The 144,179-nt window shown below is 33.9% G+C and overlaps 7 protein-coding genes and 2 long non-coding RNA genes across 43 annotated transcripts in view; 4 read left to right on the forward strand and 5 right to left on the reverse strand.

The window, feature by feature from the left end:
* The first annotated feature begins 8,018 nt into the window (after positions 1 to 8,018).
* On the forward strand, positions 8,019 to 19,708 carry LOC105226577 (dihydropyrimidinase). 4 transcript variants are annotated; one of them, XM_049448473.1, is made up of 8 exons: positions 8,019 to 8,177; positions 8,245 to 8,339; positions 8,409 to 8,599; positions 8,687 to 8,961; positions 9,021 to 9,167; positions 11,220 to 11,458; positions 14,972 to 15,717; positions 15,784 to 19,708. In XM_049448473.1, the coding sequence occupies exons 1-8, from the start codon at positions 8,130 to 8,132 to the stop codon at positions 15,861 to 15,863; spliced, it is 1,821 nt and encodes a 606-aa protein (XP_049304430.1). In that variant the 5' UTR covers positions 8,019 to 8,129; the 3' UTR covers positions 15,864 to 19,708. The 4 variants fall into 4 exon arrangements, with proteins under 4 accessions (XP_049304430.1, XP_049304432.1, XP_049304431.1 ...); XM_049448475.1 differs by having other exon boundaries at positions 14,972 to 15,687; XM_049448474.1 differs by lacking the exon at positions 11,220 to 11,458 and adding an exon at positions 11,998 to 12,221.
* A 4,684-nt stretch (positions 19,709 to 24,392) lies between these two features.
* Positions 24,393 to 28,140, forward strand: LOC105226575 (tetratricopeptide repeat protein 30 homolog). 2 transcript variants are annotated; one of them, XM_011205505.4, is made up of 10 exons: positions 24,393 to 24,453; positions 24,529 to 24,615; positions 24,682 to 24,860; positions 24,924 to 25,282; positions 25,378 to 25,545; positions 25,614 to 25,885; positions 26,523 to 26,719; positions 26,794 to 27,004; positions 27,070 to 27,451; positions 27,787 to 28,140. In XM_011205505.4, the coding sequence occupies exons 2-10, from the start codon at positions 24,556 to 24,558 to the stop codon at positions 27,915 to 27,917; spliced, it is 1,959 nt and encodes a 652-aa protein (XP_011203807.2). In that variant the 5' UTR covers positions 24,393 to 24,453; positions 24,529 to 24,555; the 3' UTR covers positions 27,918 to 28,140. The 2 variants fall into 2 exon arrangements, with proteins under 2 accessions (XP_011203807.2, XP_049304429.1); XM_049448472.1 differs by lacking the exon at positions 24,393 to 24,453 and having other exon boundaries at positions 24,460 to 24,615.
* LOC105226576 (putative cysteine proteinase CG12163) lies at positions 27,935 to 64,838 on the reverse strand. 2 transcript variants are annotated; one of them, XM_011205506.4, is made up of 7 exons: positions 64,516 to 64,838; positions 40,153 to 41,091; positions 32,461 to 32,588; positions 32,006 to 32,394; positions 31,466 to 31,814; positions 31,216 to 31,394; positions 27,935 to 28,655 (listed from the first exon to the last, which is right to left on the reverse strand). In XM_011205506.4, the coding sequence occupies exons 1-7, from the start codon at positions 64,606 to 64,608 to the stop codon at positions 28,390 to 28,392; spliced, it is 2,343 nt and encodes a 780-aa protein (XP_011203808.2). In that variant the 5' UTR covers positions 64,609 to 64,838; the 3' UTR covers positions 27,935 to 28,389. The 2 variants fall into 2 exon arrangements, with proteins under 2 accessions (XP_011203808.2, XP_019845959.2); XM_019990400.3 differs by lacking the exon at positions 40,153 to 41,091 and having other exon boundaries at positions 28,120 to 28,655; positions 64,516 to 64,820.
* Positions 64,839 to 64,984: 146 nt separating this feature from the next.
* On the forward strand, positions 64,985 to 68,188 carry LOC105226606 (uncharacterized). Its single transcript, XM_029550291.2, has 7 exons — positions 64,985 to 66,021; positions 66,096 to 66,432; positions 66,510 to 66,680; positions 66,743 to 67,012; positions 67,064 to 67,250; positions 67,318 to 67,496; positions 67,574 to 68,188. The coding sequence occupies exons 1-7, from the start codon at positions 65,784 to 65,786 to the stop codon at positions 68,055 to 68,057; spliced, it is 1,866 nt and encodes a 621-aa protein (XP_029406151.2). The 5' UTR covers positions 64,985 to 65,783; the 3' UTR covers positions 68,058 to 68,188.
* Positions 68,129 to 73,011, reverse strand: LOC105226573 (enolase-phosphatase E1). 2 transcript variants are annotated; one of them, XM_029550292.2, is made up of 5 exons: positions 71,470 to 71,706; positions 69,035 to 69,150; positions 68,696 to 68,970; positions 68,365 to 68,621; positions 68,129 to 68,307 (listed from the first exon to the last, which is right to left on the reverse strand). In XM_029550292.2, exons 2-5 carry the CDS (start codon positions 69,104 to 69,106, stop codon positions 68,168 to 68,170), a joined length of 744 nt encoding a protein of 247 aa, XP_029406152.2. In that variant the 5' UTR covers positions 69,107 to 69,150; positions 71,470 to 71,706; the 3' UTR covers positions 68,129 to 68,167. The 2 variants fall into 2 exon arrangements, with proteins under 2 accessions (XP_029406152.2, XP_049304435.1); XM_049448478.1 differs by lacking the exons at positions 69,035 to 69,150; positions 71,470 to 71,706 and adding an exon at positions 72,970 to 73,011.
* On the forward strand, positions 69,663 to 112,395 carry LOC105226574 (hypoxia-inducible factor prolyl hydroxylase). Its single transcript, XM_011205503.4, has 7 exons — positions 69,663 to 69,804; positions 69,868 to 71,360; positions 107,351 to 107,498; positions 107,576 to 107,695; positions 107,795 to 107,875; positions 108,042 to 108,181; positions 109,006 to 112,395. Exons 2-7 carry the CDS (start codon positions 70,615 to 70,617, stop codon positions 109,535 to 109,537), a joined length of 1,767 nt encoding a protein of 588 aa, XP_011203805.2. The 5' UTR covers positions 69,663 to 69,804; positions 69,868 to 70,614; the 3' UTR covers positions 109,538 to 112,395.
* On the reverse strand, positions 73,847 to 74,855 carry LOC125776470 (uncharacterized). The gene is made up of 3 exons (XR_007421734.1): positions 74,719 to 74,855; positions 74,158 to 74,229; positions 73,847 to 74,095 (listed from the first exon to the last, which is right to left on the reverse strand). It is a non-coding gene; the product is annotated as an uncharacterized LOC125776470 (long non-coding RNA).
* LOC125776471 (uncharacterized) lies at positions 90,353 to 90,885 on the reverse strand. The gene is made up of 2 exons (XR_007421735.1): positions 90,689 to 90,885; positions 90,353 to 90,577 (listed from the first exon to the last, which is right to left on the reverse strand). It is a non-coding gene; the product is annotated as an uncharacterized LOC125776471 (long non-coding RNA).
* Positions 112,396 to 127,390: 14,995 nt separating the features above from the next.
* LOC105226572 (TLD domain-containing protein 2) overlaps positions 127,391 to 144,179 on the reverse strand; it is a 240,692-nt gene continuing 223,903 nt past the window's right edge. For 28 of the 29 annotated variants that reach the window (XM_049450521.1, XM_049450517.1, XM_049450510.1 and 25 more), the window contains 4 exons: positions 132,022 to 132,143; positions 131,085 to 131,244; positions 130,851 to 131,020; positions 127,391 to 129,668 (listed from right to left, as the gene is read on the reverse strand). In XM_049450521.1, the coding sequence (XP_049306478.1) occupies positions 129,533 to 129,668; positions 130,851 to 131,020; positions 131,085 to 131,244; positions 132,022 to 132,143 (588 nt within the window). In that variant the 3' untranslated portion in view covers positions 127,391 to 129,532. Of the gene's footprint in view, positions 129,669 to 130,850; positions 131,021 to 131,084; positions 131,245 to 132,021; positions 132,144 to 137,205; positions 137,356 to 144,179 lie in introns of those variants that run through there. The other variant, XM_019990391.3, reaches the window with a different exon arrangement.

The raw sequence follows: 144,179 nt of genomic DNA on the forward strand, positions 1-144,179 counted from the left end.
ATACTTCGCGTGTTTTTCGACTCGGTAAATTTTTCTGTAAGTTAGTTGTACTGTTAGTGACATCTATGCTAAATTTCACGTCAAAATGTATTTATTAGTATTTGAGATACGCGTCGTTTTTTGAGGCTCTGATGGCGATCCCGACGGAGTATTTTTCCAAGTGCTATGATGACTGGAAAATTCGTTGGCATAAGTGTATTGCAGCGGGAGGGGAATACTTTTAAGGAGATGAAATGGACAAAATTCAGCTTTCAATTTGATCACATATATTACATCTCGGATCAGAGTTCAGCTTGAAAGAGAGGGTACTTTCGTAGCTCGAGCAAAAGGCATTCGCGATAATATATGTATATGATGTTACAACATGTCTTTCTAGCGCGTCAAAGCAATCAACTATCATTATCATTCAACAAAACCATCGATATTGTACGGGTGATAAGGAATTTGTGTAGCCTTTCTGATATGTTTGTTCGTATGCTTATCAAACCTCTTTTTGCCTAAGTAACCCTCTGGCGATCTTTTCTACTCTGGAGATATCCACGTTGGCTCCTCAAACTATCCATAATTCAAGTTCATTGCCTCTTTCTACGTTTGCCAAATATGTATGTAAGCAAATTTTGTATGTACATACTGTGTATGTATGTACAATGTACATATGTACATTGGTTAGTATGCATTAGGCGCTTGACTATATAGTATAAATACTTTTTGAAATTAATCTTACCACACAGAAACAAACCATTAAAACCTACACAGGAAACAAGTTTGTTTCGATGTTTACATACAAATAAGTTATCACTTGAAAGGCTTCGATCAATTAATATGACACCTCACAAATATGAAAGCAATTAACATATGATCTTATTAGGTTAAACGCAATAAAAGGCAAAATGTTTAATCGAAAAAGTAATAGACATATTTGCTGGTCGACGCGCTTCCGCTAAGCTTTGAGATTTGCGGTTAAACACGCTCCAAACATACTAGGGTTGGAGATAAGTTTGTGAGGTATGAAGCTACTCCTTTATATACATACATACATATAAGCTTCAATAGAAGGTTGTACAGTTTAAGCTTTGAAAATAGGCAAAAAAAACGAATTTTGTATGAGAACAATTAACAGTGTGAGATAAAGAATATTAAATTTCCATTTCCAATTCAATGCTTAACGCCTTAACGGTTACGGTCGGAAAACATAAGAGATCTCATTGAATTGATTAGGCAGCTAAGCAGAATCGCTATGTGGAGGATATTAATTTTGTTCACTGACTCTAATTGTGTTACCGTTCGTTCGATAAAACAAATTCGGTAAAGCTTCTTTAAAGCCTTAATACATCTAGGCTATAACACATAGTCTATAATACATTAGATACCAAAGGTCTGTTAAAGCATTGCATTGTGAAAGCATTTTTTCATATAAATACGAGGTGTGTTCAAAAAGTATCGCGAATCGTAACTGACACTTTACTTCGATTGCAAGGGCGTGGTGCATCGTGAGTTCTTGCCACAGGGAAGAACGGTCAATAAGGAATATTACCTGCAAGTTATGCACAATTTGCGCGAAGCAATCCGCCAGAAACGCCCGGATTTGTGGAAGAACAAAAATTGGCTTTTGCACTATGATAACGCCCCTGCTCACACATCGTTGCTTGTGCGCGACTTTTTGATAGAAGATAAAAAAAAAATGATTTTTTGAAGTGCTTCGAAGATTGGAAAAACCGTTGGCACAAGCGTATAATATCTCATGGGGATTACTTTGAAGGGGACAAAATAGATATTCATGAATAAATAAATAATTTTTGAAAAAACACAAAATTCGCGATACCTTTTGAACGCACCTCGTATGTAGGTAAGCGGTTTTCATGATCCAACAAAGTCCAAGTGATATTTTTATGCTACTGATTGGGATTCGAAAATTATTTAAAAAATAAAGAAGTTGGTGAATTCCAAGTGCTAATAAAAACCTGGTTTGAATGAACAAACTACATCTTATTTGTTCAGAAAGTAATTTCCTGCCGATAAGAAATAGTACTTTCAGGTTAAAATAGTAAATGTGAACAGAGCATTCTCCTCCGATGGTTCATAATATCTCGAAGCAATGTATTCTTTCATTCAAAATTACCATGTCGAAATCTGGAATCTACCTTAGTCTCTTGTCTGATACTTGAAGTAAAATAGTATGACACCCTTCTTCACTATATGCAAACAGTTCCAGTCGGTTAACTCTGTTCTTACGAAATATGGGGTTAGATAATTTATCATTTCTTGTCATAAAATATTTTATTTTTGCTTAATGAATACTTAAGCTACTCGTACCATTTCTCAGCCAACCCTATTTAATCAAAATTTGTTGTGGTCTTTTGAACCACAAAATCGATTTTGAGGGTTGATTGCATATATGGACTCGCCGCAAATTGCCAAAACTGCAGTTCAACGCTGTCTTTTTACCCATCCTTCAAGAAAACTGCGTCATTACTCCTTCAAAGGAGATAATGGTTTATATCAGTGACTGCACGTGTCGGCATCTGGGCAAAGTGTCTCTCGGCCGGCTGCTAACTTCAGTGTAACGTGTAGATAGTCACGCCGTATTGCAAGGGTGTTTTCACTTCGAAAGCGTGGTCATAATGGACGGCGCATGTAACAGCTCGCCAAGCGAGTGCGGAAACACATTAAGCTTGTTGAGATTTTTACGTCCTTGCAATGAGTCATACACACCCCAAAAACTGGCACATTGCTCCTTGCAATGCAGACGCTTCAGCATATATACTATACATATACATATGTATGTACATACATACATATATACATACATGTATATGATAGTAGATCCCCAACTCTTTGGCAGTGACGCCATCAGCTGATGATTATGCTCTGTCTAGGCTGGCGCTAGACATCTCCGGTGGTTGATTTGTTATTAGTAAAAACGTTTATATACTCGCATGAATAAATGGGCGTAGACCTGCTTGGCACTTTATATTTACAATATGGTATAAGTGAGTGTTGTGACTCACCTGCGCCGCTGACCTGACCTCAGTGTGGCGACGCGTCTTGCAACGTTGCGAACCGCAGGCTTACTACACATTAGAGCTCCCACTCCCGGAATGTTTTCGAATTCCCGGGATTTCGGGATATCGAAATTTCATTTCCCGGGATTCCCGGGAAAAACGGGAGAAAATAAAAATTGTTAATTATTGCTTATAAATTTAAAAAAATTAAATTAATTTTTTATTTCCAATCAGTTACATAGATTCAATTAAGTATGCCCATGTTCTTGGGTTCTTTATAATAAAAAAATTATAATTTAATAATAATTATTATTTCTTATAAATTGATAAAAATATATAATTCACTTTTTATTTCGAATCAGTTACATGAATTAAATTAAAAATATACCTATGTATTTGGTATTATATATATATTATTTTGTCAAAAAACAAATAATAAAAATAAAACACAGATCGATTTCTGTAGGAACTAATTGTAAATAGTATTTTAAAATCACAAGCGCATCCATCGTTTAAACTAGATCTGATTTTAGTGCAAATGCGGCCAGACACTGAAAAACAACGCTCGCATTCGACACTAGTTGGTGGTATTGTCTTTAAAAAATTAGAAGCAACCTCCAGATTTCTGCCAAGCCCGCCACCCCCAAGAAGTAAATTTATTTCCTTTGGTACCGCTTCCTCTACTGATAATGAGACATCTCTTTTTAAAACGCGAGATTCTTTGACAGTTTCTTGCATTCAAATTCTCAACATCATTAGTATTGTACTTTTTGACAATTTCTACAATAGTGTTTGTCATTTCTTCGAAATTCGGTTCATTTGTGGTACTTACAAAATTTCCCGTTCAAACAGTGTTGTAAAGTACTAAATTCTTACTAATTGTTTTTTGGCAATGTTCATCTATTGTAAATACAACTTTGTTTATGAAAAAATAATAATTAACAGTGTTTAAAAAAAGGACAAAAATCCCGAATATCCCGGGAAATTAATTTTAAATCCCGGGAGGAGTTTTAAGTCCGGGATCCCGGGATTTCGGGAGCCCGGGAGCCCGGGAGTGGGAGCTCTACTACACATACATAGTACTTACATACATATATACATACATGTATACGAGGTGCCCTTAGGTGTACTTAACTTATTTAACAGTAAAAGTTTTGCGGTTAAATTGCATATATGTATGTACATATGTACATATGCATACCTACTTCTGTATGTATGTATATATAAATACGTAAACTCACATATACTTATGTACAAGCATATTGGGTAATTTTGTACCCAAGAGACCTGTGAGTTGTTGCAATGTTTGCCTTGTTATAATGTAAGCGATTCTCAGTGTTTTATTAACACTTTTCCTATCGTACAATTTACTATATTTAATCAATGCAAATATTTATTTTTTAAATGCATATCTACAGTGTGGATGGAAAATGATAATAGAAACACACATATTTGTTTACTTATACTGTTTTTGTTTATAAACACTTTTATTTAACGCTTATCAGCACACATAGTGATAACGGTTATCTTTATGCTCTTTCCACATATGTATGTATGTACATTTAAGTGTTTTGCTAATTATAACTGTACAAACATAAAAAGTATTTATGTGTCATATCAAGCTAGACCACAAGTGTCAAGCCCAAACCAAACGATCCAAATCAATATTTTGTGAAAACTTTTGCAGAGCAAAGGTTTTCTGCGTATTTCTATAAAAGTGGGCGTGATCTTGTCCTCCAATAAGTTTAATGAGCATATCTCACAAACCACTATAGCTATTTCAACTTGAGAGGAACTGGTTCCAACAATTTTTTACTGTGATGGGTGAAATTAGATAACCACGCCCACTATAAAATAGTTCGACAATAGGCATGGCATCACCCATCTTTGGGTGAAAACCTATAGCTGAGGAACTAACTGACCAATTTTAACCCAATTGTGTGCTTAAGAATAATAGGCCTTTTTATTTTATATTGTGGAAATGCGTGAAATCTAAACACAACCACGCCTACTTCCCATATATACATTTTTTTACATCCGTGTGATTATTTCACTTTACAGTATATAAAATGAGAACCAATGGCGTTATCGAAATAAAACTTGTCAGACAAAGTGTATTCAAGGCATGCAATCTCACGTTCTTAAATATTCGAAATTTGACTTTAACTTTTAAAGTAACCAGATACGAATGTGTGAGCAACAGTCCCTGACGTTTTACCGAAAATATCGGTCAATCGGTATCGTAATAAAGCCATGTTTTCCTGAAAATAATATCGTGGTGTCAAAAATGGATAATATTGGTTCAATACTTTCCTTAGTCATATACCTAATAGAAATATCAACTTCTTTTATACCGTATATGTATAACTAACTCAAGAGCTAAATTTGCCATTTGATTGTATAGAATTATATGTACATACTATGTACATATGTACGTATGTATGTATCTAGAATAGGCAGAAAAAATCTGTATGTTAATCGGATCATTTGTCTTCGAGTTATCACTGTAGCCAATTGGAAAAATATTGTTTGGAGAAAAACGTGTTTAAAAATAAAATGGTGGAGAGTAGTGGCAACCCTTTAAATAGTTGTAATTCAAAAACTTTCGAAATATTGATTTTATTTTTTTTCAAAATTTCACACTAGGTGTGCACTTTAGATATCCAGTTTTGCACAAACAACTTGCCGAAGATGCGGTGTGAATCGTTATCACCCAATGAAACATCGGCAGATCAGGGGCGATATGATAAACTCATCCACAATTCTGGTAATATTGCTAACAAATTAAAAAGACCTGAAAAGTTGTACATCAGTGTCACTCCTTTATCAGTTGGAATTTAATTCCTCAGAAGTGATGATGAAAGCGTTTTCGGAACTGAAAATATAGCTATCTCAATTATAGTAGTACTGTATGTCTATTATTACACGAGGCAACAAAAGTTGCTAATTCTCGGGCGATTCTCTTTTGCTGTCGCCCATTACCTTCACACGAGCAACTTGTGTTGCGCAACTCTGTTCGAGTTTTTTTTTCATTCTCTTTTACTTTACTTTAACCCATTGTCTACTCTTTACTTTAACCCATTGTCGTTTCTTTTTCCTTATAGGTATTTGGGCCACTCTATCACATATATTAATCAGTTCTGTCAATTAAGAAATATATTTTATTTATAATTCAAAATTAAAACAAAGATTATATGACAGACTTTCACATATATCACCCTTTTCACTATCGTCTGAATCAATTTGTATGGCTTTCTCCATACATTTCACAATATCTTTAATTAATTCGATTTTTTCGTCATACTCCATTTTCTAAAATATTTATATTATATTACGTACATATATCTGTATACATATTTGCAAATTACTTGCCAAAAGATGAAATTAAATTTTTTAAATATATTCCAAATATTATTTTCAAAAAAATATACTCAAATGCAACTATGTACTACGAAAGAAAGAACACGAATGCCGAAAAACGTTGCAGCGAACTGTTACGAATAAGAACACAAAGCGAGTTGCTGAACACGGGAAACTCGGCGCGATTCTCCTCTCCTCGTCGCCCCCTCGCCTATAAAACAAGAGTTGCCGCAACAAAAGTTGCCGGGTGTAATAATACACTATGATGATTCAAAATATGAGAGGAAATGTCGTTTACTTCTTTGTTTATTCAGATTTAAAATTTTTTATTTTTATCGGTTAAACAATTAAAGATTATCACAATATAACTTTTCAAAACAAAAGAAAAATAAAAACAGCTTTACGTAAATTACTTATGTTCGTATATAATTTACAACATACTTATGTACTATCTTTAAAAACTCGCATAGATGCGATAAGTAATCTGCTTTTAATTAGTAAATTTCTTTTGGGTGACATTTCACATTTGAATGATGTATACAATTCTAATACCGATAAGATAAGGCTATTAAATTTTCATGCATTCGCATGTGCATATTTTTATTCATTTATACTCTTGCAACATGTTGTACAGAGTATAATAGTTTTGTCCACTTAACTATGTATCTCCTAAAACTAATCGAGATAGATATAGCGTTATACATACATATATAATTGATCAAACCTGGTACACAGATTCCTTTCGAAAAAAAGTACGATTTCGAAGATTGGCGTAATCGGACCACTGCCACGCCCACGAAACTCCATCAACCGAAAACCTATAAAGCGCCATAACTAAGTATTTAATGAAGGTACAAAACTCTAATTTGCACAGGTGATCGCAATAACAAGGGGCACTTGTGGATAAAAGAAATTTGAAACGATGGGCGTGGCCGGCCCTCTAATAAGTTTAATGCATACATCTCTTAAACCACTTAAGCTGGAACAACCAAATTTGCTTAGCACAAATATTATAAGAACTCCTACCGAGAGGGTGAAAATGGATGAAATCGGGCTACAGCCACGTCTGCATACAAGTATATAACACAATTTTAAATTCCATCTGATTCTTTCCCTTCGAGTGTATAAATCAAAAAGCATTTAATATTAGGGAATAAACGAGTTCTGCCTTACGAGTATGCCAGTATAGAGGATATTAGTCAATGTGTCAGATTAATAATTAAAATTTAGAGAGCGTACTTTCCTGATAGTAGTATGACTGTGTGCTACAAATGGTTTGTAAAGGATCAATACTTCCTTTAGTCCCCGAACTTCCGGGAGACTCAATACCGTATATATCGGCCAATATATGAGTTATCTTAATACAATAAGATTGAGGGAGCGTGTTTTTTTTTATATTTTTGTTTAGAATGAATAAAATAGGGTGAAAACTCGCCTTAGGCCTAACCTTTTCAAGTTGCAGGAGTATGAAATGTTCCGTTATACCTGAACTTAGCTCTTCCTTACTTATCATATATACCTTATATTAACAACTTCATATGTATATCAAAAGTTCTATAGGGGTGTTTTAGTAGTAAAAGTTAATTTGGTCATCTATTTTCGATATAATTTTCTGAAAACACTACATATGAACATATATGTACCATCAGATCGCGTCTATATAGCGTTTAAAACTCTTTATCCCAACTTATAAATACCGATATAATTTATATGCGCTTAGAACTAAATTGAATTTTTCTCTTGAATTTCAGATAAATTTCCAAAAACATGGCGACAAGTCCAAAACCCGTCAAGAAGGTGCCCATCCACCTTCAGGTAAGTCTTTCAATATACTAAAAGCCTTTCTACGCTTAATCACATTTTCAATATTTCGACAAACCAGAGCTCCCAGAACCGCGTCTATATCAAGAATGGACACATCGTCAACCACGATAAGTCATTTAAGGCCGATATTTACATTGAGGATGGCATAATTAAGTAATTATGCATTTGAAATCAAGAAAGTTGTTAGAAAATATCTTAATTATTAATTCTTTCAAATACCAGATTTGTGGGACCCGCATCTGATATCGTTGTGCCCGGTGGCGTACGTATTGTGGATGCCGCAAACAAATTGGTGCTGCCCGGTGGCATTGATCCACACACTCACATGCAGCTGAAATTCGGTGGTTGCGTCACTGTAGACGATTTCTATCATGGTACCAAAGCGGCCGTAGCTGGCGGCACCACCACTATCAGTGAGTAGTAGTGTTTTGAACTCTGGCACCACTAAAAATTGTGAGTTCCGAATACTTTTCATACAACTAACGATTTTCACTCCACAGTCGATTTCGTGCTGCCTGACAAGGGTGAATCGCTCGTTGAAGCCTACGACAAATGGCGTGCTTGGGCTGATCCCAAGGTCTGCTGTGATTATGCGCTCCATATGGGCATCACTTGGTGGTCGAAATCTGTGTCCGAGGAAATGAAAATCATGTGCGAAGAGCTGGGCGTCAATTCTTTCAAAATGTACATGGCCTACAAGGGTCTGTATCAGTTAAATGATTCGGAGCTTTTGGAGGCTTTCGAGCGCATACGAGCGTTAAATGGTGTTGCACAGGTATTTTTAATGGGTTAACCTTTGGGAGTTGCACTAAATTTGTATGCTTTTATTCACAGGTGCATGCTGAGAACGGCGATATTATTGCTAAGAATGAGAAGATATTACTGGCCGCTGGCGTTACTGGTCCAGAGGGTCACGAGCTCTCGCGGCAGGAAGAAGTAGAGGCTGAGGCAGTCAACCGAGCCTGTATACTGGCACATCAGGTATTTTAAAATTTTGAGTTGTGTGCCGAAATATCACATATACACGTGTACAGACATAAATTAAGTAAAACATTTCTAAAATTGGTTTGCGTACTATATTATTTTTTGTTAAACATATTTTGGTTTAATTTATCCAAATTGTGTCGGAACGGTAACGTAACCTAACCTTACATATACAAACAAATATTTTGCATTTTATTAAAATAATGTTAGCGAAAGAAGGGACTCAATCAAAATTCTCTCAAAGTTTATTTGCACAAAATATTTTCATAAACAATACACTTTAATTTTATAAGTAAGGTGGAGCTAAGTTTGGTTGGAACCGTGAATACTACTATGAACAAAATATAGTAAGACTTTCTTCTTAATTTTAAAATTATTACTTTATTCTTCAAAATCTATGTCGTCCTTCTCAGAGTAATCCCCTTAGGCCCCAATACACTTGTGCCAACGCTCGAAACAGTTGTTAAAGTCAATTTCCGGAATAGATTTCAATGCGTATAGTGATTCGCTTTTAATATCTTCAATCGGGTCAAAACGGTTTCCTCGGAGCGGTCGTTAGAGTTTGTCGAATAGCCAGAAGTCACACGAAATGGCGGCGGTACTCACAAATACGGGTACTCACGAAGAATCAATGCACTATGCGACGGGGCATTATCGTGGTGCAAAAACAGAGAGTTGTCGGCACGTAATTCAGTCCCCTTTTTACGAAAGCAAACGACGCATAACACTCAAAAAGTATTCCTCTGTCAACAAAGCCGGTCGGAAGGAATTCGGAGTGCACCACACCTCGGCAATCGCCTTTGAATAATTTATAACAATCAAAAACACTTGCTCGCGACAAACTATTAACACTGAAGGCTTTTGGCCACTTGGCACAGATGTCACTCACAGTCATACCAACCCAGCAAAAATATTTTAAACAATCGGTTTTCGCACGAAATTTAAATTAAAAAGCCTTACTGCGCCACAGCAGAATTTCACCTAGCTACAGAGTGAGGTTATTTAATACAAAGAATTTTAAAACTTTTGTGATCTGTAGTTTCTTTTACTGGATAATAGCCAGCTAGGTGGGAATTTCACTTTAATTAGTTTGCTTTGCCGAATATTTTGCTTAAAAAAATAAAATATTTAACTTAACCTCAATCAACATCAAGGGATTTACACCACGATTAATCTTAGCAAGGGGTAATATAGTACCATTATAGCCCATAATGTATTATTTGGCTTTAGGTCAATATCTCGGTCGATTTGTTTAAACATTAACCTTCTCATTAGATATTACTTGTAACTGGTCACTTAAAATGATTCGAAACGATGAGTTCATGACATCATGAATACAAATAATGAATTCTTATCAAAGTTTCACAGTTTGTTTAGATTACAGCGAAGTAAAATTTTTTGCAGTGTTGGTTTTAATAATTTATTTTCTGATTTGCCGCCTTAATACTCGGATTATTTAGAACGAAGAATTGTTAAAATTTTAAAGCAATTTGTATTTGCTAACGTGAAGAGTTGCCACAGTTTGAAAAATTTTATTGAAATGAAATTGACAAAAAAATCAATATTATAATATTAGCATAAAAAGCTAATTTATTTAAGAAATTTTTATTGTTTTATGAAATGTTATCGGTAAAGTCAGCAGCATTGGTTTTTTGTAGCGGCAGATAACATTCCCAAATACGCGATTGATTGATATTCTCAAGTATACATATTTAAAATATTATTATTAGAGATCTTTATGGAATCGATAAGGAAAAAAGTCAGTTCCACTCACACTTAGCGCTTCCCTTACTCTGCGTTGATAGTTTTTAGGCACAATATGCATTTTCGCATTTACATGTAAAAAGTTTATTTATTTATTTTTTTTTTTTAATTTTTAAATTTTAAAATTTTTCTTTTTTATTTCATTTTGTATATATGTATACATTAATTAATGTACATAAAAATATACCACTCAATGCCCTTTCAACACACCTCACAAACTCACCACGCTACTCCCTCCACTCCAACCCCCACACCCACAAAACACACGAATTACCACCGAAAAAGGTCGATTGTCCGTTATACGTAGTGCATGTAATGAGTAAATCGGCGGGCATTGAGGTGGCGCGTGCGCGCAGACGCTACAAAAATACCGTTATCTATGGCGAAACCTTGGCTGCGGCGCTTGGCACCGATGGCACAAACTACTGGCACGAGTGTTTCCAACATGCAGCGGGTCACGTGCTAAGTCCACCACTACGTCCCGATCCAACGACGCCCGCCTTTATGATGAACCTATTGGCGAAGTAAGTTTCATGAAGGGTGAACCTGAAGCAGGTTAATTGCTTCACACATAACATTCGGCTAATATGTATATGTATACATATATGCATATGTACTAATGTACGAAGAAATAATTTGGCATTGGATTGTTTAATTGGAATTTTAGTGTTGCTCGCAAATGCACCAACTAATTTCTACATTGCATGTAGCACATTACGTCCATACACACACACATAATCTAACCCATTTGTCATGCCGATGGATAAAGTCACATACATACATAATATACATAAACACTTTTGTAAAACAGTTTAATGTTCTCATTGCCTAATTAACTTTAATTAACTTTAATACACAAATACCGTTATTTTCGTATGTGTATTTACTATTTGTTGTAATTTTGCTAATTATTTTGTTTGTTTGTCTTCTTTTTACTGTTTTTGTCTATTTCGTGTACTATTTCTCACACTCATACCAACTCACACACACACATGCTTACAATCCGCTAATATTAACACATTAATGTTAATAAATTGCATTTGAATGTTGGATATCGGATCAGATGAAGACACCGCTCTATGTGACTCGCATCACTTCGAAATCGTCGGCTGAAATTATTGGTCGCGCCCGTCGCAGCGGCTACGTTGTGTTCGGTGAGACTTTGGCCGGTTCAATTGGGCGCTCAATGAATGGCGTTCGTCAGCAGGAGCGTTTGTATTACATAACAAGTCCACCAATACGCGAATCGGCCGAAACGCCAAGGCAATTGATGAAGTCGCTGGCGTAGTAAGTATCTTAGCACAAAACATGCATACATACACACAGGGATGCGGATACCAGAGTAAATGACTCAGAGTAGATAATTTTCTTATTCATGGGTTTCGGGTATTCTCATAATCATAAGTGCTTGATAGATGCGTCACATGCACAAATCGAATTGTCTGTTGTCAAAACATCCATTTCGGTATTAGTTATGAAAATGATTTTAAAGAATTATTTAGTGCAAAAAAATTGTAGACCCAAAAAAAAGAAATAAATATGTATGTACATATATCTACATAATTAAATTTTGTTTTCACTCCTATTCTGTTTTATTGCGTGTTTCATTCATGCCACTTTAAATTTCTGAAAATGTTGTTACGTTATTTTGCATTTCAGGTGACGATATGCAATATTCTAAAATCGGTTTCGAGCTAGCAATTTTTAAGCCGAAGTTTTTTAAAGATTATTTATTTAAAATTATTTCGTCAGTTTTTGAGATATCCAAATGAAATTTAATACATAGGTGCATTTTGAGATTCTATTGATCATTTATGGGAATCAGACTGATCGGATAACAATATCATACATCTCCGATACAACCGGTTAATCATATTTTTTAAATTTCGCCTTAAAAATTCTTTAAAACCTGTTTTAGGCCCATAGTCTTTTAGGCAAAGACATTCTAAAAAATCCATAGAAAATTTCTCGCATACGCGATTTTATAGAAACAAATCGACCTCTAATGTACATCCATGCAGGCTAATTGAGCACTGAAGATGATGAACGTAATGGACGTCAGAAAGAGAGTAAAACAAAAATTATTACGCGCAATTATTTCACAGTTTATACTGATAGCTGTTACTCTATATATTTTTTATTAGAAAAGACATACATATTGCTTAAAAAAATGGGCAAGCTCTGTAAATGCGGCGCGGGCTCAGAACATGTCTCAAATGGTTAAATTCCTTTGAAATGCATACGCATCGACCTATTCCCAGGCCAGCCCCACGTATAATTTCCTGTTTTAAGATTTCAAGATAATGATCTCTGGAAAACCATCTTTGAGACTGCAGCATATTTTAAAGCGAAAAACCCAGTAGTACTGCAAAACTGTATCGAAGTACTTAATGCCCGCGGTTGGAAATACGTAAGTTACCTTTTATTTTTTTGGGATTCGAGAACAGAAATAAATTTTAAGCATCGGAAATCTGTTTGTTGTTTTTCAAAATATTTTCTATTTAGATCGATACACTTTTGCATGCGTTTGAACCAATTGTCGAAGCACTTTTGCCGCTCTGATTGAGGTTGTTCCAAAACATACGTTCTACACGCAGGTGTCGAAAAACGGTAACGTATTCCTATATCTTTTTCTCACGGTAAAAAAATTACTCGATGCCATGTCAAGTCTATACGTTGGATGACTCATCAAATCGATGTTTTGAGTGCGCAAAAATTCAATTGTTTCAGTCGATGTTTGACAGCTCGCATTATCATGGTGAAGAGTGATCCGTTTTTGGCGGAATTTCTTGAAAGACAACTGGCAAGCAAATGATTGTAAAACACTCAGAATTAGTTGTTCTGCGTTCTTCTAGCTGTATGGTTGCGATATGTCTAGTTGTTCCAAAAAAAGCTACTATTTTCTAGGAAGTGCTTCGTGCGCGAACAACTTTTGATGGATGCGGGTCATCTTGAATCACACTTACAGTCGACTGCTCTTTACTTTCGAGCTCATTGTGCAAATCCACGATTATTCACCTTTCACGATGGCACAGATGTGTTTTGATACACCGCTATCGCATTTTGTAAATATTTTCCTCGACCAATCGACAAGAGTCTTGTTTTGATTGATCTACAAATTGTATCGGGTCCAACGTGAACAAAATATTTTACATCCTCACTAATGTCCATAGTTAACTCAATCTCACTATAGGTTACATAACGATCTTGCAATAACAGTTTAGGCACAGCATTAATAGTTCCGAAACTACAAAGAAATTTTGGACGACTTTCCCTAAAAACGTCTTAGTGTGATATACGACTCGATTAAATTAACTACATGGTCGATAAACCCCTGTCCTTGATGGAGCTTCATCGTCAAAAATTTAATTAATTTCATCCATACTTATCAAGAGTTAATCCACACCGATTCAATTGAATTTTTTGGTTGAGAAGAATATTTAAAGTTACTGTAAAAACAAAAATAGCGCTCGTATGTCAAAATATGTCAAACTCTACGATTGTTAGTTTCCAGATTGCAACACTCGTATTGCCAAATCGCGAAATATAAAAGGCAGTCTACGTATGTGGAGTAGTAAAATCGAACCATACTATCGGATGTTTTGTTTTAGTGCTGAACTTTATAATTTACTATTCAAAACTTCTAACCACCTTTTGTGATTCTAATGCATTTAGGTCTGCTGTAAGAAATACTGGTGTTCAGGATTTTTTGAATATAAGCTATTGATAATTCTTTTCGATCCCAGTAGAATAGTGTAGTAGTGTTTATTTTATAATCTCTCGAGGAATTATGCCCCATCTCATACATAGCACTAATAATAAAACTTAAGACACTAAGTCATGCTTAGTTCATTAGCTGAACGCAGACAACATTAATCAACCATGTCTCTATGTTTTCTCAGCGTGCGCGTGGGCAAGGCTAAGCCTCTATTCTCTCTCTTTTAACGGCTTTGTGTGTTTATAAACTAAATAACAATGAGTGACAAAGAGTCAATTATCTGTAAAATTAAATTGCATTTTCCAATCTTGCTCAACAGCGATGATCTGCAGATAACCGGGAGCGACAATTGCACCTTCAACAAGGAGCACAAGGAGTTAGGCAAAGGCAACTTTACCAAGATACCGAACGGTGTCAACGGCGTCGAGGACCGCATGTCTGTTGTTTGGGAGAAAGGTGTGCATGCTGGTCTATTGGATCCCTGCCGCTTCGTTGCCGTCACCAGCACCAATGCCGCCAAAATATTCAATCTTTATCCACAAAAGGGACGCATCGCCGTGGGTTCGGATGCTGACATTGTTATTTGGAATCCAAATGCTACGCGCACCATTTCCAAGGAGACGCATCATCATGCATGCGATTTCAACATTTTCGAGGGCATGGTATGCCACGGTGTGCCCGAAATGGTGTTGGTGCGCGGACGAATTTGCGTCGAAGACGGTAGCGTACGCGTTGCCGAAGGTTATGGGCGTTTCGTTAATACACCAACACGTCCGCCATATGTCTACGATGTGTTGGAGGGTAAGATTGCAGCCAACGAAGAGCACAATGGTGAAGAACATGAAGAGCAACTGAATAACGGTTTGAAGAAATTGGATTTGGGTGCTTTGGAAATCGAAATACCGTATCAGGAACCCATCTCACGCATGTTGCTCTCCATGCCGGGTGCTGGCGGTTCGGTAGCCAGTACACCATCGGGCCGTGGACGCGTCGAAGGTACACGTAACATGCAAGAATCAACGTTTTCCGTTAGCGGTAAGCAATCAGGCTTAGTTAATTCAAATGGTGAATGATTTGTGTTGAGAGCTGTATTTATTTTCCGTTTACATCTATTTTTCTATCTTCTTACAGAGGAGCTGGATAAATCTGGCAATCGCTCGTGCATTCGTGTCAGAAATCCACCAGGTGGCAAGTCTTCGGGTTTCTGGTAAATCAATGCAACCATGCGCAGTAATCACACACCGGCACTAAATCGCACAATTCGATACATACATACATACAGACATACTTACATACATAGTTAAGTAACCGTAAGAGATTTGCGAAATGGCTAAATACCTACATACATACTTATATACAGATAAGTATATATTGTGTTTGTATGTAAGCAGAATGTGGTTTATTGCGACAACATGACACACACACATACTTACACATATAAAAACCGCAAAAGACGTGTTCCCAAAATTACATGAATCAAAAGTGTGAATCGAGAAGCTACCAAACCAAATCTACCAAATCTTTGTACTACGCATAAAACATGAACGAATAGCAAATGAAGTCTATAAATATCTAAATTTAATTATACAACAGTTAAATTCATATAATCATGCATACATAGTACATATGCAAATGTAAATGTATGCGCTATGTATGTGGACTTGTACAAGTAAATATGTAACCACATCAGCGTAAACTAAATAGTGAATATTATTAAATATAATTGTAATATCTGCTTATTGTGCAATCATATTTTATGTGTTAGCTTAAAGGGGCCATCCATAAATTACGTCACACCTTGAAGGGGGGGGAGGGTATCATTCAGAAGTGACATTGTGTGACAAGGGGCAGGGGGGGTCAAAAGCTTTGTGACATCACATTTCAAAATTTGTGATGTACAAACGTGAAATTTATAGGTAAACAAAAAATATTAAACATTTATAAACACACTCTTTGTTTTTAATACTTAAGTTGTAACGAAGCTTTTTACTGCCCCTGCTTCTTACAAGTATAACTTGCTGAGGTATACTCGTCGTGTCCAGGGTTCGTTACAATAAATTTGTAAACATTGGGGCTCTTCTGCGAATCGTACTTTATTTTATTTTATATTATAATCTTAATCAAAGTTACAAAATTGTCTCCCGCGTTATAGTTTCAGCTTTACAACATTTTAAATATTTTCATTTAGATGCAATTTATATAGCTACAAATGCCCCACGCATGGTACCTCTCAGTCGCGAACTTACTGGTGTACTATTGATGATTTTGGGTTACATCTTGATTCAAGTAATCGAACTACTGACTTAGATCTAGAAAAACGAAGCTTCGAAAGTGCGGGCAATGTGTCTGCTGACCTTTGGGGCAAGTTAGTCATTGATAATTTTCCAGTCGTTGTTGAATGTGTTGCACAAACTGTTACTGGACGAGATATTGAACGGGCTATGATGTTGAAAAATAATGCTACTTGGTAAGCTAATGTGGGTGTATGAATTAGCCCCCACTGAATTAACCCCCACCGGGCAAAATGACTTAAGCCCCACCAATTTTACAACAAAATTAAAAATGGCGGAAAGTGGGGCTAAAGTCATTTTCGTGGGGATTAATTCTTTTTTTTTTAGTGGGGATTCTGTCATGTAAGAACCCCCACGTTTGGTGGGGCTTAATTCATTTCGATTGGTGGGGATAAAAACATTTTCGTGGGGTTTAATTCATTTTTTTTTCGTGGGGATTCTGTCATGTAAGAACACCCACGTTTGGTGGGGCTTAATTTATTTTGATTGGTGGGGATAAAAGCATTTTCGTGGGGCTTAATTCATTTTAATTCCGTGATCTTTTATAAAAATAAATCAAACAGTTAGCAACGTAATACTTTTCACAGAAGAATTATGAACACCGGGGTTTTGGACCGACCAGGGATATTTTTTTTCGAGCGCTCGATTGATGTTGTTTAGTTAATCAATAACAGAAATTGGTTTTTATGTTATTTTTATAAAAATATGAAAAACTTCACAATCACTTCACTTTAACAAAAATGGCAAGGTTATGTTCGAAATTATGGCACAGCTGTTGTAAATTCGAATGGCCACTATTGATTCATGCACTGATCGTTTTCGAATTATCGATATTCACAATATACGAGTCTGAACGAGAATTGGTAAAAATGAGAAATACATAATAGGAAAATTTATAATTAATTATTATAGCAGAAAGAAGAAGAATTTGGACACAGAAGAATTATGAACACCGGGGTTTTGGACCGACCAGGGATATTTTTTTTCGAGCTCTCGAAAAAAAAAACCCCGGTGTTCATAATTCTTCTGTGAAAAGTATTAAAATCACTAATAGTGCACATTTCGTAAAAGGAGAAACCATAATTTTGTAAATTATAAAATAATAGAAGGGAATTTTTCCTTTTACGAAAGGTTAAAATCACAGTGTACATTTCGTAAAAGGAGAAACCATAAGAGAGTGTGGCAAACAATTTTAATAAATTTAAATGCCCTTTTTGTCGTCAAGATGTTGACGAATATTTACATATTTTTATTTAATTATTTTCTTTTTCTCACATTTTCATATTTTCATTTAATTCTTTACCTTTTTTTTAAATATTACATACGTATGTATAATTGAATTTTTGTTAAAATTTTGATTTAAAAACTTGACGTTTAAAGCAAGCAAAATAAATTAAAAATGAAGTAAAGTGGGGCTAAAGTCATTTTCGTGGGGATTAATTCCTTTTTTTTTCGTGGGGATTCCGTCATTTTTGGTGGGGAAAGATTCACTAAGAAATTGGTGGGGCTTAAGTAATTTTGCCCGGTGGGGGTTAATTCAGTGGGGGCTAATTCATACACCCAGCTAATGTACGTGAGTCACAATATTTTTTAGAAAGAGTTAAATGTGAAACTATTGCATGCTGCGGTATAAGACGTTGTAGTCGTTGGAAATTATTAAAAGAAGGATTTTTACCACCACCTGTGTTAATTAAACAGACATCAGAAGGTTATGGAGTCACAGGGAGTGATGACAACGCTAAGTTTGCTCCATTATTACTACAGATATTATTAAATCTCCAAGCATCATCCCATCTGAAACAAGTTCCATATGATAGTTATTGCCCTAGTGTCGAGTCATACTTATTTAAAAGATCGTGTAGGATATGTGGCCTATATTTTTCTTCATATTAAGCCACCAATCAACACAAACAATCACATGTCCTCCGAATTCAGAACGAAAATGAAGTGCCTGATTTGCCAGCAATAAATGATATAAAGGAGTGGGTCAAAATTCCATGGACACAACATGATTAAGTTTTGTATTTTTAATTAGCATAATTAAGTATCTATTATTTCTTGACTAGTCATTCGTTGTGTCTGTACTTTAATATTTAACGAAATGTTGATTTTATTAAAGATTATTCAATAAATATAAGAATAAATAGAATAACTTTTTTTTTGATAAATCCATAAAATTGGAAAATGTGTGACGTCACGAAAGGGGGGGGCTAGATCAAAATGTGACAACTTGTGACAAGGAGGGGGGAGGGGTTAAAAAGTCCTTAAATTCGTGTGACGTAATTTATGGATGGGCCCAAATTTATAATTATTGTTTTTGTTTTTTTTTTCAACTATACTATATTTATATATTTGATTTTGTACCTCTAACATACAAACATATATAAATTGTGATTAAACACAAAAGTGAATTTAAAATTAATTTTGCCTTTACACGCCTTTCTTCATTAAACGCACGAACCAACACCACCCGTATCCTCCCCCTCGTGAGTAGCAGAGACGGGTCTTGGTGGCGCGTATCCCCCACATGTTTTCCAAAGTGACTTATAAACATAAATATGTAGATGCACTTTTCTCCTTCCGTTGGACACATTTACATGCAAATATACTTACAAAATGAGGAAGCGATTATTTGTAGATCGTTCACTTGAATGATTAGCGTAAATTTGTAAGACGATTTCTACCTAATTTTTATTCATATTGAAATAATTATAATATAAAATACAAATTAACATTTAATAAAACATCAACGTTGTATGCTAAAATTCATTGTTGTTTTTGTACGAGTTTTTCTTGGTGTGAAACGTGTCGTTCTCTAAACAGGAAACGCCATGCAAGGTGAGTAAATAGAAAGAGTATAGATACTGATTGTTGCATGAAACAGTGCAAAAATCCATGGTCCTCAATAATTGTTTGATTCGCAACATAATAAGGAGGTTTGGACCCGTAAAAGACCTCGTAACTGTACAGAGTTTGTTCGAAAAGTAATAGGACTGATTTTCCTCCGCCGCGACTGTACTTAGGAGCGTGCGCGCACCAACGGGATTCGGGGTCGAGGTCGTTCCTATCTAACGAACGAGCGGCTGGCCAGTTGTCTCCGAGCACCTGGATGCTCATTGTCTTTTTTGACATCAAAGGCATTGTCCCCCATGAATTTGTTCCTCCTGGGCAAACCGTCAACGCCAAGTTGTACGTGGAAGTCCTCAAGAGACACAAATGAAGGGTCAATCTGGTCCGACAAGACATCGCAGCCGAGTGGAATTTGCACCACGACAACGCCCCGGCTCACACCGCCTTTCTTGTGAGTAGCTACCTAACGAAGGCCAGCATTCCAATGCTTCTGCAGCCGCTCTACAGCCCCGATATGGCCCCCGAGTTTTTTTGTTTCCTTGCCTGAAAAGGTCGATATAAGGCAAGAATTTTAAGAATTGTAACGATTGGTTCAATAATTTTTTTAAATCGACTCAGTCCTCTTATTTTCCGGACAAACCCTGTATTTAGAAGTATAAAAAACTGATACGAAACTGATTTCACTGAGGAATATAGATCGCGTCGACGTTTCCGCGAATTTCAAGGATGACATCTTTTACAAAACATGAAAAATACTAAAGACTACGATATTTTTATATTACAGTGTTGGCATTGGAGTCCAGACGTGATTATAAATATTAATTTGTGCTCCGTAATTGCTATGCACGCCGATCTTAGGCTAATGATGCTCTAGGAAAAGAAATACTACATTTTTTTGCATAACTTTGCAGATTTTATATTGTGTATTTAGAATGATGGGATTAATGTCAAATATACAACACAACCCGTCTCCTCTCCGCCAAGTTGCTCGTTAAATTTTTACCATTTTGAAGGATGCCACTCTCATGGAAACCCTCGGTTGTATTGTCCAAAAACAGGAATATTGAATTTACCATGCTTTTCTTAAGCTAAAAAAATTATAGTCAAGAATATACTTTGTAGGTTGTAATCATTTGACGTCAGGCTAGGACAATAAAGTAGACTTAGGACTTTCTGCCCTGGGCGAGATTTCTACGGCGCCCTCCAACTGCAATTCAAACCCATTCGAAAAAAGGGAAAACATTTAATGAAATAACCGTTTAAAAAGAAATAATTATTTATTATAAAAAATAACCATTTATTACAAAAACACTAATCAAATTTTACTTTTCTGGCCTTTCTATCAGCGAACTCTTTTATAAGGTTGTCAAAGTCGATGTTTTCAGCAATTTCGTTTTCAATTGACAAAGTTGCTAAGTTTGTCAATCTAGATTGAGAAATTGTTGATCGAAGATAGGTTTTTATCAGCTTCAGCTTTGAAAAGCTCCGCTCCCCACTAGCAACCGTTACAGGTATAGTTAATAATATTCGCAATGCTATCCATACATTTGGATACAGTTCTTATAAGTTGCAATATTTGATGAAATTTAAAACAAAAATGGGAGTAACCACATTTTGATCAGGCAAAAAGGATATCACACAACACATCGATGAACAGAAGCTGAAAACAATGTGAACAACCTCTGAAGTACCCCAAACAAAGTGACTGATCCTACGGATGACTTAGCGGCATCGCATAGTACTAGATTGTAGCTATGACACACACACGGCACATAAACAGCTAAGGGGTTTATGTCGAGAATTCTCCTTTGAACCCCAAGATTTTTTCCCTTCATATTCGCCCCGTTGTCATAACCCTGACCCCTATAATCGTTCAATTTTAGTCCGTATTTATTTAAAACATTAATAATAACTTCAGTCAGTCTTTCACCAGTTGACTGATATTTTTTCATTATCGTCTGATAAATCAACAAATCGTAATGTCAGCGAAAGTTGTTCTACATGACTAATGTCAGGAGTACAGTCAGCTATAACAGAATAATATTTTGATTTCTTTGTGTGTAATATGATTTCTGACTTCACTTTTTCACCCATCAGCTCTATTAATTCATTTTGAATATCTTTTCCACAGTAGTGGTCTGAAATATCAGCCTTCATCGCTAATCGCAAGTGCTCCTGCATGACTAGATCAAATCACTAGTAGTTGTACAAAGCCTAAGAACTTTCCGTTATTTGGCGTATATAGTTTGTCGGAAGTACCTCTGAACGCCATATTGTTTTCGGCTCAATAAAGTGTGATATGCATCAATCTAGACAAAACATTATTCCATTTTGTAGTTTCCTTTCTAATCAAGTGTTGCTTTTGACAGTCTATTGTTTTTCCTATTTTTAATCGTAGTTCAGCATCAATCCAAGAAAATTAAAAAAAAAAATTTAACATTTCAGACAGGTGTTTCCAGTTGTTATACTCTTCAGATACTAAGTTCGACGTTGAGCTACTATCAAATAGTCTACAACAAAAACAATAAACTCGTTCCTGAATTGGCGCTGAATTGTTTTTTTGTTTGCAAGTTTTTTTGTGAAATGGGAATTAGAGAAATGTCGGCCTGTGTCATTCGTCGGATAATTATCAATGTGAGTTTGCACTGGGCCACTAGTAATTATATGATCAATGATTTTGCCAATTCGAGTGACTGGCCAAGTGGCAGGATCCGATATATTGGCGACAACAGTACTAACGTCATCTAGAATTTGTATTGGTTGTACATCACCAATGGAGTCATCCGGAGCAGCATTTGTAATTGTACCACAGCTTATCATCTCACTTTGGGAAACTTTGTCCACAATCTCTTCAACACAATCTTCAGTTATCTGATTTGACTTGTCAGATAGAGGCTCCGCTACCGATACATTAATTTCTATTCCAGATGTAGATGGCATATTTAGATCTTCATTTTTTGTTATGATATATTTATCTACATATCGCTCATTTGCTGCAAGACCGGCATAAATCAAAAAACGTGATTTTTGAGTTAATGATGCAGAATTGTTCGTTATATCATACTTCATGTTGAGTGAAAAATTCATATGAATACCTCTTATATGCTCCGCTTGAGAAGAGGTGTAAGGTTGGAGTCACCGTGTAAGGTTGTAGTCAGTTGAAAACTTTAAACGCGTTTTCTGGCGAATCGATTTTTTTGACTTATGCCGGTCTTGCAGCAAATGAGCGATATATTCATGAACTTTTTTGTTCTCTGAAATTCCTTCTCTTTTTCTGCTTTCCGTTTTCTATATTCTGACCCAGATGGTTTCTTTTTTTTCTCAACGTTATCAGACATTTTGTACTAAAAATTATAGGTATTGCAATTATAATAATATGTATAACCAATATTACATTTTTTAGAAGCCACTTATTTCTCCGCCACCCCACGCCAAACATTTAAACAAACAAATGTTACCTCCTTATTATAATAATTATAGATAGATAAAAGTACTTACCTAATTAAATAATCCGACAAAAAAAGCAAATAAGTATATTCTTTAAGTATGTTCTTTTACACCATACAACTTTTAAGATAAAACTAATGTCACTCGATAGCAGAAACGGATAGTGACGAACATAGCATCGCAATGGAACATGGACCGTCTGGTTACTACTTCGCGTCTGTTTGTTTTAAAATAATTGTTTTGTATGTGCACCGATTTTATGAACGCGAATGAGCTGAGTTCGTTACGCTTCGCTAAAACAACGCTAGCTCTTTTTAACCAAAAAGTTAAAAGGAGATAGACAATGTGTTTTTCTATGATTGGGGATTCCCCGTAACATAACATAAAAAAATCCGCTTAATTAAGGGAATTTACGACTAAGCAGACCTCGAACTATGAGCACGAGCTGGGAGGCGCCTGCGGCGTCCCTTTTGACCGACGCCCTGGGCGGTCGCCCAACCGCGCCCTACCCTAACACCGCTACTGGACTTTCTAACCAAGTTTACGGAGCATCGGGCGAGTTACTATCGATTTGTGTGGTCTGACGTTGCCGTGATGGAACACACTTCCTCTCCCATTGGCTAAAGCTGACCGCTTGTAAACTTATTTCAGACGTCAGTTGTCATAAGTGACGCACCGTTTGTCACCAGTAATAATCTGCTTCAGAAACGGATCGAGTTTTTACAATTCAGTTTCCCTTATTTAAATGATTCCAAACGCGTTCAAGGTTTAGCTCTTGGGCAATAAAAACAGTGCTCACATAACGATCCGACTCGACAATTTCCATTATTTTAACGATATTTTCGACAATTGGTCTTTCAGAGCGTGGTGCCTGTTAGAAACTTCTTGGCTAGCTTAAAATACCAATACATATATTTAAGGGTATAAAAAATGCTAAAAAAAAAATGATAAAATTTAATAGGATCTCAAAAGCCTCACAATAGTTTTGCCATATCATCAAATAATTCCGATACGTATATAAATCAGTTCGATTATTCCGTTCCGAACAAAAATTAGTTGAGCTATGGTATATGTACATGCTTTGTATGGTAAGCAAAGGGCTTTGTTATGGACACTTGGCGTCACATAAATGTGGCTAGTAACCAAGGAAACCAAGAAGGAGAGTAAACAAACAAGCTGAGTGACCGGTACATTTTCATTTCTTGTTTTAAAGGTACACATTAGAGTTTGAAATAATATATATTTTTTCCAATAAATTAATTATTAAACTTAATATTACAATATATAGCACTAGGCAAAATACATTGTGTTAATAATGCTGCATCAAGGCATAATCTTAAGGGAAGGCCATATAACGCGAACCATCTACAATTTGGTAAAAATTATTTTAATTGTGTCGATTAAGAGACTCAAACATTTTCTGTGTTATTTGGGGCCGTAGATCAAAGACAAACGCTACGATGATGTGATCGAGTGCATGGTAAGTTTCGGTGAGGCGGCTAACACCAGAGCGGGTCTCTCTACACTGGGCTACTGCTACTATCACGCACAGAAATATGAAGAGGCCGCGACTTGCTATGAGCAACTGTGTACGCTGGTGCCAAAGGAAGCAAAATATAAGTAAGTGCAATAGTACTTCAATTGGTCCAGGACGAGCTCATGAGCTACCAAAATCAATTCTAGATTTTATTATGCACAATCGCTCTATCAGGCGGGTATTTTCGGAGATGCACTGCGCGCCTTAAAGCAAATCAGCGAACACGAAGGACTGCGGGAGTCTTGCTTACAACTACAGAGCGCCATACTCTACTCCAGTGAGGACTTTGCGGCCGCGCAGAGTGTATTGAATCAACGTGCCGCCGGCAATGCGGAAACACTCAACGATGAAGGCTGTCTACTCTTTCATGCCGACCAATTTGAGAAGGCGGTGCAGCGTTTCTCGAACGCTTTGAAGGTGGGCGGTTTTAATCCGCTGGTGGCATACAATTTGGCATTATCGCATTTTCACAAAAAGGAAAAGACACAGGCCGTGGAATACACCAGTGAGTACAGAACGGCAAGTGCGGGAAGATTGAAATTAAAACTAAATTGCCTGTTTTATCGTTTCGCCTCTTATTTTGCACTTTCGCACTGAAAGCGGAGATTGTGGACCGCGGCATACGCAATCATCCGGAGTTGGGCATTGGCGCGCAAATCGATACCGACGGCAGTGCGCGCAGTGTCGGTAATCCAATTACGATGGCCATGTCGGGCATAACACAGGCGTTGAACTTGAAAGCGGCTATCGAGTATCAGGATGCCAATTGTACGTATTCAATTACAGCGGTGGTAGTGTTGTTATTTATATGTATGTCTTTTTTTGTCATTTCTTAGTGGATGCTGCACACGATTCGTTGTTGGATTTGCCGCCACGCTCCGAGAGTGAATTAGATCCGGTTACATTGCATAATATGGCATTGACCGATCCGAAAGGTCCGGTAGCCGGTTTGCGTAAATTGGCGTTTCTTTTGCAGCTTGGACCACCAGCTTGTCCGAAGGAGACTTTTGCGAATATCTTATTGATTTGTTGTAAACATGAAATGTACGAAATGGCCGCCGATATACTGGCGGAGCATACGGATCTAACCTATAAATATCTGTCACAGGTGGTTATGACGGAGAAAATTTTCAATATTCATTTCTATTAGTTTGGGACTTATGAGTTTAAGAATGAAAAAGCGTGGCTTTACTGACTATAATTAGATTTTAGATTTGATCGATAATTGTACAAATTGGTACTTCGACGCATTTTGAAAATTTTGTGCATTTATGGCTTCTAAACTATTAATTGTTTTAGCGAAAGCTTTGGTGATGTCAGAAATATGCTCATTAGAAGACGATTATTAGAAAAGAATCAAAATTCAACATGATGTCTTAGACACAAAGAGACTTACTGCATCCATAAATATTTCATATCTTTTTGGTGGCTTTCCAATTAAACACCATTCTTAGGGGTTGGTAACTGCACTTGTTCCCTGGACCAGATCACAAGATTTGTTCTATCTCAATTATTCAACGAGTTAAAATTTTCTTCAAATGTCAAAAATGTCTTTAATTTTAAGACCTATTGTTTGTCCAAACATTTAGAAGATGTTTGAGTGGCTAATTATATATTTATATTAAGACGCAATAAATCAGAAGAAACTATTTTGTAACTTGGTGTTCGATTTCAGGCTGTTTTGTTGGCAAAGATAGTTTTAAAAATCTTTCCTTTTACTTTCCTTCTCTCTTCTATGAAACCAGTATCTCTACGAGCTGCTCGACGCTTTGATAACTGCACAAACCTCTTCGGAATTGGCAGAGAAAAAATTAGGAGTCTTAGCCTCGAGCTTAGCGGGCAAGCTACGCAGTCTGGCTGCCAAAGTGCAAGAGATGCGCGGCACCACCGATCAACTGGCGCTACGCAGTGCTCTGCAGGACTATGAGAACGCTTTGGAACTGTGAGTAATTTACTTTTATTATTTTTATAAAACTTAATGAAATACTTGTATATCAAATTTATCACAACACTCAGTTACATGCCGGTTGTGTTGGCACGCGCATGGATTTATTGGCGTGATGACGACTTTGTCGGCGCCGAGCGTGAGTTTCGCGCCAGTGCTGAATTCTGTTCGGAGAACTCCGTTTGGCGTCTCAATGCCGGTCACGTGCTCTTTATGCAGGGCGACAAGTACAAAGAGTCCGCAGCATTCTATGAGCCGATCGTGCGGCAGCACAATGATGACGTAAGAGCAAACATTTATAGCTTAGGTATTAACGGTTGTTATTTTAATATGTCATTCTCATGCAGATAATGTCAGTTCCCGCGGCGGTTTTAGCAAATCTCTGCGTCTCATACATAATGACCTTTCAAAATGAAGAAGCCGAGGAGCTGATGCGCAAAGTGGAGAAAGCCGAAGAGTTGAAGGGCAACATGGGCAAGCAGTATCATCATTTGTGCATAGTTAATCTAGTTGTGGGCACACTGTATTGTGCGAAATCCAATTATGAATTCGGTTTGTCGCGCATTGCGCATGCTTTGGATGGCGGCAATGGTGCTCGTCTCTATGCAGACACTTGGCTGCACGTGAAGCGTTGTGTGTTGGGTCTACTCACAGGTATGGCGAAACAGAATATTATTCTGCCATATCCGGCGGTGCAGGAGGTGCTGAATTTCTTGAAATCTTGTGAAGGTGAGGTTTTTATAATAACGCTTGATTGGCTTTTGTATATTTTAAGCATACCCCAAGGTTCTAAGAGGTTAGGTCAGTCTAGAGCCCTGGAAAAAGTTATAACCTTAACAATACAATCTGAGAATTTTTATTAGACTTAATTAAACCTGTGTCTGAGTATATACAAATTTGAATATTAACATTTTGATACAATGTGGTAGCTAATTTGAATAAGAATTGCATCCTTTTATGATCCTGACGTATTGTTTAAAAGAGACTAACCCCACTTCTTAATTTAAGCTAGCATTAGCGGTTAAAAATGCTTTATTATTATTTTTTAATACCAAATATTTCAGTTTACGGTCTCTTCACACCCGCCAATATCTATGCCGCCACTGACGAAGTGCCCGCTGAGCCCTTAACCATCGGCTTGGAAGCAAGAAAGCTGCGTCTACTGTTGATTAAACTGAGCGAATATGAACAGTGAATTAAAATTTATGTATATATAAAGTTGTTTCGTATGTATTTACTTCTACAAGAACGTTTATTTATTTGTATATATGTATGTTCTCATATAATATATATGTATATGTATAATTAAACGATTACATTACAAAATATATCAACTTAAAAGATCGGTAAAAATATTGTATTTAAATATTAGTCGTGATGAGTATAATTATAAAATGTTTTTTTTTTCTTTTCGTGTTATAAAATATTTTATTTATGATTTTTTCCATTTGTTGGCCATGAAAATTTACGTCGCAAAACATTTTAATATTTATTTTATTTTAGGTATGACTTTTGCCAATATATTTAATTTAGTGTTATTTTGTTCGTATTGATGTTATGATTAATGTGTGAGCATTTACTAAAAAAAACTAATTATTGCATTTTTTAACTTATTCACTTATTTGTGAATAATCTTATATGAACTGCTTGCTCGTGTTTAAATCGTTTTACTCCAGTACTGCCGATGAGGCCATTTCGCTGACACCACAGGTATTATCGCCGCGGTAGACGCGATAGTAGCCTTGTTCGCCCCATTTGGGTCCCCATGAATTCTTCACAATCCAGTAGGGCAATGTCTTCTTGAACATGGGATAGTCGGAGACACCATAGCCGACAATAAGTACGCCATGGTCGAGATTCTTTTTAGAACACAATGCCTTCCAGGGGTGGGAGACACCACCGCGATAGAACTGCATAGCATTGGCGTTAATACCTGCAACAGAGAGCAGTTTTAATTAAAATGAAAACAAAAATACAAAAATAAAAAAGTGCACAATTTATAATCTAATCAGTGTTGGTATAAAGGTGTCACGGCTTTCTCTTCAATCAATAAAAAGGCGGCACTCCTAGAGTTAAATTCTTTAAAATTAAATTTTTAATTTTTGCTTATTTTAATAATGTATTCCTTTAAAAATACACTAACGTTTGAAAAAGACCTAGCATTTTTTTGGTTTGATCAATAATGACATGAGTGTTTTCATCCATCCGGACAACATGACCTAGCCAGCGTAGCCGCTGTCTTTTAATTCGCTGAACTATGTCAATGTCGTCGTATATCTCGTACAGCTCATCGTTCCATCGAATGCGATATTCGCCGTGGCCAACGCGCAAAGGACCATAAATCTTTCGCAGAACTTTTCTCTCGAAAACTCGCAACGTCGACTCATCGGTTGTTGTCATCGTCCAAGCCTCTGCACCATATAGCAGGACGGGAATTATGAGCGACTTATAGAGTTTGGTTTTTGTTTGTCGAGAGAGGACTTTGCTTCTCAATTGCCTACTCAGTCCAAAATAGCACCCAATCCAAAGTAGCAAGAGTTATCCTGCTTTGGATTTCCAGGCTGACATTGTTGGTGTTGTGTACGCTAGTTCCAAGATAGACGAAATTATCTACAACTTCAAAGTTATGACTGTCAACAGTGACGTGAGTGCCAAGTCGCGAGTGCGATGACTGTTTGTTTGATGACAGGAGATATTTCGTCTTACCCTCGTTCACTGCCAGACCCATTGTTGTATTTGTTTACAGTCACTTAAAATATTCTTCTCGACTGGTATGGTATGGTGAATTCAATCGAGGTCGTAAATCATCGGAAAGGTCGTTCAAAATCAGTTGTTGTTCCGAAAACTATTGATGCTGTGCACAAACTGATATTGCAAGATCGTCATGTGCCCTATGGTGAGATTGAGACAACTATGGGTATTAGTGCTACTAGCATACTTTAAATATTGCATGAACAATTGACCTTAAAAAATTGTCGATCGCTCGAAAAAAGGCTCTTGTCGACTAATCGAGAGAAATGTTAACAAAATATGATAACACGTTTATGAAATCGTGACAGGTGACGAATTGTGGATTTACGCATATGAGCCCGAAAGTAAACATCAGCCGATTGTATTGGTCTTTCAAGATAAGACGGGATGAGATAAGCCACTTCCAAGCAAATAGTTGCCTTTTTTTAGGAAACACTCGACATGTTGCAACCATAGCACCGGAGCAACGTAGACCAATAAAATCTGAGTGGTACACAACCATTTATTATCAATTGTCTTTCAAGAAATCAGGAAACCAACCGACGAAAGAGGATCACTCTTTACCACGACAATAATAGCTCTCACACATCGACTGAAATAACTGCTTTTTGAGCACTAAAAAGTCGATTTGATGACTCATCCTCGTATAGTCGTGAAGTGAATCGAATGACTTCTCGGTTCACGAGGTGTATGGCGAACTATCTTTGCGTTTTAGGGCATAACAAAATTAACTGACTTTTTTGTCGCTCGTGTGAAGTTTGGACTCCATATGACAATTAGTGTTTGTTCGGTACTTGTTTGTTTACGAATCGAAAAATTAGCCTAGCGATTTTCACCGTGAAGGAAAATTAACAACGAGGTTGCTTGAAGTTTTGTGTTTTTAATGGAGTAGCAAGTATGGAATCACTGAAAAATGTTGCAGAAGCGTTTTCGAGACTCTAATGTAGTATCACGAACACAAGTCACCGAAACTTCTCTTATTGGGGTCGTCCATCCACCCGTTTTAGTGATGATAACACCGAAAAACTTAAAAAAAAACAATGCTTGAAAATCGTCGTATTGGCGTCAGAGTGATGAGAGGATCTGAACATTATTTATGGATCGACACAACATATTTTGGATAATGTTTTGGGTATGAATTGTGTCAATGCTAGACCCGTGCCAAAGGGCCTGAATCAGTTGCAAAACCAAATCGAGAAAAGGTCCTTTTAACGTAGCTGTGGATACTAACGCCTGATAAGACGTGGGATTATGAATCAAATGGTACTTGCCAATTTGTTTAAGCTTTCTACCAAATGATTTATCAAGAGATGCTATGGCTTAGTGTAGCCATACCTATGTCATGGATTTTGGCTGGTTAAAACTGTAATCTTGCTCAAGGTCGCCTAGGTCTATTTCACTCGTTTTTTCGAAAGTTCGAAACGATATTTATCGAAAAACATTGCCAACATGATTTCAAATAGCGAAAGGAAAGATCTAGAGTCTAATATTTTTCATAAAGCGCTTTCTACTCTAAGCGTCCTTTGTAATTCGTTAATTGGCCGCGTGTTGTGACCAAATACTATAAGCATTCTCCCGAATTGTTGCGTTAATATTTATTTTGCTGCCAATTTTATAGTGTCCAACCAACATCGGACGTATGGAATGCACAATACCTCTGACGAGTATACCGATCAAATTCATGCAGAGCACTGATTAATTATAATAATGGTAACATAATATTTAACACTTCAACTACTCACCAATTGAAATGGGTCCATTGGCAATTAGCCATTGTGCGATGGCGGTCTCATTCTTTGGCAAATCAACACCACCCTTGACCTTGACATGTACCTTCGACTTGCTGAATTTGCATTGGTCTTTGCGTCCCTCATATGGGTAATCGGATTCCAATTCCAAACCACCAATATGCTCTATTGCTCTGCAATTTAAAGAATATAATATATAAATATATGTATCAAAGTGAAGAGTTGCTGTAACAAGCACACTTACTCGTAGGCATTGTCCATCAAACCGCCATTGCAGGCCGAATCACTTGTGTCGCAATCAAGCAACTCCTGCTCAGAGTATTCCTCCAGCTTGCCCGTCTTCACTGCATGCAAGCCCTCGACATTGCCCGTCACACTGAAGGCCCAACACGAACCGCACATGCCCTGATTCTTCACCTTCGAAATGACACCCTTCTCTCGCCAATCAAATTCCTTTGGTAACTCAATATTGGGAATCACAGCTGGCGCATTCTTGCTTGGCTTATCCTCGGAGCGTTGCCACAGGCCAGTACGTTGTTTGTATTCCGTGCTAGTTAAGTCAGCGAATTCTGTAATGCCATACTTGGCGCTACCTGTGAGTGTAGAGAACAGCAGACGGTAGGGAATGTGAATAAAGAAGCAAAAGTAAACACAAAAAAGGAGGATATTAAGTATTTGATAGCGCACGTTCCAAGCAACGGAAGTGAAACTTTTGCCTAGGTTTGCACGAGTTGCACATACAAATGTATGTATATAGCAAGTATATTAGAAGTTTCTCGCTTACCCATCTCATTACGATTCAATTCTTTGATAATTTCCAAATTCTGTTTGAAAATACGCAAACGCATTTGATGCTCCATTGCGGTGTGATAGCGGCGATTGTATTTAATTTGGAATTTGCTAAATAAATGCTCGGTTTTGTCTAAACTGTGGTGATTGCGTTTCTTGTGTGTCTTCTTTTCCAGCTGCTCTACCGAGCGACTGTGGCGCCGTTTCACCAATTCCTTATTAGGGCAGTCAAAGGTCACCTCATAGCCATTGGGCAACCATGGTTGTGCCCAAATCTTGACAGTGCAGCGTTCCTTCTCATCATTTTCATTGAAGAGCTCTACATCGATTTTCGTCAATGTGCCCGAAACCACCTGTGTGGTGGCCGAATAGACCTTTGAAATCCTGCATATTAACATAGATTTATCCTTAGAATATTGGAGTTATATGAAAGTAAATATATAGAATTACCTGTAATTGGGACCATCGCCGGCAGCAAGTTTGTCAAGTGACGCCTGTAAACGTTGCTCGGCATCCTTTTTGTCCAATGTCTTAGCACCACCAACTAGATTAGAGCTACGCTTGGCACGAGCATGCACCTGAAATTAAAGAAATTGATAAATAAAAATAAATTTTAGTAATTCAATATTAAACAGTTACAGTATAAAATTTCAAGAGGTTTTTTTTACAGTTGATTCATGATTCAATTCTGTAGGAGGAAGCAGGAAGTTCAGTGAAAGTGCCTTATGAATATTTTTTTCATTTTGCAATACTATTTTTGAAGGCGCTTATTACTCAAACCATGTTGAACTTTCAAAAAAATAATACGAGGAAGGACATCACCTCCTTTATTCATTGTTACTTAAGAGAGTACTCTTTTGTCGTTCGTTAACAAAAGAACGGAATTTGAATAAGGCTAGGATACAGAAGGAACGAATTTTAGCTGCACTCGCACATTCCAGGTAAACACTCATAAAATCTTCCGGGGCCTCGTCGAGTTTTATTATACAGGACATTGTAATCATTAGCGCTCAATAATCAACAAAACAGAGAATCAAATAAAAGAGAGTAATTGCAGGTTTGATTTAAATATTAAATTAATTTTCTCACGAAAAACTGTGGATTAGAAAAATTATGTGGCAGGGTGATGTGAGTTGTTTTAATAATTGTTAATTGAAAACCCACTATAGGCGCCGACCTTCTTTTCCGTGAAAATTTCGCATATTTGATACTTATATACCAGAATCGTTGACCCAACCCTCACAGCTGTTGCCAACTAATATGTGAAATATAGCATTTCGCGTAACGAAAGTTTTGGTATTTTGAAAAAAAAAATGTAAATGTGTACTTCAAGTATTCATGACAGAACGTGACTTGACGAGGAATGTTTAGGACATATGCGTGCTCTGCACCAGGCGAATAAACTATTCATGGTCATTTACTAGATTCCGTACAGGCCGAAAACAATGAACCGACTGAGACTGTTAAGGACGAAAAACTTGAAAAGGCAATTATTAATATATATGTACATAGGTATGATAAATGTTTATAACATTTATGAAATTTTCGCTTCATTACCTTTTTACTTCCAAAAATTTCATTAATTCATTTAATTAATTCCTCACACTTAAATAAGTCGAATGCAAATTTCTACGATCGATGGATGCTTATTTTGGGGTTTTTTGACGTAAGAAAATATTTCTGGTTCATTACTCAATTGAGGAGTTGTTTTTGGCAATTGCTTTGCTCATGGCTAACAATAATTTGTTGACACTCAGTAATTCGTCTCAAAAGATGCTTGCAAAATGTGAGTCATGAAATTTATTTGCAAACAAAACATGTGTGTTGGTTATATAAATAATATTATTATACACATACTTATAATGCATATAAAATAAGTAAATGAAAAACAAATAACTGAGAAATATATAGACAGACGCAAAAGGTGTCATTATTAAATAAAAATTCTATATTCCAGTCAAATACAAGTTTTGCAATAAAAGGATTAAGACAGATTTAGACAAAACAAATTATTTATGTATAAACATGCAATATGTTTTTTATTATACTATTGCAACATGTTGCTACAGAGTATAATAGCTTTGTTCACCGATATAGAACTGCAATTTGGCACTGAAAATTTACAAAAAGTGCGCTTGCCCTTTCTTGACAATAGTAATTTTATGCATAAAAAATTGGTTGAATCGTGTCAATACTTCCCTTAGCTCCCATATACCTAACACAACGATTTTCGAAGTTCCAGGTGACTTTGTACCGCATATATCGACCAACATGTGAGTTATCCCAATGGAAATAAGAGAGCGTGTTTTACTGATAACAGTGTAAAACTTACACATAACAGAGCGAAAACTTGGCACAGCCTCTATATAACTAATAATGTATAAGGATTTTAGAATATCCGGCTGACTTTGCTCTATATGATTGGTTTTACACCTTAAAATATTTCCCTGACTTTGATTATTGTAAGTTGTAAAAGTATAAATGTTCGGTAGCACCCGAACTTAACCCTTGCTTATTTGTTTTTAATTACTAATCCGATTTGTGGTTTACACACATGAATACGTGATTAATCTTTGATAGTCTGCATTATAAAACAACGTTGTTTATTTTCTTAAATAATTTGAGATACTTAGGATTTGAACGCAATAAATTACAATAACGAAACCAAAATGAAATGTCGCGCATGTCTCGATAGTTGTACCTTGATAAAAACCTTAGAAAAATTGGACATTTCTGGGTGCCATTATCAAAAAATGCATTTTAGCTTTAGGCTGGACACTGAATGGCGCTGAGGGGAAGGTGGAGGACAACTGAAAATATAGTTTATGAATACTTTCTATTTGTATCGAAAATCGCTGCTTTTTTGAGCTTTGTACCTCCACATACTTTCCTACTATTTCTCTCTAATAAGCTTTACTCTTGCATCAAGACTTGTGTAAATAAGATATTTTACTTCAAATTGAATTAGTCGTATTAGTAAAATGGGGATCTAATATGGGGATGTAGTATAGTTTTCAACCATAATTGTAATGAAAATATAACTGAATCTCTAAAATGGGTTATAATTGCTTAGTAATGCTGGTGTACTTTTAAGAATTACATTTAAGAAAGAAAAAAAAACAATAGGTAAAGTAATCTACCATAAATGTAAAATAAGATTATGAATGCTAGCGAGTTGAGAGCCCTGCGCCGCAGATATGTATGTGTGTAAATCCAGATTGCTTCCTATTGTGTAGGCCCGACTGTCTTACAAACAGTTAAGTCAGGTATTGTTTGTAAATAAAATCGAAAAAAACGGTAAAGTGACCGTTAAAGTGTCAAACTGTATTTCGGTCCTTTCTTATGTTTATAAAAATAAATATTGTAAACATGATTTTAGACCTAAAAATTAATCCTTAAATATCGCACAAAATTAAACTCAGTTGTTTTGTCAGCATACAGATGCACATAACCTATGTATGTATGTATGTATTTGTTTACACAACTCGCCTTCATTGCATGAAAAGCGGAATTTCTAATGAATGCCGACTTTGGGGCAAAAGAACCGAATGCCAATATATTCAGATACCTGAATAAATGATTAAATTACCTACGTACATATGTATGTTTGTATTTACTCTGGCAATTGAAAATCCAATAAACCAACAATTCAACTAGGAAAATCGACAATTCGAATTGATGTTGACAGGCATCGGTAAACCTACACACTCATATATACACATCCATACAAACTAAAGTAACAAATAGTTGAATAGACAAAGGCTTATTGTGATATTTCCCTAAAATCAACACAATAATATTACGGAATGTACACAAGAGTGTAAATAAGGGCATAGAGCATATGTGAATATTTTGAATCTTCAATGACTTAAAAAATTATAAAACTGAAATTGATTATTATTAAGGAAAATATTAGAATACAATAGTACTAATTACAGAACTATTAACAAATACTAATTATATATAACAACATGAAAATGTCTCATTACTAAATATCACATGATGGTGTTTTATAAAAGTATAAGAATTTCGAGCCAAATATCGCTGGCTGAATTTAAAAGTGATATTTACAGGGTCGGTATATAAAAGCTTAATCGTCGTCTTGCAGTTTAGACACAACAGGTGTTTTTATGAGCTTGCAATGAGGCAATACTTTTTTCGGAGTGATGAATTATTGTTGAGATGACGTTACATCATCAAAAAGTCACCGGCTGGAATTTATTCAAGTCGGCCGCGACGGTCACATGCCGAAAATCGTTTTTAAAGCAAAAGGGCAAACCCTTAGCTTTATAATAAAATTAAATTCTCAGTCATAACAATAAATTGTAAGCATTTTTTTCTACTTGTGTAGCACTTGTCTAAAAAAGCACTCTTAAGTTTTTGAGATATTAATCTGAAATTTTGCACACGTCATTTTCTTCAAAAGAAACTGCTCACTCGTCGGAACCACTGGATTACTATAGCACATAGCTGCTTTTGAACGATCAAAGTCAAGTCTTTTTTTCAAAAAGATATTTTTACGAAATTTGGCCAGAACAATGCAAGAATTAATTTTTTTTTAATCGCATCGCTATAACTATAGCATATACCTGCTATAGAAACTGACCGATTAAAACTAAGTTCTTGTATGGAATTTTATACGGGTATTCTAGCTAACGTTTAAGTTAAAATTTTTACTTGTTTCAATTCTTTTGGCTTTGCTTAGTAATCAAGCTAAACAGTATTAAATGGGCTCCTACGAACTCCAAACGAATTATGCTCGTACTAGAATTAAGAACTTGAGATCCAACAATTTAACAAGTGATTAAAGCAAAAATCCACGTACAAATTTATATATAGAGGTATTAAGACCGCTTAATCTCTAGACGAGTGCACTGGTAGTTAAAATTCCAAAAACAACAAGTAGTATGCATTTAAGGCTTTGATCTTTGTACGCATTTAAGAGACTGTTAAAGTAGAACATATTTTAATACAAACAATAACAAGTAAAGAACATACTCAATAAGCAGAAACAAGAAGCACAAACTACATACAAGCTTAAATTTGTATTGTAAAACGGAAAACACGACAGGATAGCAGCTCCTCGTGTCGTCATGTCGGCTCATGCTCACTGTAGGGGCAATAAAGACATTTCAAAACTACATGATATTAAAATTAAATTGCAGACGCAGGAGTTTGAAGAATGCATCCACGAGTATTTCACTATTACCTCGATTTAAGGCCCCTCTTTTGCGGCAGAAATGCGGCATTCCGTAACTTGGGCAATACACGACAGAAATGGTTGACGAGCTAATTTCGCAACTGTTTATGTTTAAATAAACGGCAGGCCTGGAAATACGTTTTCGTTAACCACTCAAGCGTTAATCACGCCTTGCCAACTATGGGACCTTTCAGGGAACGGATAGATGCTCTTAGCCGTATAATTAACATGTATACATCAACACAAAAGAACAACCAAAATGGGCACTAAAGAAGAAAGACTTGGGGAGATGAATCGAAGTCGAACCCAAAACTCAGAACAACTGAAAGAGTGCTGCAACAAAAACATCGTTCAAGAATCAAACGTCATACTAGGAATATCGAGTTGGCTAAAAACGAGAATGGGAGCTGTATGTATGAAACACGGATATATGATAACACACCCGATATGTATCAATAGTCTGCTGACTGGTTGTTGCCCGGTGAAAGTAGACCACAGCGCCTGAAGCCATAATGTTTTCATCATAATTTTTTGTGATTTACACGGCATTACTTCCGTGACTATCACGACAATGGTAAAACAATAAAGAAACAAGATTACTCTGCGTTCTGAGATCGATTGGACGTCTCAATCGAGGATAGGCTAAAAGCAATTCAAATTTATTTTTATTTTAAGACTGAATGACTGCGACAAATTCAACAAATCAGAGCTCATCAAAATCGGTTTAGTCGTATTTAAGCGTTTCATATATTTACAAAAATATTTTCATGCTTTCTATTATACTACAAAAATTCTGCAGGCAACTGATGCTTGCAGATCGTTAGTTAAAGTAAATTCCGATAAATGAATTAGAAATTGGAGACAATTATACATTATGTTATCACTGTCAGAAATTTCTTGCTTAGACCTTGTTTTATGTGAAACTGAAAGCTCTTCAGCTAAAGCATCCGAAGTTTGCATATATGTAAGTATGTATATGTATTTCATCATGAAATCAACTTAACGGCTATGTTAATCATTTTGATAAATTATACAAATATTCAATTTAAAAATGCTAAGAAAATAAAATAAACAAATAAAAAATTTGAAAAGAATTCTAATTTCACATACTAAAAGGCATCGAAGCTTGTATGCTTGATGAAAGTGCAGATTTTAGCACAAAGGCTTACCTTTTAACTCTTTGAGTCATGCATTTATAACAGTGAACCATGAAACATAATAACTCGAACCAAAAGCTTAAAAGGCGAGTTTCGCACTCTGCCTACCATTAGCGCTTAAATGTAACTAAAATGCTCGAGCAGTTTTATCGGCGCAAGGAAAATAATCTAAGTCGAGTTAAGGGAAAACTAAGGTGATGCATCGCAAACGTTCTCTGTCTAATTTATTTGAACTATATTCGAAATTTTGATTGTTGTAAGGAAATACTTGAGAGTTAAACCATTTTCACTCGAATAAATGAATCTAAATTTTAGCTGAACTGTATATGATGACTAGCAGTCAACATATTCGACATAAGCCGTTTTTGCATTCAAACATAGAAATTACTCGGGGTCGAAGGCGCATATATGCACGTCAGAGTAATTAAAATTGTGGATAAATCAAAAGAGGAGCGGTCGCATTACGAGTACTGTTGAAAGCGTCAGCGTGTTGCTGGTTGATTTTGTGGCAAAACCCGGTGGCACTGACAGCCTGAGGGAAGTGAGGAATGTAAGTGCAAAAGGAGGCATACAAATGTGTGATGATTTCATTAAGTGAAGCAGAGATTCACCCTTTCGTAATTTGAGGACACATATGTGCATACACGCTTACATATATATATTTATGCCATATTAATACATAGGTCTACATATGTATATATGTATGCAATACAATGTGTTTCAACAAGGACATAAACATTAAAAACCCAGCGAAAAGACATAAAACAAATAGCACACAATATACGAAAGACAAAAACAAAAAGTAGACTAAAAAACCACACAATATTGACGACAATTACAATACTTTGGGGAAGAGGGGAGCGTAATTTTATAATTGAAAATACGAAATTTTGACGGCGTTGCCAAAACCAGATAATAAACAACAAATACACACATAATAATCGTAGAGAATATGAGGGTACCTACTGTTTACCAATATGTGTACTAAAAGGGAAGAGGGAAGGATCACGGAGAAGTCGCGGCGCTTCAAATAGAGGCAGTTGGAGATACGTACGAGGTGATGCGATAAGTACGGTCATCGGCGCCGCTAATTACATTCTCGCGAACGGTAAGAGTCGAATCGGACTCGTAGTTTTGTTTTGGCCATTTATGAAAGTGTTCGCACTTTTTTCTAATTGGAAAACGGAAATTTTGACCGATTCTTGTTTTTGTGTGAAATCAAACAACGCTTGGTGCTGACGGCTACCATGAAAGATAACGTCTCGTATTGGCAGATCGCTGAAGATACGTGAGATTTTGTTCCGCCGTTCTTTAAGAGCAATACGAGATTTTTTCGACGTTAGTTTGTGACTCTCGGCGAAGTATCGATCTGGTTACCACCAGAGATCTCAGATACACCCAAAAATATATAGTTCAAACCACCAAAAAGCGTATTTTTTAGACCATTTAATGAAATTCGGGAAATGTATCGAGATAAAAAAGAAGTAAATCATAATTTAATTTTTTTGTTGTATGCTAAGTATGTGCTTATAAACCGGCCTCGTATATATAATTATGAGGATACATATTGTACTAAAAGGACTACGGACAAATCGAGGCACATTTAATAGAGACAGTTGGAGAGAGAGTGAGATACGAGTGTGTGTGCACAGGGACAAGAAAAATTTTAATTAATGCATTTTCAATGATGAGTACGCTGCTCGCTACCGAGGCTTACTTTTAAAACAGAGCGCAAGCTGGCACAAGCTGTGAGTACCGTGATAATTTTGTGGGCGCGCTATTTACCTGTTCTGTTGCCACCTCGCCTTCAGACTCCACCAGCTCCTGCTGAGGCTGCTGCTGCTGCTGCACATAATTACTCGCTGTATTCTCACTAACGGCATCATTACTACTATCACCAGCAGCTGACTGCTGCTCGGCTTCCTGCCTTTCACGTTGCGTTTGCTCAAAGCTAAGTGCGCCCACCGATAGAAAGTCATCCAACCACTTCATTTCGTCTTGTGTGAGCACTGGTAATGGCGATGTAGACTCTGCGTTATCTTCATCATTCACGTCAGCCGCCGCTGACGCAGTTGTCGCTTCGGCTGCTGCGGTCGTATCCTCATTGCGCGCTGTCGCTTCAGTGCTTAATTGTTCTGACGTTGTGGCGGTAGTGGGGATTGAGGTTGGCGCTGGTGTTGTTGTTGTTGTGGAAGTGGTAGTGGTGGTCGTTGTTGCATCGCGTCGCTTCAAATCATTCGTGGCGAATGGCATCGGTAGAATTTGTGATTCCAATTTGGACATTTCATCGTCGGTCAGCTCATTTCGTGTGCCGCCATTGAAGAGCGCATTCCTCGTGTACTTATCGTTAAGCGCCTTGCTGCGCGCCGCCTGATCAGTGAGTGTGTCCTCCTCGCTGGTGCAGTTGGTGGTGCGCAATTCACGCACTTTGTCACCCCATTCGGTGCGCAACCAGGGCTTTTCAATTATCACCAGTCGGCACACCACATCGGCATCCTTTGCTTTCGTATCGACGGCGTTAAGCACAATTTCGTAGCGCACACCGTCGACAATTTCGCGAAATGCATCAATAATATTGACAAAATTCATAGTAAGCGGCAGGAAAGTCATTGCGATATTCTGCACACCAATCAGATTCGGTGAGAGGTACTCACGTTCGCCGGGATTCAGTACGTGCACTCTCTTCACTGGCTCCTCAACGACAGCAGGCCGACGTAGTAGTTCCTATACGAAGCAGTAGCGGATGGAAGACAATAGTTGGTTGGACGTTTTTGTTGATTGATTCATTCAAGGATTCGTTGATTGATTGATTTATTCCAATTAAAACACCACACACCAAATTAACGTACATATGCACAAACATAGACGAGAGACAAGAGAAATACAGAGGTATAAACGTGGTGTCTATGTAGTTGGATTTAAGCACGATTTGTGCATAAATAGGTTAGGGCAAGGCAAGCTTTAGCTGCTAAAGTGTATGTGTATGTGCGTTCGTGGGTGTGTGTGGGTGAGGGCGTGCGTGTATTTGTGTGCTGTCTCATACCAAGTAATGAATGCTTTTATGTTTGTAATAGAACTTTACCAAGCGTCACACCGAAACCCAATTAAAATACGTATGAATTATTTAGCGTTTATGAATATTTTTAGTTACAAAGCGGGATTTAAAATACATACACATAACATTATTTATGAAGGCGGTGAGTGAATATATTAAATAATATATTAATGACATTTCCCATCCAAATAATTATTTATTAATTCACATCAGGCGGAATGGGATCTAATGGGGGATAATAATAAATAAATAGAAAGCAAGGCAAAATTGCATACATTCAGCTACGAATGGCTTCCTTTTTCTGTTCTTAGAATTCAAAAGGGTGCTCTCTCGTGAAATTTAACATGGATGAAGACGTAGTTGCAAAGACGAAAGTCTATTATGACCAAAAATTATATCGAGAAGTTGGAAAAGTCCTTATAATCAGTGTCTTGCATTCGATGGCAACTACGAGTATAAAGAATATTAAATAAAATTTTGTCGAAAACATGTGCTCTTCTTTAAAGCAGTGCGAAGTTTTGTTTACGCTCTCACACTTACGTTTATATAAGACTGAAAATGAATGAGGTCAGTGAAAAACCCGAATAGTTTTAAAAACTTTAACATTCTTAAAATCTTTAAAAAGGAGATACGCCATTATCTTTCCAGTGTTATAAAATAGCGTTATATTTCCAGAACTAATAAAGGTTTATAGCATTGAAATAGTTGAAAACGGATTCAAAGCAATCTATGAATTTTTATTATGTTTTAATTTCCAGTTTTCTATAATAAAATATTTAATATAATGGGCCACCTATGCTAAAGTATGCTGTAATTATCTAATTAGCATATACCCAAATGTATTTACATACATAAGTAAAAGCGTGCACATGTTTGCTATTCTCTATTTAGCTGAAAGGTATTAAAGCAATTTTACTAATGTGTGCTTTTGATGCATAGATATACAGTATTGAACAAAATTAAAGCACCCTTGGTTTTGAAATTGCTGTTTTCCTTAAGGGGAGAGCCTGCTTTAGGCGCGATCGATCTTTTTTTGCTTAATTCTTTTTTTAAATAATCTAAGAATATGTCCCCAAAATTATTGATGGGAATTCGAAATATTTTCGAAGCGACTGAGCGTCTAGCAGATATAAAAGCGCTTGGGCAGAAAGCAAAAACTTTGACGCGCGATTTCTCGGTTTTTCATTTTTACGATTTTTCTTAATTGGCGGGCAGGATAGATAAAAAACTAAATGTCGAATGGAATTGAGGCAAAGTTAATTATCTTTGGCATTATATTATGTTCTATTTAAACTAAAAAAAACTGAGAAAAGTCAAGTTTGCACATATTTTTAAACCACATAAAGTAAAATTTTTTTAGGTCAAAAACCACTTTTTTTTTAATTTTTAAAAAATTTGAAAATTTTACACTTTTTTTAATTTTTTTAAGAATCTGTTTGCTTTTTTGTTTCCGATAGAAATTGCGGCCTGCATCCTATCCGCCGTCCGACATATGCACATGCGAGATGCATCGGGCAATTGCTTCCCAAAGGCAGAATATCAAATATTTCGTTTCCAAAAAATTTGTACATGATGTTTAAATATATAATTATAAACCCTCGAAATTTCGCTTTAATCAATTATTTCTTTCCCTCCCACAAAAACCCTCAAAAAATCGAATTTTTGAAGCCTCTAAAGCAGGCTCCCCCTTAAAATAAAACAAGAAAAAACGTTAAGCTATAATACCCTTCACAAATGCAAAAGATTCCTTACAAGAACTTTGATCGGTCAGCTTGTATGGCAGCCACATGCTATAGCGAATCTATCTGAACATGTTATTTGGAGAATGCATCATTGTCTTAAACAAAAACCATTTTTGAAAATTTTGTGAAGATATCTTATCAAGTAAAACAGTTTTCCTTACAAGCACTTGATTCCGATTGCTTAGTTTGTATGGCAGCCATATGTAGTAGTGGTCCGATATTGGGCGTTCCAACAGTTGGGCAGCTTCTTGATGAGTTAAGGACGGGTGCAAAATTTCAGATAGATATCTCAAAAACTGAAAGACGAATTCGCATATATACCCATGGAGGGACAGACAGACGGTCTTATCTAATCGACTCAGAGCTTGACGAATCATTTATATTTGTCATAAACTTGTATTTACCACGTACCATATTTTACAGGGTCTCTGACGTTTCCTTATGGGTGTTACAAACTTCGTGGCAAACTTAATATATGCTGTTCAGGGAACTTTCAGAATATCATTAATATGAGAGTTATTAGGAAAACCTATAGAATGTATATCGGATAGTGAAACAAGCATTATCGGCAAATCTCAAAGTGTTTAGCGTAATTTAGAAAATTCCACTAGGATTATGCTTTAGTTTTGCCCAATACTGTATATACTGACATACAAATACATTATAAATATAATATATGTAGATATATTAGGATATGAACATACATATATGTACATATGCAAGTATGTATTATTTAACACATAATTTGTGGAATGAGTATGTATGTATATGCTTACATACATACATACATACAATTGTAAGCAACATATAAAAATGAATAGTTAACAATGGAAAGTAGTAAACTGTATGTCAGTTAAATGCATTCGAGAGAATTCACTGAACACATTATATAATCATTGGAATTTGCACTGAAATACCGAAATTTCCATGGCGGCCAGAAATGCATTTCATTGCAAAATTGTATTTGCAAATGGAATTAGTTGAAAATAAAAATTAGCAAACAAAAGCAATTCACATAAAATATGTATATTTGTAACACATATGTATGTATGCGTGTCTGTATGCAATTATGGATGTGACCACAGGCTAACCAAAGTTTGCTGGTGGACATTTGCGTTACAGTTGTACATATGATAAGCTTTGCGGTAAAGCTGGTAATAATTTATTAAAACAAAACGGGAAATGCAAAACAGAAATAAGGAAAAGAGTAAATAATTATGAACAGAGGCGCTTCATTTGCGAGCTGTCAGCGCATTCAGCACATACCAGACATATGCACACACAAAGAGTCAGGAGAGCTTTGTATAGAAATGCATTAAATACAGTTGCACCGTTATAAATTTCATGTAAAAATAATTGTAAAGTGTTTTTGTGTAAAATATTTTGTAATATGTATATTAGTAATCTGTCCACTTACGAGTAATTCGATTTTAATGGACATTTTGAAAATGCTCGTTATAATCAACACATTTAATTGGCGAAAACTCAATTGCCTCCACAAATTAATTAATCTCACCTGAAGTGATAATTAAACTAATGTAATGTATTATATCATATGTATGTATGTATATCATAATGCACGGATGTAGGAGAGTTGCATATCAAAGTTTCACAAAAAGATAAAAACAACAAAACTCACTCACGATTACTGGTTATTACAGTTCAAGCAAAAGCTCAAAAGCTTTAAATAGTATACAATGAACACCAAAATAAAGTAAGAAAGGGCGAATAAATTTCGGATGGAACAAGATTTTTCAATGATTTTATAATTTGTAATCGTTGTTCTTGCGTATAAATTGCAAACATTACAAAATACAATGAAAACAAAAAATTAGAGATCATGTCCGACTGGCTGTCTGTATGCACGCCAAATAGTCCCTTAATTTTTGAGATACCGAACCGAAATTTTGCACATAGTTTGCAAATATTCGATATTATAATATAACTATAAAATAAAGCTGCCATATAAACTGAACGATCAAAATCAAGCTTTTGTATGGAAAATTTTCTTATTTAACAATGAATCTTAACAAATTTTGGCCCAGGTTATTATCCAAAGCATTGCTGAAATCTTTGACCAAAATGTTTAGATCGAACCACTATAGCAGATAGCGCTCATACAAACCGACCAATCAAAATTAAGTTAAATCTGTTTTTATACCAATTTATGCTTTTAAAACGCAACTTTGTATGAAAAAGCTTTTGTGCAGCCGAAGTAAGGTTAACATTTTTTCTTGTTTTGCTTCAGATATACATATGTAACTAATTTTTGAAAACGACTCAGGTTAAAGATATTTCACTTTTTTTTCTATAAACCGTTCTTTCTTCACTCGATTTCATTACCAATACCGCTTTTAGATGTATTTAAAGTAGTCACACGGTCAGGGTACTGCCATAAACTAAATCGATTCCTATACCTGGCGATATACCACATTCTACAAGGTATAATACCTTGCGCTACCAGCAGCCCTCGGGTATAATATAGCGAGCCTGCAACCAGTTCGACAGTCGTGCTTACTTTGTCAATACACAAACCACTAATTAATGAATTAAAAGTGAGAAGCAAGAAAAAACTGAAAGCCAAAAGAAGGAATCAAATAAATCTAAATGGTTGGTGCTTCTGCGGCGTGAAGTGTTTTCCTGCTTACTTGTGAAGGCGACGACGACGGCATCTAATAGAAATTTCTATCACGTTGCATCGGCTAAACCGCAGACTACGCTTTACGCTTACACGGCACAAAAAACGCTGGCACCGTGACGGGGTGAAGTCGAAATTGAAATTGCAATAAAACAAATTAGCTACGAAATTCATTTATAGCCGGTTGAACGCTTTTTGGGGGGTATTCATTTCCAATTCAACGGTTTTAGGCAACGCTGCATCGATGACCGAGCGACCGAGCGACCGAGCGCGCGACCGGACGATGCAGTGGATGGGGTGTACTCACGTACAGCTACAAAAACAGCTTGCTCATCACTTACAAAACACTTGACTTTTTGTCTTTTTTTCATATTTTTCTTATTTTGAAAAAAATATGATTCGGAAGCACAGTGGGCGAGGTGGTGAGAGTGTGCGTAGACAAATTGCTTTAAGAGATGGTTTCACACAGAATGCTTTGATAGTTTGCCTTAACAGCTCGTAGTGTTGCCACAGGCAGGAAATTTACAAATATCAAGAGTTATTTGTATTTTATCTTTATTTGTAAAATTGCAGCTAAAATTTATTTGTTCATTGAAATGTGAATATTTTAATAGGCGCATACTGTCTGGATACATTTTAGTTGCATAATTCACTATATAAAAATTTAGTTGTCTATTTTATGGCAGTTATAAAAATATATTGCATTAAAGATACAGAGTAGTGTTTAATTAATTTATTATGCCTCTTGAAAGTGAGCTTCATACAATTTAAAGTCTAAAGCTGTTGCTTCACTTTGCCTTTCTGATATCAATTTACATAACAACAATTTTTATTACTCAAACTAAGCCGCTAAAGCTTTCAATTCTACACTGACCTCGGCTAAAGCTTGACGTCGTGTTTTACACATTTATATTTGATTGCATAACAAACAAGAAATTTTAATTGAATACATTTTCTTAATTATATAATCCAAATTAGTGGCTTGGAGTAGCAAAATATTTTTAAAATAATACAATATGGACAAGATAGTTATTGTTATTATTATAATGTCACAAATATTCTCGATACAGTATTGAACAATGGTGCCGAGGTGGTCCTGTCCTAGAGAGTCATTCAAAATTCTATCCGGTTACGTTAAATGTACGTTATTGCCATAATAACGGTATTCGAAATAGCTTGCACTGAAAGATTATTGAAACATCTGCTCAATTTTTAATAGAGTAAAAAGCAGCGATTGTTAAACGGATTTATTCGAAATTATAAGTTAAGATCATGTGATTCCAGAATAGAAATTTCAGAAAAGACAAAATCCTATCTTAAAAGAAACATTTTTTTCTAACATAGATGATCTTACTTTTCATTGAGAAATTGAAATTAACCTGCCATTTCGAAACTTCCCTTCCGTCAACATATTTGTCCAACAACATCTGAACTTAAACCAATAATCGAAATAACATTTTTTGTAGACACCAGACTAGGTTATTATTACAGTAAATAAGTAAGCAAATGTGTAATGCATTAAAGAGTTCTGAGAGGGATATGTATCCTTTGAGACAACTAAAAGAATTTAAAGAAACACAAAGAAAAGGGTTCTTTCATAAAACCACATAACCATAAAAAAATTAACGAAATGAAGAGATAACAGCAAATATTTTGGCAACAAATATTCCATGTTTTACTTTGCTCTTTTACTTGCAGTGGAGAACAGTTTCGGAGATGGTATTGTGGATTTAGAACTTCTTTTTTCAGATTTTTAGACATTACAATGCAATAATATAACTAGATATAGATATTTTGTTTATCCGGCTCCCATACTGGTTTGGCCGGAACTGAATCTTTAAATGTTTTTTTCTTGAAATTGTCTTTTTTTAAAACGATGCCAGCCTTCTTTATAGAATTTTTACCGCTGGAAATGGCCATACCCTGTTGAATCTGTTAAAAAAGTGATACACACATTTTTGCAATGTTCCAGCTTTTACGTACAACCATACATTACGACATTATTAGAGATTAAATTTTTTTCTTGATTTAAGATTGCTAAGAGTATTGAAGTTGTGGGTATGGCCACGTGTCCCCACTTCATCTGCTGCTAATTTTTAACCTTTTCATTTTGTGATTTTTTCCTGTATTCTTCTAATGTCAACAACTAACTAACCAAAACCGGCTAATAAAAATATGAATTGCTTTTTTGCTACACTTCAAAAATTACTTGAAATTCATGCATCTAGACTAGAATATCCCCTTAAAGAAAATTGATTTACTGAGTCACTGAAGAACTAATGAGCACTGCATAATTACTAAATTGCTCAATCGGCAGTCAATCGAATTGAGCAAATTTTTATTATTTATCTGTGCTATTTTACGACTTAAATGAGAACAAAGAAAGATCTATATCATTGGCAATATTTGGATTGGTGATTCAAGTATTCGCCAGGGTTATAGCACTAGCATGAGAACAAGAATAGTTTGAGAACGAGAGAACTGAACAATTATTTCTAATACACCAGTTAGTACCTTGAAGCTGAGTATGATCATTCTTTAAAACAAAAATTACTAAAATTAAATATTTAATGCTTAATTCAAGTAAGTAATATGTACGTTTACAGAAACAGTTATGTACATAAATTACCCGTACAGTAGTCTAAGCCCATTTAAAGTAATTATTTATGACATTGGTGGCGGTGGCAACATCAGCAACGTCGGTTCTAAATGTAAGCAAGTGATGGCGCATTCTGCACATTACTCGACAGTGACGGCTACTGACTTTAACGCGAAAGCTAACTGCTCGATTGGCGGCGTTGTTGTGGCAGATGATTTTTATTATTATTTTATATTTTTATGTCACCGACTTTGATATTTCAGCCATTGCTTTTGTCATTGTAGCCAAATGCGTTATCACGATGATGCTGCGTACAGCTAACTAACGGCACGGATGATTACTGAAATTTCGAGTTCGCTGTCATTTGGGCAAAGTAGTTGACCATAGCCGACCGACGCTATTTGGATTTGGTTCGAAGTGATGCAGCACCAAGCATCAAAGCGTGGTGCATATCGAATAAATTGCCATTTACCAATTACATAAACCAGCGGTGACGGGGGCATGTTGGTTTGGCTTGACCAAAGTCAACAGCGTACAAGCAAAAGGCCGACCTGCTCAATCGTTCGACGGGTTAATGGTCAGTGGCCTGCGGCCAACAACGTATGGCGTAATATGCAGCTACTCAAATGATAGTGATGCCCAGAGCAGCAAAGCCATATTGAAGTACACACATTACCCTGCAGAACTCTGTACAATTGAGACGCTACTAGAAACGAAAGGAATTGTTGGACTTGGAGCTCTCGAGACAGGATAATTATGCTTTATGAGAATTGGTCCCAGATCTTAGAAAGACCTACAGGAAGAGAGTGTATAAATTCCGTATCGCTCTTCTTTTTTATTCCTCCCCTATTTTTGGCCTTCTGTAGACGTTAGCAAGGCTGGATATTAGCTTCCATAAATTTCGGAGTTTTGCTGAGTCGTTCATAAATGTTTCAATGATATGTTAATTAAATGAAAAAAGTAATTCTATAGTTTATAACAAAAAATGAAAGCCATCTATAATAACTTCGTAACCCAAACTCACAGGCAATAGTTACCCACCGAACATACTTCTATATACTACAGATCATAAAACTCATCGGCTATTTCGAAGTGTTCATCAGAAAGTAAAGAGCCATAGTAGGTCCGGTGAAAATTCCTACTGAATAATATGGTTTTCATATTCTTTCCTTTCTTTAAGCACTTAAGGTACGAACAAAAATATTTACAAATACTCCAAAACTCATCCAACATATCCAAAAAATTTCAAAGTCTATATAAAATCTCGCTCCCTTAAAATTAACTTCTAATATTTGCCACTACGTCACCTCAATTTCAATAGTTTGTCCTAATGGGAATTATTGATAAAAACAACAATACCGCACTTATAAATTACCCCGCCTAGTTGGGTATTTATGCCGACTTGTTAGCATTGAAAACATAGCTACAAAGAAATTTGGATAATCAAGCCGAATGCCAGCATGAAAGTTTAATTTCAAAACTCATACAATTGGAAAGCATTGATGAGTTCCATCGGAAAATAAGCAGCAAAGAGGGAATTGAACAAGGATAGGGCAGGCACTGAAAGAACGGGTTATTACACAATAACAACAAAGTGAATACGTCGAAAAGTTACCAAAATAAATGAAAAACACTCGAGTTCACACGACCATGCGACTCATTTGCATTTAATTATGGCGCGCCGACTGGAACCATGGACGGCGACACAAAAAAATTAAGAGTTTTAAGAGGTGCACAGAAACAACATGAGTGCGATTGTTGTTCATTATTGTAAATGAACTCAGAAATGCTTTTGTCCTGCGCCTATAATCAATGCCGACTACGGCCAGACGCGTCGCAACTTAAAAAAACTTAAAACTAAGTTACATTATTCATTATTTCTATCTGTTAGGTTGTCTAACCGACATTGAAGAAGTGTATAAATAATGGTATACATAGTATATATATGTACATATGTATCTACACATATCATTATAAATTCAAAAGTTAACAAAAGCAGAAGAATTAGAAGAACTGATACCGCATTGATCATTTAAAATGTGATTCCACTAAATATGTAAATTTCCAATTCACCAGCTATCTCATTAAGTCAATCGACAGACTGTCTGCCCGGTTGATGGTCGTAAGTTGAGGTTTTTGTTGTGGTCTTAGTCAGCACTCTCGATACTTCTACTTATTAACTGATTTACATAAATTCACTTTTGCGCCACAACAGGCGGACACCAGCCAAAATACAATGTAGATAAATGGACGCTCACATCCGAAGCTCAGACGTGTATAAAAACGCTTCGATAGAAGAATGAAAGCTGGAGCAAAAGTGAAAAATAAAGTAAGCCACAAGACAGTAAAGAAAAACATCTGATCGATACGAGAAATTTTAATAAATTTAATGCAAAAATTAGATGTATTTGAATTTTATACTAGTATGCTGGTTTGAGGAAGGACTGAAACTCGTAGAGACGAATATTTAGGTGCCTTGGCACGTACCGAATTTTGAAAACCAAAAACTTTCCTTTATACCGAATTTGGGGGAAAATACCTTTATGATTCACTTTGTCAAATTATTGACAGTAAGTGCCAACCATATGTTTTTACTAGTTACTTTCTTACACATATTATGCTTTATACAATATTTATTGCAATTTTCTTAATAATTAATATGCGGTTTTCTTCATGCCTAATTTAGGAACGCCAATTTGACGATAGTACAACTTGCATTGAGAAAAATTATTCAAGTGACATTACGCTGTTAACTTGGGCTGTTGAAAATGACCTCTCTATTAATCCTAGTACATCCAAATTGGTTGTATTCACGAAGAAGTTCAAAATCCCGGATGCGCATCCGTGGGCTCATGCTGGGCAGCAAGTTCTCGTGGAAAGAGAGGGGCGATGAGCCCTTTTACGGCTGGATCAAAGCTTGGGGGGAGGGTTGGTGTATATGTCCGACAGGGTGGACATCTAACCATTACAGCGTCTTTCAAACGGAGATGGGTGCTATAAAGATAGCAAAATATCTACTGCTCCGGAGGTCAGCCTCCTTCAGAGTGATGGTTTTTCACTCCGATAGCAGGGCAACGATATTAGGCTTCAGCTCACATACTGTGAGCTCAATACGTGTAAAGGGTCGTCTAAACTTCTTACTGGTTTGAGTGCATGGTCACAGCTGATAAGCTAATAAGGTCAGATACTTCAGTTTCAATAACTCTATAACGGAAATGGGTAGCAGCTCGGTTAGCTTTTTGCGGTTCACTACTGAATGCTAGGGAGCTCAGCTGCTCACAAGAAGATTAGATGGAATCATCTCAACACTCATTCTCGAATGTGCCGCCCTTGCTAGATCAAGACTAAGACACCTTCGATCTCCTACTTTTAGACATTTAGGTGAAATAGTCTAAAGACCTGAGCAGATATGTGTTCAGATGCTTCGTCGACAGCTGATAGCAGACCAAGTGAGATTCCGCGCTATGTCGAGGGGTCAGCCATCCCTCTATTACATTCTTTACTCTATTGCAAAAACACTCTTTTTTGTTATGTATGCTTGAAATATTACTATTTAATGTTAAAATTGACCGAAGACTATAATTTGATATACTAAGCTCTGAGTAAACTTTCGAAAATTTGACAAAATTGGGTGAGAAGTTTGCCAAACAAACTTTCCTCAAATTTATCACCATTATCATTGCAGATTGCAAAAAATACAAAAGAGCTTCAAACCTTTTATATTTTGTCAAATCTATAAAGCATACACCAATACCATTAACTTAATTAAATCTTGTCACCATTATCAATTTTCTAAAATTGTAAAAGCATTCAAATCAATTTCGCGCATACATATATGCAGAAGTGTGTGTGTAAGTCACTGAGTACATAATTTGCAGATATTGTATTGTATACAATAGTCGCAGCTTCTCATATACTGGGTTTTTCAATAGGTAGTCGGTGTTTGTGGTGGTCAATATCTTGCTAATGTACTTGTAGTACTTTAATAGAGTTTTTACATTCTGTTTTTTGAGATTCCATAATTTACTACATTTTCCCAAACAGTAACGATTCTGGGTGTTATTCCATTAAAACATTTTCCAATTAAATAAGTGACAGTTCTGTAGACTTACATGGATCAGATTTCTTCAAAAACATCTAACAGCTCGCCGATGTGAAATGAATTGTTCACCAAGGTCTCGTCATTATGAGAACTACTTGCCCCAATCGAAACCACCTTTATGAAATTGTACTTATGTAACAGTAAAAACATAGAATGATTGCATGCCAAGAGCAGCTCAACAAATTAAATTTATCTTGCACAACTTATAATAGGCAAGTGTAAAAGTAGTCGAACAAAGGAAAGCAATGAATAATACGAATTCAAGTATAGGCAAGCGCTCGACTTTCCACTACTCTTCTCACGCCAGATTAGTTCGCATAAGGCGCATTTACGCGATGACTTTAAGGGGCTATACCAGTGTGACACTTTCAAAAAAATTTTTTTTTTATTTGCTTTTTCGATAGAATATATTTTCGTAAATATCCTGTGAAATCTTGAATACTTTTCGGATGGCAGCGTTCTAAAGAGCGATCGCTCAGAGGTGCAAACATACATAGTATATAAGTGAAACTTTAAACGCGTTTTTCTCGAAACGACATTTTTCAAAATTCAGAAATTGGCTGATCGACTTCAAATTAAAACTGAGTATTTTTGAATACATTTACTATGCAATGGACTACGACCTTTTTGATTGATTGAAAGTTCTCAATTTCGCATTAAAAAAACGACAAATTTTTCCCTAAAATTTTTTTTTCAAAATTACGCCATTTTGTTAATTTTTGATATTTTTCAAAGATCGTAGATCATTGTATAGGAAATATCTTTAATTTTAATAAACTTTTCAAATTTTTTTGTTTCAGCTACTCATTCGGCCGGAATCGGGGCACTTTTTTTTGGCACCTCTGATTTGGCAGTTCGAAATAAGAGATTGAAGGGAAATTGAAATAATACTCCCACTCCAACCTTCACCTTATACTTCGATCCATCCGTGAAAAATCTCAATGCGCCTATTCCAGCGATTCCGTTCCATATTTTGAAAGTATGTACTCGGAGAAGATGCCAGTAGAAGTAGGGTCCGCGGTCTATGTTGAGATATGCATCTGAAGGAATATCGAAAGCCAAATTTTTGAGATCTTCAACACGACTAAAAAGATCGGTAGGATCTTGAAGCTTGAAGCTTCCGTTAGAGACCTTTATAACAATCGAATAGTACAGCCTGGGCCAATTATAAAGCTAAACAATAATAAGCATAATTAAGAGTGTTAGTGAAAGAGTAATCTGTTAATACACAAAAGAAGTTATGCAAAGATTTAGACAAAGGCAATTGAGCTGCCAGCAGCAGTCGCTAACCAGAGTCGACTGGTAAAATTTGCATTCAAAAAATATTTCTTTGAGCTTGACTAAAATTAAGGCGTATTTATCTTATTGACAATTTTATGCTGGCATTCGGAGAAGAACGCACGCTTCCGGATGTGGAATTGGCAGGCAAACTTGTTTTCTTGATTTTTTGTTCTTATTTAGTTGTTGTTATATCAAAAGGCTTTCGGCATATAAAAAGTACGAGCGTGCATATAATGTAGTCAAAATTGTTCACATATATGTATACTAAAGCATGTGAATGAACACAAATTTGGATCCGGCAAGAATGTGAACATCACGAAACCGGGGAAAAAAGTTAGGCACATCACTCTTCTAGCGACTGTATAAGTAGATGAAAGAAATAAAATGAAGTAAAGATGTCACGTGTATGAAGCGCATAGCATAGCATGACTATAAACTTAAGCAGATTTGCGATTTGCTGTTGTTGTTGCCTTTTAAGCTGTGGGTGTTGCGAATAGCGGCGAACGCTGGAAAGGCGCAAAGTGACAAAGTGGCGTAAAAAAACGCTATGCGCGCAAAACTGAAGCAAAAGTGTTAGATCACTTGATTTGTTGACTTACAGTTTGCTGGAGAACTTAACCATTCATTCGCAGCTCATAAATTTCGCTCGCCTCATTTTGCATACACTGTGGTTCCTGTGCGAATGCGAATAAATTGCACTTATCCGCCCCTTTAACGGTATTTGTGCGCGGAATGGGCAAGGTTTCATCTAAACTTGCACGGGTATGTGCAAATAAACTTTCATGTGTGCCTTGAAAGAAATATCTGTGGTGTGGAAATCTCAAAATCCAGGGACATACACTTGATAAAAACAGACTAAATAGCAATAGTTCATGAATGTGTATAAAAACATATTGAGAAATCATTACTGTTCGGTAATGTGATATACTTGTACCTTAGACGAGCTGAGAGGGGTCAATGAGTAAAGAAATTGGAAAAATAATTCTTCACAAAACTGAAAATCACATTCCTACATTGAAACCGTTCGAGTAGAAGTCCGACGGACCACTCGATTATTAGGATACAGTATAGTAGTATACTCTATCAGCCAGAATACCAAAATGAGACTCCTGACTAACAGAATCACTAAATTACGATTGTGACAATTAGAGACATGAGACAATCGTGACAAGCAGAATACCGATATAGGATAACTTGTTATGCAGCAAATATGTATATATGTACATATGTGTGTAATTTTTAGAAGAGAATAAAAAAAGAAGCTATTTAACTCCATTATAAAGGGTTTTGCGGAAATCTTACGGTGACACTTTACTCTCATAGCTCGGTTAGAGTATGTTGGAACGAATTGGTAGAATATGGAACAACCTCAGAAGGCATCTTCTTGGAAGAACTCCCTTAGTCTGAGTTCGCAAAAGACGCAGACTTTGGTCTGAGTTAATTTTTGACAAGCTCTGGTAACTTAGAATCGACTGTTGTAGAACATTGGTTGGGTTCGGGCTTCTATATATAAATTTATGTTGTTCTTGTGGTAGTTGACAGTCCTGGATAAAAATTCTGCTATGGATCTCTTTACTTCAGCTACATAGACCCGACTGTCTTGGAATGACAGAGTTCTCAGTGGCTGCACTGTGTGCATATGCTGTTTGACTTAGCCACTGTGGTAGAATGAAGGAAATAAAACTGGAGCACACGTACTTTGCTCAAAAGATTAAAAAACAATTGCTGTTATGCACATACAATCTGATTTTTATACTGCAAATATACATTGGACTTATTACGAGAATGGTTTAATAAATCACTGTCATGATGTTGGTATTTGAGGAAAGCAAAGTAAAAAAAAAACAAAAAACGAATCATAAATTTGGATAGAAATGGAGCTTATTTTTGATTTCATATCATAATGTACGATCACGAATACAAATGAAGTCGAAGAATAAAGGACTTTCTTGAGAAATTTTACTTATACTGCAATTTTTTTTAATAACATTTAGACATAAAAAAAACTGTCTACGCCTTATATTCAAGAAGTGAAGAGATCCAAAAATTTTTGGAATTGACGCTCAATATAGACGATGTTTTTCATGTTCGAAACTGTTGTAAGAAAGCGGTTTTTAATTGGACCTCTGCGACTGATCCTCCAAAAAAAGGTTATATTACAGTCAACAGGGTTAAAACGAAAAATTATATTCGCTGTCGATAATCCTGGAAATGGTAAACCGAACTTATGATAATTTGTATTTTGCGGAGGATATGTTGATTTTCAAATATAGTATATTCAAATGGGTTTAGATTTGTTTTATGAGTCAGTATGGTTTTCATACTAAACCTTTTCCAGTATTTCCTCTTTAGGAATTAAAAGAAGCAGCTGGTAGTGGAGAAATTTTGGCCGAACAAAAATTTTTTGAAAATTCGCTAACTTATTGAACTGCGATCTTAGTTTTGCATTCAATTTGCCGCAACTCTCGCAGTTGCTTATGCGCTTGAGTATATACTTATATAGTATTTATATACGTACTTTTGTAGAAATTTTCTTTAAGTCGCTGACTGGCAGTTTCCGAATAGAAAAGCCTGCGGCGCAATTGTCAGTTGCATCAATTCGATTTGCGATCTACACACCGATAAAGATAGACAGGCATGTGGACATGCTTAAACACATACATACATACATAAATAAAAAGGTATAAATATACATTTTACTTGGTTTTGTGTACCTTTTGTTTATAGCAAGCAGCGGCGCCGTTCGCCAATATTGGCTTCCGATTATTTTTTTTTTATTTTATTGTCTATTTTTTACTGCGCTTTAATGAAGCTAGCAGAAAAAAGTCGAAAAAATATCAGTATCACACGGGATAACGATATACTTAATTCAGCAATGAGCTCGAGCACATTCATATCGACTAAGTATGGAACAGAGAGGAAGCATTTGTGTGTTTCTTTAAGTATTTATATTTTTTGCGTTTCACAATGCAATCTAATGAGTTTCACATACATACATATTTGCCGTTGCATGTAAAAATGTGCAAAAGTCTACTCGTGTACAATTAAATGCCAATATGCTGCATTATCTGCTTGTTTTTAGCATGGGTTAATGTACCCTAGCGCATATTTGACCTTAATCGCTGACTTTTTTCATGTGATAAGCGTTTTGCGACGATTGACAAATACCCCTTTACATACATATGTACGTATGTATATGCAAGGTCTAATATAAAAGTACAACGTAGCTAACATGATTGCTACATGGATTAATTTTTAGAGACTATAAAATACACCATAACTACAAAAACTAAAAAGAAAAAAATATTTTAAAAACAAAATTTTAATAAAAAAAATAGAAAATTAAATAAAATATTAAAAAGAATAAATATATATACAATATATTACAAAAACAAAAAACCAAATATTAAAAACAAAAATAGACATACAAATTTTATTTAAAAAATACTACTGTGATCAAATTGAAAGGTGAATTTTGTTGATTTCATCTCCTTCAAAGTAATATAAATATTTTTTAATACATTTTTTCTAAGGGAAAGCGTAGATAGGTTTAATTAGTACGCAAGGAGGTATTTATTGCGATGCTAAGACTTTAATGATTTCATACAGATTGACTTGACTCTTTTCTCTTCCATTTTCAGGGTATACACGATGTCTTAGTTCGTCGCTAGATTCTGATGAACCGCCGCAACCTGTTCAAAATGTAGCGTCCTAGATATACATATGTACATATGTATGTACTTTCATATGGCAAAGTCCAGACATGTGCATTTTCAGCTTTTCCACTTTACGTCTGGAGTCCGGGGTTATGTGTGTATGTGAACACACTGCATATCCTGGCTTTCGTTTATTCCACTTTCATAAAACATTTATAGCATTTAACTTAAAAAGACCATCCATTCAACTTGAAGGAGCTGTCTGTTTTGGCATACAGAAGCGAGAAACCTAAAAGTGCTAAAAGCACTCAATTTTTCCAACTTTTTTTATAATTTGCCGGGTGACTTCAAAATAAACTTTTTCATTAGATTGAACGAAAATATTACAAATGTACTCGAGGACCCGCCTACGTTTTACTGTGGCTGATACATATGTAGTACTACTAATACCATCTATATGATTTCCATTAGTTAGATTATAATTATTATTTAAGGAATAATCGCATTTTTGGTGAAGCAACTTGTATTAGTTTACAAAAAAAATGAATCATAAAGAATTTCGTGCGTTAAGAAAGAATTGGTTTTTGGGGTAAAAATACTATTGAATTTGGGCTGTGCATCAGTGAAATCAATCGAGTCCAATCGATTGTCAGCCTGGTGGACTGCATATTAAGAAACGGTTCTCAAGCGTGGAAAGACAAAAAAAATCGGCTGGCAAGGTTATGGCATCAGTCTTTTGGGATGCCCGTGGTACATTATTCATCGAATGATAAATGAGCCAGTTTTAATTCATTGCATTGTGTATTTGATTGCAGTTCTATTCTACCATTTCCAATATTTAGCAATTTTATTATTTTTCAGGAAGGATCAGTTTGAAATTGTACGCATATGTATATGTATTCATCATTCCCGTTTAAATATTGTATTGCTCTGTGCAATGCTTCGAAAAGATTTCTGTATATCTCAAATTTTTTATCAACACTTCAGTTATGCCGCCATTTTTTTATGCCAGACCTTTTGCAATTGAATTGCCTGTCAAGATACCCCCTCCAATAGTTAGCAGGTATGAAAAAAATGTTATAGCTACCCATAGATGTATTGAATCACCCAATTTATTACTTAAGAACGAGCTCTGTCCTCAATATAAAAACTTGATCCACAGATGTCGCCTTTTACTTTGGCATCGTTTTGTTTAATGCACGTTTACGCCAATTTAAGGTTTGAATATTGGATACTGCGATGATAGCGCCATCTATCGGTCACACATTCCAAAATTAACAATTGATTAAAAATGAAAAAATAATTTAAAAAACATTTTCCAGTGGACCAAATTGTAAATCTAAACCATTTTCGAATCTCCTTGAACATACACACAAAATTTCATCAAAATCGGTCCATCCGTTTAGGAGCAGTTCAAATGCAAACACACGGTCAGAAGATTTATATATATAAAGATACACATATTGTATATGTACATATGTATATGGCTAATTTATTTAGGTGCATGTACATCAATGTTACCTATTTTTATTATCTTGCTTTGTGCTTCGCAACTTATGTGCATAACCTAAAAATTACCCCATGTTTCTATATATTTTCATCAAAACTAGAATTTAAGAACCAGTAAGGTTTAAACTAAATTTAGAGATTAAAAATTGTAGACGGAGTGAAAGTAAAAATGGAAACAACCGTAGTAGTAGTATTAAACTAGTCGGGGACTGGTTCTAAACCAGTCAGATGTTAGTCGTAAATAGAATGCTATTAATTATGGGCAATACGTAATAAACTCGCTGAGGCAATATAAAACAACTTGTCTAACTTGCTCAGGCATAAAAGATAAATCCGTTTATAGTCAAAGCAACAACAACACTACTTAAATTTGACAATAATTATGGATAATTTTAAACGGTTGCAATTATTTTTCAAACAGTTTATTTCCTTTTTCCTCTTTTAAATCATCACTTTAATTGTTACCGTTAGCATTTTGAAAAAAGTATAAATGCAAATGAGATTCAATTTGCGGTATATAGTGGCTCTTCAAACTCATTAGTCAACTGTCATCGAACAGATGCGCCTAGTAGTAAGGTTAGCAACGCTTTAAGCAAGTGGTTTTCCGTAGTGGTTAGTCAGAGCTTGAATTGTTCAATGAACTAACAGCTGTTTTTTTTCGAGCATTACTTTTTTAGTACAAACTAACGAAGGCCTATAGTTGCATAATCAGTATAAAACGGTGATCACAATATATAATATTTTTACATATACATACATATTAAATTAATATTGAATACATATAACGACTTAGACCTCGCATGGCTGTTAATTGCTTGCCTTTTTTAATTCCGATCATTTTTAAATCAATATTTAAGTTTGGTAAAGATTAAAGTGGCCATTCGTACGAAAGTCGATTAATTTACAGTCAATAACTAGTGCACATGAGCAGTAATCTCAAAAATTATACACAAATTATACAAAAACAAATGTGATTTTAACTATGCAAACTTAAGTTTTCCTTACTGCAACTTTTTTTCTACTTTGATTAAAATTAAAAAAGTTAGCAGACATTTCAACTATGGCTCACTTTTATTTTGAACATGTATGAGACTAAATAAGTGGAAGCCAATATTTGCGGTTAAATTTTGAAAGCAAATCAATAAGTCAAAAAGTTTTTTGACCAAAATAGAACTGAAACCACTGACTGTTCAGCCAACCACATCGTATTAAGTGAATATTTATTTATACATATGCACGATTGCAAAAATGTGTCCGCAATGTACCGAGTAGGCAATTACATACATACATACAGATTTGACTTAAATGCAAACAAAATGAATTTTACAGCAATGGAAAACATTTTTGTCCAAAAATTCACATTTTTCCCCTTGTGGTCAACATATTTGTTTTTCACTGCCTACTTTTATGAAAGTTATAAAAATTAAAATATTTTTTTGCACCAAATTTTTATATTTATTTGCAGAAAAATGTTATTAGCTCACAATGTTTACTTTGTGTACATACAAATGCAATAAAATTTGTGTTTACTTAACGATTTGGTTTAAAATTTTGTGTCGTTTAAATGAAAAACAATGCAAGGCAAATGAATATTATAAAATTTTAAATCTTCGAAACAGTGTTCAAAACATGATATAAAATAAAAGTTAATAATTGAAAGCAAGGCTGCTACTTTTATTAGTATTTCTCAGTTATTATTTACTAATATACATATACTTTGAAGAAATGTAAATTATTATTTTCCAGAAATGTCTTTTCATACTTAGCATTATCAGCTTTTTTTATTTGAAAAAAAAAAAAATCAGCTATATGAAATGTATTTTATTGTATTGCAAATTAAAATAGAGCAATGAAAGAAAAATTAGGTTAAATTTTTCAATTTATCATTTATAAGAGTAAACGCATATTTTTATTTCACTGAAGAAATGTTCATGTGTACAATTTGCAACCATTTTAATCGTATTTGCTTTAGTGGTTCTGTAGATGTATTTAAAGAAACAAATAAACTGCTGCTAAATATGTAAGTATGTATATAAATAAATACAAATTGATACAGCAAATTAATCAACGTTTACGACAATACGAGTGTGATAACAAATGACACAAATAAATAAAAATGTCGTCGTAGTTGATGTTCATGTCTTAATCCCAGTTTGCTATTTTCAATTTATAACAAAGACAAATCTTCACATTCACAAAGTTTTGATGTACGTAAGCTAAACGCAAATAAATTTTATATACACTGGAACTCAGTTAAACTTAACCAAAAATTCCAATTGTGAATGTATGATTTATTAATGCCAAAATTTCGCGAGAATAACTGAAAGTATGATTTTTTTTAAACTGCCGCCATTAATTGTAATTGCAAAATAAAAAAATATACAAATATAAATATTTTATGTACATAGTAAGACAATCTAAAAACTAAAGTAAACTTACATTATTTAAAATGCTTTTAAACATGTCTGACTGTAGTTTAGACTGGCAAATTATTTTATACAAACATATTTATTTCTTCTGAACTCAATTATATTTGCGTTTTTTGATAACAAAGCCTGAAACGCAATTGTTTTCAAATTGTAATTAAGTGAAAATATATGACTATGTGAGTAAACACTATAGATCTTAAGCTTTTTCATGCGGAAGCCAATCTTAAAGCATACGCTATACACACATGGTAATTTGCTTTCATTTGATAATCATTACTAGTTACAATTAGTGACCTTTCCAAGAGACTTTTTATATGATTTGATACCATGAATTTAATTGCAGTGCATCTAGGAATAGAATTTTTCAATTGAAGAAAAAAAAATTGCAGAGAAGCCAAACAGATATTTTATAAAATAAATAAAAAATATTGGTGTTCATTAAAGCAAAAATAAAGTATTTATAAATACTAATTAAAGATAAAACAGTGAATAGTGCGACATTTGTAAAACTGAAAGAAATGTTGTAAACATTTTTTAGCTGTGAATGATTAAGAGAAGAAAAGGTTAAAGGTTCAAAAGTACATATTAAGTACACTCACCACCTGGGCCTAGCCAGCCACCAGCATGGATTCCGAAAAGTGCACAGCACCACCACAGCGCACTTAGCGTCATAAACGCTCAGATAGTTCGTGGCCTCAACCAGAAACCACCCTGTGAGAGAACGATCAGCGTAGTGTTGGACTTGTCAAAAGCTTTTGACTCAGTCAACCACACAACGCTACATTGAGAAAACTACGCTTCCTCCAGGACTGAAGAGGTGGACCATGAACTATTTAAACGGTCGTCAATCATCCGTACTAGTTCGAGATGAAACATCTAAACTGAGAATAATTAAACGAGGGGGGTTCCTCTCCCCGCTACTGTTTAACTTCTATGTCTCGAAACTCCCGCAGCCACCAGAGGGGGTTTTTTATAACCTCGTAGGCAAATGATTGCACGATATTGACTTCGGGCAATGGAATCTATGGCATGTGTTCGAAAGTAAACAACTACCTTTCCGACCTTTCTCGTTTCCTTACTGCACGGAACCTCACACTTTCCCACACCAAATTCACAGCGACCATTTTTACGAACTGGACGAAGGAGTATAGACTTGAACTTAATATTGCAGACGATGGCGTCAAAATTCCGACTGTCAATAACCATAAGATTTTAAGTGTAACTTTTGATAGTCTATGCTCCTTCACTCCCCATACGACCGCGGTTATCGCCAAGGTACAGAACCGCAACAAAATCCTCAAATCTCTAGCCGGCAGCACTTGGGGAAAAAACAAAGAAACGCCTCCGAAGAGCATCAATAGGTCTTTCCTTGACTACGTCGACGACACCGTACAGTACGCCGACCGGACTTCGGACGCAACTGACTTCCAACAGGTACTGACCGGCATTCACAGTGGAGCTATCAACAGCATCACCGACTCCCTTCCCGTGAATGGCGTTCTTGGAGTCAAACCACCACCCGTCGCAGACGAAGAGTACCAGTTACCGCGATAAACGCGAGTGATCTTATGGCAGCTTCGTTCTGGATATTGTAGCAGGTTAAACTCTTACTTATCCTGAATAGACCCCGACATATCCAATGAATGTCCTGCATGCAACGAGTCTCTGCATAACACTGACCACCTCTTTGCATGCCCTACCAACCCTACTCATCTAACACCCTTTTCCCTTTGGTCCGACCCCGTCGAAACAGCACGTTTCCTGGGCCTCCCGTTAGATGACGTCGACGACAACATAGATAACCCTTACCATCCTAACGGGGATTGAGAAACCGTTAAAACAACAAACTACAACAGCAACATATTAAATCAATAACTAATTAGACATCCACGTTTTTTAATGACTTCTAATAGGGAAATTTTTAATTGACCGAACTAATTTGGCTGTATTTTCTAGACTTATAGCTTCCCATTCTCTGTTTTTCAAAAACGCTTGTTGCCATTTTTCAATAACTTTTGCCCGCGCATTTTCGATTTCTTTGGCGCCGCGATCTGAAGGTACAATTGGAAAGAGGAAGTCCTCCTGATTAAAAAATGTATGGCGTTTTAGGTACCGCAAGCGCTTAGTTTACGAGATATTCGACTTCAAAGTTCAAAAATCCCCAAAATTCGAACATTTCAACAAGCTATTTCACCACATTAAACACACTTTTCGTACATTTTTTACTTCAAATTAATTAAATTAAACTATAAACATTACAATACATCGACATTTTTCACTTTTTGCAGGTTTTTTTTTTTTTTACCTAAGAAACCTTTATTTTAAAAATTACTTTTTACACTCGTAGTGAGCATCATTTACATATGTGCTAACAATTATGAGGAAATGGAGCGCTGTCATATGATAATAAGCAAAAATGAGCAATTCGCTAAATTGCTCTATTTCGATATAATTCATTTTTCTTTATTTAGCACAGTTCTAATAAAAACGTCAACGCAAAAAGGAGTACTACACAAAACTACGTCGGTCACCCCGGGTATTCGCTCGACCAATTCCTTCGATCAGGCCCAGGATTATCTATTTATAAAACTAATTTTAACACGATTTAATAGCAAAAAAACAAATACTGAAAAATCTCATTTATTCGTGCCTCTGACTATCCCTAACCCCTTAAGTAGAGTTAAAAAAAACCGTTAACTCAGAACGATGCTCAAATTATAGAATTTTGCCTACATACTCATTGAACAATTATCTACAAAACAATTGAAAGGAAATTAATGAAAATTTTAAGTTGCATATATGTACATATTTTTTTTTGTAAAGGTTTAAATACAGTGGATGAACGCAGACTTTTTCTGTCATGTGTATAGTATAGGCTGGTTATGAATCATTGAAATATTGGAAATAGCAAATGTAAAACAAAATTTTACACCTGCTGGTGTATAATTGTTACTATTTATTTATGTATTAGTTCAACTCTTTTTAAACGCTTTTCTATATATTATATGTATATGTAGAATGTAAATGTTAAAGTGAAATTTCCAACAAGCAATCCATATAAGCGTTAACTTTGAGTCGCGATGACTGTTGCGAAAATTAGCACTAGCAAAAGCAATATTTACATTTATTTTACGTACCTCATCAGCAGCACCGGCCTCCTGTCCAGTAACAAGCACCGAGAGAAGTGACAGCGCAACAATTACGATTGTTGCACCGACGGCGAGACGCATTTTGCTTTGTTTAGTTTCTGTCTACACTAAATGTAGCCGATACAATCACAATTTTATTTTCTCACTTTTACAATAGCAAATGATTCTAATTATTTAATAATTTTTGCTTTGCAGAAAGCCACTTTCAGCAACTAATGCGTCTCAAACTTTTAATTCACAGAATAATCTTAACACCTATCACTTGGAGCAATTTTTTCCATAATAAACCAAACACCTGAAAATTCACGAGAAGACTGAAATGAAAACAGTTGCGGATGTTCAGTGAAAGCATAGTTAAATGCAGAGTTGCAGCGTTGCTGTCGAAAATTATAGCAAGGTTGTATAAAGACGACATAAAATAATTCTTTTTGCCGTCGGTCTAAGTTTTTAGCCACAGCAACAAGATCTATTTGGAAAACCTATACGAACACAAAACCCTTAAGAAATCAACCCAGCGGGCACCTTTTGGAACCATGGCTGAACCTGAATATACTAATTAAAATTGCAATAAAGTTATATTCAGGAAATTCGAAGGCAATTGAAAGATCTCTGAAAATGCCACAAAACTAGTCTAACATTAGCTGAGAATCTTGAATTGAAACATTGAAATTAAGCATACTGCAAAATAAGCGGAAGCGTTCGATTTAACTTCCGGTATGCAATTCCATTTTGGAAATGGGATTAAGCCATTTTTAATAGGAGTTTCAAACGATAATGTAAATTCGCTGTTACTGAAATGAGTCCTTTACGGGAATATTTAGAGAATTATAAAATAGATTAGTAAATAATGTATATGTGTTTACATACATATATGTATTTGATGCATTGCTTTTACGTGGGACCATTGTAAATTGAAAGACAAATCTCCCTAGTGCGAGTATATATTTCATATAAATTTTATATAAATATGTACATACATATATGTAGGTATATTACGCATAAACAACATTCCTTCGCTAAGTTTGTGGTTACACTAATAACAGATTAATTGTTACCAACAAACGTTAAATAGTTGGACAATGGCTGAATGCAAATCAACCTTGGTTACGTTGGTTACCAAAAAGCCTATAAAACAGTACACTGAAAATATTGATAAATCAACAAAAATTATAATTCAGTAGAGTAGTACCTGATACAAATTAAAAATAAACTTCATACTTTTTTCGATAAATAGTACTACATTAGTGATTAACACTATGACTACGCGGATCAGTAGATCCTATTTACATTCTTGCTTAAAAGTTCCAATTGATCCGTGTAATAATTGTCCAGCGCCAATTTATAATCGTCCAAAGATGTACCTGGGCCGCCTGACAACAACGCCATTAAGTGGCACTGCGAAAACGGCGAAGACTGCCGAATTTGAACCCGTAGACTCTGTATTGGTTAACAGTGGCATACGTTCCTTGGCGAAACTTTATGATAGTATTCCAGGTGAAACAAAAAAATTAATAAACTCAAAAAAATGTACTGATTTACTTATTTATTATTTTGTTTTTCATAATTAGATTACAATGACATCAACCACTTACCGAACGAAGAATTTTATTCCACGTTGGACACCTTGCGATCCACTTGCTGTGAGTTGCGAACCAAATCTGCACAATCGTGTATAGTGGAGGAGAGTACATCGATATCTTCTCAATCTTCTCATTGCGCCAATAGAAAGCGGCTAAGAGCAAGAAAATTGGGGAAGTATAGACCTACAACTGGTAGTGCATGTGGCAAAAGAAAAGCAGGAAAGTGTAAAGTACAAGAAGAATTTACAAGATCTCAATGCAGGTTGGGAATTCCTTTTGGGACTACTACCAAAATAGATTTAGCAAAGAAAAGCGTTGTAAAGAGGCAAGTATTTAATTTCTAAAATTATTTTTTCTGACCCAAATTTATTATTTTATTAATTAATTTATTTCTTTTTTCAGCCATAAAAATGAGTTTGATGACGAAATAAAGGCATTTCAAAAAACTTTGGAAGATTTCGAAGCAGAACTCAAAAGTCGCCATAAAAGTGCTACTTTGACCGATAGCAAATTGAAGAATACTAAAACTGAACCTATTGTAAATATAGGGAACTCTACCAAATCCACGGATAAGTAATAAACTGAGAATAATTGATATAAATAATTTGTGTGGTTAAACTGTGATATTACTGTAGGCTCCCTGTAACACCGGAAATTGCTAATTTTCGTAATATTTTTAAGGAAGCTAGTGAAAACGCACGTCCTTGCTCTAAAGCGAGTACTACGAGTTTACGAAATTTTTTGAAAAAGTCTTACTCCTTCGATGACATCAATAGAATCGTAGACTCCAAGCAAAATGAAAATACAGAAGACAAAACCCTGTTAGATAAACGATCAGACACGCATGTTCTTATAAATCGAACCCCTTTAAAATTCAGTAGTTATTTTTCGGAGAAGATAAGCATGTAAGCACATAATTAAATATACAAGACAAATTTTGTATAGCTTCTCCACAGAATATCACCAAAAAATATTCCACCGAAAATTGTTGTCGAGTCACCAAGTGAGCAAAGTAGTTCTACCAAAACTTCAGGTCGCTCAAGTAGTGGACGAAAAAAGAAAGGGAAGGATAAGAAGCAACAAAAAGATTTTCAAGTGCCATTTTCAATATTCAATTTGGATACAAAAAAAGAAATTAGAAAGGTACTTTGTCAAAATTTAAACTTTGATATGGTTGTTGCTGTAGCAGCTTAACTAACTTCATCTATAGCACATCGCACCGTCACCAATACATCCGGTAGCCCGACCGAATCTTGCAGCTACCTTAAGAGTTGAGGTCTCAAAAAAGAAACTGAAAGAGCTGAAAAACAATTGTACTTATTATGACGACACACCACAATTCGATTGGGAAGTGAGAAAAACACCGGCATGGAAGTCACTATCTCTCAAGTTAGTAACTTAACACGTTTAAGGCGTGCAAAATACATATATGTAGATGTTTTTATAACTTACATGTTATATTTCAGTGAAACTCATAAGGAGATCATGTCTATGCGTTTGGCCACCCGCAAAGCGGAACAGGCAATGCAACAACGTGAATACGAACTTAACATGGAATTGATGCGTCAAAGGGTCAAGTCGGCACCATTACTTTTGGAAGGCGCAACATTTTGGGGTCCTCATATTGGGAAACTAACCCATACATGTCAACGCGATGGTGAAAGACACTGCTGTCAATCTAAACAACGAAAAACGCGTAGCAAAAGCGCCGACAGTCGAAGATTATGCACCCACGATGGTATGGGTAGTCAATCCAGTCAAAGAAGTAGTAAATTAAATTTCCTGCATAAAACATATGGTGGCAGTTCAAAAGTACGCAGGCGAAGCTCTTCACAAACGCCTGTGAGAAAAAATACTGCACAGCATGATGAAAAGCAACGTGATGAGCAGCCGCCAATAATGAATGATAGTGGTGATGAGCTGTCTAGTCTGGATAGAGCTTTTTTGTAAATATTGAAATCAATAATTAAATTATTTCTATATACTTAAAATAAAGTGTAAATGTTTAATAAAATAATATGTTGTCTTAAGGTATCTTTTTATTTATGTAGCCTCAATTATTATTCCTTCAAATTTATCTTTAAATTATTAAAATTATCAACAAACGTAAATGCAGTTTTATCGTCGTCCGTTAAAGGCGCGTTGCCTGGCCGATTTAATAAAGCAACTTGCATTCCAGCATCGCGAGCTGCTTCAGCCTCTGAAAATCAGAAATATATTAATACAACAGACAAAGGCATACCCATTATCTTTTTACCTTTTACGACATCAGTTAGGAACAGTATGTCTTCAGCTGGTAAATCCAAATCTTTGGCTATATTCACATACGACTCTTTTTCTTGCTTATGGCCAACGGCTGTGTCATAATGACCGCTAACATAGGGCAGTAAATTTCCCATCTCTGATTGACCAAAGAGTAGCTGCTGTGCCTTTACACTACCACTAGAGTAGATAGCGAGGCGTAGACCAGCCTCATGCCATCGTTTAAATGCTGGCAGCACATCAGCATATATGCTTGTGATAGCCAAAAAGTAGCATGTTAAATAAATAATGCTTAATATTGTACTAACAAAAATATGTCTACTTACTGTCCTTTAATGTTACCGTTGGCATAACCTTTCGCCCAAACCAATCCCTGAAGAGTTTTCAATGGCCCTACTTTAAGATCTTTTTCTATGAGAAAATTAACAAAACTGGCTACATTCCCTGGCGAAGCGGTAGGTTGTTCATCAACCGGTCCCAAGTAATCTTTGTATTCTGATAATTTGCGTAAGTCCTGAACAATACTTTGTGTTTCGGGATTATTCCAAGACTCCTCTAGAAATGCCTTGGAGTGTGTTTTTGCATAGGGGAAAAGCACATCCTGTAATAAGCAATGAACCCGTTCAAAAAATTATCAGTACAATAATTATTGTCTATGAATGCACCTTTACAAAACTAATGGATGTCGTGGTTCCCTCAATATCGCTGAGTATTAATTTCACTGTGAATTCAGGCATACCAATTTCTTTTAACCTAACCGAGATTCGTTAATTTCCAATAGCTTGAATGATAAAGAAACAGCTGAAAACAATTCTCTATTTCCCACTGGAAATTTACTGATAACAGCAGTGTTGCCAGAACAAAAGTCACTTTACTACATTCATTTGCAAATGCTCAATGAGAGTTTTTGGGGTAAATAAAATAAAAACCATACATGCTTTTGGCATTTTTAATCGTTCATTAATCACTTGGTAGATGTTCGTGAACGTACTTAAATATTTAACATACGGCAACACTTAATTTTTGTAGTTGCGTTTTTATTTATTTTCAATTTCTTTTCTACTAGCTTTTATCGCTTTACGTTTTTAACAATGTCAACGATTCAAACCAATTTGACGTTTTCTATTTTCGTTTCTTCGTAATTCGTAATTCAGCATGTCAAATTTTGCACGAAAATTTTGTGAAAGTGTATTTAAAGCCGTTAACTGCATATTTAGCAAAACAATTGTTATTTATTGACGATATTTGTGATATTATATATGCTATATTGTGATATTGTATACGCCAATTACAAAAAACACTATATTGGCTTGCGTATATTTTAAATTTCTAAAATGGATCTCCAGCGTCTGCATTCATTTCAAAAGCGGAGTGAGCGAACCTAGAATAAATAAATATAAATCCCTTTCAACACGAGTAATAAGATATCACTTTGGTAGTATACTTAAATTAAACAGCAAATTTATAAATTTACTAAATTTTTTCTTCATGGTAATAGTTTCTTGGAATTGATATGGAAGGAAAAATAAATACAACAAATGACACTTTTGCAACAGAGACAAAGTCAACAAAGAGAAATAGCTCAAAAGCTATTTAGAGCGTTTCATAGACGACTGTGACTACGTGATTTAACCACAAAATTTTATAAATATTTGAGAGTGCAAGAGTAATCCACTAATCGCAGCAGCAACGGAAGCGTTATCAGCTGGCACACGAGTTAGGGGGTTAAAGTGAAAATTGTTCGGTCACCGACTCATAGGGGCAGGTGCATAGTATGAGCTTTGATTTACCCCTCTCGTCGCGTTTAACCCATATGCTGTATTCAATAGTCAAATATTCAAGCTAATGCAAATAAATATTTTGCTAAACAGATTTATATTACAACAAAAATAACTTTTAAAGTGTAATAATTAGAAATACGATAAAAGTGGCAAAACAGCTGCAAAACCACTTAAAATAGTTCAGCACATTTATATACAATTGCGATGACAACGGAAAAGAGCAGCTGCAATCGAAGTGCAAGATAAAGAAGAAATAGTGCAAAGTGTAAATCAAAAGACATATCCACTGCTGAAAGTAAGGCCCCTGTCAAGGTTAAATTGAAGGCATATACTCTTTGGAGGTCAAAGAAGAATAGTATTTCAGGTTTTAACAAGTGTATAAGATGTCAAGTTGAATAGCTTACTTAAAACGATCACATAAAAAAAATCGAAAGTTGAAATTGTTGAAGTTTAATTATTAAAAAATGGAAAAATTTCCACAGTGTGCCATTTGCGGTACAACGCAGCAATTGTTGCGTTGCGCCAAATGTAAGTCGATTTTTTACTGCTCCACTGCACATCAGCATATGGACTGGCCCATGCATAAACAGTCTTGCCGTATGTTAGCCAAACAAAGGAATGAAAATCGCATTCAACATCTGCAACAGGCTGTTGCTGCCACAACACTAAGCAATACAATTGCGCCATCAATACCCACAACAAGCAACGATGTTGATGCTGGTCATAATCGCTGGACAACATCGACAAATGATATGGCTATTATAGGCTTTGGACTACTAGGCGGTAACGAAAGTGCTGAAGTTGATCCTAGCATACTAACTGCAGTACCACCCATGGCTGTGATGATGGGTAACAATGACAATGGCGTTGCATACAACCAGACAAATGGATTGGCTAACGAGGCAAATCCCCACCAAATTCCAGATGCAGGTGGTACAGTGACCGGTGCTGGTATTATGCAAAACAATACGTCATTATGCATGCAACCCCAATATCATCATGTAGATCAACGCTTGCTATCGCCGCAATATCATCAACAACAACAGCAATTAATGCACCAACAGTTGCAGTGTCAACAAATATCGCCATCGCATACACCATATACAGCAAACCTTACCAATCATAATACACATCATCATTATGAGAAAAGCATCAGCTGTCAAGTTGGAAGCGGAGGTGGCGTGGACGAAAACGCTTTTGGAAATGCAAAGTGAGTGAAGATTTTTTAAACTATACATATATACAAATTTGTTGTTATATTGTCAACCTTAAAATGTAAAACTTTAAAGTTAAACGGATTCTATCCACTATGTACTCACCTAACGTTTATTGCAAAAGCAATACTTAATAAGGAATATTTTCTCGCGTCTGCATTTATGCTAATTTGGTTTTTCACATTGAAAAACTGGTAAAAGTGCAAATGAGTCACAATCAATTAAATATTTACAACCACGAATGACTGAATAAATATATATTTTTCTCAATAATGATAATATCGTTTCAAAACAGCGCGTTAAAATAAAGGTAGCTACAGTAAAGAGTTCTAGATGTGTTCACCTCTGTTGCCGAAATAAAACTAATACGCTATTTTAATATTTCAAAATAAAGTAGTCCTATCTTGGCAATATAAGCTTCTGATTTACGTTGTACACACATACGTATCTATTCTTTGCTATAAACCTTTTACTGTGCCTCATTATTGAATTGTATATGCGTTGCCTAAACAGTATTATAGATAAATTTAATTCAGTTTGTACGTACATACACTTATAGGTCTAATAAAAATGTGCTGTTTACTAATATTAGGTTTATTCATCAAAAACTGCTTGTCGAAACTTTGTTGTAACAATGTTGTGCGCTATCTTAATACATAATCGCACCGTCTTTTATGTAGACTTAACTATTGATATTTGAAGAATTGTTGACGCCCAATTACAATGTGCTAGTTTAGGTATTTTAGACACACTTTTAGTTCTCAGAAGTTGCATTTAGTGCCACAATTACAAAGCGTTGATACTGTAGACAGTTTAACGTTGTTTTTCGTTTAATTATTTGTTGAAGCCTATTTACCGATCAGTTTAAAAGTGTTTCAAGCAAATAATGAACAAATGAATCCAAAAATAAAATCACACGTTAACTTCGGCACAGCGCAGCTATAATACCCTTCCAGGTGCATTTCTTATGGCATAAAAGGGTTAAAAAGGTGTTAATTTTAATCGGACAGTTTGCATGGCAGCGATATGCTACAGCCATCCGATCCGAACAATTTATTCGGAAATTGTAGAACTGCCTGAACTAAATCAAATTTTGTGAAGATATATTAACAAATAAAACGATTTTGATCGTTCAGTTTGTATGTCAGCTGTATGCTATAGTAGTCCGATCTGAACAACAAATTAGGAGACTTCTGTACTTATAATTTTATATATTACATTTTAAGCTCTTTAAATTAATAATCGATTTAATTTGTTTATATTTGCACGAGTTCTATACACTCACTTGATGTTTATTGCTAGAAGTTTAAATTTATCAAAGATAAGTGAGTACGTGAGGAATGTATGCCATCAGTTTTAGTCGCTATCGTTTTAATCTATTTGATTTTATTTATTTTAACGGTTGTTCAAGGCAAACGTCAGTCAATATAAATATACATACATGCATACATATGTTATTTGCATATGCATATGTATATGTAATTACTTTAATAGATCCCACCTCTTCTGAATTTCGCTTAAAATGGCTTTAAGCGGCACTGCTAATCACTTTTAATACATAATTTCTATTATAAGCGGTTCAAAACACTTTATGTATTTACATACCATAAATATGTGTAATGTATGGTTCATTTTGCTGAGCTGGTCACTAACAGCTCGACTTGCCGGCTACTGCGTCTGTTTTGGTTACAGTTAACTCTGTAGGTATGTATGTATGTATTCCTTTATTGAGACGCGCTGCAACTAATGTGAATGCAACGTGATTTTATATAAATTTTTTTATTTCTCAACTCCACACTTGTTCTTACCTACATACATACATATTTACATTTGTATATGCGCAGAAATTTCTTTATTACTATTTCATACATACATATGTATGTTTATATCTGCGCAGTTGACTTTAATGTGTTTTTTTTTAAACTCGTATTATTAATTAATATTGTTTTTTAATGCGAGGTTTTCCAATTACCCAACTACACCTCGACGCATTCACACTGCCCCCCAAAATATAAACAGTTTGCTCAAGGCGGCAAATTTTTTACAAAAACAGATTTTTGAGTTAAAAATGAATTTAAAATAAATAAATTTTAATTTTTATATTAGTAAAACGTTTTGGTTTAAAAATTTAAAATTTTGTTTTCAATTAAAAACTGGGAGTTAAAATTAAAAATTTAAATATTAAAATTAAAAACTTATTTTTTCATCCAAAAATCGGAAAGTTCAAAATTTCAGAACACGAAATACGCAAGTGCAAGTTATTTTAATTTTTAATAACAAACTTGGAATTAACTTTTTTTACTTACCAATGCAGTATTTGGGGTTTACGGTATTTGGGATTTAACATTTACTTTCATTTTTTCAGTTCGGTATTTGGTTTTAGAGATTTCAAAATTATTTTTCATTAAGATTTACAAAATTACAAAATGAAAGGAAATATTTAAATGTTAATAAAATTTTTTTAATGTATTATTTACCACCGTGATTTTTGTTACCATTATTACCATTAGTTTCTCTCTTTCTACAATCTTACACCAGAAAAACTGTTATTTCTAAGGTTGGCGCTTTTCTCGTTGAAATTGCTAATTATTGTCGAAAGAAACTGTAAATATGCCTCGTAGTCGGGTTTATATGACGGTGACAGTCATTGTTCATTTCAAATCGTTACGGATATTCGACTTTCAAGAGCACAGAGAAGAACCAAAATCCTTTAGTAGTAGAATTATTTCCTCTGAAATGCGTCAATGATTACAAAAAAATATACAAAAGTAAAACATAATTATCATCAGCTACCTGCAATTTAAACTGAACAGACGAAGTGTGTCCTAAAAGTGTGTGTTAAAGTTGATGACGTTAAAATTCGGACTATAAATAAAGTAAACATCGGGTGTGGCGAGCACCAGTTGTCATTCTCATAAAATAAAAAATCGATGGGATGTTTCTCCAGAAGAGTATAAAAATTTGTGGTTTTAACTTATTACTTGAGTACACTGGTCTTAATAGAAAATTATATGAACACTTATGGTTTGGAGCATAATTGAATACACTGGAGCACAGAATTAATAACTTTTCTCACCCACCACGGACATGATAATAACCCATGATGGTCGGGTTTACGTGATCGAAACGGACATTTCTATCCATTCAAAGACTCTGATCTGATTTTTGGATGCATTCTTCAAAATTATGTGGATACAACAACAACATGACAATATCATCTTGCTAACAAGTTTTTTTTTTAATAAAAAGAATTTCCTGGGCTTTTAAAGTATCATCTCGCTAAGTTTTTTCCCAACACTGTACATTTATATTTATGTCTGTGCGCTAACATTCCATCTTTATGGGATTACTCACTTGCTGCGCAATATCCTAGTAATGTTTTTGTTTGTTTGCGTCGGTTTGTGTGTTTTATGCACATTTCCAGCTGCAGCAACTCGTTATTCCACGTAGCACTCAAGCGTACTTGACATCATATGCATTTCCGAGAATTCTCGGCACTGTGCTATCAAATTTTGCTATCAGCAACTAAAGGTTTGCAATTGTTCGCAAATTCATACATACATATGTATGTATGTCATTTGTGTGTCAATAGAATATAAACGCGAACAAATATTTAGATACATTTACAAATGAGTTAACAGTTACTCACTGTAACAGTTGGCACAATGGTTTCTATATCCTATTTTTTTTCCATACTCTTCTTTCTTAGTACAAAAAAAATTACGAATTCGTAGATGGGCGTAACCGAACGACTGCCACGCCTACAAAATGCTGTTAATCAAAATATCAGAACTAAGTTCTAAATGAAGATACAAATAAAACTGTGATGTGAGATAGGAAATTGAGGTAACAAAGGTGCATGACCCCGCCTTCTTATTGATTTAATGTACATATCCACTAAAGCAACGGTAACGAAATTCACTCAGAATAAATCCCTACTGACAGTGCGAAAATGGTTGTAATCCGATTATAACCCCATATAACGGTTTGTTAAAATCATTTAAAAACGCCATTTAGTTGTTGTCTCTTCTGAGACACAAAATTTTAGACCCAGGATGGTACGACAGGGCTTTATAAAAGTAGCTGTCAAATATGGACGATGGTTTTTTTTGTATTATAGCCAGGAGAAAGGTTCTCACTTAATTTACCAGCTATTCAAAGCGAACTTAAAACTTTCATTTTTCGGACAATATGTATCACGGGACAAAAAAAGAAAGCTTTTACTTAACATTAAGCAAATGAGATGAGGAAATAGAGTATTTAAGTTGCTTTTTGTCGGTACATTCGGATACAAATATCCATAAGGGAACATATAAAATGTTTAAACCAAATAAGTATTAACTACTCTTACAGAAGACATTATTAAAAGCTCTCCTAAAAGTGATAACATTTTTTTCCTTCGCATTTTGGAAGAAGTTTGTCTTCATTTTGTTTTTTAGTAAACATTTGTGTGTCGTTCTGTTTCCAGTGAACTTTAAACTAGCTGATTAAACTTGTAAAACTAGGATCCACAACTAGATTTGGTACAATTGCTAATTCGACTACTCACGAAGTATACAATGTAACGGTAACCATATGGTTTTCAGGCTTTCTCAACTATAAGCTAAAAAATTGATCACTAAAAATATTAAATAAGCTTACGTGCTTTGAAAATGTGTGCGTATATTTGTTCGACACACTGTTTCAACTACTATATTTATATTTATATATATAACACATACATATGTATATTTTAACTTTTCAATTGTTCAAAGTTTAAGTATAAATATACATACATTGGGACAAAAAAGCACCCAGAAATAGTAATTAAATTCCCCGGGTAAATGATATTTCAAAAAAATGTAATTTGTTAAGTTGGTAGGACTGTACTCAATTAAAATGCCAAATGCATATGTATGTGCGCGAGCTGTCAGCCAATTTGTTTACAGCAGCAGTCGGCACACCTCAGTAGTGCGTTGCGAGTTTTACAATGGATAAAAATATCAAACAAAGAATTTATCTGAAATTTTTTGTGCGAAATCATACAAGCTTACGAGTGGTACAAAGCCTTCAAAGACGGTCAAGAGATCGTTGAAGACATCCCTCGTTCCTGACGACCTTCGACCTCTTCAACTGATGAAAATATTAAAAACCTGATGGATATTATATGGTGCTTGAAAATGGTCAGGAAAGTGTTGGAGAGATAGCAAGACTTCTCTCGCCAGTCTGTTCGAATGATTTTAGTGGATATTTTGGATATGAAACGCGTTCTTGCTCAAGTAGTGATGATAGAGCTGATTTTTTTCAAAAAGATTATCATAAGCAGGTTTCTTTGAAATGCTTGGTCGTGCGGATTCCGATCCCACATTAATGGAGAGCATTATAGCTGCAGATGAGACATGGGTTTATCAGTTTGACAAACAAGTCAACAATAATCGGAATGGAACCCGTTTTCAGTCGATCGAAGAGATATATCAGAGTTCACTAAAGGCAATCGCAAATAGTGCTTATGAAAAGTGTTTCGAAGACTGGAAAAGTAGTTGGAATATTGGTATTACTTTCAAGGCGATAAAATAAATATTGATGAATAATTAAATATTTGCGTTTTATTTAAAATTTCCGGGTATTTTTTCTCACAATATGTGTTTGTGTAATTACGATATTCTACGAAAATAGCGCTTATTTGTGCATTTAGTACTTGTAATTGCATTTGTATTTAAAAGTCTGCGGTTTTTTCTCATTAAAAAGTTATAAAAAATATAAACACATCTTTGTTTAATTTAAAATGAAAATCACATAACAATACATTTCTGTTTAAATTTTCATAACTCAAACGTGACTTCCAGCTGCGGTTTCCATTACTACTCCGCTAAGTTTTATGTATACCATATAAGTAGTATGTACATTTCTTTTTCAAATATATAAAAAAAAAGTTGTAACATAAGGGGCCATTAGCAAATAATAATCTACTTGGTTATTTCACGTACACCCTAATGTACATACATATTTTCATAACTATGTGCAAATTTTTTCTGGTAAACGTTTGATTATTATACTTAACAAAGAAAGATATGCTCAGCATATTTGTTCTGGAATTATGTGGATATTTTGAACCAGGCGAAATCCCATTTCATGTTTTCGTCTTTTCCTTACCTTTTCATTGTGACAAAACTACTACTTTTAAAGTGTTCACAGGCTCGCTTTTATCGGCTAGCTCATCTTGCCGTTTTTATATCTAATATTTCAATATAGTTTTGTAGAGTTTTATCAATATGTTATCAATTTTGAAGACGGTTACGGTGAGCCAACTGAACTTTGAACTTACTAAGTAAAGAACAAGTACAGAATTTCATCCAGTTTTGTTGGTTTTGGAGATGTTCTACGTACATATGTTTTCAAAATAATATTCGACGACGTCATAACAAGGAAGTATTAGGTTTTAAGTTTCATAGACTAAGCTGGCCGACCTCATCGTTGTTTCGGATAGTTACAATGTGTGTCTAACTGTAGATTTGTACTAACAAATTTTTTTATGGATTCTAATATTAAAGAATGAGCCACCAAGCGAATAATTAATAAATAAATATGATGTATCAAAACTAAATTAAACTATGTACATAAATATATAGTATGACCCATCTGCGTAATATTTTTATGTATCTTAATTCTTTAAAAAACACGCAAAGTTTTGTTCGACACGCTCACTATAACGGAGAAAGTAGATATGAAAAATAATAACTCTTAATGAGAAAATAATATTTATCAAAAATTTCGCAATTCACTCACTGAAAATGTGACATTACAATTTGAAGGTTAATACCGCACCGATAACGTGTTGCACAGTGTGGAAAAAACTTAGAATCAAGAGAAATCTATATATAGCTTCACAAAAAGAGTTTAGAAACACTGCATTAAACAACAATTCATTTTTCGAAACTTCGGTTCTCAAATATTTTGGAGTGGATTACAGAAAGGATATAAGGAAAGGTTCGGATTTTGTAATTTCAAATTGAAATTCTGTCGTGGCAAAACATTCTTACTTTCCATATAACACAATTTCTTTCACTTTTCAGTATATAAAAAATTAAGACGAAAAACTGTCCAAATCGGAAAAAACTATTCAAGTTCTCAGATACAGAATATATTGACAATATAAAAGATCAAAGTTATCGGTCAAGCTGTAAGATATAGAAATTTAGAGAAAATCCTTTTTTGACAATTGTATACCTTTAAGTCAAAAATGCTTTGACTCGGATCATTAATTCCTAAAGCCCGCAAATAGTTGGCAGAAAGATTTTGGAACTTTCAGTTGTCTTTATACCGTACATTACGGTAGATGTGAGTTATCTTAATATAGCGTGGGCTATCTAACGTTTTAAATTTAAATTATCTATATTTCGACATTGGAAACGTCAAATACCATTCGGAAAGTGACAGATATTCAGTAAAAGTTCTTACGAAATGGGTAGCTATTCACTAGAAGAAAACTGGGAAATATTGAAAACTTTTTTCCAAAGTGGTGAGTCTTCAACCCATTCAATTTTACCGAAAAATCATCTTTTCGGACGAGGCTCATTTCCACCTCGATGGTTACGTTAACAAGCAGAATTGTCGCATTTGGGGCACAGAAAACCCGCACGTAATCGTCGAGAAGCCAATGCACCCAGCACGAATCACTGTATGGTGCGGATTTTGGTCTGGTGGAATCATCGGCCCATTTTTCTTCGAAAGTGAAGAAGGAACCGCCGTTCGCCGTGGTGATATCGCGCAATTTTTTTTTTCAAGCAAATTGAAGAGGAAGACTTGGACAACATTTGGTTCCAGCAGGACGGCACTACGTGCCATACAGCAAACGCTACACTCAATCTTTTACGTCCTATCTTCAGAAATTTAAAATTTTATATGGCCCACCATATGCAATTGAGACAGGGCAGAGGGGTAGCCCTCATATCTCTAATGATGTTCGGATCCTCTGTTTGACGTTTTGCACATCACATCAATATACAAGGTGTGTTCCGAAGTAAACAGGACTTTTTGAATCTAGCGCCCCCTGGTGGCGCCATCTATATGTCCACTGGTGCGTTAGAATCTGCTATCTTCCGATGGATTATCGATTGTCCAGTGAGAATTTCATGACATTTCATTGATTAGAAGTGAAGTTATTGCGTTTCAAGTGCCAGGATGTTTGTGTTATCGGTGCGAAAATGAGCTTCGACCAAAGAGCCAACATTAAATTTTGTTTTAAAATTGGTGAAACTATTACCGAAACGTTTCACTTGATGAAACAAGCTTGTGACGAAGATTGCTTATCCCGTAGCGGAGTGCACGAGCGGTTTCAACGTTTTTAAAGTGGTCGTGAGGACATATGTAAATGACGATCAACATGTGGGCCAATCAAAATCATGATCACCGAAAATTCCATCAAAACTGTGCGTGAATTCAACAAATATCAGCCGAAATCATTATTGAAATTCATGGAAATGGAATTGAACATCTCCAAAACATTGGTTTGAATGAACATTTAATGTAATTTTCGCTTCGGAGGAGTAAGCTATATTTAGTTATAAAAACAATATAGTCTACGGCCTATATCATAAGTTAAAAAAATATAAATTTGATGGATAATGAATGCTGAATTTTTCCGCGACATTTTCAAAATAGTGGTATTTCTGCGGCTTTAATCCTGGAATTTTTCTCTTGAAAACACCTTACGCCGACTCACCTGATTTTGTCATCGTCCATGCCTCTGCACTGTATAGCAGGTCGGGGATGATGAGTGACTTGCAAAATTTAGTCTTTGTTCGTCGAGAGAGGACTTTACTTCTCAATTGCCTACTCAGTCCGAAGTAGCATCTGTAGGGAAGGGCTATTCTGCGTTGAATTTCGTTATTCTGACGTTGTTGTTAGTGTTAATGAAATTATCTACGACTTCGAAGTTATGACTCAACAGTGACGTAAGAGCCAAGTCACAGAAGATTTTTCGTTTTGCCCTCGTTCACTACCAGACCAATTTGTTTCGCTTATTTATCCAACCAGCAGAAGGTAGAACTAACGATGCGGTTGTTATGGCCAATGATATCGATTTCATCCGCTTACGCCAGCAGTTCAACACTCTTGTACAAGATTGCACCTTGTCTATTTAGGTCGGCTGCTCGAATTATTTTCTCCAGGAGTAGATTGAAAACCTCGATCTGAAACCTCGTTTGGTTTCGAACGGCTCGGAGAGCTCTTTCCCGATCCTGACGGAGCTTTTTGGATTGATCACACTTTGTTGTTCTTCAGACTTCTGTTAGTCGCCACATCCTTTCGTAGAAATTTCGAGCATAACTCTGTCGGCCTGTTGTCAAGCTCTTCGTACTCACGCATTACGACATCTCCCTTTTTTGTCTGTAAATGCGTCTCGCTTCCCTCTTCAACTCTCGGTATCTATCCCATCTCGCACGTTCTGTGGTCGATAACGTTACGACGTAGGCAGTCTGTTTTCTCTCCATTCGTACCACCTATTCTTTCGCCTTTTCCGAAAACCAATGGTTTCGTTTGCAGCCGTACGTAAGGAGCTTGAAATGCCGTCCAACAGTTCACTTATACCGAGTTGCTGACGAGTACTTCCAGAGAGCAGGAGTGTAAGTTGAGTAGAAAATCGTTCGACTGTCTGCTGTGATTACACCTTTTCGACGACGAACCTTCCTTGTGTTTATTGACGCCGAGTTAATGTTAGAACCTTGTCTTCCGTCTATCACAAGCTTAGTGCTTAATCAATTTTTCTGTGCTGGAATCTACATAGTACTGCAGATAACCATATTTTTGGCGTCGGCGAAGTCGATCAGGCGCAACCCATTTGGGGATGTTTCATCAAGAAGGTTAAATTTACCGACCGTTGTGTGTCGCCGGGCACGATTTCGTGGCAGGGGCATTTCTCATAGGTGCTATCATAGAAGACATCTTTGGTCAGATCTTTTCTTCCTTCGGAATGTATGCGAAAATCAGCGATATGTTGAAGAATTTCGCTTTGATGCGGATTGTGGCTAGACGTTCATCCACCGGGGTGAATGCCAGGACTCGGCGACAAAGTCTCTCCCACCACGAATCCCGCACCGAATATGCGCTCTTATATATGGCCACTGTAGTAAATGAAATTAAGGATGACTTTAGTGTACAAGAATAAGAACGACGTTCCAAGGTTAAAAGGTGGAAGTCAGGCTGCAGACTACAGCTTCTTCGCAGCTGATTCATCCAGAAAATGCGGTACGTGCAGCCTCGCTCATAGTGCTTAGTATTTTCCATGTAAATAACCTTGGGCTTAACCACGCATATGACTATGTACATACATATGTATGTATGTGCAAATGAAGTGGTGCCTTTAAAGTTCAATTACCCATCATATACATACTTATGTATGTTACATGCAAACATATACGCATGTACATATGTTTCTATTAATCAAATGTTTGATAAGAATATGCGTGCGATCTTATATTAACGCTGAAAATTCCACACGTTTTTCCAACACCTACAGCCTCACATCTGTATGTACTAGTTTGCCTACTCAACAAATATGGTATGTAACAAATGCCGCGTGCTATTTGAGCGCCCTTAAAAAGATCACCGATAAATGTACGCCTTGAGAATGGCTATTGAACTCTTTAACAGAAAACGTCATCGACACGTAAGACTTACATACGTATATTCATATACTTATACTGACACATAAGTGCTAGATTATTTTTTTTAGTTTTGTTATTTTGATTTCGCCATAGAGTTTGAAAATTAAAGCTTTGGCTGCTTGTATCTAAGTGTGTTTTCACATACCCTACAATAGCATTGACAGTCATCTAACTTGTAATTAGATAGTCACAGCTGAACAAATTTTGTCAGCGCGCAGAACAAAGATTCTATAATTTTCTTAAGGGCCTTATATAGAAACTGATGTAAACAAACATATACATATAGTATGTGTGAGTTCCATCTCTCTTTAAAACATGGGTCATTGCTGACCATAAATTCATCAAAGCTGAGTTATGAAAAAATGTCATTTGACTTTCTTCAATTCATGAATATTTCAAAATTTAAAAATGTCTAAAAAATTAAAATTTGCTAATGAAATAGTTCGTATACTACGTATACTATATTTGAAAACACCTCTTTCTCATAAAAATGTAGGTTTTTAAGACAAAACTCAAAATAGTTATTGCATGAAGCAATACTTTTTTGTCTTGGCTGACATTGACAATCATTTTACTCTTCATTTGACTGTCAGTGATGACAGAATTAAGCAACTCAGCTATTAACCGGTCTGTTGAAAAGAGCCCGGCCTAGTAAACACTCACCTTTTTGCCAATTTTTTTTTTTTAACAGTTAAGGGAACTTCAAGGGTAATACAGCATTCTTGGAGATCTGAGAACAGGATATAATAAAATCTGGATAATACGGTGGATACTTTCTTTTTCTTCAATTGTGGTTATTTTTCGACGGATTCGTCCTTCAAACGGTCTAATAACGCTATGTAATAATCGCTGTTAATGATCGTTCCTTTTCCAAGGAAGTCAATAAAAATTTTCTATGCGCATACCAAAATACGGACCCCATAACTTTGCCAGTCGACTGTTGCGTCTTTCCACGCTTTGTTCATCGTGTCCAGTCCACTCGGATGACTGTCGATTGCTCTTCGGAGTGAAATGATTTATAATGCTTGAACGCTGCTCCGAAACATCAACTTAATTTTAATATTTTCGTCGGTAACAACCTATTTTGAGCGTATCTTTTTAGCAAATAATATTACGGTCAGTTGACAAGTAAACTCTACGTCAAGTTTGACATAAAAAATGTGAGTGTATCGGCGAACCCATTAGCCGTTTTTTGTAGGGTACTGAGTCATATCAGTGGTACGCTGGACAAACCTGCCTTCGCACAGCTCTAAATACATATGTGTGTATGTATGTGCTTACAAAATGTAATGTTTGTATTTTAATTTTTAATTTTGTAAGTGCTTTCGCATATACGCTTCCAATTACATACATACTAATGTACTTTATCATTGACCGTGAACTTGTAATTATCGGTTGTACTTCCTATATTTACACATATAAATTCTTAACGGTTAACAGATTGTATTTTCTACATGTGTATAACTTCGTGTCATTTGAAACAACCTCTCTCCAATGCTCTGAAGTTGGTCTTCGTGGTCTTGTGTTCTTTTGAAACCAGGAAGATGTCACTTTCCATGGCCCGCCGTTTGGTATAAACGGTTTCCATTCTCCGCTGCTTTAAGCAAAATGTTATTACAATTTCCAGTAAAATAAAATCACCAAATGCAGTTTGTACCCGAAGCTGTTTCTTGCTAGAATCTTGGCACACAAAAGTACATGTTTTGTTTATTTAGGCCTCAGGTTTCTTAGTACTGAAAAATACTTACTTAAACTTGGTATGCGCTGTGAGATCTTTGAGTCTTATTGCTTGCTTATCATTGTTCTATTGTTCCATTTGTTCTGTCATTCTCTTTCACAATTTACCAACACGATCAACCACGGTTTATAAATTACACCTATACTATATGGACTGAAAATACTTTGGCCTGACAATGGAAAAACTTTGTTTTTGAATGGGAATACGGATTTACCCTTTGACATGATATCCATCTAGTAATCTATTCACTGTAATGGTTCTCCAACATTTCGATACCAATGTGATAGTGTGAAGCTTCAAAATAAACTTTCGTTTCCTTCTTGACCGACTCATTTGAGTAAAATATTTCGAAGTGAACCTATTTTTGAGTCTGAGTTTTTTCCATTTGTAAAATTCGGGAACCATATAATATATTTAATTACATATCTATCATCAGGAAAGAATACTTAAGCAAAACTTAAATTTCACTTGCCACATTATAATAACATATTTCCATTGTAAACAAAAATAGAGACAAATAACATAAGTAGAAACGATTGGTTGAGTTAAGCCAAAAATAGAGTTTTTTTGTGGTGTAGTCTCGCGGTCAAGTCAAGGACCTAGTGGTCACTTATGCAAGCTTGTTTCGGTGTTGTGCAGAATATTCAGCTCCGAAAGTTTCTAATAGTTTTGCACAAAATGGAATTACATTCCATACAGGTCGCAAATATACCATAATTTAAGAAACATAAAAACCAGGAACATGATTTCGTGATCTCTGCATGGTTATAGCTTGAAACAAACTGTGTTCGAACTAGAGATGAGGCTCGTTTTTGCTTAATGGTTTCGTCAATAAACGCAATATGCGTTATTGGTCAGGCAGCATTTCAAACGTACTCCCTGAGTCCCCATTGCATCCCGAAAAAATTACGGTTTGCTGCGGTTTATAGGTCGGCGGCGTCATAGGGTCGCACTTCTTCCGTGATAATCAAGACCGGCACGTTACTGTGAATGGGAATCGCTACCGCCCAATGATACTGAATTTGAAGCAGTATCGGCCGATTTATGCTTGAAAACCGTCTAAAGTTGGGTTCAGCGTCTGAACCACGGACAGAAGGTGGCCATGTAAAAGAAAAAGATATAATGGCAACGAATGTACTTCCACAGGAATAAATAATTTCATTGATATTCTAAGCCGTTTCGGTTTTATTTAAAAAAACTTTTGTAGCGAATCGAAGACGTCCTTCATATTCATCTTTACTTATTGAAGATAGTGCAACTTGCTTTTATTTTGATGTCAATGTGATGAATGTAAGGTTTACATTCAGCTTCAACGATCCTATATTTTGATACGCCATTTCAATGCTATTAAAAAGTAGTAAAACAAAACGGCTTATCAATAATGTCGCAACTAATGACCACATGAGCATACATGTGAGTACATACATATATTCTTGGCGGCTTCTGTTACAAAACGGTGTATTTGTCAATCCCTAGGTGCCCTGTCAGTACTTGATTTTGTGTAATGTTTTCAAACAAGCGACGTTCATGCCGTAACTTCGCAGCTATTTTCAGATGTATTACTTGCTTCATGTATGTACTTTAATAACTAATAATTTATTTATTCCGTTTATCTTTTTTCCCGACTACTCACAATGTCACGTAGGCACCACAAATGCACTTACTCATAGAGTTTAATATTGTACTTTTTTTTACAGTCATGTTCATGTTAATAGCAGAGCGTGTTGGGATACGTTTAACGAAATGGAGAAGAAAAAGATATCGAAATACTACATTAGGTTATGCTTCAGTATACAGTGAAAGAAATACCACAAAAATGGGTCTCTCAAAAATGCTGATTACTCGAAGCATACCCCGAGGAGGGTGTACTCTTATTCTTTTTTTAGAGACAACAACGAAGGAGAGTGGTTAGCCCACACCTTTGACATGAACTCCACCTAAAATATATGGGGAGATATTGAGTAACATGTTTTCAAAGAAATACGAAAAAATAAAGACTTTTATGAGACAAATCATTTCGACTCGAGATTGAAAAAATGTGCCACCGGCATCCTAATCAAAGCCAATTGGATCATATATTAGTTGAATTATTGTATTATTTCGGTTAAGGACTACAATATATAGCTGTTTCATAAGTTCTAAGTCTTCCACTGCTATTTTTATGAACATAACGGTACGTGTGTGTGCATATGTATTTGCATATTCAATGTAAAGCTGATTATAAAGAATTTGATTTGAAGATATGAATAGCTATTGGTGTAAATATATAACCAACAAAAATGACTCATTAGAAAAAATATTTTATATATTTTTTATAAAAACCAATTTACCCTTATTAAAGGGTATTAAATACTGTGTCGGACAAAACATATTGGACTCATACCGACGAATTACATTATCATCTTCTGATCTCGCAATTATCATTTGCGAATAACTATTTATTTTATGAAAACATACGATATCTTTGAAATTATTTGACTCCATGACATTTTTACGAAAAAAGTAAGCATATTTTATATTTAGCATATTTAACATATTAGCATAATGATTGTTATTTAATATTTTATAGCATAACCATTATTTTTAATTACTTCATTGCATCTATTTGGCATAGAAGTAATAAGATTGTTAATAACTTCTTTTGAAATGCTTAACCAGGCTTGTGTTGCAGGCTCGAACAATTTGTTTTTATCTCCACTCATTACTTCGCTGTCTATCCTTATATTTATTATATCCCAATAATAGGATTGATATACGGCGATTGAGCTGGCCACTTTAAGACATTACGACCCGATTTGCCACTAGTTTCGACGTGCGTTTTAGGTTGTTGTCGTGTTGAAACGACCATGAAAGTGGCATATTCCATTCGGCATGGGGAAGTATCATGTTCCCAAGGATATTGTTGTATATGAATCGATGCATAATGCTATTGATTCGATGAAGAGGTCCAACACCAAACCCGGGGAAAACGTCCCAATACCATAATACCACCTCCACCATGCTTAACCATACCTTGGCAGTATCGGGGATCTAAACTTTTATTTCTTTAATTTTTTGGTTGGCGAACTCTTCTCATTCCGTCTGAATATTTCTAATTAAATTTTGATTTATCACAGAAAAGTATTGCTTTCCATCGTTTCACTGGCCAGTTGATGTGTTCCCGAGCAAATTGTAATCGTCTTAGTCGACTTTTTCTTGATATAAAAAAGCTTTTTAACTGCACTATAACTTGTCAACCCACATGCATATGATCTTCTATGTACAGTACGGCTGCTAACTTTCTTTCTAACTTATCTGGAAACTTTTTAGTTCTCTAAGTATTTTTGAATAGTCATGTCGTGTGGTAGCTTTGGGTCATCCTCTACTATGGTGAATTATCAAAGATTCACTGTCCCTAAACGTCTTTATAATAAAGCCCGCTGTTGATTTATTGATATAAAGTTTGTTACAAATGTCTTTTTGTGATAATCCATTCTTGTAGTCTGTAATAATTCGTTGTTTTAATTGAATTGAATGTTTGTTGCCAGCCATGGTCCCTTTTTGTTTTTCGAAATGAGTAGAATTTTAATCGCGTCGCAACTTTTTATGTAAAGGCACTGGGTTAAACTAAAATGATGCTGATTTTTTATGTCGTTATTTAAATTGCACAAAGAATACAAAATCGTCAAAAAATTACGGAATTTTCGACCCTTATCCCAAAAAACTGCGGCTATTCCAATATGTTTTGTCACAGTGAATATTGGGTACTTGTAATTTATTTCGTATAAAATGTAATCTTTAAAAAAACTTACTATAAGTCGAGGGTTTCGCTTCACACTTTGAAAAACGTTACAAGTTTCAGGCTGCTAGTATTTTTGGCAGCCCTGGACTGGCGGAGATACCAAACCGCCAGTATGTTTAATTGTTTAATTACTCTTTGTACGGAAGAATGTGTTCTGTCAATATCCCGACCAATTTCACGGTATGTTTTGCATTCTTTGAAAAGTTGTATTATTATTTTCCTTTCAGAGGGGGGTAAATCTATAACTTCTCGACACTTGATTATTACGTGAGGAGTTCCCATTTTATTTCTGCGTCGCCAAATGGCTATTTTTTGTAAATTTGTCTACAAAACTATGGTATCCGATTTTTGTTACTTTAAATGCTATGAGATTATGCAATAGACTAGCAATAAAGCACTTAATGTGATTAAGCTCTGAAATTTACTATATAAAAGTTTTTTTTTTTTTATGAAAACAAGCCATAAGAATGTACGCAGACTTTTTCTGCATATATGTACATAAGTACAAATATATTATGTATGTATGTGTGTTTATGTAATAAATTCGCGAATGCATACTTGATTACTAAAGCACACGCACCAGACACGATATGAAGTCTAAATATAAGTATTAAATTTAAGCTTTCCCACATAGTGCGGCGATAAGACTTCTTCATATATTGAATATGTATGTACATATGTATGTATAAATTGATGTGGTCATATATACATACTATGTCTCTAGAAGTAAAATCACTTGAGTTATGCTTTTAGCCTTGCTCTTGCAATCATTACATACATACATATATACAGATACGTATGTGTATGTACTATAAGTTGACAAGTATGCGCGAAAATTAATGTGCAAACAACTGGCATACTTACCTACAAACTATGTATCCATACACATACATGTGTATATTGAGGACCTATCACAGTTGCAAAAATACAAAACCAATTTATCGACTTTGGTTTCCTATCACAACACACTCGTAACTACTCGTACTGTATCCATTTTATTGCTGTTCTTCAGCAGTTCGTTGTCTTCTATATACAACAAGATTCTTGTGCGCTTCCATTAACACATTTCATGCAAATAATAATCCAATTGTTGATGTTTCCATTGACACAGTTGCGGTTAATGTTGTAGGTACAGCACAATATATGCATTAGCCGTCATCGATTTGTCATTTATCTGCTTGCTATAAAGTTAATTCGTTTTGTTAAATACAAGATAATATGCAGTGATCTATTTAAAGTGGCATTGTTGCCTTTTCCAATGTTTCCAAACTTTTGTTTTACGACTTTTAGAGGAGTTTTTACTATCCTGAATGCCTCCTATTTCAAATAACAATTAAAATAATAAAAGTAGTTTTCTTATTAAACGATTAAGTATATATTTTTGGTACTTAAAAACTTAAGATTTGAATTAAAATACAATTTCTATATAAAATTTTAGTACATTTCTTTCGATTCTCTAGTCTCTAACGGTTGGTGAATTAAAAAAAGCTCCAAGTATTGTTTTTGAGAGAAACAATTAGCGGCGTCGAAGATATTGGTGACGTCATAGATACTTAGTTGTCGATTCGGTACTAGAAACCTATTAATTAAGGTCAATAATGGACAGTTTTACACGTAATATTTATAATAAAAATACTTGTAATTATATTATTCCTAAATATGTTGTTGTAGCAAAGAAATACTAGTTTTGAAAATTGTTGTCGACGTGTAAGCCCTCGCGCTGGTTCCATTTGAGTATTAGACTTTTTAGGTAGACTCAATTGTCGGGATGGGTTGTAAAACGTAAAATATGTCGATTATTTGTACAAATTTAAGTACTTAATTGCACAATGCGTCGCAATTAACAGTTAGATCGATTTTCCTTTGAATTAACGGTTTTTTATTGTATTTATAGGAATTTTAAAATTTTATTTACACTTTTAATGTCAATTAACTTTACATGATTAATGTCTAGAATATATCTACCTGTATTTTACTGATATGTATAAATATTTTTACTGCTCCGAATGTAGTTAGGGAAAAAACATTTTGATTTCTCAACGCAGAGAGCTAAAGCTTAAAAGCCTAGCATATTTTTCTTTCATAACAATTGTGTTTTCTTCCTACATTGTTGAATATTATTTATGTACATATTTATGTATGTATATAGAAATTATATCTACATACATACATACATATGTTTATGAAGTCACCATTTACGCAACATTACTATGGGCGTTTTTTCATCTCATTTGATGGATTAACTGACTTCCCCATTTCTCTGTTCGCTATCTTTGCGCCCTGCTCTCTTGCTCTTCTAGGTAACAACAAAGTTATCGTGTGGAATTCATACAAGAGCCTTAGTCGTAAAACCGCTATTTTCAATGCTACCGAGTTTTGTTTTTGCTTTTAGACAAGTTTAGCTATTGTGAATGGTGCAAATGACAAATTATTGTCAAAAATTAATATACAAAGATTTTTTAAATCAAAACTTCAGACTTAAAATATATAAATATATTAAATATATAGTTGTTTATAAAAAACAAACCTGAAACGTTTTTTTACGCGTAACGAAGAATTTCTTCACCAACGAAAGAATCGCAACAAGTGTTTGCTGTTTATTTAAATTTCTGATAAATATTTTGAATCGTTTAATAATATTTTTCTATAACATAAGCGCAAAATACAACATTCCCCGCTCAATTACGTAATAATAATTTTGGAATGAGTACATTTATTGATATACTGCACTGTATGTATACTGATTAAATTACCGATTGTAAATTAACGAATGCTAATTGAATGTCGTTTAATTTATTTATATAAAATCAGCTAAAAGAAAATATATAAAGTTCCTGAATTATTTATTTACATATGTATTTATAACAATTATATATTAAATATGATTACTAAAATAAATCTTTATTTTTCTAGACAATATTTTATGACCGCTTAGGTAATGCAATTAGAGAGAGTTTAATTAAAACGTGGCCAATTAAGCGGAAAATACTATAAATAATTCTATAAATTGTTCGGTACTTAGATAAAGGGGAAAACGCCATCCATTCAATCCTCCGTCATATATATACATTGTGACAAAAAAGTACCCTGAAATTGTAAATAAAACGCAAAATATTCAATTATTCATCAATTTTTATTTATCGCCTTCAAAGTAATTCCCACCAGAAGTAGTATACTTATGCCAACGATTTCTCCAGTCCGGCAATTTCATTTTGGGAAATAAGAAAAAATCACACAGAGCCAAATCTGGTGAACACAATGGTTAATTGATGGCATTAATTGCTTTCTTGGTTTTAAATTCGGTCACAATAGACTCGTGAGAAATGCCGAGCTCTCTTGCCATCTCTTTAACACTTGCTTGACCATTTTCAAGCACCATATCCTTCACTTTTTTAATATTTTCGTCAGTCGAAGAGGTCAAAGGTCGTCCAGAACGGGCATGTTTGAGACAAATTCTTTGCTCCATATTTTAATCCATTGTAAAAATCGCAACACACTACTGAGATGTACGGACATAAGCAACTGCTGTAAACAAACTGGTTGACAGATCGCGCTCATATTTGGCATAGTAATTAAGGACAGTCCTTCCAACTTAGCAAAATACATTTTTTTTTTTGAAATATAATATTATTCACCCGGGGAATTTAATTACGATTTCCCGCTGTTTTTTGGTCCCAAGGCAAATCGATTATATAAATCATGTATAAACAGTTAGGAGAGATCATTACTATTTGGTTTTAATAACAACTAAATAACTTTGTATCTCATATTAAATCCATAAATATTTTTCATATATTGATTGTTTCTATAGATATATCTGAAAAGGTCTCACACTCCCCGCGTTAAAACAGAACTAAGTGTCTGCTTATACAATTACATAATTTTATAATTTTTATTATCTATGTATGTCTCTGAGTTGTGTAGTTTGCTCATGAGTCACTGACTTGCCGTAAATAAAAAAAGCATTTAAACAAAGATGTGACTCATCACGTGTAACTCTTCTTATGAAGTCACTTCGGTTGTTGGTGGTTATATGACTTAAAGTCAATCAATGTAACTGTCATATATAATTTATATATAGGCGTTGCTGAGCACACTTTTTCCTTGGTTTTAAAGATATTGCTAAGGTATCTAGTCGTATCGTCAGCTTTTAGCATCACAGTCGCAAAATGGCTGTAAACTAGTGGAATCGACAATTAATTTTGAAAATTTTTAGTTTTGCTTAATAGCACAGCCTATCTCTAAGAGAACTTTCGAAAAAATATGCAGTAAATAATAATTATCTGCTTAAATTTTTAACAAATAAAAAAAAATTGTTATCGTTGCGATATATAACAAATTCGCCGCGAGAGCTAAAGGCCATCCCGGAAAGAGCCGATAAACATGTTTTGGCGATTGAAAGAAGCGTTAGCATATGTATGAGCATCGCTTCAACTGGATGTTACTTTGAAGGCGATAAAATAAATTTGGATGATGATTGAGAAATTTTTGTTTTATTTATAGATTTGTAGACTTTAAACCATTGCTGACAAAGAGCTCGCAAATTCTTTCTGGATACTGTAGCAGGTTAAATTTCTACTTATCCAGAATCGACTCTGACATATCAAGCATACGTGCAAAGTGACACTAGCCACCTATTTGATGCCTTGCTAACCCCACTCATTTGACACCCCTCTCATATGGTCGTCGAAACAGCACGTCTTCTGGCCCTACCGTTGGATGACCTCGATGACAACTTAAAACAAACACAGCAGCAATTCCATAAGAATCCGAAATCACACTTCTGTATCACTTTTGTATTTTTCTGGTATAGTTTATCACTTATTTAGTCAGAATTGTGGTTACGGGTATATGAGATATAGCTGAGGAATGGTTTTAAGTTTTTCGATAAAGGGTCGAAAATAACTATGTTGTATTTTAAAATTGAGAAACTCACATTCTTCATTCGAAACAATATCCGATGAATGTTTCAGGGTTTGCAAGCTCTCTCTCAAATATTGTACACAATAGTAAATTCGAGAGCTGTTCTCCACGTTTTAATTGTAGCGATTCTATTAAAACATTAAAAGCAAAAATCATCCATCTTTTATCACTTTTATTTATTTGCTTTAAGTATTATTAAAATAAAAATACCTGAAAAAAGTAACAAGTCGTCAGGCGTTCACAAGCACCACACACCTACACACTCTCACTGAGTTCTAAAACTGATTTTCTGCATTCTGTTCCATCGTCGCTTAGCGATATTAGAAAAAAATCGATTTCCGAATTGTCTACGTGATACTTATTTGCCCATCTTGTTTACGTTTTGCCGTGGGTTTGGCTAAATATTTGCCTACATGTCTGGCAGCATACAGGCCAACCATCAAGAATAGCAAGCAGATGCAACGCTGGGTAGGTAGAGCATTTGCAAGAAGTGCACAAATCTCGTTTGTCTGAAAAATTTGGAGCCTGCGTGCTCTTACTCATTAAATCATTAACTATCCATCCCTTCTGGAGCAGAGCAGCTTAATGCAAAGAGACTACTTATATTCGCAGAATTTTGCCAACGATACAAAGTCACAAATCCAATTCGCCAATGCTTGTAAACAAGTAAATATGTATAAAGTATGTACGAGAAAACAATAAACAATGAAAAAGAGAAATAGAAATGGGCAAGTTAAGCGCCGACGTCTACCTGTGTGTGCGCACATGCGCTACTCCCAAAATGTCTGAATGAGTTCTGCTTGGACGACCTGACTGTCGGCATGTATCTGCATTTGTGTGCGTAGTTACATACATATATAAAAATATACAATATGTACACATGGATGTGTTTGGTTTCGGTTGGCGCACTTCTTTGATTCCTCTTTCTTCAATTTCCTTATTCTCAAGGTCACTGTTTTATATTGGCACATTGGAACCAAGTGGTGAAAAACGGCTAAGGGAAGCAGAGGCGGCAGCGCACAGTGGTGCGATTGTGTTCATAATACGGTTGTAGAATAAAATGCTTGGAACTTTGGATTCATTCTAAGCAAGATTCTCAGTAAGAAGAGATAATTAGGGTAGAAGATAGTAAACTCTCTTTTTTAGATTTTTAGTTACCTTAGAGAAATAGAGACCGACTCTCATTACCAGTGATTGAGTGTTTTTCCACATATCCTCTTGGAAACACTTCAGTATTAAATTGACCAGAGCCATGGCAAAATCAGATAGTATTTGTTAAAGAGGTTAGTAGAAGTATATAATGAACTCACATTATGCGCTAAATTGTTTATGAAAAATATTCTTTAATTTTTCTTGGAATAGTTTTTGTTTGGTTTTCTATCTAAAACAGCATTTTTCTTACATTTTACTGCTTTACTACCAAAAGGGTAAAAATGCTGTTCAAGCGAAAATTATGCGATGTGTATGGAGAGGACGTGCTGTCCAAATTTATTCGCAAAATTTCGTTCAGGCAATTTCGATCTTGAGGATTCACCACGTCCTGACTCTTGAAGCCGATGTGGATAAAAAAATGAAATCGTTGGTTGACGCAAATAGTTGAATCACAACTCGAGAGATTGCTGAAATATTGAAATTGTTTAACGCGACCGTTCACATGAAACGTCTAGGATTAATTTCGATTCTTAAGAAAATTTGCTTCGTCGCATTAACGACTGTGGGTTGGGACGAAAAGTGGGTTGTTTCCAAGAATCTGAAGCGCAGGAGATCGTAGTCTAAATTTGATGAACTAGCTTATACTGCTTCGACCGAAGTCGATAGTTACCAAAAAAAATGTTATGTTGTACGTTTTGTGGGATTTCGAATTAATTTGGAACTTTTTCCCTACAAGACCGCGATTAATTCTAATGTATTGTGATCAGCTGGACATATTAAATGATGCACTCAAAAATAAGAAGACAGAATTGATCAATAAAGAAGGTGTAGTGTTCCATCAGGCTAATGCAGGACCTAAAACGAATTTGTTGGCTCGCCAAAATCTTTTGCAGCTTGGATGTGATGTACTAACACACCAACCATATTATTCAGACTTGGCACCGACCGGAACAAGGTCTCTGCATACTTGTTTTGATAGCTTATCCTATCACTGTAAATTAGAATATCAGAAACCACTTGGATCAGTTTTTTGCCTGCTAGAATCAAAAATATTATAAGCGTACAATGAATCTCTTGTCCGAAAGATCGCAAAAGGTAGTAAATAAAACTAAGTAAGTAGTAGTGCCTCAATTTTTGGAATATCTATTCGAATTTTTGTTCATGTCTTTTTCTCCTTAAGAATCTGTTCATTTTTCGGAGCCGTCGATATTGGATGACGGAATCAAATTGAACGATCGAAATCAAGTGCGCTTATTTAAAACTTTTTCATTTGGAGAGATATTTTCACAAAATTTGGCGGTCAAAATCAAATTCATTAAAAAACATTTTGTATTTGTGAAGGACATTATACTACATAGTTTGTTAGTATAAATATTTATGCAGTCGTATTCTTGAGACTCTCTCTCATACCGAAGTTTAACATCTAGTAACATTATCAGATCTATGTAGATAAAACTTTTTTCTTAATTTGTTTCTATATCTTGGAGATATATAAACGTTGTGCTAATTAAAGGGTACTTCTTTTTGAAATCTTAAAATCGAAAATATACAATAAGTAATAATTTTGAAGGAAATCTTCCCACTGTGCAGGGCCTGTCCTCATGAATCAGAGGCACGTCGTTGACAGCAAACGAACAGCTTAGCAAAGCAAAAGCAGAAAGCCCTCGCTTCCGAATATGTTTGAGAGGCTTCACAGTGAATACGCGCAAACAGTTTCGTAAATGAATATGAGCTTTTTCATACTATGCGTCAGCGTGATCGACGAGTCTCTGCCTATCAGTGTCCTTGAAGTGCATACGCAAGTCGTCGACCTAATTTAATTTGGCCGCAAAACGCATTAAGACGCAAGCTTTCTAACGGTGCTTTTCTTCAAGGCGAGTGAATCTGTTGCTCTTGCTGACCTAAAAAGCTTGACAATGCTTTCCTTTCTCCCAGCGATCTAAAACTGTCCCCCTAGATAATTGCACTCTACTTCGACCCTTTTTTCTTTTCTCGTATGAAGTGCGCAAAACACACGGCAGAAATGTCGAATTTTTCCAAATTTCTACGAGGCGTTTTCTATATAAAACGTACATATGTTCGTCTGTTCGGCCTGTGCGCTACGTGCTCGCCATCATGACTGAGTGTCAAGCAAAATCAACATTAGAGTTTGTTAGACTTTTAAAACATCGATGATGGTGGTGTGTGCGGAGACGCTGACGCGCTGGCAAAAGCAAAAATCGGCAGAAGCGAAAGAAAGCAGCGATAACATTAGAAACAACAGGGGGCAATGTGTCTTTGCACGAGCATTCATATGAACATAGATTTGCCTAAAAATAAACGCTGGAAACGCAGTGAAAACCAAATAAAACAAAAGCAACAGCGCAATCGCTCGCAGCGGAACAACAACAAAACAATAAAAACATTAAAATAAACACACAAAAATATTGGTCATAAAATCAAACGAAATTTCAGCTGTTGGACGTTGCCACCCAATAGAAATTCATTACATTTTTTTTGTAGGCAACTAAAAGGCAGCTCCTTTTTCCATAAAATAATTTGTAGAACTGGCGTGAGATCAAGTGGAGGTTAAACATTGATAAGGCATATTTGAGATTCGGCGAATTTCACACTTGGTACTCAAATTTACACCTTTATATGTAGGCATACATATGTATGTAGAGGCATGACACTTTTGTTTTTGTTTTACTGCCCCTTTCATTTCAATAAATTACCGCTGTCATTCGTAAATATTTTGCTATTCTATTTTGAGCATTATTCATAAAACTTTGAAGACTCGACTGCATTGATTTTATACATCGTGCCACTTCGTATGATGCGGGTTTGTTTGAGAATAGTGCACAGTGCACTTAAATAGTCTGTATGTCTTTATTTTATTTAAAAGCTGGTTTATACACAAAACTTATTGTCGAATAAACTTTACGTCTCGCTTTTCCTACATTATGTCTTTCATTTGAATCGGAATTTAAAGTTAGAAATATACTCCAAGGTTTTATTTAACCTCTAAGAAGGTACGGCTTTCAGAAAATTATTATTATATTTTTCTAACATATGTATGTATGTGAGTTGGAATGGTCTTACCGACAACGTTAACCGTAAAATAAAAGTTTTGCTAAGCTGACTTCATATAATCGCAAATAAAAGTCAAAATAAATGGTGTCACATTAGTATTTTGAAGGGAAAGTCATTGGTGACATTGGATTTCATTCTGACAGGACCCAAAAAATTTAAGAATCTGTTATGTTGTGGCGGCTGAATCTAAAGAAATTTATAATACCGGAACATGCTTTGTAAATTTTTGCCGTGGTTATCCGCAATATTGCAATATTGTTTGCAATAAATAGGATAATTGTCCTCTAAACCGTATAACGGTAGGGTCCAGGACTGTGTTTCATTGATCTAACCCTATTTGAAAAGGTGTTACTGTATATGCTCCGGAAACAAGGTGGCAATCAACTATGTATGTTAAAATAAAAATCATAGAATGTCGTTTGTTCACAGAGTAGTTATTTCTGTATTATGCTCTAAAACAAGACCAATTATTGGTGTGTAGTTATTTTTGAGCTCCTGAACGGACTCGGATGCATATCCTACTAAGGAAATTCAACTCGGCAGCGTACCTCAAAATAATTTGTGGAATATTCTCTGTCGCTAACACAACAACATTAATGTTTCCTTTCGAAAATTTATTGGTGCATAATGACTAGTTGAACCTAAATCACTTAGTGCGCGACTATCACCACCGATGAAGAAAGTCTCTAAGCGGTCACCATCGGTTAAATTATTAAACCTTAACCACAATGCAATTTTGAATGGTCCAAACCACCGAAAGATAAATTATTTACACTTAGTTTTCATGAAATTGATATTCTAAACACTTGCGTACATATGTATGTATGTATATGGGATGTTTAGACAGAGACGCGCGGCTTTATATGTATGTACTCGCCGCGTTTCACAGTTAACACCACGTCAAGGTCACATGCCTACGTGTCCCTGCACTTGTACACGATTTGTTCTGCATAGCAGAATATCCACCCTTATAATCACCTTTCTAGCCAAAAGTCAAGCATCCTTTACAAAGCGATACAACGAAACGTGTATCTCAGAGAGGATAACTACAGGGTAGGCAATTTAAAGTTGACCCATCTGGCAACGCTGTAACTTTTAACAGCGCTGACAAATCGGCTAATGTCATACCGCGTTAGAAGCGTCATTCGAAGACAATTTATACCATGGAACAGTACACTCCAAAAGAACGCGCTGAAATTGTTCAGCTTTATATTCAAAATAACTTTTCAATTGTGTTAACTCAACGTGCGTTTCGCAAAAAAAATAAAGTGAAAAGTGCTCCAGTTAAGAACACAATTAAGTCTTTATACGCAAAATTTGTGAACACCGGTAATCTCAGTAATGCCAGTCATGCATCCAGACAACGCACAAGACGTTCTGATGAAAATATCGAAGCTGTACGAGCCAGTATTGAGGAGACTCCATCGACATCGAGTTATCGCCGCTCTCAGGAATTAGACATCTCTCGCACCACTCTCCGACGCATAATTCATAAAGATTTGAAGATGTTTCCATATAAAATTCAAATGGCACAAAAACTAAACCCAGCTGATTATCCGCGACGCCTTAATTTTGGCAAATGGGCCATCGAAATGGCTGAAAACGATTGATATCGAAAAATGGTGATGTTGACTGGCCACCGAGATCACCAGATTTGACGCCACCAGACTTTTATTTGTGGGGTTATTTGAAATCCAAGGTATACGCTAATAAGCCAAAGACCTTAGCTCAACTGAAAGCCAACACTCGACGTGAAACAGCCGCCATATCATCCGAAAAATTGGCCAAAGTCATGGAAAATGTCGAAAAAAGAGTGCATTTAGCTGTCAAAGCTAAAGGTGCCCATTTACGCGATCTAATTTTTAAATATTAGCTGAAACAAATCCCCTTGGACCAAAATAAATTATTTTTGAAATGAACAAAAAACATTGTTTTCTTTTGTTCCTTTTTTTTTAGAAACAAATGGGTCAACTTTAAATGGCCTACCCTGTATTTGGCTTATACTCAGAGATTTTCGTTTAGTCAATTATTTATGTCGATGCTTTGTTGGTATATGTATGTACATAAATATATTTATACATTTCTTTCGGTTTTTGCATATTCACGCAATATCCAAGCCCAAGAAATCCTTAAATCCTTCGATAGCAATTAAATTGTTTTTATATGTGACTTTACATACAGGCGGCAACACCTTCACACGTACATGTAACAAATTATCTCAGATTCAACACAGTGTGTTAGTTCAGTAGAATTTAAAGGAAAAGTAGGCGACCCTATAAAATACATAAATATTTAAATGATCAGCTTGACGAACTAAGTCGATTCGGCCATGCTCGTCTTTTTGTATGTGTATACACGAACTAGTCCATCAGGTTTTGAGATATCGATCTAAATTTTACGCACTTACTTTTTTCCAAAAAAGTTATAGCCTCCATACGAGTTCTTAGGTTAGATTATTGTCTAATACAATCCTAAATCTTTCAATCTCCGAATATATTCTTCGGATCTGACCACCATAATATGTAGCTGCCATACAAACTGACCCATCAAAATAAAAATCAAGCTAAAAATCTCTTTGCATCCTTCTTGCTATAGGAAATGTACCTGTATATAGCCATAAAAGGCAAATTATTTTTTGTTTGTTTATAATTTTTCTCCTAACTTAACATTTTCGAGATTTTAAACATTCGTGGGTGGATTTGTAAAAGCACTGTGAATATGAACTAAAAGTAATAAAACATTGTATTTTCCAAAATAAAATACACAGTTATAACCCACTGCATAGTGCTTAAGTACACGCAAACTCTTTTTGCGGGCGTTAGTCAGCAAATCTCCTATGTTTATATGACAATTACGCTTGTGCGAAAACAATTATTAATATTTTTGCAAACAAAAATTCTCTTAACATACATACTATGTACATACAGTGGACTCGCGATAATATGAACTAATTAAAAACAGGACTGTTAATTTTTGCGAGATTGTTCATATTTACGAAAGGTGCAAAAACGAAAAAATGTAGTATTAAATTAAATTTTTTTTTTTATTTTAAACTTCAAAATAAACTTGTTTTATTAATTTTTTTCGTTACACAAGTAAAACAATGTTGCATGTAAACAAAACAGTTTAGATATAATTTCATATTATACATATTTTAATTTTATAAAAAGTTGAAGCTCATTTTGGAAAAAATCGGTAATCCTCTTTTGCTGTTTATTTTGTTCAACCACCTTAAAAACTGCTTTTTCCCTTAGGTTCTTTAATACATTTAATTCCTTTTGTTCAACCATTTCACTTTCAGCCCATTCCAAAGCATTATTAAATATGTCAATAGCTTCTCTTGATGTAATCGTCTTTTGCGACTCTACAGTATAGTCGTCTTCGTCGGATATTTCTTGTATTTCATTTTCATTGAATTCAATAGCATCCTCGTTCCATTCTCTAACGTTGTAAGCAGTGATTCCAATCTGCAGTGAATATAAATAGTAAATACAACTTTTTTGAGTTTACGTTTCTGATAAAACAAACCTCAGGTCTCAAGTTTTGTAAAAGATTGGCTGCGCTCTCCTCCAAGTCCCCCACATTCATATTAAAGTTCCTTCGAAGGATATTCAAAGGAATTTCATCTTCAGAATCTTTTTGATTTTCAAGCATACTCAAAACATTGTTCCAGCATTTTGATAGCACAGCCTCATCCACTTTATTCCATGCAGATTCAAGGGTAATAATAGCGTCCTTAAGTGAAATTTGCTTCATAGACTCTAGCAAGTCACATCCTGTTGCAGCAACGGAAGCCAAAAGACTGTTTCTGTAATAAAGTTTTGTAATCCTGATTGCATTTTGGTCCATGGGTTGTATAAGGGGGGTGACGTTGGGTGGCATAAACATTGCTAAAATAGAGCCGTCTTCACTTTTAAGTTCATTCTCAGGTGGATGCGATGGAGCGTTATCAATTAAAAGGACAGCCTTAACTCGTAGACCTTTTTTTGTCAAAAATTTCGTTACCTACATAAGTTGTAACACACATACATACATAAGTTGTAAGCTACTGAAATACGAGTTAAAACTTACCTCAGGTATGAATGAACGATGGAACCAATCTTTGAAGATAGCGGCAGTCATCCAAGCGGACTTTGAATGTCTATAATGAACAGGGCAGTCAAACCCCTTAAAACAACGGGGGTTTCTGGCCTTGCCTATCACAAGGAGCTTGAGTTGATGAGATCCTTCCGCCTTTGAACAGCACAAGAATGTTATTCTTTGCTTTTCCATCTTTGCTCCTTTGCTTTTTCTAATGATGACACATACGTCTTTTGTGGTAAAAGTTTTCAAAATAAACCAGATTCGTCGTTGTAAACTTGCTCCCGGCTTAAACCAAGCTCTTCCATTTTCGTCTTTAGAGCTTTTTTGAATGTATCGACTAACTGGGGCTGTGAAGATAGTTTTTCCCCAGAAACTTTGAGCAACCGAACGCTATATCTCTTTTTGAAATTTTGGAGCCATCCATCACAGGCATTGAAATCAAGGCAATTTTCTTTAATTGTACAATGAAGCACCTTTGGGAGTTTTTTGTCCCTCATATGCAAAAACCATCTATACAACGATTTTTCCAATTTTGGATACTCTGATGGACGCATATTTTTTCTTTTTCCAGGACCCATACCTAAATGTATTGTTAACACATTTAAGGATAGCATTTTTATTTTTCTTTATTCCACATACTGTAGACTTTGCCACTCCATATTTAGTTGCTAAATTTGTAACACTTGCACCTTTTCGTAAGCATTCCAAAATATCGGATTTGTCTCTTAAAGTCAGAAACGTATGCTTTTTTGTGTGCATGTTTCAAAATTATTTACATTTGATTTTGTCTTAAGAAAATAAAGAGGCACTTATGCTTGCGTGCAATCACCAACCAAAAACACTTAAAAATTCTTACAGACGACTGACGTAGACAAAATCAAACCCTGTAATGAGCACATGTAAGCATTTTCGAGCGATGGGTAAATACATATGTATGTACATGCATATTGAATGAGAATAACTAGGGAATTCCCCAAATTACAAAGCGCTTTAAATTTAATTGACAACAATATTGTTCATATTTTAGAGCTTTTGTCCAAAGTTCATATTTTAGAGTAGTCAATGGTAGCCAAAAAGTGTTCATATTTTGGGGGGTTCATAATTTAGGGTGTTCATATTATCGTGAGTCCACTGTATGTATGTATTAAAGTGGGCCTCATTTAAAAACGAGAGAATTGCTTACATACGAATGTAAATATATATTTGTTGTCATTGTTGTTTTTGGCCCTACCTTGCTGCGTTACCATTGCTCTTGATTTAGATAACTACGTGAGATTTTCATTTAACTTGTACGAATCGATTATGCAAACACACACTTGCATATATTTGTGTACAAAAATCGGATGTATAGCGTTTAAGGCAACTCACAGCGAGCAACCGGCAACACGCATGACGTGCACAACTACAACGCCGCAACTTCGTACGTTTTTTCACATTCGTGCATACGTGCATTCGTACGACTTGCATTTTGCCGAAGACTTGTGCGACGACAAGCAGTCGAGGTGTGCGTTGTCGGCGGCAAACGCGAGTTGGCTCATTCAATTTCCAACTCTTGCTAAGTGCGGTCACAAAGTGCGCAAAGCGTCTATAAACGACCAAAAGCTAAACAATTCATAAATAAACTAATCAACACACTAACAATTTGATAATTTAAGAATTGAGCAAGTGAAACACATCAATGAATAATATTTTAGAGTTGTCCAAAGGAATACACTAAAAAAAAAGAGAAAAATCTCATTGCCAAAAATTGTGCAAATGCAATTTGCTGACACAACAACCACGCTGTAGCGGCATTTTGTTGTAGTTGTACACACGTAGAAAGATAAAAGCAATTGGAGAAGCAACAGTGAGAAATAGAACCCATCTTCTTCTTCTTAATTGGCGTAGACACCGCTTACGCGATTATAGCCGAGTTAACAACCCATAGGTTGGCTAATATTGACCGAACAGGCGATTCTGACAGCTGCTTAAACACCAACATATACACTCACCGTCGTATGTGTGTTCAAATGCGTACGTGCGAACGCAGCACAACATAAAAGTCAATAGTTAGCAACTCCAAACATCACGTAGTCCCCTTTGGCTATTGCTTTGGAAGCGCCAACATTAGAGGCAAATTCTTGCTGCTCGCACTGTCTACCGCTGTTTATTCGTCTGCGTTGTGCGTTCGTATATAGCGTTGCCGTCGGGAAAAAGGGGGTGTGTCACAACGCCGTTTGTAAACGCTGAACTAAAATATATTTCCGTCGGCCTCCCTCAAGCCGTATAGGGCTGTGCGTGTGAATTCGTAATTTGTAAAAACTACAAAAATAAACTCTGAAACCAAATTGGGTGCCGGCAAGCGAAAAAGTGTTGTGCGTGAAACACGCAAATTAAAGAAACAAAGTTTAAGTTGCCAAAAATTATTTGCCGTGCAAAATAAAAGCGAAAAGCAACAATAAAAATTACTCAAGGCCGAAACTGATTTCCAAACTGTGATTTCATTCATTCATCTATCAGTGGCTGAGCGCGCATTTATTGCTTCTGTGTATATTTATTTGTAAACACCAGAAAATATCATCATCATCAATTTATTCATCTGCTCGTGTATTTGTTCGGTTGTGATTAAACACTCAAAGAGACTGTGATTCTTCTTAATTTAATTTTACGTTAAAATATAAAATTTTTTAAACTTCTTCGCAACTTACACCTTACGTTCCTCAATGAAATCCGAAGTATTAAATTGTAACAACAACAACCAATTCAACAGTTGTTTAAGTAAAAAACTAAAGGTGAAAAAATCGCTAAAAGAAATGTCAACGAAAATGATCGCCTCCCAAGTAACCGATTATGAGAGTTTCTTCAAGCGGGCGGCGAAACCCTCCAATGCGGAACAGTTCTTCCGCGACAGTTTAGACAATGGGTAAATATTGAAATATGCAGTAATTAAGTGTTCATTGGATATTTTTAGGTTTAAAGTGAGTTGTCAAGGGTTATAAAATACATGGTATGTGTATAAGCTCCGAGAGCTTAAAGGCTTAGGCAAAACATTACTATGTAGAAGGATGGAATTATAATATGCTTGCAAAAGACTTAAATACTTACAGATTATAACTGATTCTTCAAAAAATTCTTATTTATTAATATATGTGCAATATGAAAAAAATTTAAAGGAGTTAAATCTTTACTTATACTTTTCGTATAAAAAATTTTACCGTAAATTTTGGTAGATTTTAAATATTGCATTATTTAATATAAAAATAATTATTCTAATTAGCGGAAAAGTAAAAATAAAATCTTTTACAGAAAAATCGAAAACCAATTTTTCGATGAAAATATTTACTAATTTAAAAGAAAATACATTTTTTGTTTGTCTATTAATTCTTTTACATCGTCCCTTTTTCCGGTTCTCATTAATATTTTAAAAATATTAGTTTGTAATAAAAAATTATTATTTATTTATTTATTTATAATAATTCATATAACAAAAGGAGTTTTATTATATAAATACATAAACGCAGCACTGGCTACGAGGCCTTCAGCCGAAAAATTATTAGTTTTGCACCTGCATTAAAAAAAACACGTTTACGTGTTTGGTAATTTTAAAGTTATCTGTCTTATTTTTTTTATATATATTTTTTTTTATAATAGAAATTATAAAAATATTTATTACGAATTTAAAAAAATAATTATTCAAACGTTAACTTATGCATTTTATAAGAGTTGAAGTACTCTAAAGAACAAACAAATTTTTGACACAAAATAACGGACCTTTGTTATAAATATAATATATACCTATATGAAAGCAGCGATATGGTGAAGCGATTATTTTCAAAATGGCTGTCTTACTTCGTTTTCCAATGATAACGGAACCTTTGGAGTATTCCCGACCACACCTAAACCTCCGACCAATTTTTATTTGTAAGTCAGTTTTTGATTTTCGGCAAATTGCGCAGTTCAGATGATTTAAAAAAATGTTAGTGGAAAATTTTTCTTGGTTAGTAGGCAGGATCCAATTCCGATTAACTCTTGTATTTCGGACTGCATATTTTCCTCGGCTAGTCATTTTCATTCGTACAGTAATAGGTATACAAAATTGCAAATAAAATAAATAAAATTCCTTGTCGATAGCCAATCACAAGATTTTTTGTTGAGGGATCTGCCATCTCATCTAACCCTAAGGCAAGATTACATTGTTATTGAAGGAATATAAAAACTTCAACTGTTCTGTGAGTAACGGTTAGTCGAAATTGAGTGATTTTCGATTGAAGCGGTTAAATGAAAATTTTTTGAAAATATTTAGATTAGAACATAAATGGAAAACATTTTTAAAAATAGTTGAAAGTGAAAAACTATTTTTAAAAATGTTTTCCAAAATCGTTTTAGTTCCAAGTTCGTTTTAGTATTGGTATATCTATACCATATTTACTGCTTCGCATATGTAAATATGTACATGAATGTGTGTGCAAAAATGTGCACTTCAAAACAAAAGCAATTGTATAATTTTGCAAGCGACACAATAATTTACGGTCGTAGAAAACTAAAAATATTTGGCGCCGTTGCATTTATTACATTTTTATTATTATTTGCTATGTACCCGTATTGTGTTTATTGCAATTTTTAGTTCTGTTTTGCCTTTGCTTGTTTTTGGCATGTGTGGGGTTTATTGCTATTTAGCATTAAATTACTTTCGTAATAATTTATTATTATTGGCGACATAAGTTCTGTTTCATGTTCGGTCTAAAGTTTAGTTTTTATACTTTAAACATACCGCTGACTCCGTTTATAATAAGTTTACTTATTTATTTATTTTATTATTTACATATTTCTGTTTTCATGCAAGCGAAAAAACAGTTTTCGCAATTTGTGTTAACTTTTTCAAAACAAAAATAACTTTTTCGGATATTTGTGGTATTATTTCAGTCTTTTATGGTTATTGCGGTATTTACCCCTTTGTAGTCAGTGTCGATGAGTGAAAGGTGCTCTCTAAGAAACGGAAGTCTTTTATGAAAGTTATTTAGATAAATACAAAACGGAGTTTTTTGTTTCATATAATAATCGTGTATAAGTTTGTACTTATGTATATATTTTTCTTGCAAATTTTTTCTCGAAACAAAATGCTAACTCTTCTATATATTTTCTTTATCAATTATAAAATTTGTTAAAAGAAAAAAAAAATTTATTGAAATCAGAAAGTCTGTCTAAATGCAGAAATCGTCTGCAAATTGCCAGAAAAAATCAGGCGTTAAATTAATTTTGGAAACAAAAATTATTTAAAAGTGCTAAATATGAAACACAAATTTCAACAATAAATAAAATCTCGTTTCAGTAAAATTAATTTGCACGAATTTTCTTTATTACAAACTAATTTTTCTCTATCTTTTTTCAATATTTAGTTTTTATTTGTTTCTAGAAGTTTTTTATAATACAAATCGGAAATGAAATTTTTTTATGAAAACAGTTATAAAGAACTATTTTAGTCGCATTGCTTACATTTGCTATATTATTAGAAATAACATTAAAAATTAAGATTAAGAAGAAATCATTAATGGTGTAAATAAAAATTAAAAATCAAATAATAACTAAAATTACTTAAAAATTAAATAATAAAGTGAACATATGTATGTAAAATATAAAAGTTGATTTCTACTTTAATGATTTCTTAAATTGATTAAGATACTAATTCGAAGTTTATAAAAATTAAAAACATGTGTACCGTACAAATATAAATTTACGCAATTATAATTCTCAATGCTTAAGGGTTTCATAAAGTCTCATAAAGTTATAAGTTATAACAAACTGAAAAAATAGTTCTAAAAAAATTTTAATATATACAACAACAATACAAATATACATTTTAACAATACACATGAGTTTACTCACCAAAAAATAGGTGGTAAATTCAGATTTATGTGCTCTGTAAGTGATTATTCGTTGATTTTACATTTCAGCTTGCTTTGCGATGCTGTCATCAACTCGCTACCTTATTTCTGTCGAAAGTTGAAGTAATTTTTTTCCTCATTCAAGTTTAAATGCCGGTTTTTATGGTTATAGTACACATACTTTTGTGCTCAAACGTACCTATGCCCTGTACGTACATATGAATGTATGTATGTATATAGCATAAATTATGAAACCGCATGCTTTGCAGTTGTTGGGTGAACGTTTTGGTCCTCACGTATTCTCCAATTCACCGCAGAAATAGGTACATACATATATATGTACCACACGAACCATAACCTGCGCACGCTTAGCGTGTGTTTGCTAAAATCCTCGAAATATTTGGAACTTGTTGTGAAGAAAGCAAGTCAATGGCAACTTGTAAAGAATAATAATATAAATTATGCTCTAAGTGATTTTGAATCTAATTTAATAATAGCGTAATTTCTCGCGCATGCAACCCTGTGTGTTGCCTCTTTTTTTCACTCTGAATTTTTATCTAAAATTACAAATTCGCCCTCAAAATTTTTTTGTTAATTTTAAAATATATATACATATATATATATGTATATGTATAAAATATAACATTTTTGAAAAATAACAACTTCCTATTTTCTATAAAATTTTTCCGATTTTCTTCTAACATAAATCAATATTTATTTTTTCTACTTTTAGTGAGCGCCGCTATGACGAATTATGTCGAAATATTATCAGCGACATGAATCAGTACGGTTTGTCGGTGGTCGATGATTTTCTAGGCGTCGAGAAGGGCCTGCAGATTCTCAATGAAGTGCATCGCATGTATTCAGCTGGTGTCTTCAAAGTAAGTCCTATATTTGCGCAATATTTTTTTTTGAAATAAATTATATTAATTTTTTGTCTCGCCTTCTCTCTCCGTAGGACGGCCAACTGGTTAATAATTTGCGAGAAGAAGAGCTGCGCACAATACGCGGCGATAAGATAACGTGGGTTAAGGGCGTAGAACCAGGCTGTGCAAATGTTGGCTATTTGATAAATCAGGTATGTTAGTATAAAAAGCGTGTTTATAAATATATAAAAGAGTATAAATAAATAACAATAAATTTTCTAACATTGCACTTGTTCATTTTGTTATTAAAGATTGACGCGGTCATATGTCGGGCAAACACAATGAAGAACAATGGTCAAATGGGCAACTATAACATTAAAGAGAGAACAAAGGTGCGTGCGTGAAACATAAAAAATACAAATTTTTAAATAATAAAATTCGCACACATTTTTATGCGCTTTTAATGCCAAGTTTTTTACTGTTATAAATATACATGTGTGTTGTTCTTCTTTAATGTAGCCTATGATTTATATAATTTTATTATTTTCATAATTTTAGGCTATGGTGGCTTGCTACCCGGGTTCCGGCTCGCATTATGTGGTGCACGTCGATAATCCGAACAAAGACGGTCGTGTTATAACGGCCATTTACTATTTGAATGTTAATTGGGATACGGACCGCAGTGGTGGCATTTTACGGTAAGTTTTCTCTTAATTTTATTAATTAATGAACATCATAATTCTTGGCAAGAAAATTAATGGAAATCGTATAGTTTAATTAAACTCGCTTTTTGTGCACAGATTTCATATAAACTATTTAAAATGTTTAGCAACTTTTTTCTTTCTCTCAATAATTTTACTTTTTGTTTTTATATTTCTTCTATATTATATATATTCTTTATTTTTTATTGTTATTTTTTAAATTAATTTTATTTAACTACTAATTTTATTTTTCTTTACTATTATTATTAAATTTTATTTCGCATTTCTTGTTTGCATAATTTAATTTTTTTGTGATACTATAATTTTTTATAATAAACTGCATAGCTTTCTTAAGATTTTTTAATTTTTGTATTTAACATAGTTTTATATTATTATTTATTTTTAATATTTTTTTAATGTAATCTCCACTTCGTTTTACCTAATTTTTTACTTTAGTTTTTATTTTCTAATAATATGTATTAAAAAAAATATTTTCTTTAATTTTGATCCCGATTTTATATTATTGTCTTTAGTTGTTTGTTTTTCCATTTTATTTTATCACCTATTTTTATTTTGGATTAGGTAACATTTGTCTCACGCAATTTTTTAATTTTTCATCATATTTCATTGCAGTTTTATTTTACTTAAACCGTTTTTAGTTTATTTTATTGAAAATATAAAAGAGTTTAAATGATTGACAATAATTAAAAAAAAAACATTTACTAACTACCCAATTTTTAACGCTATTTTTAGCCATAAACAAATATCCTCAAATATTTTTCATAATAATACAACAACTCTCTATTTCGTTATGTTTGCAGAATTTTCCCAGAGCACGGTAATTCAGTTGCTGACATCGAGCCGAAATTCGATCGTCTGATCTTTTTCTGGTCCGATAGGCGGAATCCCCACGAAGTACAACCCTCACATCGTACCCGCTACGCCATCACTGTGTGGTATTTTGACGCGAACGAACGCGAAGCGGCGCTGAATCGTATTAAAAACAACAAAAATAATGCCAAATCAACAACAAATACAACAACGAGGGCGTCGGCGCCTACGAATATGCACGACAACTCGAGCACAACGCATACAAACCCGCAATTGAACACCAGCAATGCGTCGGCGGCGACAATAGCAACAACAGCAGCAGCACCAGCAACAACGGCAACAGCAACAACCACGCCAACAATGCCAACACCCGCAAATACCAAAATGGTTGCGAATTCGAATGCGACCATAAACAACAGTAAATGCGCGAGTATAAACAACGCGACGGCGAATATCGGCGAGCATCACCACACGAACAGCAACAGTGCGGTGCTTGCGAATTCGAGTGAAATTTGCACGTAACACCGCAACCAGCTATTGTTGTTGTTGTTGTAAAGAGAAAAAGCTGGTCTGTGTGCTGTAGCGCGAGTGTTTCTTGCGTTTGTGTTTTTTGTTTTGGTTTTAAAAGTTTTTGTGATTTTTTGTTTGTTGGCCGATCACTTAAGCGTTGGCCAAAGGCAAGCAACGATTTTATTTTAATTGTGTGCGGAAATGCTATAAATGCATAGGAGCATAGGAAAAGAACAATAACAAATTGGAAATGCAAAAAATATTATCCAGAACTAAGACATTTGTATGTATGCTAGAAGTATTACATATACGAATGTAATGTAAATATATATGTAATTCACTAGAACTAAGCTCTTTGGCTTCATAGCTTAGGTAAAAAGAAAGCTGAATGAAATATTTGTATTACATACGTCTACTATATATTATATACACATATGTACGAACATTCATATATATGTATGTATGTAATGCATGCAAACATCTGCGCCTATGCCTGAAATGTGATAAAAGCAATGAAACAATTTGAGAATGCATTCGAGAGGTGTGAAACGCTGTAAAGCCGCTAACTAAATGCCAGTGTACAGCTGTCTTTTAACATTAGTGTTTATAAAAAATTTATTGACCAGCAGAATATCTGTATGTAAACACATGTAAATTAGTCTAAGTATTGCGCGTTTGTGAAATTTCTACTAAATGCAGTTGTATGCACGCATATACTTACATATACATATGTACAAATATTAGGGTGTCCATAATTTAATTTTTTTGTTATTTGTAAATGCTTCTTAAAGTTTCAGCTTTTGCACCAAATGAAGTGTATTTGCATATAATGTACTGTATTCATATAGTGCACCATGTCGTATGAGCAACACTGTATGTGTAAATCACTTGTATGAACGCTCAAGTCGTTTGATGTATAAGTTTGCATAAAACTTTCAAAGGAATGTTGTTATGAAAAAGATTATGAAGCTATATACATATATATTATCTATATTGGAGATTAGAAGATTTGAAATTGGAATATCACTTTTTCGATTCAATTTAAATTGATAATAAAGAACTTTCTCCCCTATTACGGATTTCAACTCGACTTGAATTGAAGTTCAGATCAACCCAACTCTTTTTTTTGAGATATCGATATTTAACTGTTTTCAGTTGAAGTTTGCTTGGTGTTGCCAACCTAAAAAATAAAGATTTTACAGATAATTAAACAACTGAAAATATTTAAACGAAAAAAGAATTTAACACATTGACGGACAGTAGGAACAAGTAAAGTTCGAAAATTGACACAACACAACTCAAGAGAAAACACGATCGCACTACTCCCTTCGCAACCACATGCGTACTGATGCTGCAAGTCGTGCAACAGATGGAAAACAAAATTCAACCTAAAAAATTGTTTCCAAAACACGACAATAGGCTTCTACTTGTACGCCGGTAAATGCACATTTGTGCTGCGATCGCCGCAGTGTCTGTAAACGACCGTTTCGTTTTAGACGGCTGTCGCCGTCATGCCACATAGTGAACTTCGCTTTGACGGCTATAGACGCAAGTGTCCGTCAACGTGTTAATTATTGCTCACAAAAAGGTGAATAATTATTAAAAAGGACATTAGTTTTGATTACCGGTAGATATCAAGAATGCATTTTAAATGATGATTAGCTTTGGGTTGAAGCAACCTGCGACATCTATGGTTGTTGCCAAACCTGCTTTTAAATTATGCGCTATGTATAAAACATCAATGAAGAAAATGATAAAAATGCCTAAAAAAGTTAATTTTACTCAAAAAGTGTAGCCCTAAGAGTAGTAGATTACATCGAAGCTTTATCTTTAAAACTCTTCCCTTAATTTTATTTTAATGTTTTCAAATTGTAGCTTGTCTCGTCCAGTTTAATACCGAATTTCAAAACTTCAACCAAATGTAGTTGGGTTGAAATGAAAACCGTAATAGGAGCCTGAAACTTTATCGGTCATAGCAAAAAAAAAAAAACAAAAATTAACTTGAGAAATAACGGACATCCTAATATATATTTAAATACGTATTTTGTGCTCTTCATACATATGTATGTATGTATGTATGACCATGAATGCACTTGCAAATAATGCAGTATGAAAAACTTCTCAAAGCTTTAAACAGATTTGCTATGAAAAGTCACTTAGCAAACCAAAATAAGGGCAAAAAATTGTAATTACAAGGGAAGCTTATTGCTATGTATATATATATAAATGGTATATATAACTAGGGAATATAACTGATTTTGCTAATTATTTACGCAAATAATTTTGTGCTGATAATAACAATTGACATATTCGCTTAGTTAAAGTTTAATTTCTTCAGTAGTATTTCAAAATGATGATGGAAATGATTGCAATTCACACAAACACACCTACATTATTAATGTGTACGTGCACAATGGCATGCAAGCAAAAGTCAATTAGCAGCTGGCAAGCAAATATTAGCAACAACAACAAGGCGTAATGCAATAAGCTAAATGAATAATTAAATATAAATAACATGCATACATACATACATACATATGTACTAATTGAGCACGCATAAATATTTGTTCGTTTGCGGGTGTGTGTGTGTGTGTGTGCAAATGGAACTAGTATATGCTAAACCTTTATTAGAAATGAGTCAGGTAATGCAGACTTTTTTGTTATATACTAAACAATATTTTTTATCATTAATATTCATAAAACACATAAATATGTATATGTACATATATATAGAATTATTTCTACTTGCATAAAACAATTCGACTACTAAACTTAGTTACCTTGTATTATATATAATTTAGTATGTTGTTACACATACATACGTACATAAATAAAACCAATAAGAGCCTGTGAAAAGCAAAATAGTTATAATAACAAGTGTGTAAAAAAATGCAACCAAATTTATTTGCTAAAATAAAAATGTATACATAAATAATTTATTATTCAAATTAAAAAAATTAAAAACTAGAAAAAAATGTGTTTGTCTGGGCGGTGCATAGGCATTTGAAATATTTGCACACAAGTACAGTGGCGATCAAAATTAAGTGAATATGGAGACCAACAATATATCGCGTTAAGTAATATTGTAGAAGGGCGTCACAATATCCGGTTTACAGTTACTTTAAATTCAAGGCACAATTTTGTCAATTAATACTGTGTAAAATAATTCGAAATTAAGTATTTTTTATTTATTCGAGATATTAAGTTTAAAACAGAATACCGTCTGCTGAAGATATACAACTATTTTCTCGTACGTAAAATAGAATTTACGAGTATTACGTCAATTTTTTATAGCATTGTTCTGTTTTCACTATTATTTGAATTCAGTTAATAAATATGGGAAAATTACAACGTTTTAGTACGACGGAACGCACAGCAATTGTGGGTTTGCATAAATATGGTGAAACTATACGCTCAATAGCAAAGTCAGCAAATCTTCTTCAGCAGTCCAAAGATTATAAAAATATTCAGGAATGAGAATCGAATTGCTCGAAAGTTATCCACAGGAAGGCCTAAAATTACACCAAAAAGTATTTATTTCAGGATTATAAATATTTCTAAGTCGAATTGGGCTCATTTCGAATCGAAAATTAAGGCTCTATTGGTGGCGGTAGGAAAAATGCCCACTATTCGTAGACGCTTACACGAAGGAGATATGTACATATGTATGCACGGGAGGGTACTACGGTAAATTCATTATATAAATAAGTTCATCCTGGAAAAACGAAAGATATGAATTTAATGAAAGCTTTCTAGTAAAAATATACATTTAATTTTGATTGCAATTAAATGTATATCCACATGTTTGTTATGTATGTTAATCAGCGCGTTTTATTCGCGAACGATCGACCAATCAGCGCATTTGTCTACTCGCTGGTTTTTTGCTTCATTTTTATCTTTTCTGCGTTATCGCAAGCCGAACTGCATTGTTTTATTTTCATTTTAAAAATTGCCAAGTTTTTGGCGTTGAGTTGGTTCATACAGATATAGTATATGAACATACATTAACATGAGATCTACTAAAAATAAATTCATTACTTTTGCATTAAATTTAAGTTGTATTTAGTATAGTTAAAATGATTCGGGTTTAGGTCAAATATGCGCCGTTTTATTCGATAACTGCCATTTTAAAGGTAGTTTTATAATAATTATAACAGAAACCGAGTCTGTTGTGTCCTTTTCATGAAGTGTTTTTTTAACGTGGCTGGTCCTAAGCCCGGCGCATAACCCTAGGGGGGATGATTCGCCTTCTCACTTTAGCTCGCCTTCAAATCGATGTTTTTTTGCTACCCAGACGATACTTGGTCTGAGACCGGAAGTCTTGAGCAGCTTGAGCCAAATGTAAAAGAATCGTTTCTGATCACTCCCAAGTGAATGGCGCTCAGAGAATTTTTTTCACTTGCATAACCTTCTACACGAGATGCATTTGCCAAAAAAAGAGAGAGGCCAATGCATAATGCAAAATTCTGCGAAAAGATGATCTACTGATCTAGTGACTGATGCCCAGAGCTTACTGAAATTATGGAGGAAATACTTCTCCAGCCTGCTGAATGGTAATGAATGTATAACACCAGATGGAGAACCCGATTCCACAATCGACGACGACAGAACAAACGTTCCATTGCTCGACTATGATGAAGACCGAAGAGCAATTAGCCATCTGAGGAACAACAAAGCGACTGTGGCCGATGTGTTGCAAGCCGAGCTATTGTATTTTGAATTGAATGTATCAGCTTCTTTGTAGAGAATCCGTTGTGTTTTATGTGAGTACCTGCCTGTGAAGGCCTAATCTCACGGTGCTTTCTATTGCTAGAAGCACGTAGATCAATACAATGTATCAGCGCCCCAAGGCATAAATGCATTTTGCACTTATATCTTGGTTCCAATGGGTTCGGGTGGATAGGGACACCCTAGCCACCTAACTTTTTTGTAGAATATGATATGGACGAAAGTATGTCCAAAGATTGGAAATTAAGTGTGCTCTGCCCAACCCATAAAAAGAGAAAACCCACAATCTGCGCCAACTACCGTGCGATAAGCCTTCTTAATATCATATATAAGGTCTTACAAGGTTTCAGACAAGGGAACTCCCTATTGTACGACTTCTTCAAGCTGCTGTTGGAGAATATAATTCGAGCTGCAGAGCTAAATAGAGAAGGTACAATCTGCTGCAAGAGTGTACAACTGCTGGCGTACACTGATGACATCGATATCATTGGTCATAATAACCGCGCCGTTGGTACTGCTTTCTCCAGGTTGGATAAAGAAGCGAAGAAAATGGGTCTGGTACTGAACGAGGGCAAGACGAAATATCTCCTATCATCAAACAAATAGTCATCGCATTCGCGACTTGGCTCTCAAGTCACTGTTGACAGTTATAACTTCGAAGTCGTAGATAATTTCGTCTATCTCGGAACCAACAGCAATATCACCCTTGAAATGCAATGTTGGCAACAGGTGCTACTTTGGACTGAGTAGGCTATTGAGAAGTAAAACTCTCTCTCGACGAACAAAAACCAAACTCTATATTCCCGTCCTACTATATGGTGCAGAGGCAGGCACGACGACAACACCTGGTGAGTCGATGTAACGAGTTTTCGAGAGAAAGATTCTGCCCAATATTTATTGCCTTTACACTTTGGCAACAGCGAATATCGCATTCCATGGAACGATGAGCTGTACGAGTTATACGACGACATTGATATAGTTCAGTGAATTAAAAGACAGCGGCTTCGTGAGCTAGGTCATATCGTCAGTATTGGTCAAAACACACCAGCTCTGAAAGTATTCGACGCAGTACCCGCCGGGGGGAAGCACTCCACTCCGTTGGAGATATCAGGAGGAAACGGACCTGACTGCACTTAGTATCTCGAATAGGCACTAAAAAGCGAAGAGAAGAAATGACTGGAGCACTGTTGTTAACTCGGCTAAAACCGCATAAGCGGTGTCTACGCCAGTAAAGAAGTAGATGTCGAAATTTCAGCATAATCAAAATTAGTAAAAAAAAAAATAAATCGTGACGAAATGATCACGAATAACCAATTCAGTATAATATGGTGCGTTTCGCACTTCTTATTCAATAAATTCAGACATAGTAAAATCGAAAAATTCACTTTTAGAGTCTTTTAGCATAGATGAGAGAACAGTACTACCAACTTACAAAAAAAAAAATTATAAAAATTCCCCTTTCAATTTGATCACAGTAATATACTCTTGCAACTTGCAAGAATAAACGCCCGAGATATCCATTCCTTCAGAAAAAATGGCGGTAGGACTCGATTTTATTTATTTTTGCCAGTAACACATACTACTTGTATTAACAACACTCATATGGAGTAAAATCAACCAGATATTCGATAATTCGTACATTATTTATTTAAGGGCTAGATCAAGTTTTCGCTTAATTTAATTTTTTTTACTCACAAAGATTCACTGTTATTCGTAAACACCATCTCTATTTTCATTGAGATAACTCACATACTGACCGATATATGGGGTACAAAGTCACTCCGAAGTTCGAATATCTTTATATTAGATATTTGAAGGATCAGGAAAGTATTGACCTGATTCAACCCATTTTTAATATACAGAGACATTATTATCCGGAAAAGACTTTCTCTGAATTTGTAATTTGAAATCTAATTGTATATCCCATACATTTACCGATATTTTCGGTCCAAAGTCAACTTTGGATACTGGAGTCCACATTTATGGTATTTGGGGGCTTGAACAGTTTTGGTTGAGCAATGTTATGTCCACATGGCATACTTTAAAGGATACTAGTGCAAAGTTGTATCCCGTTTTATCAAATTCTTGATTTGGGTGCTGGAGAGCGAAAAAGCTAGTATTCTAGAAGTAGGCCTGTTCGCACTGTAACATAGGGTAATGTGAGAGAGAGGTCACGTAAAAAGTATAGTCTAAATCGGTCTGTCGGGTCCCGGGATAGTTGAGTTTGAATACAAGTTGGTAGAGCCAACTCGTCAACTCGTTTCGTCTTCCTGATAATTTATATATTGTATATAGTATATGGTTATGTGTAACCCTATACCCACCTCGTTTAGCTTTAGATGATACATACAACGGTTAGGTGAACAAAAATATTATACTCTGTGGCAACATGTTGCAAGGGTATGAAAACACAACAGTTACTTTTGAATAATATGTATGTATACATTCTTTATTTTCCGAAAATGTTTTTTCAATGACTTTACATTTACATTAGAATTAATATATATGCATGTATATTTATAATAATATGTGTAGATGTAGGGTATATGTTTGGGTTGCACATACATATGTTGTTGTATGTATGTATATGTGTGTGTAGTTATGTACTTTTAAATGTATATGTATGAATGTGTGTTTGTTTGTTTTTCACTTATGCATGTATACAACTGACTTTTTATACTTTCTTCACATTTTAATAACCGCAAAATTTTCTCTTTTTTACAATAATATAAGTATATAATCATATATTTGCATATACAAATTTGTGTATAGATTTTAGTATTATTTTTTTACATTAACAATTTTTTTAGTTTTTTTTATACACATATATATATTTAATGACATTTTCCTTTGACTGGTTTATTATTATTATTTTTAAGTTAAAGTATTCAAAAGCGTGTTTTAAGCCATTTTTATTATAATTTATTTCTCATATATTTTTATTTTGTTTTTAACTTTTTTCATATTTTATTTTATTATAAAATATGTTTTTACATTTTTTTAATATTTTTTATTAAAATTAAATTTTGTCTTTTTGTTTGAGTAATTTGAAACAGATCTGTGTATTCTTGCACTGTATGTATGTTTGTGTGGATTTCAACATTTGCAGTTTGTTCAACAATTTTGTAAATCATTAATGTTTTATACTTGTATGTACTATTGTACATATTTACTCTTTTCTTCTCATTTCATTAAACACAAATTAATGAAATAAATAAGTTATACATTTTTGTTATCAAAAAGTTGAAAGCGTTTAACAAATCATGGAAATAAATATATTTCAAAGGAAATTTTATAATATAAAATAAATATTTCGAAGTTCCACTGCTTTGTAGATTGCAGAGCGCTCCTGGGCATAAATTTTGAGTTGTAACTTTTTTTTTGTTGTGTCTACCTGCTCTATAAATTATATATGTTTTTTATTTCTTTGTCAATTGTTTTATTATTTATTATTTGCTCTTGATTAATATTTTTACATAAGCTGGCTTTTTCACTACTCTTTCCATTCACTTTTTTCAACATTTTTGCTTGAACTATGAAGTACTTTTGATTCCTGAATTGATACATATGTACATACAAATGCATATGTACATATGTATGTATTTAATCTATTTATAATGTATGTAATACTTGCTTTGAATTTCAGTTAATGAGTGTACCGTTAATCCTCAACCATTCTAATCTTAGCTTGAAAGCACTATTTGCATATTATTCAGCACTGTTTTGTTGTTTTTCCTACGACCAGTATAAAAATAAATATATGTATGTTTAACTTTCATATCTTTTCTTTTCACCAACACCCATCATATACATATTTATGTTTGTGTTTAATTCAAAGTTTGCTATTTTTCAACTATTTGCAATGATTTTTTCTTAACTCTTATGCAACCCTGCGTCTAAACCGGCACTATTTATAAATAAACTGGCACTGTCAGTTACTTCCAACTCACAAAAATATATTGTAATAAATTTGATTTTATTCTTCTGTGTTTTGTTGCTGCTTTTATATACTTTTTGATGTATATAAGTGTTTACATACGTCTTTATATATTTATAATTATTTTTTTTCTAACCCGAAATTGTGTATATGCCTAAGATACTAAGATCTCACAAATCTTTGCTTAAACAACGAATAATACTTTATATAACAATATCATATTAAATATGCAATTATACTCACATAAGTTTTAATTATACCAAATGTTAACGGTTTGAGCTGCTAAATATTGCGTTTACATAATTGATTTTTTGTCTTTTGGTTCTTCAGAGGAGTTCGCGTCAATATTTGGCGTTGCTATATATGTAAATCTACAGCTCAGGAGCTTTTATAGAATTTTGCGTGGAGCTTTCATAGAACTTTGGTGATGTCCAAAGCTCATAGTTGAATCTAAATATTCAGTGAAATAGGCGAAAGTCCAGCTCATAAGCTTATACACAGCTTTCGACAAAACTTTTAGCATATCTAAAGCTCAAAATTTGAATTCTTATATTCAGTGAACAAGGTGAAAAACGAAAGGGAAAGATTTGCGAATTTTGCTTTCAACTAAGTACTCAATTACAGAGCTTATTTATAGGTACATGAAAATATATTTTAATATTTTTATTGTTATGTATGTATGTTGTGTTTACTGCGTCATGTCTTGTTCTTTTTTCTTGATTAATTCCACGTCTAAATTTTTTGTCGAATTACATCATAAAACGTTTATGTAATAACTCACAATAATCGAATTTCATAATGATTTACATGTACTATATATGTATGTATGCATATATGTAAACAAATATATGTATATGTATGCTACTTACATAAGTATTTATATATGTACGTATATATGTAGTAAGTGCGCACAACTATTAGTATCAAAAGGGACCTCCAACAATCGGTGCAAACGCTTAAAGCAGGTTCTTCATGTAGTTCAATCTACCTACATACATACATATATATTATAAATATATTATATTATTTACTTTGAAACTTTTTGATGTGAATTTCTTTCTTGTAAATCATTGGAAAGTGTAGCATATAGTAGTGCAGAATTTTATAAACTTAGTGCGTACTCATTATTCAAAACCGCAAATTTTGCCAAAATATTTTTAAATTACACCCTCTCAAAAAGTTTTCGAAAAAAAGCTCAATTTTTCTTTTTTCTCTTGGCACTTACTCTATTTCAAAATATATTTAAATATACCGCAACTTTACATAATATAAACACTTTTGTCTAAATACTTACAAAAATATCTATATCTGACTCAGAGCAAGTTCATGAAATATCGTGTTTCGAGTTCAACCTTTTAGACTTCGGAAGATTATTAGCTATATAGCATATAATTCCAGAATACAATCGATTTGTTCGAATTATTTGAAGTTCATTATCATCAATCTTAAAAAAAAAACATAGTTAATCTTACAGAAAAATGGTTATGTGGTAATATTTTGAAAGGAGTAGGGAAATAATTTCAGAGCAAAAACTAATTCTAAAAGTCGGTTTTCTGGAATTTATTATTTTTTCCCAAGCAAGTTTAAGCAATTTAGTTCGTTCTTGAGCTTCGGACTTCGAAAGAGTTTCTTCCTGTTATAACGACAAACGTTAGTAATAATCATAGAAAACAGTTTTGGTCCAAAATGGTTGCTTTTTCCTGTTTTCAGCGGGTTTTTATCTTAAAAGTCATTCGAATTTTATGACTTATAAGTAATTAACCATGTCAACTCAAGTCAACTTTACAGAGATTTTGAAGCATGATGCCGAGTTGACTGTCTTTGACTGTATAAAAATTCGGATCCGTTTCGTTTACTTAGGCATGACTGTCGTGGGAATGGACAGAGGTCGTCTCGCCAAATGCTAGGAATCTTTTACTCTGCTGATCACTTCGTTTCGGGTTTTCTTGGCATCCCCGTTTGTTGCTAATAAACCGCTGTCAACAATTGAAATGGTTAGAATGTAAAATTTAGTTTTTATAAATCTAAAATATAACAATAGATATCGTAACCGGTATTATTCTTCCAAAATTGAGTTTATGCGGAGACTTTTTTTTTATAAAATTCTACACTACTAAACACCATTTTTCAATCCCAAAGCTGACAGCACTCTGTGTCGGATTTTTCGCTTCAGAATTGTGGTATCAGTGGTAGCCTTCATTTGACAGATATAGAAATACGAGTATAATACATGCAAAGTACGAATACATAAGTAACCGATTAGGCGAGTACATCAATGACTATATGGATTCCAACAGTGAACTTACATACTATATACACACATAAGTTCATAAAAAAAAAAACATTTTTTTTTCTCGCAAACACAGAATCACGAATGCGCTTTAAATTCTATATAATTTTCTTATTTGATATTTATGCACAAATATTCATCTTTGTACATAATTGTAACATTTACCTTTAGGTGCTTACATAACAATATTTTTTCTTCTTCTTCTTTTTTAATTAAGCTACCAAAGCATTTGTGGGTTGCGCTACTCATAATTTAATTACAAAAATATTTACAAATAAAATGCGTATATTTTTAATATTTTATTTTCATATTTAAGTGTATGCATGCTTATGTAATCATATAGATTTATATCAAATATTTTTACTTTTGTATATGTTTTTGTTTGTAATGAATTCAATTTCACTTAAATATTGAATAATTGTGTAGATATTTCTATGTTTTGCAAAACATTTGCAACCAATTTAAACATTTTAAAATATATATTTTTTTATAAATTATTTGCGCGCATTTTATCAAGTATTTATTTATTTTTTATAATTATATAAGTTTTTTCTTTTTATTTTAACTATTACTCGCTTGAAATGAGCCAGTCTACAATTTAATTGACAGAAGTTACATTTTGCCGCGCATTGAATTTAATCCTTTTTTGAATTGATTTTTTCTGTTTTGCTTTGTCCTTTTTGTGGCTACACAACGCCCAACAATAAAGATGTATAAGTGCACACATAAAAAACTACCAATTTTATATATATATATATTATATTTATGCTAAATTCATCAAACTAATTCGCGGCTTAAGCAATATCAACACTACGTACATACATCGAAGATTCTTTTAACGCTAAGGGGTGGGGCGTAGACCTACTACATTTATGTATGATATAGGCTAATAATATTTTAAATAACCAAAATAATATTTATAACGAAAGTCATAATAATAATTTCATATCAAGGAATACTTAAGCGGCTTTAAAAGGCAAGACTTTACTTGCTTCACAAAATTATTGACTTGGCAAGGAGGTTTTCCTACAAGAAGGCGGTCGGCTCATAACGGCATATTGATATTTAGTGAAAAACATGCGGTGCTAAGATGATTTGATATCAATTATTGACTTCATACAGTCCTTAAGAGGGAAGACTTCCACTTGCTTTCACTGAAAGCCGAGATATTTATAATTTAATGGTCCACATTGTGAAGAATTAGGCAAAGCATAATAATTAAAACATACATAAATACATACTTCATATACCGAATATACATACATACATATGTACTGTATACAACAAAAAAATGTGTTTTTGTTTCGGAAAACAATCAAAGGGAAACATGAGAAATGCTGGAATATATGGATTTTATTTTTTCCGTCCTTGCTCATTTTTTGTCATTTTCAAAGTTTCACATTTCAGAATATTTGTCGTTTGGGGAGAAGAAAATGTTCTTACTATGTACAAATGTATATCAGAAAAGTATTAGTTTTATACCATATTTTCATCAACATCTGCTCTAACCAAATTCTCTTCCAAATAAGAGTAAGTTTTCAAAACCTCCCCTTTCCGACAACCTGGATTTTTCTATCCTCATAATAGTTACAATTGTCGCTAAATTGTTGCTCAAGCGGCGCGTCTTATAACTTAAACGACTGACCGCTATTTCCAACGTTTTTCTCATTCTATCTAGGTTCGTTTCTTCTTTTTCTGTTCGATGAAGTAAATATATTTATAATAATGTATAGATTACTATTTTTTTCTTTTGTATCATCCTCTTCTTGCTTCAGTCATTCACATCTAATTTTACGTGTGAGCCATCAAAATGTAATGCTCGTTCAGCACTATTTTAATATTATTGTGGTTTGTTTCATACAAGATTTCTGAGTACGAGGAATTTCAACAGTTGTTAGATGCTTGAAACTCCAATAGTTCGGAGTTCGGAGAAAACTATGTCATATTTTTAACTCCTTATCTGAAAGATCTATTTTTTTGCCATTTATTCGAAATCTACCTTTTCCTACATAATCCCGATTCTAAGGTATGTATTATTATATGAGGTTGTTTAAAATGAGATTTTGTCAATTGGCAGTTGCACCAAATGTGCTGTAAGCAATGTATTTTATTTCTAACACATTTGATTGTTACATGCTCTCAGCAGATCTGAAAATTATGTTTTATCCATATTTTTCCTAAAATCTTTCGCTCAAGGATAGCTCAGGATTCAGCTCAGTTCTAAAGTTAACTTAGCTGAAAGGACCCTATTGACGACAATATATTTATGCCCGGTTTCACAGTCCATACATAAGTTGTGCTTAGCATAAAACAGGAAAATTGTGTTTTACAGTTCATACTAAGTTGTGCTTAAGTCCTGAAAATGCGATACTTAAGCAGTGCTTAAGTAACAGCAGATTTTTGGTTTGAATTTTCAGTTATTTGTCATAACAAGAATAATAAGAAATAAGAAATTATTTTTTGTAAAAAATGTGGAATCGGATTGGGATTTCCATCAGTTCCAATAGATGCTCCGACTTACTAGCGGTGAAATTCGGAGTCCTTTTGCTGTTTTCATCCATTTTTGATATAACTTTCCTCCCATTTATGCATTCTCTGTTATAATTTAAATATTCCAAACATATTTTTATGGATGACATTTGTGAAACAATTGTTGTCCATAACGTTGCCATATATCATAATCAAATTTTATAGAAATTAAGCATTGACTGTGAAAGGCAAACGAGGTTATCCCATCAGTCTGCAACAACGCTTAGATAAGTTTTTATTTGTGTACAAATTAAGTATGGACTGTGAAACCGTGCATTAGTCTAGGTCTGAAAAAAAAAATGAAAATTCCTTCAAATATGAAGGTGTATTCTATTACGAAATTTTACGAAATCTTGAATTCTCGACAGACGATTCTAATTAAAAACAAATATAGAATATCGATATCTTAAGTTCGGGTGTATAAACCTAAATGAAGACTTTGCTAAAAGGGTTTAGAAGTTTTAGAAAAAAGTCTTTAGGAACATATGCTAAATAGATGGAAAGTGCAAAAAGTGGCGACAGTTTTAGATTTACTTTGTTACTTGAATATAGTAAACGTTGTCGAGACGGTGCGGCCTCGACCGAGTATGTACGTTACGAGCAATGTAGGCAAATAATGATTTAAATTTTATAAAGAAATTAAAAAATTAAATAAGATAGGCTTCCCGCTAGAGCAACTGTTCGACATTATTCTCTTTTTAAATTGTAAGACGCTACGTTGCCAACAATGTGTTACGGTATTATCGGAAGGGAATACTTAAAAATCAATAGAGGGCATGCAGGAGCTTGATGTAATTAGAAAGGATCGGATCATTTATATCATGCCTAATATTATTTGCACACATTTTTCTAATCAAATATATGTATATGAAGCAACAATGGTATAGGTTTTGAAAGCATTAGTTCTACAAATTCTTAAAAAACGTCGTAAAAAATCTTAGGAGTTATTCTGAGATTCCTGCCATCCCGAAAATAAAGCTTTTTGGCGTGATCGACACAATTCGTTCTGGGCAAATAGGGAACGTGCGCAGTGGGTTGATTGCAGCCGATTACAATGTTCTTTGTTTCAATATATTTCAAAAGTCTTTTTTTTTGTCATTTGAGTTTGCTTAAAAACTACTTTCCACAAATGCTCGCATTATAAGATTGTGAGGTTTCATAGCTTAAGCTTTAGCATCTTGCGCTGGTTTTTTTATACCGTTGACATTTTGTTTTTCAAAATTTCAGCACAACAAGTGTACCGTTACAAGTTTAATTTAAAGCTGAAAGGTTTTGCGGTTTTCGCTTTTTTCTTTTAGGAGTAAACGTGAATGCACCAACAACGTACTATTTACTGGTTATGAGGGTATGTAATACATACAGTGTATATGTATATGATTTTTTATTTAGATTATTCAATTTCTTTTTTCAGTTTTCTTTGGAGCGTGCAAAAAACTACAAAACTACAGGAATACTTCCATACATGCATACTACATATTTATTTTTAATTTTTCTGATTTATGTTTTTAATTTAATGCGCATATAGTTTTGTATACGTTTTTCTTAGGTTTTGCTAACATTTTTGATATGAGTAATATTTGCACAAGCAACAACGTTTTTCTGCATACATAGGTATATCATACACCAACACGGCTACATACATAATACAGGATATGATATCATGAAATTGCAACGATACGGCAATACGGCGATACAGCAATAAGAAGGTGCTATAATTTTTTTCTTATTTCTACTACACATTTGGGAACTATGCGGAGCGCTTACTTAAGTACTTTATTTATTTAAATTAATTTAATTGAGTTTATTTGTTTTGATTTCGTTTATTCCAAAAAATTTTGAAAATTTTCGTGTGCGTATTGTATTGAGTTTCTGAGTTTTTCTGCTGCTATTTTGTTGTGATGTGTGTGGCTAGTTTGAGGTAGGAAATTAATGTTTGTGAAATAAAGAGTCTATAAAACATAGAAGCAAACATATAAATGCAGCCACTCTGTAACGGTTCACACAGCTCTTTTAATGCAGTCAATTAGCAAATTGTTTAGGTTTATTTAATCTAAATCGGGCAACATAGATATGTAAGAGAGGTAATTTTAACATTAAGAGATTAGCAAAAGCTGCCCAATCGAGTTTTTAAAGTAGTTAACCTCGACTCAGTGTCTTTTGTGGTATTAAAAAAAAATTGAAGACTTCCAGAATACACGTAAATTGACTCAATTTAGGTATATACCTAAAATATATATTGTTAAAAGAAAATTGTTGTTGAAATTATTTTTGAAAGACCAAAGTGCAATCATTTCTCTTTCTCCTGAACAAATCAAGCTTAGCCAAAACAAAGCAGAACTTTGTTTATTAAAACTATATTCAGATATCCTCGCGACTTTCCCTGTCTTATGGGTAAACTGGGGATACCATACAACTACTATTGTAGAAGCTGCCAAGAGGTAGAGGTAGATGGGGCTATAAAGCAGCTTCCAAGCGAATGCAAGGCTTTGTATAGAAAAAGAAGCGCAATTATTGGTCGAGGGCTTCTTGACGCTGCCTCGGAAGGTGCACATATAAAAACTTCTGTATTGATGAACTTCATCTGCAGCTTAGAGTGGTTTTGAGAGAACAGGATAGAGTGAGGGGAATTTAGTGCCGGCGGTTTCACAATGGATATGATAAAATCCTATGTGCGCCGCCAGACATCCACCCTAACTAGCTACCTAGCTGATCATTACATTTGACAAATCACAAATAATGCTAATACTGAAAAATTGCTGATTAAATCAAGCTACTAATTTCGGTATGGGTTAAGGGGATATTGGCCATGCAAAATCTAAATTAAAAATTAATGCCAAGTGATTTTATGCTCAACTGAGAGATATTTGCTTCAATGCTTAACCTCATTCACCTTGCTATACCTCTTTAAATATTTTTTTCTTTGAAGATAAAAAATTTATTGCAAAATAACAAAAAAAAAACCATTAAAAAAAATATGAATAAAAGGATTTCGGCACCGTTTGAGTTGGTTATACGTACATATATACATGGGGTTTATCTATTTATTGTTTTCACATTTTCAAAGTGATAAGTGGCTGCTTTAAAAAATTCTGTTCTACAAAAATAATATCATGTTTTTCTCGAGCTTACAGGCAGAATATATTGCATTCAAAACCTTTTAACACTGATTAAGACTTCTAGCAAAAACTTGGAAGTTTTCAGTAGGAAGGATAAGGACCCAACAAATCTTCATGATAGGAGAGAGCACGCATTAGAACATAAGAAAAGTGTAGACATACATAATTTTTATTTAAATTTGAAGTTTGAACCAATAAAAACTTGTTAGTCAAAAAAGTTGTTACAAAAAATCAATATAAATTTATAATAATTATAATTTCATTTCGTTTGGCTTCCAAATTTTTCTGAATTTTTCCGATAATTTCCGTATCGAATGTACCTTGTGAGTTCAAATAATTATAATTATAATAATTTCTGACTCAAAATTCTTATACTTCACTGTGATCAGTTATCAGAGCGCCTAAAAGTATGCTAATATATTAACTGATCTTTTAAGAGTCAGCAAAGCTTAAACAAGCAAATTTATATAGTTTTTTCAACTTGATAATAGAGGAAGCCAGGAATCCCCTCTTGAAGGGCGGCATGGAAACTAAGAATATATGTATGTATATTTAGTGGACGAGTTCTTCATGCCAACGATGGATCAGATGAGGTTTTTAAATTAAGTTATTTGTAATAAAGCAATGGGTCTCCAAAAAATCTATAAATATGAGACTACCTAGAAAGTTATCAAAAGCCACATTTGAAATATTTGCATTTGAAGTAAGTTGAGTTACGGTATTAAAGAGCTAAATCACAACTTGCTCGTTTTCAGTCAATTACAGTGCACATTCTGCATACAGCGATTACGCAGTTGGCCGTTTCTGATACAAATATTTAAACATGGAAGATAATAAAAATATATATTTTTGCGGTGTGACACTTGAATTGATGAATAAGATGGATTTGTAGCACGATTTTCACACAATATTCAGCTATCATTTCTTTAAGCTGAATAAGCGCTGATTTTCAAACCTCTAACAGCACAACTTCAAATGAGGTTTTTAGGGGCTTCGGCTGGTTGGCGCTTTTACTCAGTTTACTATCCTTAAGCTGAATGGCTGCTGAAAGCCAAATTATGGTTTTAGTGTACAAATACTGAATTCTGTCGAATATACTTTAAACGGTAATTTTAAAAATCTAAATATTTTCTGTGCAGTAAGCTGTCGGCTGCTTCTGCTCAGGATTCTTTACAATAAATGTAAGTTTGTAAAAATTGTCTTGCTTTTCCCCCAACATACTAACCGAAATTGAATTGAAATTCTAACAACCAAAGAGAACGAAATGAAAGATATTGTGTTTATTTGTTTGTAGTTGTTTTTGTTTGTAAATAATGTATTTTTGAAATTTTCCTTTACGCTCGTTCACATAATAATTACCATATATTTATATATGTATAAACTCTTGATTTGCGTTTAGCGTTCTATTTGTTTGTATTCAACACTTCTTTTTATATAATTATATTAAAATTTTCATAATTTGTAAAGTTAATATTTTCAATTACTTTAGGACGATTATGCGTGAAAAATTACCATCCTGTTAAAGCACTATAACATAATTTTCTGAATTAAAAAATAAACAAACAAAAATACGCGACTTCAATGCTCAATAGTTGCACGTTAATAACAATAAAATAAACGCTACAGTTATGGTCATAATAATAAGAATTAGTTTAATTATTTAATTAAGTGTAAATTACTCATTCTATTAAAAACTTAAGTGTAATTATGACGCAATCAATGCGTTTTTTAACAGCTAGCTAGCTCACAATATTTATGTGAGTGTATATGTGTATATTTTTCGTTTTTTTTTTAATTAATTTTTTTTGTTATTACAACATTTAAAATAAAATTTATGCAATTCTTAAATTGTTAACAAAAATCAAAACATTAAGCAAGTGCTTGCTTCTCAAAGCGCTACAGAAGTGGTGTGGTTGGTGGCGATAAGTATCTGGTAGGTGTGTATATTTGTAGCATATGGCCTGTGACACGAAATCAACAGCATGACGGGCGATGGTGTAAACGCTACACATATGTATATACATATGTATGTCTGTATGTAAGCATTTTTAAATAAATTTATGATTTAAAATTTTTACAGTTGCTAATTTTTTTAAGTTACGTTACGTTACGCCAAGTCACTTTACATTATGTCACATTAAGTTACGTTACGTTACGATAATTAATTTTTTTTTAACCATAATCAATACATATATGTATTTCTATCAAATTAACATATGCATATTACTGATTTTTAACGGTAGTTTTTACTGCGCATACTAACAGTAACATTTTATGTTTTATATACCTTTCAAAACCCAGCAATTTTTTTTCTCAATTTACTCAATCATTATGCTAATATAAAATAAAAGAAAAAGTTATTTTTGTTTCGTTATAAACCATTTTTTATAGGCGCTTTTCCCACTTTTATTCCACAACTTTTTTTACTACTTTTTTTCAATTACTATTTTTGAACGCACAATTCTACAAAATCTACTGCGCTACAAAGTATGCAACAATATTACGTTTAAATACATTTTTTAATTAAATAGTCGTACTTTTCTAATGAATAATTGCACTACGAGCTGCTGCCTCCCGAAAGTAGCGCTAAACCATATGCTGTGCCAGCGAAATAGCTTAAGACTCGCTTTGCCACACAGTTTAGTTACTTTCAGGAGGCTTTCTCACGAAATATTGCAACTTAAGTGTCTCTCGAAAAGTCGACTTTTACATTTTTGTTGTAGCATTATTACATAATAACTTAAATAAAGCAATGACACAGCATTTGTGTGAGTGTGTATGGAGAGCATTCGCACAAAATTATGCTTAGCGCTTATGGTTGTATGTATGTAAATGTATGTGTGTGTAGTTTATATGTTTGCTTTACTACTCTGGCGCTTTTGCTGTTTTTTGTGTTGTTTTTTTTTTACTCACATGACACTTTTAAGGCTGACATTTGACGCCGAGTTGCATGTGTGTTTTCAAAATGTGCTGCGCACGCATGAATGTGCATCCGTATGTATAAAAATAATAATAGCAATTCTTGCCTTTCGTTCTAAATGATTTGCTTAATAGCGCTTAATGTTTAATTTTTATAATATGATTAACTTAATTTAATATGGTTTTAATTATAAATTTCCTTTGCTTTTGTTTTAGCTTGTGTTGTTGCTTCTGCTTTCGCCGCAGCGTACCACAGGTTGCCGCTGGTCGCGCCACCACTTTCTTGTTGTTGTTGTTTTCAACACTTCAACTTTACGGGGCTTTGAGAAGACTTGCTTCGCTTGCATTTGTTGCTTTTCCTAAATTGGTTGTTACACAAAGTCAAATATGTTTGCTCTCTTGTTTTCTTTGATAGTTTTCTTTTCTCCACTAATTATAAAATAGTTTAGCTTTAGTAATAATTTTTTGTATGCTTTCACTATAAAATCTTAAACAAATGCCCAGCATTCGAGTGTTTTGATAACGAAGTCTTCTTGCGGTGCTAGTGGCTCATTGCCGTATGTGCTGCAGGATTGTGATCGCCCTTGGTTGAGGTCACCGTCTAGCCATAGACCAAAGCGACCGCTGAAAAGAGAGTGAGAAAACGGAATTAGTTATTAGTAGAGAGAGAGAGTCTAAACAAATATGTAAGAAATATAAAAAATTAGGATTTGAAAAAAAAAATTGATTCGCTGCAAAGAGTTAAGGCATCAAACCAAATCGAGTATTTTCGCCTTAAAACATATTTTTTCACAAGAAGTGTTTTCGATAATCAGATTTGAGGTCGGTCAAGACCTTGAAATATTATTTTAGAAATATTTTGACAATTACAACAAACAATGAGTTTAAAAAGAGTGTTTGTTATTTGAGGCCTTAAAGAAGGATAGTCATTTTATTTTCAATTTTCAAGAAGCGATTGTAATTGAAAATCATTTATATATTTTAAGAATAAACAATTTGTGTTTTAAATTAAATTTTCATACTTTTCATAGACAATAAAATTTGAAAAATAGTTTTTATTTATTCTTAAAAATTGTAAATAATATTCATCAGTTGATAAGGTATAAAAAATTAAAAATAAATAATATAAATATAATTAAATAAAAATATATATATGTATACATAATTGTAAATATAAACAAATATACATAATTTTCTGTTTTAATTGAAAGATATATTTTCATGAATTCAAAAAACTGTTAAAAAATAATGCTGTTCATGTATTTTTTACTTTTGTTTTAAAGCAATAAAAAGCATTTATTTTTAGGTTTGAAAAATAAGGTTTTTGTTGTTGCGTTTTGTCTGCACTTTTCTAACATGTATCTGACTGGTCTAGGCTAAGTGCCCAAAAAATGTTGTATTTTTAGGTTAGGTGCATGAAATACATATGAATTAAATAATTACCATAATATAGTATTCTCTTAAAACTGTTCTGAGGAACTAAATACATACATACATATGTATTTACAATTAGAAAACTATAATGCACTAAACACTAATAGAACAAAATATATATATAATAATATAATTAAAGATTTTTTAAACCCAAGCTAAAACCCGGCTATAACCGCGTAAGAAGAAGAACCCGAGCTAAGCACATTATCATTAATTACTTCGCTTTTTACTGAGCATTAATGCGTCAAACTTTGAATTATTATTATTATTTTTTGAAGAGAAATTCAAAAAAGTGACTCAAAACGTATATTTACTTAATACGTATGAAAATTATTTGAAATAATTAAATAAAAATGTGATAGATGAACTTACTCTCCAGCACCGATCGACAAGCTCTCCATATTGCCCTTAATGAAATATAAATTCTCGCCGGTCCAATGGAACACTTTAAAGCTGGGATTAAATTTGTATAACAGCGATTCGCCGGTGCCGTAGAAGTGATCGGACACGTGCAGGGAGCAGGACGTTAAAGCGCCAAAAACCTAAAAAATCAAATTTAATTTTGAGAAAATTATTGTGATGATATTAAAGCAAATTTGTACTCACATTATTATCTGTATCTTGTATGACAATTAGTATGGGACTTTCGAGTTTCTGCATCTTTCGGTAGAGCGAATTCAGAGAGAAGCCATGCTGGGAGGTGCTGAATATCAATGACCACGAATAGCCTTCGGCGCGTGCGGGTAGGTGTCCACAAAGTTTTTCACTAAACGGGCGAAAACAAACAACAACAACAATTAAAATAAGTTTCAAATTACTTAAACGTTGTGTCATGATACCAAATGGCACCGTTAAAACACTCTTAATTACATTTTGTTAATGACATTGAGCTTGAAACGACTGAAAAACGTTTTAAGCATTTTTATTAGCATATATACATATATATGTATATATATTGTTTATAAATAATATTCAAATCATTATGTAAATCATATGAGTTTTTAATAAAGGCCTGCCAGTATGTAGGTATGTATGTGTACCGTTTTCGTCACAAAAAATTTTAAATTACGGTTTTAATTTTATTTTTGCAAGTGAAGAAACATGCGCCGTTAATTGATCGTTTTGAAGATTAAATCATCTTTGAATATCAAATGAGTTAGATAATTAAAACTTATTATCATATGCCTACATATGTTTATGTACGTTTATATGTATGTATAAAGTAGAAATCGGCTTCAAAAATTATATTAATTAAATAAATCAGTCATTTATTGAGTCAAACATTTTCAATAATGCTTTACAAAATTAACTACACTATTTTTCTCCGTGTAATATATGGCCGCAAGATTACCCCCGAAGACAACACAAGCAATTCTAAAATTTTATTAGTTATCAAGAACAGTGGTCTAATATTTTTTTTATTAAAAACTTAACTAATACTCATAATTTACTCCAAGAACCACACATTGGCACATTTTTTTTTTCATAAATTATTCTGTTCATAGCTGAAATTGTGTCAAACAAAAATTCTTCAACCACTTACCGATGCTCTTCTGTGAGAATTTCTGTTGTGCCAATTAAATCTGGTATGGGGAAGTCCAAGTCAAAGGAACCGGTTGCAAATAATGAAGCCTTGCGATAGTCATCTGTGCTCATAGACAACACCTGTACCGAAAAAATTAAAGAAAAGCAATTAGTAAATTCTCAATTGTTATTGTAAAGCGTGGCATTGTAAGTGTGTTTGTGGGGTTTGAGGAAGAAAGTTGTAAACATAACCTAGCAAAACAAATATGCAGTTACAATTACATCGTCAATCAATCAATCAAACCAAACCAAATCAATTGAATTCAGTTTAATTAATTAATTAATTAAGTGAAGCAATTTGCTGTAAATTTACGAATATCACAAATATAACGGTGTAAGAAGTCGTGGCTAATAAATACTGCGTGATATATTGCATATACATACATATACATATGTGAATATAGGAACTACGATTCACTTGCTGGTGACGGTGAAATTACAAAATTACAACACAAATAAATTGTACTTAAAAGGTGAAAAGTAATTCTGTGTTGGATAAGGTGAATTATTATATAATATTTGAAATTGTAGACTATATAAAAGTAGTTACAACTAAAAAATACTTATGACTTACTTAAAATAAATAAAATATTAAAAATATTGAATATCTTTTTGAATGAAAAAATGTTAGTTTTTATTTTTTTTTATTTAAATTAATGTAATAGACTTATAATGTGTGTATATATAAAAAAAAACGAAAATTAGTAACCAAAATTTTTAAGCTAAACTGTTGTTTAAATTTACGGTAAATCTTCTGATTATGAGTTGGCGAAAATAATTAAAAAACTTGAAAATTATTTTTAAATAAGATTAGAAGAATAAAACTACATTCAAAAATATTAAAAAAGAAATTAATTGAAAACAGCGAAAAATAAAATATATATTGAGCTTATATTAGAAAATATAACTTACTATATTTTAAAAATGTAAAAAAAAAAATTAAATTACTTAATTAATAATATTTTTTCTTTTAATGTTGAAAATAACTAAAAAACAAAAGTTTTAAATTCTTTGCTCCTTTTGTTAAAGTTTATATATGTAAATGTAAAAAAAATAAAAGAAAAATAAAGAAAAAATATTAATAAATAAAGGTGTAACTATTTATTATATAAACAATTTGAAATAAATCAAAAAAATTGAAGGTTTAAAAAACTTAACAAGAAAAAATGTTAGAAAGTCTAAATTTTCTTCATAATTTTTTTTTTTTTTAATATTGAAAAATAACTCAGTTTATAGCAATTAATCCTCTTCCATCATTTTTAATTTAATAAAAGAAGGATGAGACTATTATTTTATTTTGTTAGCACTTCGTGCAAAAAAAATATTGTTAACTGTGCCATTTGGTGCTGTCCTATGTGAAAGCTTTAAGAAAAAAATATTGCCATTCGGTATAATGAACGATATATACATATAGCTTCGTGTGCACGTGTACATATGTATATAAGAATTTAGCACAAAGTTACATACAAATTTGTTTAATGATTTTTCTCGGTGTTAGTGCTATTAAAAACGGGCAAAACCTGAGCGCAGTGCAAAAAAATCGATTAAATATCATATTTAGCTTATACATATGTGTACATAGAACAGTTAAAAAACAAGATATAACATAAATACGTATATAAATAATCACTGAGAAAGTAAAAACCTAAAAAATGTAAGAAATGCAGCGCATACTCATCATAAACACACAAATACTGTAGATATGTAACTAAATAAATTAAGTTTTATGTAATGCCACTGATAACGGTTATTCGCAACAAATCGTGTAGTATTTATCTTTATAAATATAATTGAATTTGATTTCATATTGCTTTTATAATTTTCACATGCGACGAAACACGTGAAAATGAGGCAAATAATTGCTGATTTATTGATTAAAGTTAAAGTATATTTACACTAAAATATTGATAAATAAATAATTTCTAAGTGGTAGGCTACAATGCAGTTGAACACGTTATAAAACATAACTTGAGTGACAAAGAATTATTTCACGACTTATTTTCAGCTGAAAAAGTTGTAAACAAAAGTGGAAGTGATTTTGATAGTAAACTTGCTTCCAAGCAGTGTTCTTAACAATGATATAATTCATTTGTTTAATTGTTTATATAATTTTGCCTGCAAGTGATACCAAAAATAGTTGTAATTTTCATAGCAGCTGATTTCATTTAAGCCAAGTACTTGAAAACCAAGTACGCACTCAAGTGCCATCCATTATTTGTATTATTTCCTTGCATTTCATAATGCGCTTAGATAGCAAAAATTATAAAAATAAATTGCAATTTAACAGTCTTAAATATTTATATTCATTTTATTCGCAGGATTAAAGTTGTCAAGCGCGCTAAAGACCAAATTCATATTATTTCCTTTTGTTTGTTGAATTTAATTGAAAATATTTACTTTGCTTTATTGATAGCACTTTTCGTAGAAATTCACTATGCAGACTTTTTTACAGCGTAGTAAACAAGTGTTACCTCACGATAAAAAAAATAATGTAAATAATAATAATATATTGAACAGCTGTTTGTAAAAGTTAACCAAACATGAATTTAAATTCATAGCAGTTACACAGATTGATCGAGCAATTCAAATAATCGATAACAGTTCGATATCATAGTTCTGCTTGAATGCAATTATGTAACTTAGTGAATTAAAGATTACAATATTGTATTTATTTATTGAAATAATGTATATAAAGTCTCTCTAAAATTTTTGTAGAAAAATTTCGAATATGAGACTTTCATCACTTTTCGAGAAATGTGTCTAAAGCAGGTTACTTGATTTTTAACCCAACAATAGCAATTGAAAGTTGTTCGAAATGCATATTAAATAGAAATCTTTCATAAAATTTTATTTTTCACATATTTTGGAACAGTGTTGCCAAATATCGAATGAATTAGAGTGGCGCAAAATATTGAAAAATAACTGTCAAACTTAAAATCTTACGAAAACTGTTCGTGAAAATTAAAATTCAAAATATTTTTATATGACAACTCTATTTATACACTTATCAAAAAAGAAAATAATCAAATTTAGTAAAATATTAAAAAGTGACAAACACAGATGCAAAGGCAAAGATGTATTTTGAAATAGAGTTACAACTTATCCAAAAAGGTACAACTTGTCAAAATTTTACAAATTGCGCACACAATGAAAGTCGTTTAGAAATGCAACTCGGCGAATGTATGGAGGCATAAATTTGCATTTATTTTGGAAAAGAGATAGGTATTGAAAAAATTCTTCTGTTAAATTTTGGAGAAGTGTTTTTTAAAGATTTGCTGGCCAAAAATAACAGTGTCTTATTTGCCGTGCTGTAGACGACTTTGAAAAATAGTATTTTTATTTTAAGCGAAAAATTAAATAACTGTCTAAATTTTGTATTCTATATTTGACATACATACATAAATGCAATGAGATAATCGCAGAACTAATGAGTAAAGTAATTAGTGGTTAGATATTTGCATTATATTAGCTCATTCTAACTGTCTAATGTGTAATTGCAAATTGGGTTAACTTGAAGCAAGGAAACTAATATGTAGCAAGAGCGGTGTTACACAATATACAAGTAAAATAATTCGTAAATACATGGATATGGGGAAAAAATTTTTGCTTCATATGAAAACTTTATTACAAAAAATCACTTAATATTTATATATTTTAATTTTTTGATTTATATATTTAAAATACAGCTAACTACTGTTACTCACAAACACTTATTTTTATTTAACGCGCATAGAAACTGAACAGTTTGCAAGCCACAGGTAGGTAAGCCTTTTGTTTACCATATAATCACGTATTAATATAAAATTTGTTATTTATCTACATAGCTATTTGGAAGAGAAAATGCCACGCTCTTATAATTTCGTAAGCTCATAAATCGATAAGATATACTTTAAGCGAGGACACATTTATGAATAAGCAGCAATAAAGCAAAAAATTACATTTGGTAATGAGTGATTTCGACCCAAAATAGCCGTGTACTTTGCGCAAAAACATTGTAGTATACTTTATCTATTCGATTCTGATAGCAACAGTGAACTGCAGGTGACAATAACAATTGGAAGAAATTGCTATAGAAACGTGAATTTATGTCATCAATGTTACTAACTAGGAACAAAATGCCATAAAGTTAAATTTATACTATTTTTATTACCGAAAAATCAATTATATGCTCGTTATATATGAGTTCATTTCAGCTGTTGATGGCAATTCGTCACACAGCGAATGATGTCAATTGAGCGCTTAGTTTCGCACATACATACTACATATTTTAATTAATTATTCGAGCGCAATATGTTCGATTTTGGGCTACTAAACGCGGTTGCTACTTGATTTTGATAAGCATTGTTTAAATGAGAAATTTGTATAGAAGTATGTATTTACGCCGATTTATATGATTTTTGCTACTTATGAACTATCAACGTGTTACCAGCTCAAGGAAAAGCCGTTAGCGCAGAGCTGGAATTGTTTTTGAACCACTGATAGTTACGACAAACAGTTAGAAATTTTAAAATCTGACAACCAATTAAGCTGGCCCCACTTCTGACCTAAAAAAGAGGAAATTAGCTCATGGAGAGTATGAAGTCGACAATGTTAGACTTGCTAATGGTTCAGTTTTTTTAAATGTCCTTTATATGTATGTATATTACCGAAAATCCAGCAGAAACAAGTGATTTAATGATAGTTCTCGTAGCAGCTGAGAACAGAACTGGATTTATATACTACCAAGGACTAATTGTTGACTATAAAGAATTACCCTAAAGCTGTTTAGGAAATGTGTGAAGCTACTGCCACAATGACAAAAATATTTAACACAGCTTCTGATCTACTTGAATTAATTTGAAATCTGTGAGTTGACATTTTACGTTAAAACCAATTTTCTGATGGTTTCGCGTTTTGTCAAGTCATGTGTTTAAAAACACAACGGAGAACACAATCAACAGCAATGATTCACAAATATTTTGCTTGAAATGTGCTCGCGTGTTCCAGAGCACGTTTTACACTACGTGCAACCATTTATTTCCACCACATTTACCAAATTGCATAGCCTACATATCTCTAGCAAACCATAGTATAATTCAATCAAAATAGTTTTCATTTTCACAAAAAGCACTCGAATACTCGAACTAATAATGAGCACACTCACATCACTGCTGCGACGCCGCCAGGAGAGCAGGCTTCTGCGCCTTTCCGTATAACGCGTGAGAAACGAACCTTTCACCATGTTGTTAACACTTCGAATGACAATTTGTTTATTGAACTGACTAGTCTAAGTAGCGGCTATTTAAATAAAGCACAGTTATTTTTACCATTTTGTTTTCGCCAAGTGCAAAAATCGTTATCTAGTGGAAATGCCGCGGCGAAGTACGTAGATAGTGGATGAAAGGTGCAACGGAGTAGTTAAGGGTGCGAACTCGGCGGCTTGGACACTTTTATTATCGGAGAAATATAGTTACATACATATATAAGTATAATTGAAATTATGTTTGTTTGCTATATTTCAATATTTCACAATGTCTCTGTTGACGCTTTGTAGTGGGTTAACTCCACTCAAATCACGATATTGGACATTATTTGCGATAAGCGCCATTCAATTGGCTATAAAATTCAAAATAATCGAGATTCGCACGCGATCTCTGCCGTTCAAAGTAAACAGAGTGGAGTGGGGAAAGCAACGGAGTAGTGAAGTTTATATATTTATATGTATGTATGTATGTTTTTATATATAAAGCGCAAGAAAAGTGGTTATCAGCATTTAAGACAGGGACAAACTGATGGTACTAGGGAGACGGTTAATTTAGTTCGTTGTACTCATGTAGTTTTTGGGGTTGAGAGAAATTAAGTTGATTACGCTTATCAGTCAACTTTTGAAGGATACTGCGTGGCCAATAAAATAATTATGTGAAATTATTTTACTTACACATTACTAACAATTTGAAAAGAAATTAAAAGTTAAGTCATCCGATATCGTCGGTTCCGACAAATGAGCAGCTTTTTGGGGTGAAAAGGACGTGTGCAAAATTTCAGTTGAATATATCAAAAACTGAGAGACTAGATTGATTCAAATATTCATACAAACTTATAGAAAATTATTTGCAATTTGCATCTTGCGCAAAGAAGCGGAATATAAGAAAATTGATGGTTTATAGAAATTGAATTAAATTTGGAAAAATTAAGATTCTACTTCATCAAAACCCGATTTACCTGCACTTTTTACTTACTTGATTGAGATATTATTAGGAGAGTTTAAAAATTGATGATTTTGATACAGATTCTTGACAATCTTAATCCATATACATATATCTTATAGGGCTAATAGCGCTAAATATACCTGAAACCGTAATTTAAACGAATCAAATTTAAAAAAATTTTGAAAACATTGTTTAGCAAAAACTGGGAACCAGCCTAATATAACCACAAATATAGTTTTGAAGTGCTGCAAATGAAGTGTAAAATTTTGGCTTTTTGATATTTTGAAGACATATTATTTGAACATTACATAATTATATATTTTTAAGTAAATTATTTGACACTTATCATAAAGAAATTTTCAAACAGATAACTTATAAGCATTGTCAAATCAATTTTTATCGCTTTCGCTGGGAAACTGAAATAACTTCGGCTACTAAAAGTATTGCGCAATAATATTTGAGAGTCAATAAATATGTATGTATGGACAAATACAGTTTGGTAAAAACTTATTTTGTATATTAGTAAATAGAAAGCAGATTAGCGTAAAAATATTATCATTAAAATAATTTATGGCAACAGTTAAGACTGGCGCCAAGGCAATAGAGATGGAAAGACAGTTGCAGGTTTGTTTTTATTATTATACTTTTAGGTTTTCAATGACGACAGTTGTTTATAAAGTCTTTAAGGTTCGCACAGCCGATTTAACGAAGCTATGAGTATTGTAATAATAAGATTGACTTTGTTTTTCGGCACTACTTCGCAAACTTCATAAAAAAAAAAGAAAGTATTGCGTGGTTTTTATAAAAAAATAGACTTTCTTACCATTTTATTTTTGCCTCAGACTTACAAAATTCTATAATTTGTGTCAAAAAAGTCGGCAATTCCAAAAGTGATGTGGACTGATGATTCATATAATGCGCATAAAAATGTACTAAATCCGATCAGCACTGATGGCTCGAACAACGTGCAACATGTGACGTACTTCAGATTCAAAATACGCTTGGTAAAAAAAGTATTCAAAGCAGCAACGATGAGATCAGCGCAATAAAATAGCAGTTTACAAACGATTTAATATATATAACCGTTATCTGTTTCGCATGTGTTTGCGCAAATCTCGTATAAATCAATGCATGCGCTTGAATAAAGCTAATAAATTAAAAATTTCAGCGTCAAAATTGTTTTCGACATTTTCTGCAAACAAAAAATGATAATATGTCAACAAGCAATAAATAAATAAACAAACTGTAATCAATAGTTAAACCGTTAGTGGCAAAAAGCCCTGAATTACTGTTACTGTTATTCGTTTTTTGCTACAAGTGACTGAAGCGGTCAATGCACCTACTCTCGCGAACGCCGCTGGCAATCAGGGTCAAATATTATTGCGATTTTGCCATAATTGAAGTGGTGTAAACAAGGCATTATACGCATTGGTGACTTATGTGTACATGTGGCAACTGTTGACAGCGCCACTGAAGCCATTCAAATTGAGATTGATGGCCGCATTGCTGCTGCAATAGGGTGAGGCTTCATACAAATATAGATGCCGTTAATTATATATTGGTATTTTATACGTTTTTTGTAAAGAAATATAATGAGTACTTCGCGTTCGCTTTGTTTATCACTTGAAAGCGAGCCCTTGGGTAAACACTACTTGAGTAGGCAGGGTTCAATATACTGTTATTTGCGCACAAAAATGACATAAATAACATAATGTGTGTATTTCAAAAAGTCCTGAACATTTTAAGAGAATAAATATAGATGATAACTAGTTTCTGAGTAAAGTCATGATAAGAAAATTTTAATTTTCCAAACAAAAAACACACATACATGTACATAAATATGTATGTATATTTATTGTATTTAATAATGAAATAAAGATTGTCTAACAGTGCACTTTAAGTTGTAATTATAGTTTGGGTAAATTTTAATTAACAATTGAGATAAGCACTCAGTAGTAAAATAAACTCTCAGTCGGCTGTGCACCTCGCTTGTCTTTAGTGACTATGGTTTGCGACCAGACTTAGTAAGGTTACATACCATATTAGTTTTCGAAAGGAAGTCACCGTCTTTAACATGGTAAATCCAGCATTGCCAAGAGTGCGAATTTTCAGTAACGGATCTTTTTATAATATTAACATATTAACATCTCAACACATCACTTAAAAAAATGTATAAAAAATATTTTTTATTTAAACCATTTAAAGTTGAGGCACTGCGAAGGGTGTGACATCTATGACAAACTAATTAGCTGCTACATATTAGAATAACAGTTTCTGCGCTAATTATGAATTCTTCATTATGCTTTTTACTGCATTGCAATTTTTAAACTTCCTGCGGAAAATTTCTACGCGACAATTGTGACGCTCTTTATAATTGGGTGTGAAATTCTTTATTTGTGAAGAGGTGTGACCTGACAAGTTATGTTTGAGTGTTAAATGTACGATATATAAATATGTATTTATACTTAACATTGAGATAGGTAAGAATTAAAAAAAGAAGAAACGAGTAAATTAGAAATTTGAATTTTTAAAGTTAATACAAGGCATACTTTTTTGAAACTTTCCTGTGATTTTATAGGTAAGTATTAACGATTATATAATTTCAAAATAGTAATACTATGTTAAGAATTGAATTAAAGGTAGTAATTAAAAGTGATCATTATTTATGATAAATAGGAAAGCAGAAACTTTTAATATTTTTATTTCAAATATTTTTTTCTACAACTTCCTTACATTTTTTCAAACACTAGCAAATATAAATATTTTTTTTTCAAATATTCTTTTTTTTAATTTTGTTTACAAAAAAAAATATAACAACAACATATTCTTTACTTTTTCTAGAGTTATTTGCAATTAACATTTATTGTGTTATTTATATTTATTTTTTTCGCGATTTTATATTTTAATTAAGCTTAATATTTTTCCCAGTATTTGCTTAAGTAAATATAATACTTTTTTATAATTTTATTTAATTGAAAAGCAAAGCTATCGGTTAATTTTTTAAGAGTTCTTTTTTCAAAATTTAAAAAAGTTTGCTACTTTTAAATCATTACTGTAAACTTGTTCCGCTTCATTATTTAATTATCTTAACTAATTCACACTATTATAAATTCTTTTCAAAGTAAAATACCCATTAACTTTCATCTCTTATCATGTATACCACTACGATTAATCAAACAACAATTTTTTCGCAGAATTCGCATTGGAATTTACTAAATTTATTAACTCAGAAATGTGCTAATTCCTCATTTGCATTGACATCACAAAATTGCCTTCATCATATTACCAAAATACAAGAAGAACAGGTGCGCATGTATACGTTTGTACATATGTACCATAAGTATGTGTGTATATCCATAAGCGCAAAAAATAGTGCAAGAATCCGAAATATCGTGATTCAAACTTTATTCGGGGTTTTTCATCACACACCAACTCAATCCTCTACATCTGTTATTCATATTTAACTCAAGTACGCCCACTAATGATAAAAATCAATGAATACCCTTTATAATAACATACACTGCTGTCATATGAGCATTTTTCATTGATTATCTGTACACACATATGTGAGTCTAAATTTGTATATTTCGACATTTTATTGGACAAATTACAGTGTTTTCACTCGCAGCTGTCAAAGTGTGCGCGCGCGCTTGTCTGTGGCAATGACAAAGTGCCAATTACCTGGCGGTTGTGATTTTTTTGTTATTGTTATTGCTATTGTTATGAATTGTTTAGGCGGCATTGTACTTTGCTGATATCTACAAAGTCGCGCAAATAAGTGACTCTGAGTTATTGATTTATTCCACATACTTGTTGTATTTTTTTTTGTTTTTGCCACGTCATCAAATCAATTGCGATATAGTCGTTATAATCGCTGAATTACAGGCATTAAACATATCTGCTGCTGTAAACTTGTATTTTGCACAGTAGAAAATTGATTGAGTGTGGGAAAATCAGTGGGCTTCACTAGCAATAAGCAGGTGGCAAAAAAAATAATAAAAAAAACTACATTATTGAAGAAGAAAAAATGTGATTGCAAAGCATGCGAGTAATGCACAGTTGTATGTGCGTTTATTGGGGTAATTTTTATAACAGAAAAAATTCTGTAGTATTTGAATTTAAATTCCCGCGAAGAGCAAGTGCATACTTTTCATTAGAATACTACGGCTGCATTTGCAATTATAAACAACTAGCTGATGATGATTATGTGATAAGTAGTTGCATCATTGTTTTCATTTGCAGGCAAAATATTATATTATACAATTTCTTAGAATAATGTTGGAGAGGGGAAAATAAACTGCTGGGCGTATGAGTAATATTTTAATTTTTTTTGTTAATTCCATTAAGCGCATTACTCATACGACATGTAGCACCAGCACCAGCAGCACATAGGAACGCATAAATTGGATTAAAAAAAGAAAATTATACAACAGTTATGTGCGGGGAAAAAGACAGTCACACATACATTCATATGCACACGTTACAATTATGAGTGAAAGTATGTGAACCAATTTCTAACTGTGTATGAGCGCAATATAAAATGCGCAAACGTGAAATATTGAAAGCATTAACTTCCAGCAAATTCAGCGTAAATTGACCGTGGAAATATTTTTTATATATACAAATGATGAACAAAGTACATGACATGTACAATTGCTCGTATATAGAGAAGCCCAATAGGGAAAATTTTAATTAATTGGAAGAAATTTTGAAGCAAAAGCAACAAAAACTGTTATTACAGATAGAAGAGATAACACTTCATTAAACAAAAAAAGCTAATAAAACAAAAATTATACATATATGAAAAATTCTTATGTAAATATACCAGTAATTAAAACTACTAAAAAAAAAATTAAGAAAAATTTAGAAAGAAGGAAAAAATATATAAAAATTTTATACGAAAAAATATACTATCTAAAAGAACAAAGAAAAAATGTACGATGAGTAAACGTAAAAATAAAAATTGTACATATACGTAATTAAAAATAACAATAAAATTTCAGAAAAAATTAACAAAAAAAAAATATATAAAAATATATATATGTACATATAAGAAAAAAAATATAAATGTATAACAAAAAAATAAAGAAAAATTAATAAAAAATAGTATATTTAAAATATATAAAAAAACATAAAAAAGCGTAAATAAAAAAATTATAAAAAAATTGATATACGTACGTAAAAGGTTTAAAAAATTTAAAGAAATATGAAAAAAATCTGATAGAAAATAATGTCACATTTCGGTATGATTTCGCTCTCAGGGTATGCACATCCGTAAGCATTCAAACATGCACTCGCACTCACACATATTTATTACATAAATTGCAATTTTTTATTCTGCTCCATTTACTGCTGGTATAAAGGGGAAAATATAGAGCAACCTCACAATTGTAATTTATATTTGCGTGTTTTAGCAACGCACCGTTAATGCATATAAACTCATACATACATATAAGCTCATATACGAGTATACTCATGAATTATGCATTTAATATCACAGCGGAACAAAGTTCATGCCCGCAAACGTGCATTACTTTTATGCATAAAGTATATATCTTTTAATATAATATATATGTACATGGCTACATATTTACATGTAGATGCATGTTCGCACATAAACTCGCTTGAAGGTTGAGGAAAAATGGCCTTGACTTTCGTTTGTGCACGTATCAATTAAAAATTCTAAATCAAAGCAAAACAAGGTGGCGACATTTACGCTTTTGTTGTTGTGATTATATAAACTATATAACTATATATGCACATATAAGTACAGCAATACATTTTGTAAAGTACTTGCTGGCGAGAAATGTGTAGACATGTTTTGATCACTTAAAATACGACAGCAGGAAGACATTTACATATAGTCTGAGGAAAATTCAGTTGCTTCGATTGCTTTCAATTTTCTTGCATGACTTCATAGAGTTATATT

This window comes from Bactrocera dorsalis, chromosome 2 (genome assembly GCF_023373825.1).
Source record: "Bactrocera dorsalis isolate Fly_Bdor chromosome 2, ASM2337382v1, whole genome shotgun sequence".
Lineage (NCBI taxonomy): Eukaryota > Metazoa > Arthropoda > Insecta > Diptera > Tephritidae > Bactrocera > Bactrocera dorsalis.

What these genes read in the sequence shown, in the direction of transcription:
- LOC105226575 (XM_011205505.4), top strand. Translation starts at nt 24,556, where the DNA reads ATGCTGCATCAAGGCATAATCTTAAGGGAAGGCCATATAACGCGAACC. An exon ending in CGCGAACCATCTACAATTTG is followed by an intron (nt 24,616 to 24,681) that starts GTAAAAATTATT and finishes TTGGGGCCGTAG; the next exon opens with ATCAAAGACAAACGCTACGA. An exon ending in CCAAAGGAAGCAAAATATAA is followed by an intron (nt 24,861 to 24,923) that starts GTAAGTGCAATA and finishes AATCAATTCTAG; the next exon opens with ATTTTATTATGCACAATCGC.
- LOC105226606 (XM_029550291.2), top strand. Translation starts at nt 65,784, where the DNA reads ATGACTACGCGGATCAGTAGATCCTATTTACATTCTTGCTTAAAAGTT. An exon ending in AAGAAAAGCGTTGTAAAGAG is followed by an intron (nt 66,433 to 66,509) that starts GCAAGTATTTAA and finishes TTCTTTTTTCAG; the next exon opens with CCATAAAAATGAGTTTGATG. An exon ending in CAAAAAAAGAAATTAGAAAG is followed by an intron (nt 67,251 to 67,317) that starts GTACTTTGTCAA and finishes CTTCATCTATAG; the next exon opens with CACATCGCACCGTCACCAAT.
- LOC105226574 (XM_011205503.4), top strand. Translation starts at nt 70,615, where the DNA reads ATGGAAAAATTTCCACAGTGTGCCATTTGCGGTACAACGCAGCAATTG. An exon ending in TTGGCTATTTGATAAATCAG is followed by an intron (nt 107,696 to 107,794) that starts GTATGTTAGTAT and finishes TTGTTATTAAAG; the next exon opens with ATTGACGCGGTCATATGTCG. An exon ending in ACATTAAAGAGAGAACAAAG is followed by an intron (nt 107,876 to 108,041) that starts GTGCGTGCGTGA and finishes TCATAATTTTAG; the next exon opens with GCTATGGTGGCTTGCTACCC.
- LOC105226573 (XM_029550292.2), bottom strand. Translation starts at nt 69,106, where the DNA reads ATGCCTGAATTCACAGTGAAATTAATACTCAGCGATATTGAGGGAACC. An exon ending in CATCCATTAGTTTTGTAAAG is followed by an intron (nt 68,971 to 69,034) that starts GTGCATTCATAG and finishes TGCTTATTACAG; the next exon opens with GATGTGCTTTTCCCCTATGC. An exon ending in CCTAACTGATGTCGTAAAAG is followed by an intron (nt 68,308 to 68,364) that starts GTAAAAAGATAA and finishes TCTGATTTTCAG; the next exon opens with AGGCTGAAGCAGCTCGCGAT.
- LOC105226576 (XM_011205506.4), bottom strand. Translation starts at nt 64,608, where the DNA reads ATGCGTCTCGCCGTCGGTGCAACAATCGTAATTGTTGCGCTGTCACTT. An exon ending in GGCGATGGTCCCAATTACAG is followed by an intron (nt 32,395 to 32,460) that starts GTAATTCTATAT and finishes GTTAATATGCAG; the next exon opens with GATTTCAAAGGTCTATTCGG. An exon ending in ATTGAATCGTAATGAGATGG is followed by an intron (nt 31,815 to 32,005) that starts GTAAGCGAGAAA and finishes CTACACTCACAG; the next exon opens with GTAGCGCCAAGTATGGCATT.
- LOC105226577 (XM_049448473.1), top strand. Translation starts at nt 8,130, where the DNA reads ATGGCGACAAGTCCAAAACCCGTCAAGAAGGTGCCCATCCACCTTCAG. An exon ending in ATTGAGGATGGCATAATTAA is followed by an intron (nt 8,340 to 8,408) that starts GTAATTATGCAT and finishes TTCAAATACCAG; the next exon opens with ATTTGTGGGACCCGCATCTG. An exon ending in TGGCGGCACCACCACTATCA is followed by an intron (nt 8,600 to 8,686) that starts GTGAGTAGTAGT and finishes TTCACTCCACAG; the next exon opens with TCGATTTCGTGCTGCCTGAC.